This window comes from Adiantum capillus-veneris, chromosome 26 (assembly GCF_014529385.1).
Source record: "Adiantum capillus-veneris isolate H3 chromosome 26, ASM1452938v2, whole genome shotgun sequence".
Lineage (NCBI taxonomy): Eukaryota > Viridiplantae > Streptophyta > Polypodiopsida > Polypodiales > Pteridaceae > Adiantum > Adiantum capillus-veneris.
Genome location: NC_140956.1, coordinates 62614002 through 62758180, shown reverse-complemented (window position 1 = coordinate 62758180; position 144179 = coordinate 62614002). Strand labels below are relative to the sequence as shown.

The following is a 144179-nucleotide window of genomic DNA, read 5'->3' as shown; positions in this document are numbered from 1 at the left end:
ATTTTAATTAACATGGCTGACAATAACCAAGAGAGTAGCATGAACATTGATAACTTTAATTTTGCACATGAAGGTGCTAATGATGATGCCCCATGTTTGTTAATTATCTTGTTACTAGGTTGCAACAAGCTATGGGCAACCCCGTTTTGCAAGCCGAAGTTACTTAAAAACTTTGTGCTTATGGGATTTCCTTTCCTCTCCAAGAGGAGAGAGAGCTTAGGAGGCCTCTTCAGGAGACCCCCAAAAGAAGATTCTCTCCCATACAAGAGGAGGAATCCAAAGATCACGAAAGTAATGAATCCCTAAGTTCCTCCGAAGATGTGGCTCCACGAAGAAGGGGGACTAAACGATTGCCAACTCCTCCCAAGAGGAAACGGTTAACCCATAGTCCTTCTCCTCGTCACTCCAAAAGGGAAGAGAGGAAACAAAGGAAGAAAAGGGCAAGAAAGAGGTCACCCTCTTCTCCTTCTTCTTCACCTTCCTCCTCTACCGATGAAAGCTATGGCTATTCTCCTAGAGAATACAAGAGGAGAGGACATCACAAATCTTACCTACATGGCGAAGGTCACAAAAGCTAGAGAAGTTCAAAGAGGGAGGAAAGAGTATCTCTTGTCTCACCTATGATGGCACCTTTGGTGCTACCGACAAAACCTCTTGCTTTGCCTTAAGCATAGTTCCATTTATTGGGTCCAGTTGGTACACTTCCACTCAAACCTTTAAGAGAAGATCATAGTCAATTGATGGTGCACCCCCACGGGGGATCCCACCTATCAATTACTTGCATCACCATGGGTTTTCCACCCACCATCTCGTATACATATTAGACTTTTTGGTTTGTGTTTCAAGATAGGTCATATGGAAAGCACAGAGTGCTATCATCTCAAGCACAAAGGTGCATAAAACCCACCACATATGATGGGACAAAAAAAAAGAGAAATTAGCAAACATAGATGAGATTATCTTGGACACTTCTCTCATCTGTACTTTTCTCAAAGGGTTTTTGGACTCTTTTATACATTTTTTTTCTTCAAAAGAAAATCCCAATATGTGTAATATTGATGAGGACGTGTCTCTTCTCTTACAAGAAGAGCAATTTAGAGTGAATAGAAGTGGTCCAGTTGTGATGAAACTCAAGTATCTTCTATCTCATAGAGAGGTTAAAGCAAGTCTAGCCCAGCTTCGGGTTCACAAAACTAAATTCCCAAACTCTCTCTTCAATTGATTCCTCTAGTGACGGCGATACACAAAAGAAGAGGAGATGCAAGTATCGTCTAAAGTCGGGACATAATATTGAGGAATGTAGGGAATTGGCAACATGAAATGACAAGAAGAAGCATCAAGCATATCTATTACTAAGAGCACTAGTAATGTAATGGATGATGAAGCTAATATAGCTCAAAATGTTTGGGCTTGTCTAGCTACTTACACATATGATCCTTCATTGCATTCTAAGTGTATGATAGTATGTGAGGTTGATTGATACTTTGAAATGTGCTTCCAAGCATATAAGAAGTTCTCTTTGTCTTTGCAAGATGCAAAAAAAGGGGGAAAAGGGGGGGGGGGGGGGGGGGGGGGGAGCATGTTGTTGCAAATAATTCTTGAGCTTATGGTGAATGGAGGACTTTTGACTCTCAAGAATGCATTGTATTAAAAAACTTCATTTTCGTTCCTACCATTTTCACTTCTTGTCTTCATGTACATTTTGTCAACGAAAAATGTATGGTTAATGATTTTATCAATGTTGAGATAATTTTGATGTCTGCTACATTAATTGTGATGTCTACTATGTTAATTGTGATGTACGTTATGCAATGGCTTATATTGCATGGATATTTATGAAATACATGTGTCAAATGCCTTGCTTTTTTGTACTCCTTCTATGGCTAAAAAAAGTTATGGCATGTATGCTTTGGCCATTTGAACTTCTATAGCTTGCTTTATTTGCAAAATCATGTTATGGTGATAGGTTTATCCATAGTTGACTCTTTGGAGAAGCATGCTTGTGAGCATTAAATACTTCGCAAAATCCATTGTGGCTCTTTTTCAAAAGATGATTCGTGTTGGGGTATAAAGCCCAAAGTGGTCGCCCAGGTAAGTGGGCGGGCCGCCAGGTATGTACACATATTCTTTTGTAAAAACCTAATAAGAACTCACTATGTTCTACACATTACAGTAGAGCGAGTTCACCATATCGTCGTGCTCTTCTTCTCGCACTCTCTCTCGCGTTGCACTTCCGCTCGTACTCCTTTAAATGGTATCAGAGCTCAGATCGAGGCTCGGGGCAGCACTGCAGGAGGCTAGAGTCACCAACTCAGATTGGAGTGAAATTCGACAGGCAAAGACACGGCCCCAAATCTTGTGGGAGGGCCCATAGGGCTAGGTGTTCTCAGAATTTCATTCTGAGGTCATCTCGGCCACCGTTCGGCTTCGACAAAGGTCTGCGCAGGCCATTTTCGACTACGTGGTCTCGACGGGTGCAGATCCGACTCTGCAAATTTGGGGTTTTCGGCCTGCGACTGCAGGTGCTGAGGATATCGACACTCCCAGAGTGTTGATTTGTGGCTGTCTACACATCGAAGGACGGCTCACAGTTCTTGGAGGCGTGTCACATACGACACGGGCGCATCTACACACAGTCTGTAGGCGACATCCACTAGTTCATCAGGTAGCTTGTGTTTGCTGCTTGATATTCCAGATTTCATCCTGACATTGCAGGTACTTCCACATGGGATGTATTGTCAGAGATGATGTATGTCTGTTGAAGGTTTGCTGGCTGTGAGTCACGCAGCAAACAAACGCGGCAGCGGTTACAGCATACAATGGGAAATTTGTGGATGTATGACTTTGTGGGAAGTCTATGTATTGTCAGATTTACTGCAGCCTTTGTTGAGGGTCGAGTGAGGTTTTATTGAGCTGGGGGATTCTCGAATGTTGAGATCCTTTCGGTGATACAGGTCTTGGAGCGATCCCTCGAGCACCCTTAGATAGGCAGCTAGGATGTATTGACTGTGAGTTAGACAGTTGGGATTGTATCTTTGCTTTATTGCCGTTGAGGAATTGTCGCAGTCTATGCTTACAGGACAGTCAGAGACAATACAGGTGCAGGACAGGTTTACCCACAGCTTACAGTGTTAGAGAGACAGTGGTTTTTTGAGCTGTTTTTTGGTCTGTTTTTAGTACACCAAAGCCATTTTACAAAGGAGACTCTGCCAAAATTTCTGCAGAATCTGAAGCTTTCTTGGTTCATTTGACAGGTTGATATTGGTTCAGAGGTCAGTTTACAGGGGAAACTCTGCCGAATTTTTCCCAGGAAAGTAAACTACTGTGAAGCGTAGCTATGGCTGGATCACAAGACACTGCTCTTTACAATATCAAGAAGCTGGATGGAACCAATTTCCCATTGTGGAAGAAGCAGATTTGGCACGTGTTGGTACAAAAGAAGCAGATAAAACCTATAAAGCTCAAGGGGATAAAACCAGAAGATATGGACGAAGATGAATGGAGCGAAATGGATGAATTGGCACTTTCTACCATTATGCTGACTTTGGCAGAAAGTGTTTACTTCAATGTAGCAGACGAGATGTCGGCTTATCAAGCATGGTTAAAGCTGAGTGATCTTTATGAGAAGCAGAGTGCAGCTTCACAGGTATACTGGCTTAAGAAGCTTGTTGACTTGAAGATGAAAGAAGGGACACCTATGTCCAATCATCTGAATGAATTCAACACAATCTATAGTCAGTTGTCAGCTCAAGGTGTCAAGTTTGATGAACCTGTTAGAGCTATGTTCCTGTTGATCACATTGCCGGAAAGTTGGGACACTTTTCGCACAGCTTTGAGTAATTCTGCACCTCCAGATGGTTTGAACATAGTAGGTGTAGAAGGAAGTCTGCTTACTGAACAAACCAATAGAAAGACAATGGACAAAGGCAAAGGAACAGCCTTAGTTGTCAGGGGAAGGACCAAAGAAAAGTACAAAGGTGGAAAGAGGAATCAGTCTCGTAGCAAGTCCCGCAGTGCTAAAGGCAAGAGTGACATAGAATGCTACCATTGTGGCAAGAACGGTCACATGAAAAGAGACTGCAAAGAATGGAAAGCAGAAAAAGGCAAAGAGAAAGCTGAAGACCATGGTGAGAAGAACAAGTCCCCAGTGAAGATTCAAGAAATAAATGTGACAAACACTGTTGCAGAGGATGACAGTCTAGTGTCAGGAGACATCTACTTCTTGAAGAATACAATGGACTCAGCTCTTCTTACAGCATCTGATGGAAATGCACTGAGTGACTGGATTATAGACTCAGGGGCATCACTTCATGTGTCTCCAAACAAGGAGTGGTTTACCTCTTATGTGACCACTAAAGATCATGTTCGGCTAGGCAATGGGCAGACATGTGAGATCTTAGGTGTTGGAGATGTTCAATTGAAGTTTCAGAATGGCTCTTCTTTCACGCTGAAGAATGTGAGATATGTTCCCGCAATTACAAAGAGCTTGATCAGCACAGGTTTACTTGATGATGTTGGCTACGTCACCACTTTTGGACAGAACATGTGGAAGATATCCAAGGGTTCTATGACAGTAGCACATGGAGTAAAGTCTGGAGGAATTTACATGATTTATGTATCAAATGTCTCTAAAAATGTAATCAATGTAACCGAGCAGCCGAACGTTTCTTTGTGGCATAGCCGGTTAGGACATATGTCCAAGAAGGGAATGGAAATCTTGTCTCGTTCTGGTTATTTGCCTGGCTTTTCATTTAATGATTTTGAATTCTGTGAACATTGTCTGTATGGTAAGTAAACACAGCAGCCACATAAGCATAGAAGCAGTAGAAGAGATACACAGTTGGCACTTGTTCATAGTGATTTGTGTGGACCTATGCCTAACCTATCTCTAGGGGGAGCTTCTTACTTTATGACATTTATAGATGATTACTCGAGGAAAGTATGGGTTTACTTTCTCAAGCACAAGGATGAAGCGTTCAGTGTTTTCAAAACGTTTGTGATACTTGTGGAGAATCAGAGTGGCAAGAAGCTTAAATGCTTACGCACTGACAATGGTGGAGAGTATGTTTCAAAGGCCTTTCAGGACTTTTGTGAGTCAAAAGGTATAAAACGTGAACTTACTGCTCCTTACAATCCTCCTCAAAATGGTGTTGCTGAGAGGATGAATAGGACCATACAAGAGAAGGTCAGAAGTATGTTGTCTAATGCACAGCTGCCAAATGGGTTTTGGGCTGAAGCTGTATCAACAATTGTTCATCTTGTAAATAGATCTCCTAGCAAGGTTTTGCAGAAGGATTCAGTGCCAGAGATGGTATGGTCAGGCAAAATGCCCTCATACAAGCATCTCAGAGTCTTTGGCTATGAGGCATATACTCACGTTCCAAAGGAATTTAGGAACAAACTTGAGCCAAAGAGTAGAAAGTGCATCTTTTTAGGCTATGGTAATTCTGGTGAGATGGGGTACAGACTTTGGGATCCCGAATCCAGAAAGGTTGTCCGCGGCAATGATGTTCACTTTAATGAATCCAAATATCATTCTAAACCAGAGAGGGTTGAGGAGATTAGAAGAGTTGTCTTCCAAGAAGATGGACCTGCACGTGCAAGACAAAATGTCAGGGCTCAAGAGGAGCAAGGACAGGATAGAGTGGAACCACAGGTTGTGGCTAAGCCTGAGCCACCTATTGTGCGTAGATATGGACGTGTCACGCAACCTCCTGATAGGTTTGTTCCATCTATGAACTATGTCATGTTGACTGATTGCAATGAGCCTTCATGTTACAAGGAAGCAGTGCAAATGAAGGACTCCGGGAATTGGCAATTGGCCATGCACTCAGAGATGACAGCTCTACATAAAAACCAGACATGGAAGCTAGTTAAATTACCACGGGGCAAAAAGGCTCTACCTTGTTAATGGGTTTACAGGTATAAGATTACCGCTCATGATAGTCAGCCAAAGTACAAAGCAAGGCTTGTTGCCAAGGGCTTTAAGCAAGAACAAGGCATTGACTTTGATGAAGTCTTCTCTCCGGTGGTCAAGATGACTACATTGAGATGCTTTCTTGCATTGGTTGCCATATTAGATTTGGTGTTGCACCAAATGGATGTCAAGACAGCGTTCTTGCATGGTGATTTAGATGTGGAAATTTACATGCAGCAGCCAGAAGGGTTTGTTGAGAAAGGCAAGGAAGATTGGGTATGCCAGTTGTTAAAGAGTCTTTATGGCTTAAAACAATCACCGAGGGCATGGTACCATAAATTCCACAAGTTTATGCTTTCTCAAGGCTACAAATGTAGTGAGTTTGATCACTGTCTATATACAAAGAAGGCTAAGGATGGTAGTTGGCTGATCCTTATTTTGTATGTGGATGACATGTTGATTGCTAGCAAGCACTTGGAAGAAATTTCAGCTTTGAAGTCAAAGATGGCAAAATCGTTTGACATGAAAGACATGGGTGAGGCAAGTCATATACTTGGTATGCGCATTGAGAGAGACAGATCAAAGAAGTTGATTTGGTTATCTCAAACAGAGTATATTGACAAGGTTTTGCAACGTTTCAATATGGAGAAGGGAAAGGCACTGAGTGTTCCATTGCCACCATATGTGAAACTTAGCAAACAAGATTGTCCTGTGTCTGAGGAAGAACAGGCTGAAATGGATAAGATTCCATATGCGTCTGCAGTGGGTAGTTTGATGTATGCAATGATTGCTACTCGCACAGACATTGCATTTGCAGTGGGAGTAGTAAGTCGATACATGTCAAACCCAGGCAAGAAACATTGGGAGGCAGTGAAAGGAATATTGAGATACCTGAAAGCTACAAAGAGTATGCGTATATGCTATGGGAGTCTGGAGCTAAGTGTAAAGGGTTTTACAGACTCAGATTATGCAGGTGACTTAGACAACCGAAGGTCTACGTCAAGGTATGTCTTTACATTGGTTGGTGGAGCAGTATCATGGCGTTCTAGATTACAAGATTGTGTTACTCAGTCTACTACAGAGGCTGAATATGTTGCAGCATCAGAGGCATGCAAAGAATCAATTTGGCTTAATCGACTAGTAACAGATTTGGGAATCAAAGAAGAGATGCCTATGTTATATTGTGATAGTCAAAGTGCTATACAATTGGCTCGCAATCCAGTTTATCACTCAAAGACAAAGCATGTGGATGTGAAGTATCATTTCATCAGGGAAATGCTCGAGGATAAGCAACTTCAGCTTGTCAAAGTTCACACCACAGAAAATCCTGCTGATCTACTTACAAAAGGACTTCCCTCAGAGAGCTTTGCGCATTTTCGCAAGTAGTTAGGTGGTGTAGTACATCACTTCTCTACATCTCTTGTATATTAGCTTGTATAGTAGCTTCTCTCACACTTAAAGTACCACATTGGACTTTAAGTGGGAGGTTGTTGGGGTATAAAGCCCAATGTGGTCACCCACGTAAGTGGGCGGGCCGCCAGGTATGTACACATATTCTTTTGTAAAAACCTAATAAGAACTCACTATGCTCTACACATTACAGTAGAGCGAGTTCACCATATCGTCGTGCTCTTCTTCTCGCACTCTCTCTCGCGTCGCACTTCCGCTCGTACTCCTTCAATTCGGTACATACAACACAAAAATTAGATCTTGTACATAGCGATATAAGCAGCCCGTACATACTACACAAAAATAACCACTTTTATGTAGTGACATAAGCATTCCTATGAAGATTCCATCTTTTGGTAAGTATATATGCTTTGTTACCTTCATTGATGATACTACTAGCCATACTTGGTTGTATACATTAAGAGCCAAGAATAAAGTTTTTGCATGGTTTAAAAACATATGGCTAAAAAATTTAAAGGCAATAAACTTTTTCCTCTTTGCACAAATTGTGGTAGGGAATACATGTTGCACATGTTTGAGGCTTTTTCATCAATGTACTTTGCCATGTACACCTCAAAAAAATGGTGTTGCTAAGGAGCATAAGAATCACACTCGTTTGGAAGTGGCATGTTGTATGGTGAAGGGAAAGCATCTTCGTGAGAAGTTTGGGATGGAAGTTTTCATGTCTGCAAACTTTGTATTGAATAGATTCCCATTAAGGCTTTAATAGTTGTCACAATAGAGACTTCAAGGGATCAATGCTTTTATTGATGCGTGCTACAACATAATACCCAGCTTTTGACGCACCATATTTTGACGCACCGTACCTTTCCACGTGCTTTTCGACGGGGCATATTGCTCGTCGATATATGCGTCAATACAGACGTGGAAATACACGTGGAAATGCTTGTCGAAAGCTGGGTGTTTCCACGCGTATATCGACGGCAAAAATTTGGGGGGAAAAAACCAAAATCCACGCGCAAGCGATCATTTTCGTCTGCGACGAGCGCAAGCACAAATTTGCCCTTGGAAACTTGCAGCGTAGGTATTATTGATCTCCCCAAACCCCCCCCCCCCCCCCTCTCTCTCTCTCTCTCAAGCTACATCGTGTGTGTGTGTGTGTGTGTGTGTGTGTGTGTGTGTGTGTGTGTGTGTGTGTAGGAAAGAGAGAGAGAGAGAGAGAGAGAGAGAGAGAGAGAGAGAAATGTGTGTGTGTAGGAAATCAAAGAGAGAGAGAGAGAGAGAGAGAGAGAAATGTGAGTGTGTGTGTGTGTGTGTGTGTGTAGGAAAATAGAGAGAGAGAGAGAGAGAGAAATGTGTGTGTGTGTGTGTGTGTAAGAAATTAAAGAGAGAGAGAGAGAGAGAGAGAGAGAGAGAGAGAGAGAAAAGTATGTGTAGAAAATTAAAAAGAGAGAGAGAGAGAGAGAGAGATAAATATATATATATATATATAGAGAGAGAGAGAGAGAGAGAGAGAGAGAGAGAGAAAGAGATAGGGAAATAGAGAGAGAGAGATAGGGAAATAGAGAGAGAGAGAGAGAGAAAGAGAGAGAGGGAAATAGAGAAATAGATATATATATATATATATATAGAGAGAGAGAGAGAGAGAGAGAGAGAGAGAGAGAGAGAGAGAAATAGAGAGAGATAGGAAAATAGAGACAGAGCCAGAGATAGAGGTAGAGAAAGAGAGAGAATTAACTAGAGATAGCTACGGAGATGGATAGAGAGAGAGAGATAGTAGTAGATAGAGAAAGTCGGCGTGAAAGAGTTAGCTTGGCTGACCAATTGTGTGAAAAGGACAGAAACTCTCTCTATCTCTCTCTCTCCCTCTAGAAGAAACTATGGAACTAAAAGAGGCATAGGGGTTTTTCCCGCTACATGCATTGTCATGTACACCTGGGAGAGCACATATGTGTCTACCCATATAGGATTTGACCAATAAAGACGAGATTTTGACCCGGTGGTCTTGATCTCCGTACACCTCTGGACCGAGGTGTGCAGAGATCGGGCAAGGCTAGAGAATGCGAGGTAGTTTACATTGTGAGGAGTATATATATTAAAACAACATTCATAATCATTGTAGATGGCAACATCATGAACTAACATGGAGGAAAAGATCGCATGCTCGTGCACGCTCTACAAGTATCAAAACCTTCGCAAGCGTAGGATATGTAATGAGCATGTGCACAAGTACGGAGAGCTTGCTAGAGAAACCGTACAGAATCTACGATACGACTCCTATGGAACGGACATTGATTTTTGCGACATAACACCTACATCTGAGAGAGAGAGAGAGAGAGAGAGAGAGAGAGAGAGAGAGAGAGAGAGAGAGAGAGAGAGAGAGAGAGAAAGGATTATGCATGAAGGTCCAACCAATCTAGAGCCAAGGATGGAAGCAGAGGAGGGCTTACAGACAGAAGACGACGGCATGGAGGAGATGTTGGATGCCTTCTTCCAGACAAGCGAGGAGAACGCTAACAAAGCAGCACCAGAAGACGTGTGCCTATCTCCTGAAGACATGTTGAGAAAGTTGGCACGTCAACCAATCTATGAAGGCGCCAAAATATCTCTGCTTCGTACTTGTCTGTCGTTTTTGAATCTGCAATCAGTGTACGGGTGGTCAGATGCAAGCGTCGCTGCTTTGTTTAGGTACGTAACTTACAAAAGAGATTCTCCGATTACAATGGTGACGTGCTTGGGGAGCTTTTAATTTAATGTGGCTTAAACAGGTTGTTGCGGGAGCAACTTCTCCCGGCTGGCAATGAAATGTTCCCCTCCAGGCCAGACGCAAAGCGACTATTGACCTCAGTTGTTTGGACTACAACAAGATTCATGCATGTCCAAATGATTGCATTCTTTTTTGCAATGAATTCGCAGATTGTCTGTCGTGTCCTAAGTGCGGAGCAATGCGCTACAAACAAGATGCGATTGGCGAGTCAGTGACAGCTAAAGTGTTGCGGCATTTCCCTATTATTCCGAGGATAAAAAGCATGTTTCGTTGTGGTTCCATTGCAAAGTTGATGCGGTGGCATTCTACGAATAGATCCACTGACGCAACATTTAGGGTGCCCGCTGATTCAAAGACTTGGAGGCACATTGAAGATACCTGGCCACATTTTAAGAGTGAACCACGCAATTTGCGTTTGGGTATGGCAATGGATGGAGTCAATCCATTTGGCTTGAGAAGCTCGTCATGGATCACTTGGCTTGTGTGCCTTATCAATTACAACCTCCCGCCGTGGCTTGCCATCAAGAAGGGTCATTTGATATTAGGCTTGATTGTGCCTGGTAAGTTCAAGGCAAAAAACATGGATGTTTATCTAGCACCACTAGTTGACGAGCTCCAGGAGTTATGGCATGGGATCGACATAGTAGATGCGGTTGAACCAGCAGGACTACAGCATGCAAGGATCCATGGACTTCTTATGTGGACTATGCATGATTTTTGGCCAAGATACGGTGAAGCTTCTGGTAATGGTGGATGATTTACAAAATTCTCGCTATTCGCAAGCACTTTGTGTAGTACTGAATCATGCTTTAATATATGCAGGGCTTACAACTTCGAGATACAATGCATGTCCAATTTGCGGGCCGTCTTTGGATGTGCGCTATTCTGCCTTGCTTCGAAAGACAATTTATCAAGGCCACCATCGTTATCTTCCAGATGGCCATCACTTGCGCGAAGGTTAGCTTGGTCGCGTCGAATGTCATACTATGCATGTACAAGAGTGGCGTCACCGATGGGAGCAACATGAGGGGCATCCTGTTCCAGGAATGAAACGTTTGTCCATTCTCCATACGTTGTCGTACTGGGGTGATCTACTAATTAACCATTTGCTGGATCCAATGCATATATTCAAGAATGTGGGAGAGCTCCTCTGGAAGACAATCATGGGAATGAAAGACAATCGAGCTTCACAAAATGATTTGCAGTCAGTTGGAAAGATGCCAGAGTTGTGGCCTTTCACCAATGCAGCAGGCCAAACAAAGCTTCCAAGTGCGCCATGGGTATTGCTAAAAAGCGAGGAACGACAAGTCAAAAGGGTGATTTTAGAGTTCAGGACGCCAAAATGCATGCGATGTCTCAAGACAGCATTCGCCCGTGACGATCAACTTTCAGGACTGAAATCGCACGACTGGCATAAGTTCTTTCAATTTATTCTTCCAATTGAGATCAAGGGGTGTTTAACGGAGGAAGTGCGGTCCTGCATATACAAGATTTCAGAGCTAGTGCGGTGGATCTCTTCCAAGGAGATACGAGAGGAATCCATTGTAGTCACAAGGGCTAACTCCATTGAGGCAGTTTGTATGATTGAGAAGTATCTATCCACGAGCTGCCTAACTATTCAAATGCACTTGCTCGTCCATGTAGTAGATGAGGTTGCAATGGCAGGTACATCCACAGCCGTTGGATGTTCTTTCTAGAGCGGTTCATGAAAACACTTAAGGGTTTTGTTCGCCAAAAAGCGCGTCCACAGGGGAGCCTGGCAGAAGGATGGCTGGTGCAAGAGTCTCTTGTCTTGACAATCAAATTTCTATCCGTTTCTGACCCAAAAATTCCTCGACTATGGAGCGATGAGGAGGATGCAAGATTGGTGGGAGAGGAGCCACAGGGGCAAGGGGTGCCAAAGAAAATGGACGACGCCATGCGAGAAAAGATCATGAAGTTATGTATACTAAATTCAGAGCCGATGCAAAAATGGCTTGAAAGGTACGAAGAAGAGAAAGAGAGATGCAATAGGGAGCGACACGATTTCAGGCAAAGCCGAACGACTAGAGGCTTACCCTTGCCTGACTGTCTTGCTCCTCTACCTGGATTCCCTACAATGGCATGGTTGGACAAGACAGTGAGAGCAGCTCGACAGATCGGAGAACCCATATCTCCAGAAGAGGAAGAGCTGGCTATTGGATGTGACTGGAGGTATCATACATACATGGCACTGTGGTCGCATGGAAAGCATTTCAGAACACAACAAATTGATAGCAGAAGAAACACGTTGACAGTGGGGTAATTGTTAGTTTCATGCAAAAGAGTAGGGCCAATGCCAGAGAGACGAATGAGAGCACTAGAAACCTGGATTATTGTGGTCTGGTGTCAGATATCTTGAAAGTCAGCTTCAGACGGTTTGAGATGTTTTTGTTGGATGTGAAGTGTTTCAAGGTGATTACTTCTGGTCGCAATGCAATGGTACGCAGAGATGGAAACAAGCTTGTGCAAATAGATTTTACAAAGGTTTGGACAGATGCGAGCGACACGTTTGCTCTCTCCGAACATTGCGAGCAAGTGGTCTTTGAACCGGACCCTCGAGAGCGACAATGGTGGTTTGTGGTTCAGGTTGCTCCAAGAAATAAACAAGTAATTGAAGGGCAAGAGCTCCTGGAGGAAAGTCGGCCAGACGATGCAGATACTACTGTGACATTAAATGAGATGGACGAAGGTATGGCAGAGGAAGCTGATAGATATAAGAGGGATGACGCAGACAAGGCAGATATGACACTTGTAAATGAAGATGTTATGGATGAAGACAATCTGCCAGAACGAGTTGGGGCAGAGTTATGTCTGCAGTTAGAGATAGACGATGATACGGTGCAAGATCTTATCGATGATGCCTCACTAGTCAAGGCATGTAAGAGTTTGTGTGAAGATGTTGATTTAAAATTAAGCTCTTTCTTAATTTAAACAAAAGTGTTCTGACGCTTTCTTTTACTTTCTTTGTGCGGGACTTTAGTATGGGAGACCAGTATCCAGATCCCGCTTCTATGAGTGCGGATGCATCTATGGGCTTCATCATACGGATGACACCCAGTCAAATGGCAGATGTGTCTTAGTATTGGATAGCCAGAGGCACGGGTAGCATGCCTCCGGGCTTCACACCCAAGGGTCCGACGCCTATGGGGGGGACGCCTATGGGTACGATGCCTACGAGGTCTCCCATCACGGCCGCTTCAACACCTAGGGGTACGACAGAGGCGGGTTCATTATCATCTCCGCAGCACAAGCACACTCGCCGATCTCGACGATCGTCGTCAGGTGGAGGTGATGGTTGTTGTGGAGGAGGGTCCACAGATGCTTCGACCCTCCTCGCTCACGACCCCCATCCTACCCAGGCACACCTCTCGACACACCTCTTAGCACACCTCGAACGCCTTGGGGGGCACACGATCCTAGTGCCTCCAAGGTCTATATTGTATGGGCAAATGGACAGGTTGACATGGATAGAGTCGGGACTGAGATGAGAAAGCGGGTTCGCCAGCTCGCGGAGCTGCAGTTTTCGACCACCATTATGACACATTGGACTGATCAGGATCGCAGCAAAGTCAATTATATAGTGGAGACCATCATGAAAGAGTATCAGCCTGCTCCGAGTTCAGAGGAGCTCCTGAGGAGGTGGATCACGAGTGTTGCACGAGACACCGTGAAACATTGTCGAGATGCAGCTCGTCGTGCTTTCAAGACCGGCTCGCCGAAGCCTTCGGGCATCTCACACGAGACGTGGCAGCAGATCACGGAGGATGAGCAGAAAGTGGACACGCGGTTCAGATAGCAGCGTCAGGCCGCGGAGGTACGACGAATGACCAGGGGCACATCTCATCTTGGCAGCGGAGGTACGACGAATGACCAGGGGCACATCTCATCTTGGCAGCGGAGGCTTCGACACCTTTTGCTATGAGTTTGTGAGTTTTCAATCTAATCCTAGCTATGGCATTTTTTTAAAAACGCGATGAATCATGTATTCTTAATTACTTTGGTTTTTGTATAAACACAGAATCTTGCAATGCATCGAGCCCCGACATGCCAGGAGGAGACAGATGGATATTGGAGAGGCATTTATGAAGTATTGAATGATCTTGCTGCCAGGAGAGCGGCCTTAGAGTCTTGCTGATTGATTGAGGTGAGACGTTAATATGTATGAGTTGATTTAATTAATTAAATATATATGGAGTAATATCATACTAATTTTGTGATTTGTCTTTTTATGTGCAGGTTGTGACACGGAGTCATCAGTGGATTTCTATATATGTTTTGTGAGACACAGACACATCTCTGTGTTTCTTTCTTGTATAGACATGGTTATGGTATTGTTTATTGTTTATGGACGTTATGGTTATGGTTATGGTTATTGTTTTGTTTATGGTTATGGTTATTGTTTTGTTTATGGTTATGGTTTTGATCAATATGGTTATGGTTATGGTTTTAATTTGGTTATGGTTTTGCACAAAGTTTGTTATATATAAAGTTCGTTATGGTTATGGTCTTAAGTTGGTTATGGTTTTGCACAAAGTTCGTTTCATTTCTTCCATCAAGTTGTGCCTTAAATCTCACGTGAGATCCTACATGGATATCATGTAGGAGGCGTATACATATGGTTTTTTTTTTTAATTTTACATTAAAACGAAGGGAAATCTGCCAAACTTTCTGCGGGAGCACGGTTGATTTTGGTGCTGCTCGCTTTCTTGGGCAGAGGACAGGCAGTTTGGCTATGGCTGTGTCCATCTTTTCACTGGGCATAGGCGAGGCTGCTTGTCCTCTGCCCAAGAAATTTTTTTTTTGATATGATCGTCGAAATACGCGTCGATAGGGGCGTCGAAATACGCATCGAAAACAAAGCCTTTCGACACAGATATCGACGTGTATTTGGACGGTATCACAGGGACGAAGATTTCAATGCATTTTTCGACGTCTCGCATCGAAATCTACGTTGAAGGCACCTGTTTTTGTTGTAGTGATATGCTGCTTGTGGCATCGATACTAGCTTCGAGACCATCAAAATATGCATCGTTATTATAGTGGGTATATGTGTTGGTATCATAGCCACTATATAGCAATTGTGATGTATATATTGACCATGATAAACGACACATATATTGACTATGAGATACCATAAATACTAATGTTTAAACTAATTGTTGCTACAAAAAAAATATGGGGGGTAGAGCCTCATTGGCTGAGCCACCCAATCAACCATAATTTTCAAGAGGAATTTCCTAAACAAGTATGCATGAACACCAATTAAATTTCAAAATGCAAAGATGGCAAGTCAAGCCAAGAACAAGATTTCAACAATGCTTGTACTTGATTATTTTCAAATTGTACAATATAATGTGTTGACAATTGGCAAAGTGAAAAATCTTGTTGATTCATAAAATTAAATTTTTAACTACAAAATGGAATATGCATGATCCCCAATAAAAGTGTGTATATGGTTAAAGCTACAAAAGGCATATATTAGCACCAGAGTGTGTCACTCCAGTGATGAGTTCACTTAGGATTTTCGGGGCACTTTTTCCTTCACTAGGATGTCCCTCCCTCCTCGGTGCATTGCATATATGCCCATCACTCTAGGGCTAACTTATCCTTTTATTTGGGCACTAAAAAATAGAAACTTTCTTGTGTCCCCTTGATCTTGTGCATCTTCTCCAAGTTGTGTGTGCATCCTTGCAATCCTAATTCCAACAATTGGTATCAAATCAGGTCACATACTCCTAATGTTGTCGCCAACACCCCTTCCCTCAAGCTCTTAGATTTTGGCAACTTTTGGTGAGCATCACTAGGTTGACTAATACTTTAGGAGAGCTTGTAGAGCTTGGTCTGCTTAGTTATTCTCTGCAAGATTGGAATGCCCTGGCCATTTGTTTTCCATATCTTCCTAGTCTAAGCAATCTCATTCAAAAAAATATTGATGGCAGCACTGCAAGGTTGTGTTTTTTCATCAAATGGAAATGTGAATATGTGAGAAATAACTACAGCCATGATCTGAAGATTTCTTCCATTAACAACCATTGTACGAGTGTCAGAGTCAAATGTGTTAATGACCTGCTCTATTATATTAGCATCGATGGCCAGCTTGGTAGCTTCCAATAGCACCATCATACCCCAATTCTATAAGAGTTCTCTTTCTCTTTCCTTAAACATATATCTGTTGATGGGCTGATGGGGTATCGTGAGCTAAGGTTCTATAGGTACAACCCTTGCTACAATTTGGCTATGTCGTGATTTTGCTCATCAAGCATGGCTTGCATAGCTTGATCAAAGTTCACACCGTGCTTCACCATCTCTAAGTTGTTAGTGTGGAGAATGAGAACTCACTAGATAAAGATGGCAAAGGGAAACCACATACACCGGCATTTTGATGTGTGTCGTAGTTGGAGGTGAAGAAGGCATATGAGGAACATCTACAGTAGTGAGCTCTTTAAGCACAAGGTTGAAGGAATGCTTCTCGTGTCATGCACCCTCTTCATAGTTATTCTAGTTTGTGCCATGAATTATCCACTCTTTGTGCACCTCAAGAGCATAATAGTCATTTTTAACGTGGCCTTCACACATTGGTCTAACCTTGTAATCATTACCAATGGGATACCCAAAAAGATATGCTCTTTAATGCACCACCAATGACTCTTATGGACTTTAGATGCCTTTTGATTATTTGATATCTCAATTTGAATGTGGTAACCATGTGATCATTGTTTGAATTCCTTGCTTTGCTATTTTGATCCCTTCTAGTCTGATAAAGAATAGAGGATCTTCATAATGAGATACTTCCTTATCTTACCTATGTGGTGTTGGAGGTTCTACTAATCTAGAATAGTACAACTTAATCTTTGCCCCGTTGTAGACCCTTCATAGCATCAGTTTAGATAAATCCTTCAATCTAAATGTGCCACTAGAGAAAGCCTAGTCCACTTTGTATGGTTCTAACCATGCTATCTTCAAACTGGGTTTTCTTGGGCCTAATTTTGATTGATATAGCAATTCTAAGCCACCTTTTCTGAACTCCCTTACCTTCAACTTGCTATCATGCCAGTATTTCCTTCATTGGTGTACTACTTCCTATTCTAGCATTGCTCTTTGTCTGATCTCATCCAACTTCAGTAGCTCATCGAGTCTATTCTTGTAGTCCATATCATGTTGTATAGCCATTCTAAGACTAGGGACAACAAATTCCATGGATATCATTGCTTCAATGCCATACACCATTTTAAATTATGTCATATCGATTGTGATCTTGTGAGTTGTTCTATATGCCTAGAGTGTCATATGAAGCTTTGTCATCCCAAGTGTGAGGCTCCTTCTGAACTTATTCAGATTGTCTTGATAGTCTTGTTGCTACTTCCAGCATGTCCTTTGCATTTTGAATAATATGATGTAGATTGTTGATGCTTGATCGAGAATATTTTAGTTAGAATCTAAATAGTTTCATTGATGAAGTTGGTCCCTGGATTTGAAACTATCTCATTTGGAAAACCATATCAACATATGATGTGTTCATATAGAAACCAAGCTGTTGACTTGGCATTATTATTTGGTAATTGTGGTTAGAGATGTCATGGCTATTGTACTGGGGCTACCCATCTTCTGGCAATTATCACTTGTCTTGCAAAAAGCTCTAGGTTTTGAGATACTTGATGCACAACATTCATTGTATATGAAAAAAGAATGAAGCAGGAATTGTGGTGGTATGCATCTGTGTGGATGACTTGATTGCTGGAGGTGATAATGTGACTGAAGTAGAGGGTGTACAAGCTCTACTTATGTAGGAGTTTGAGATGAAAGACTCGAGAGACTTGCGGTATTTCTTGGGCATGAAATATGCCTTGGGCATGATAAAAAAGTCTCGTATGGCTAATTGTAAGCCAATTGCAATGCCTTAGATTGAGATTTGAAGTTGGGGAATGATGTAGGTCAAGTGCTTGACAATGCTATTGTGTACCAGACATAATCTGCTTGAGACTGAATCTCAAGTTCAGACTTGAGCTACACAGTTGGCTTGGTGAGTCAGTTTATGTAATTTCCTAGGAAGCCACACTTTGATGTAGTGAGGCTCACATTGTGTTATATGAGTGCTACTTTGGATTATGCACTCTTTTATAGGGCTTGTGTAAATCTATAGTTACACAGACATAGATTGAGTTGATACAACATATGATCGCATGTCTACCATGGGGTTCATTTTTTCACTTAGTAATGCTCATATGACATGGAGTAGCAAGAAGAAACCTAAAGTTTCTCTATCAAGTATAGAGGTAGAGTACAAGGGTGCTACAGTGGCGGAGAGGGAAGTAGCATGGCTGGGATTGCTACTTATGGACTTTGGAGTATAGGTACAGAGGTTGGTGGTCATCTATTATGATAATCTCACCAACATACAATTTGCTCAAAACCCAATGTTTTGTGCAAGGACGAAGCATATGACTACCTTGCCAAAGGGTGCTACAAGTGGCATTCAAGGTGGATGTGGCAGCAAATTAAAGCAACAATGACAAACTACCACTTGGTAGAGTGGGAGAGTGGCACGCAATGAAACAAGACATATAGGCAATTCCAAGTACTCAAGACATTGATGGCTTACGTTACAAGAAATGTGGATTGGTAGCAAGCAAGTCGATACAATAGGCTACATACCTTAGTTTGATATGCTAGCATAGAGCTCTCTCTCTCTCTCTCTCTCTCTCTCTCTCTCTCTCTCTCTCTCTCTCTCTCTCTCTCTCTCTCTCTCTCTCTCTCTCTCTCTCTCTCTCTCTCTCTCTCAACATGTTCTTTTTTGTTCAATTTAATGCTTTGCATCAATTAGCTATACAAGATTGCGCTCACACACTCACACTTGCATGTGGCAAGGTTTGAACCATAGCGGGCACACTTATACCCCCTTGCTTTACCGCTAGACCAACTCACCTTAACCGCTGCTGCAACATCTTTTCCATTTTTGTTTGCTTGCTAGTGATCATAAACCACATGTTTTCCTTGTGTGGGCATTACAAATGGGCTCTTCGTTAAAAAGTTATGATCATTTATATGTTTTTGATATAAAAGACTACCAATGTTCTTGGATTTTATTATCCAATGCATGTTGTACTTCTCTATCACTTTATTGACTAAAATTATTGGATTTAATTATCCAATGCATGTTCTACCTCTCTATCACTCTATTAACTAAAAGCAATGCCTCCTATGGGGAGAGTGTAAGGGCAAAGGTCCTAGGCTGTGGCTATGAGTAAAGGGGTCCTAAAGATTAAGGCAAGGGCCTAACTATAAAAGGGAAGGTTGGGTGGAGATTTAAACCACAGATTCCTCGGCCCTTTTAGTGGTATCAAAGCTCAGGGACTTTTCCATGGGACGAGGGAAGGGCCAATGGTGCTATATTTCGCATCGATACCTCGCTTGAAGGGGAAAAGGACTAGTGTGAGAGACCTCTTGCCTAAATCTGTGCTGGAAAACAAACTTCACTAAACATTGTGGGAGTAGAACCAAAATGGGTCACCTCAACGCAAAGGAAAATTTCACTTTTGTAGCTGCCTTATCCAAGGTCTAACCTCGCAACGAACACATCTTCATCCTCAGCACTATTGCTAGTTTGGAGCCGTTACCTTCTTTTCACACTCAAGAAGCCTTTTTTTAATGCTTGGCCATTACACTTAGGGCAAAGGCCTTTGGCAAGGTTTTTTCACACACAGTGTAAACTTAGCAAAGCCGGCAAAGGGCAACAAAATTGGAAAATGGCATATCAAAGCCGGCAAAGGGCATATCAAAGTTGGCAAAGGGCATATCACAATCGGTAGAGGTGAGTTAGATAAAACTCGTCAATTCAAAATTTATTTTTTGATTTGTCCTTAATTGTGTAGAAATTTTGTACAAGTTCAAGAAGATATTGTGTAGGGTTCATGATGGTATTTGTCAATTTTTATTTATACATGGCATACTCTATTACAAGCAAATTTATATACTATTTTTTTGCAAAAAAAAAATATTTGTAATTATGTTGGCAAACACTCCTCTTCGAACAAATCACCAATTTGAGTTCAAGAACCCTCCTCATTTGGGGGTGGTTTTGGCCATGGAGAACGTGCAAGTTAAAGAATACTGACAATCTCCAAAATGACACTAGCCATAAACGAGGAGTACATGTTGGGGTAAAGGTGGTGTGCCTTACTCCGGGCCGGACACAATGTCCGGTCACCCACTTACCCATAGCTTACAAGAATAAAGGGCTCCTCTGTCATTGTAACGCTCCACCCACACACCTCTCCTCTCTTTTCCCTGCTCAAACTACATGCATCTGCACACTCCAAACTAACAATTGGTATCAAAGCTTTGGCTTTTTTTTGGAGGGTGTAGTGTGATGGCCATGCCAACAACTTTGCAATGACATGCAAATTGGATCCAAAATCAAGTGATTTGGATTGGACTTCGAAGTGGATCAAAGAGAGCGGGGAACTCTTGGAGCTCGTAGAGAGAAACAGTCGCTCTCTCTTGCAGGTGCATTGGGCTTGGAGGAGCTTAAGGTTTTGGAGTAAGCAAGAAATTGGATATCCAAGGAGCATATTTGTAAAATCGAGCATCCCAAGCTTCTATAGTGCAATTTTAAAAGAAAAAGCCAGGCAATTTTTATTTGGAATTAGGGTTACAGGGAAACGCACACAGCTGGAGAAGACGACGGAAGCTCAAGGCACACAACAGAGAGTGTATTACTTAGTGTGCAATGGAAAGAAAAATAGCCCTAGAATGATGGGCGTATATGCAATGCACGAGGGAAAAAAACCTCCTAGTGAGGGAAAAAATGGCCCGGCGGTCCTAAGTGTGTTCACACACATCATTACCACATGTATATGGCAACAAATCCCCCCTTGGAGTGATGCGGTGAATGAGAGCTGGCACATGAGTAAAGGAAAGTGCCATTCCTGAGGACATGATCAGTCCACAAAGGGGAGTAATCCCAAAGCTTTGCGGAAAGCTTCGAACTTCTCATGAGACAATGCCTTTGTGAAAAGATCTGCAAGGTTGTCCTGTGTTGGCACATAAGCCAAGCTGATCTCTCCTGTTGAGAGCCTCTGAATGACATAGTGGTAATGCACCTCAATGTGCTTTGTGCGAGCTTGAAAAACTGGGCTCCTCGCAACTGCCAATGCGCTCTGACTGTCAGTGTAGATAGTGTTTGACAATGTCCTATCCAACACCCAAATCAGCCATTAGGCGTCTGAGCCATACACACTCAATCGTAGTTGTGAATACTACCATGTACTCAACCTCACAACTAGAAGTGGCCACAGTGGGTTGCTTCTTGCTCAACCATGATATACATGAATTGCTAAGCATGAAACAAAAACCACTTGTGGACACTCGTGTGTCAAAACAACCAGCTCAATTTGAGTCCAAAAAAGTATGTAAGTCTTGTGGCAATGATCCCCCCTTGGGATAAAACAAGCCAAGATGTAAAGTGTCACTCAAGTAGCAAAAAATCGTCTTGAAAGCCTACCAATGCTTAGACCCGGGGCTATGCATAAATCTGCTAACCTGTGAGAGTGCAAACTGAATATCTTGCCTCGTGTTGCATACATAAATGAGGCATCCAACAAGAGTGACAACTGCAAGATCACCAACATCATGACGACTCAATTTTAAACTTGTTTCCATGGGAGTGGCAATAGGTTTGCAATCCTGAAGTCCAAACTTACATAGCAATGTTTCTATGTAACTTTTTTGACACAAGGCAATACCACCATCACACTGCTTAAATTGTATACCCAAGTAATGGTGCAACAGCACCAAATCTTTCATCTTCAAAGTAGCATTCAAATCAGCCTTAAATTCAGCAATATGTCCCTCATTTGGTCCCAGCAATGATCAGCAAATATCTACATAAAGAACCACAATGAGAAGTACATCACCCTCACGCTTGACATACAATGTGCTTTTTGTTGGACTGTTACAATAGCCTCGTTTGACCAAATGAGTGTCAGCTTTCTCATACCAAGCACGAGGAGATTGCTTCAATCCATACAAAGCCTTCTTACATCTACACACTTTGTCCTCTTGCCCTTTTGACAAAACAGTGAGGCTGCACTATATAGACTTCCTCAAAAATGTCACCGTTCAAGAAAGCAGTAACAATATCTTATTGATGTACATCCCAACCAAGATGAGCTTCCAATGCACATAGAGAATCAATAGTAGTCATACGACAAGTGGGAGCAAAAGTTTCTTCATAATCTATGCCTTTCTGCTGCGCGTAGCCTTTTGCAACAAGTCGAGCCTTATGGCGATCAACCCCACCATCCAGCTTGCGTTTCAACTTGTAAACCCACTTTGTACCAATGGCCTTTTTGCCAGGAGGCAAATCACATAAAGTCCATGTCTCATTTTCTACAAGTGCATCATATTTTAACTGCATGGCAACCATCCAAGTTCTTGAATTCTGTGCTTTATCAAAAGATAGAGGTTCCTCTATATCACATAAGCTAGACACAGCCAAAGCATAACAATCTGATGCATAAGAGGCATGGCGAGAACCTAAACGAGTACGACTAGACAATGGTGCATCCAGTTTACTATCATGCAAAGTGTGCACCAGCCATTTTGGCATACCTCTAACCTGCTCATTTTTAGCCCTTTCCTCATCAAGTACATCATGAACATCTACATCAATAATAGGCTGATCTGTAACATTTTCAGAAACCCCCATGGGTTGTACATTTGCCTCATTTGAATTTACATTCAAACTTCCACCACTAAAAAGAGGCAATAAACTTTCATAAATGTCATGTGAGCTTACATTACTATCTCTAGTACATGACAGCAAAGGCTGAACAAATCTTCCACAAACACAACATCACGTGAGACCAAAATACGCTTTGTTTGCGGATGGTACAACCTGTAACCTTTGCTTTCAGCACTGTAACCAACAAAAATACATTTGACGGCCTTATCATCCAGTTTTTTGCATTGCGCTTGTGGCACTAAACCATAAGCCAAACAGCCAAAAACACGCATGTGCTCAATAGATGGCTTTCTATCATGCCATGCTTCATATGAAGTCATATACTGCAACATTTTTGTAGGACACCTGTTGAGTACATAAGTGGCACACATGACAGCCTCGAGCCAAAACAAATGTGGTAAAGCTTTACTCTTGACACATACATCGTGCCATTTTTGTAAGAGACCTGTTTTTCCTCTCAGCAACACCATTTTGCTAAGGCATATACGACACTGTACATTGGTGTTTTATCCCACGACTAGCCAGAAATGCATTAAATTCATGAGACACATACTCCGCCCCTCGATCGGAACGGAGGGTGCCCATAGTACATTTCAAGACATTTTCAGCCATAGCAAGAAATTGCTTGAAGCACATAAACACTTTGGACTCAGCTTTCAACGGATATATCCATGCATGCCTAGAGTAGTCATCAATGAAAGTCACGAAGTACAAGTAATTTCCCAAGGACGAAGTTTGCATAGGCCCACAAACATCACTATGCACAAGCTGCAATCTGCATGTAGCACGAACTGACCCATCCTTTGGAAACTTAGCACGGTGCATTTTACCCAAAATAGAGCCTTCACAAACATGTTTGATATGTGATTCAAGAGGCGACAAAGAATCAACCATATCAGATTACCACAAACGCATTAAACTGGCAAAATTTAGATGCCAAAAACGTGCATGCCACAGTTTTGCATCTGAAACAGCCCTTGAATCTGCAACTGCAGGTGCAAAATTTTGTCCAAACTTGTCATACAAAGTGAGATTATAGAGCCCACGACACAAAAGGCCATATGAAACAATTTCATCACCAAAACTAAGATCATGAACTGTACATCTGTCATCCACAAATTTGACTACAAGACTATGTCTAACAAGTGCAAATACAGACAAAAGGTTCTTTTTTATCCCAGTTACATACAATGCATCAACAAATGTGAAAGAACTGCCATTTGCAGCAGTAAGCAAAGTCTTTCCAACTCCTTGAACATGATAAGAGTCATTGTTGGCACAAGTCACCGTATTCCCATGAGGGAAAGACTCAATAGAGGTAAATAAATCACGATGTGAGGTAATGTGCTTTGTAGCACCACTGTCAAAATACCACACATGTGAATCTGCAGCAACTGACATACATGCATCATGGACAATAGGATCATAAGTGCACTTTACACTAAATGCCCATTTTGCATCAACATCAGCATCACAATCTCCTTTGACAGAAGACTCTACAATCGTTGCACTTGTATTGGACCCTGTAGTGGATCCAGCCTGTTTCTTCTTAGCCTCTTTTGCCTTCAATTTTGGATTGATCAAGTGATCATTAGCTTTACAATAATGGCAACGCGTCCTCTTTTTGCCCTTATCACTAGAATTGCTAGACGAAGTGCTACCAGCAGAAGCATTATGAACAGAAGTTTTGCCACTCGCAGCAGAACCATAAGAAGTGGTTACATTGTTGTTCCCACCTTTTCTTTGAGCTGCAATAAAAGCCTCTTCAATTGCACGCTGCCTAGCCTTGTTTTTTCTAGAAAGTGACTCTTGCAACAGCAATGTGCATAATGCATCAAACTTGACAACTTCAGGATTTCCTTGGGTCATAAGTCCCCAAGTACTAGCAAAAGTCTGGTAGGAATCTGGCAAAGCATCAAGAACAGTCTGCACAAGTGAACTGTCAAAAATGACTTCTCTAGCAGAAATTAGTTGCTCATTAACATCCTTGACACCAGCAAGGAAAGTGTCCATTTCATCTTCCTCATGCATAATCTTCGATTCCAGCTCTTTACGTAGCAAAGCAATTTTAGCCTCATTGCAGCTTGCATAAAGACCTGCTAGAATATCCCAAGCCTGTTTTTTTGATTTTATTGAACGGATGTGAGAAGTGATAGTGCGCTTCACAAAAAATGCAATCAATGCATGAGCCTGCGCATCTCTTACATCCCAATGAGCCTGCTCAGTCGTAGGCAAAACAACTCTGACAGCAGCAACCCTGGCAACAAAACCTTGAGCATCCTCAACATCGCCTGCATCCACAGTACCAGGACGTACATCAATGCCCTGCACAATGTTCCAAACTCCCTTTGATACAAGTACATGTTGCATCATGTAAGCCCACATAGGGTAATTGTCCCCATCCAATCTGTCCTCAACAACAAACATCTTGAACACATCTGTGTTGTTGTCAGCCATGGAAAATGTCTGCACCTGATGTGAAAACTACTTGAAATGAGGAGAAACTGAGTGAGACAAGCACGTGCTATGTAGCACAACCCGCAGTAGACTATATGGGACCTGTTATGCAGTAATTGGCACTAACAAAAAGTTTGCACAAAATGACAAAATTGCATGTGCAGACCTGGCTGTAGTGGAAACGGAGGTCAAAATTTTTGTCGACCTACAACACTCGCCAAAGCTCACTGATATCGAAGAAAGTGAGCAGGCGTGTGCTGGAGCTGCCTACTGACTAAGCCCGGGAGGATGTAACCTGCTTTGATACCAATTGTTGCAATTAGGGTTGCATGGAAATGCGCACAACTTGGAGAAGATGAAGGAAGCTCAAGGCACACAACAGAGAACGTATTGCTTAGTGTGCAATGGAAAGAAAAATAGCCCTAGAATGATGGGAGTATATACAATGCACGAGGGAAAAAAACCTCCTAGTGAGGGAAAAAATGCCCCAGCGGTCCTAAGTGTGTTCACACACATCACTACCACATGTATAGGGTAACAATTTTATGCATATTGAAGCTCCTACATGTAGCGCTAAAGAGCTAATAAGTCAATGCATTGGAGAAGCCTTGAGATAGTGCATAGAGATATTGCATATCTCTTAGGATACAAATTTTGACATCAACAACAACATCACTTAGCAAGCCTGACACATCTAAACATGTCTCGTGCAACGGTCTCATGAGAGATGCGATTCTCAGACACTGATAAGCTCAAAGGCATAGTTCTTGCTACGGCATTATAGGCGGTGAGGATTGGATCATCAATCGAGTATCAGTTTTTGACGGAGGCATAGATTTTGACATCAACCAGTCAAAATTCTAGCCTAGGGACTATTCCCACCATCTACATATCCTTCCTTCCGTTCTTTGAATTTTGGAATATTTTCAAAATTTCTAGTGGCTGATATTTGACAATCTGAAACAAGTTCAAAGGTTCTTCTTTAGAGTCTGTATTGATCTCTGAAACTAGTGTTGGTGGTGCTACATCTGACCTAGCGTAATGCAATTTGATCTTAGAGCCGTTGTAGACCCTAGGCAATAATAATCCTGATAAATCTCTTAATTGTATTGTGCAATTTGAGAAGACCCAATCAGCCTCATAAGGACCTGACCAAGAGATTTTCATATTCGGTTTCTTTGGGCCCAGCTTAGACTGGTACAAGAGCACCAAGTCTCCTTGTTTGAACTCTCTAACCTTGATCTTGTAGTCATGCCAGTGCATCCTGCATTGTTGAAACTACCTCTTGTTCTAGCATGGCGTTGTCGTGCTGTGACACGTACATAGTGGGAACGCATGCTACAAGAGTTATCTTGTAATTTTTTAGATACATAATTATCTTTCCTATAATGTACATATGCATATTTAAGTATAATAATAAGCCTTCTATCTCATCCTATTATTTTTCTCAAGGGTAACCTATCCTTACTTTACCATCAGAAAATACTATGGGAAAAGCTCAATAGCTCCTCCTCTTTAACTTGGGGCAAAAAGCATTGATTCTTTATTTCTACTATCTCATTATCATCTCACACCCTAGCTAGATCCTATATCTAGGGTAAACTCCAATATATATATATTCTATGTATTTTTTATACTTTTCTTATATTTCTTTTTAAATAGCTACTAGGAAGGAATCAAATCCTAGTGGGACACTAGGTGGCATGATTTCAAAGATACACTTATTTTAATGCATTATTGCAAGCATGATTACAAAACTTTGTCAAGAAGCAATTTCATGCTTTCATATGGCATGAGGTGTCCTTTGGAATTAAATGAAAGTCTAGGCTAAGGGGACCGCGGGAAGACTTTTGCTGCCAGAAATGGACCCTATTTTGATGAATTTTTTACACAAGGTTCCAATCCGAATTGGAAAATGATTTTAAAATGAAAATCGTAGCTAATGAGCTGAAGTTTCTGCCCATATTTTTACTTTTTTATTTGGAGCCACGGTTGAGGAGATATGATCAAAATACTGGACCCTAGTCTGCCCACATCATGCCGGGACAGCTCATTTCCAACTTTTCCAATTCTTATTCACATTGGCTCCTCTCTTCTTGTGTAAACCCTTGGGGGTTCCCTTCACCTATAAAAGGGGACCTCTTCTTCCTTGAAAAAAAAACTCAAGCATTCAAGATATTGATGAGAGGAATTCTTGAGGGAGTGAGTAGTAATGCCTAATTGTACTTAGCCATTAACATAAGCCCAAGCCTACACTTTCTCCTAGAGGAAGACTAGCCATTCTTGTACGCTATCCTTGGAAGATCAACTCTAATCAAAGAAGGTCTTGCACTTGGTGTATCAATCAAAGTGGAGTTCTCCCCTCTTCTTCTCTCTCCATCAATAATGGTGCCAAAGGGTTTGTCAAGTAAGATGTGTTCTACATTGATGTTTTCTTGATTTCTTGTTGCTTTCTTTTTCATCTCTAATCCAACATATATATATATATATATATATATATCTAATATTATCACCTTAACCAAATCTATCTCTCTCACTCTTAGTAATTCATCCTCTCTACAAATTTTAGGTTCTCTTTGCTACAAGTACATCTCTCCCCGCAGTATCCTTATTGCCTACGGGCAAGAATAGGGCTTGGGAGGGAAACTTCTTATCTCTTCACTTCTCTCATATCTACATTTCTCACATACTATCCTATATGAATAACCCACATGATGATCATTTCTATCGCTTTCACTCTGTACAATCTATTAGAATTAACGTATGGATTAGCCGTAAAATACACTTTCAACAACGTATAGTGTTTCTCTTTGGCCCAGAAAGGCTCAATGAAATACTTCTATCACCGAATCCCATCATACTACCTCTCATAGACTATAATTTTTCTTTTGATGTAAGCGTAGTTATCTTGCTATGAACCAAGAGGATTTGTACACACAATTAATCCCAATCACTAGACAAAATATATATACTACGGTAAGCACAAAGCTACAATTCCAAAGAACAATTCGTAGCCTATTTGGTCAGCCAAGATTGAATGCCATTAACTCATCTATTAACCCTTTCATACTACCCATGATACGATATGACCATAGCCTTGATGTTTTCATCTTTGTGTTGTTTTGACATTCTCTTTTGTGTTCTTTCTTTGTGTGTGTGAGTGCAAGAGAGAAAGAGTGCGTCTTCTTTGATTGCACTTCTTTCCAAACCCTAGTCTTCATGGCATCTATGGTTTAATTCCTTCATATAGTTTTTGTTGAGTTCTCTCACAAACTCTCACAGCCATAAGCCCGGTGCTTTCCCGGCAAGACCGTTAATTTCTCGTTAGCGTGCTGCTTAATCTCATGTAAATGCAATAATTCATCTGAGTGTTGCTTGAGATTTGTGTTAAAGTCCATACCATGCTCCACCGCTAGAACGCTAGTCTGAGACTTGGGATTGCAAACTCCATCGGGACTACTGCTTATGTCCCATAACCCATTCTGAAAAGTGTCATGCCAATGGTGGCTTTGTAGGAAGTTCTATAAGCCCATAATGCCATCTAAAGCTTTGAATCCCACTGATGTGGCTCCTTCGGGACTATCTTAGTCAAGATTGTTTTGATCATTTTATTGTTGCTCTCTGCTTGGACATTGCACGTGGGATAGTATGGCGTAGATTTTCGGTGCTTAACTAAAAACATCTTAGTCAGTATCTAAATCGTTTCATTCATGAAGTGTGTACCCTGATCTGAGACAATTTTGATGGGCCAAATATCCGAGCATTTTACAGGACATTACAAGGCATGGAGCTCTCTCTCTCTCTCTCTCTCTCTCTCTCTCTCTCTCTCTCTCTCTCTCTCTCTCAAGCGTGGATCTCTTTCTTTCTCCCTCTCTTTCAAAATCTCCCTCTCTCCGGAGTCATTTCTCTCTCCCTCGTTTTCCAGAGCAGGCCGTGCATGGTCTTGCAAGACCATGAAAGCCATGGGGTGCAAAGTCGGGGACGAGGCACACGGTGTGTGCATGAACCCCTGTCAAGCTAAGGAAATTATCTTGTTACTAGGTTGCAACAAGCTATGGGCAAACCTGCTTTGCAAGCCGAAGTTACTCAACAACTTCGTGCTTATGGGATTTCCCTTCCTCTCCAAGAGGAGAGAGATCTTAGATCCTCTATCCGCTAAGAAACATAACTAATGACTAAGGCTATATCTCCTCTACCTCATAGTCGAGGATGACTATGATTTCAAGAGAGAGGTAATGTCATAAAATCTAATATCTAACTATCCCAAATGATTTACTCATATTAAACTGATCATTTAATGTGGGAGAATAAACAAGAACAAGATTTAGAATATAGACATGTGCATATGGATCTATCTTTACACAGGGCCAAAGTCAATAGGTCCAAATGAGAGACGGTATGTCAAAGAGCAATGCTAGCTAATGGAGCTTGAAATACCTTAGGGTTAGCTTCATTAAAGACCTCTAAAGGATTAGCGTTAGAAGTCCTTAGACCTAGGACCTTAGGCAAGTTAGGGGTGTGCTTGAGGTGGGAACCCGGCCCAAGCTTGAGGTGCTTCTCGTGCTTGCTAACTAAGGTGCTTAATGACTAAGGTGCTCAAGGTGCTTCATGACTAAGGTGCTAGAGGGGATTAAGGTGTTCCAAAAAGTCAAGCATATGCCTACAAAGAAGGGGGCGAGCCCAAAGAGTAGGGGGTGTGTTAAAAGGCTCCTTCTTCACCCAAAGGACACCCCTTGCTCAAAGAGGCAAATGGGACGCATGTCAATCCCCTAGCTAGGTTGCCCTCATAGTGTGCCTAAAGCCTATTGGTTGATCCCTAGAGGGGTCCAATGATAATTTAGCTAATTAAATTAATTGTTTATGCATTTATCAAGTCCTCTCTCTCAAAGGGGAAAGGAGGAAACTTGTCCTAATGCTAGCATGGTTGCTTGATATGCACTATGCATGTAATTGGCTAGGCTTGTAGGGGTCGAATCAAATGCAAGCATGAGCTACAAGGAGGGGTCAAAGCAAGATGGGGGTGTGCTTGGGGGGTATACTCTCTCTCACACACACTCACATGCTCATTCTCACTTGGTGAAGGTGCAAGAAATCCGTCTCCTTCTCCAAGCTTGTTGAGAAGTTGAGAGCCTACAACAATACTCTTGGCTATGGAATGCAAATCCAACCAAGAGCCATGCTTCAATGCTTAAGCTTGTCATCTTCTCCATCTTCATTACTATGATATTATGCTAGGCTAACCAAGAAGAGTGATGATAAGTGAGGAACTATTTCTTTCTCATATGAATGTTTCTTCTTCCTCTTCCCTACCCTCATTCCCTGCTAGCTCTCTCCACCTTCGAAGGTGTTTGAGGTCTTGGGACTAAGGCCGGGGATAAGTTAATGCTTTCTTCTAGCTAAGTTACGGGCATAATTGTGGTGCATGAAGCTCTCTATCTTCATTGAACCATCAAGGTCTCAAGGAACACAAAGCTTGCATTGTATCAAGTCTCTCTTTATGGGAGAAATTATAATACAAAAGTTTTTGGAGGGGGGATTGGCTCCACGTAAATTTAGTCCTCAACTGTTGTCAAGTTCTCTAATTCTCTCTCTTGCAAAAAATATCATTCATGCCAAGTTAATTAAGTATTATATTCGTTATGTTGCTATCGCTAATTAAGTTCACCCTCTATGTTCTCAAAGTAGTCTCATAAAAATGCTCACTATAGTTCTCTTAATTCCGTTATTCTCAATGTTCATAGGCCATTTCCATTACATCCTGATTACATGTCTTTGAAAGGTGACACTTCTCCTTGTTGGTTGCTATAAATGAGGATGCAATTTTCCACATCACACCGCATCATGAGTGGTTTATCATCTTCTCTAGTGGTGGGAGCTTGGTTGTCTACACTTGGCCGATGGTTTGGTGTTTGACATTAGAGGTGCAAGAGATATTTTCTTGTCATTGCCCAGTGGTGCATCATATACCCTACGACGTGTGCACTATATTCCTCATTCGGGAAAAAGTTTTATCTCAGTGAGACAATAAGCAGATTGTGGGTGTTAGACATTGCTTAGAGAGCAAGCTCTCCAGATGCATTACGGATCATTAGCGATTTCCAGGGGAGCCCACAGTAGCTTGGTATATCCTATGCATGTATCTGAGGTACGAGACGACATGGTTTTGGTTTTGTTGCTGGCATGCATTGAGCGAGAGACGAGACGTATCTCCTTCACGGGTGATCTCCATTATGCTTAGGAGACAAAGCATTTAGCTGTGTAGGACATGGCAGTAAACTCTGTAGAGACAAAGATAGAGCGGCAGTGCTCTAGTGAGACAAAGTATATGTAGGCAGAGGTAGAGCATGTATGCTCCCTAGAGACATAGGCACAGATTACGGACATGGAGTTACTTGATATGCTCATGCTAGAGGTTGATGAGTTGATGCCAGAACACACAATTCCGCCTATGGGTGAGAAGGACGTAGCCATCCCAGTGTCGACGTTGACACATCCATACACGATGAGTAGTCTTGATATGTAGTGTGTGCAAATAGCACATGGGAGGCTAGGACAACCAAGTTTGCAAAGATTTCGTCAGCATTTGGGCGTCTCATGTTCGACTTATTAGTGTTGAGACTCGACTTCGCAGGTACAGCATCAGGGATTGCCAGTCGTACGATGACTAACACTAGCATGATGCTTCGTGGAGCTTTACAAACCATACACAATTGTCTACAGGATTTACATGCAGGCTCTAGCGTGGATACGCACGTTCGCCAATATGGCTGCTTGTATATCTACTTAGCGAGCGGCGTAAGTTGAGAGAGTCTCTCACCCGTTTTCTTGTACATATTGATAGTTTAGCTAGTAACACTCAATTATCGGTGCATCACCTTTAAGTGGGAGTTTGTTGGGGTAAAGGCATTGCACCTTTTTCTATGGCCGAATGTCTGGTGTCCGACCGCCCACTGTGTGTACATACACATTCCTTATTCTTTATGTGTATAAAGAATAAGGAGCTCCTCACCACTTCTTAGAGGCTTGCTCCACCCACACATTGTATCTTCTACTCTTCTCCTCCCTCACACTCCGCATGCACGCTTCCGCACCTAGCGCTCTCACACCCAATCTGTATAGAGCTCCTCCAATGATGGTGAACTTTAGACTCTTTATTATCAATGCCTTTTTTCTCACATGGGACCAATCCTTTGGAAAACTTCTAAACTCAAGAAATTCATACAAATTCTTCCATTCCGGATTTGGTCCTTTTATTGCTACATTTTGAAATAGCTTGGCATCTACTAGTTCATCTCTCAGTGATGTATCTGAGATGACTTTTGTGCTTTGTGATAGAAAATATGCACCACAATATGTCTTTCTCAGCTTATGGACGAGTTTAAACTCAAATTTCATCAGAAACATCATCCATCTGATCAGCTTTCCTTGAATGATCACTTTGTTGACAAGAAAAAGGAGTGCCTAATGATCAATGTAGAAGTGGAATAGGTTGCTCAACAAGTAATGTCTTATCTTTGTGGCACTAAAAACCATTCCTAGTGCTTCTCTCTCTCAGTAGTGGAGTATCCTTATTTAGCTGAACTAAATCGACGATTGGTGAAGTAGACTGGATAGTCTGTCTTCCCATCAGGTTGGGCAAATATAGCCCCCATCGCCATTCCAGATGCATCCACATGTACATGAAAAATTACATCCCAGTATTATTGGTGAAGGAATGACTTCCTATTGATCACTTCCTTTAAGCACTAGAAACTTTGTTCACATTCCTGGGTCCAAATGAACTCGTTCCCCTTCTTGGTTAACTCATATAAGGGAAGTGCCTTAGCTGCAAACATATGGATGAATCTTCAATAGAAATTCACGTACTCTAGAAAAGAACTCATTTCAAATACATATGTTGGAGCTCTGGCTTGTTGAACACACTTAATCTTATCATTGGCCATCTCAATGCCATTCCGAGAGACAGTATGGCCTTTCTATACCATGAATACTGATTTAAATGGGCTCAAGCAAATCCTTTCTCCTTCCATCTCTGAAAAATCATTTCCAAGAAGAGTAGATGCATTTCCTCACTGAAGAAGATAGTGAAATCATCCATAAAGATTGCCAAGAAATTGTGTAAAAATTCATTGAATATTTCCATCATACACCTCTAAAAATTGGTTGGAGCATTACAAAGTCCAAATGGCATGAGTAAGTACATGAATGCTCCCCATTTAGTGATAAATGTTGTTTTGGATCTATCTTTGGGTGTGATTTTCAGTTAATTATAGCCACTATAACCATCCATAAAGCTATACATCTCGTGGCCCGCAATCTCATCAAGTAGCATATCTGTAAATGGGAGTGGAAAGGGATCTTTGATAGTATGAGCATTGAGCTTTTTGTAATCCACACAGACCCTTAAGCTTCCCATTTTTCTTAGGAACCGCTACTATTGGGAATAGCCACTGGTACAACCTCAGTGTGATGAACCCTGCTTTCAGGAGATTATCAATCTCCTCTTTGACCTCTTAGCATAGTTAGGGTTCTTCCTATATCTCTACTATCTCACTGGTCTGGCATTGGTCTTTAGTGGTATTGTGTGCTGATATACTTAAGGATCAACGCCTTTCAAGTCAGTGCGTTCCCATGCAAATACATCCTTGTATTGTTCAAATAGAGCTCTGGCCTTTGCTTTAATCTCTAGCTTCAAATGCTTATTGATCTTGACTATCTTAGAATTCTCATCTCTGCCGAGATTCAATTCTTCCACCTCCTGGTCATCTGGGAGTAACCAGTTTGGAACTCCTCCTTTTTTGTTAGCCAGTGATTCTGCTTCCTTTTCAGTACCAATACCTACGGCATATTCATAAAATGGATCATCTAGCTCTGCTAATCCAAGCTCCATCTTTGTCCCTCACCAACTTAATGAAAACTTCCTACATTCATCTATGTGGGTTTTGCAGCTGGTCTGAAATCAAAGGTGTACGCCCATCCAACTGCACAGTTCTTTCCCTAGTGTTCGACTCAGTGAACTGGTCTCGGCACTACTTTCTCTGCTGATCAGCCCACTCTTTGTCCATCTGAACAACATTCACGTCTATTTCTATGAGTGGAAAGATATTCTTTGTGGCTAACATCCTCTCAAGTTTCTTTGTTCCATATTTCTTACACAACTCTTCTAGTTGGAGAGCCTTTTTCAAACTCCTTCTATTGTTTGTCTTGATCTAAATTCTCCTGCTGGACCCTTGGATTGTCAATGTTTGGTTAGCATAATAATGCACTCCACCAACAGTTCTGAGACATGGTTTGCCCAGAAGCATACCATATGCTCCCTATACATCCAGAACTAAGAAGCTGGTTTTAAATTTCTCTTTCCCCACTCCGATTTGCATATTCTCAACTAGATCTGTGGCTTGGGCTATTCTATGGTCAGTCATTCATACGCTGAATGGTGATGGCTTTAAATCTTGAATCCCCAGTTTTTGTCGTAGATGTTCCCCGAGTATATTAACTCCAGCTCCTCCATCCAGTATTACTCTAGGTAGAGGTTCCCACTTCTTCCTGAGCTTGTAATTGACTTGAATAATTGGGACCTCATCAACCCTTATGGCTATCAAGTCCACTACTCTTGCCTCAGCTTCCGCCTTCCTCTTTTGTCAAATGAAATTAGGGGCTTCTAGTAAATTTGATGTCATCCAGCTCTACTATCAACTTTTGGATTCTTTCACAAACCTTCACATATATCTCATCATGTTCACTACCAGAGCTACAATCTAAACTGGAAGATCCATCTTTTGTCTGGTTATCTTTGCACTTCCAATGAGTTGACTTCCTCCGTCTTGTAGCCACCTGTTCATGTGATGGTCTTTCCAATTGATTCTTCTCTAGATTAGTACCTCAAGCCTTAGTCAATCTGATCTGACTTGCCTTACTTCTTCAATCAGGCTCTAGACTATAGTAATCATCGATTCATTCAATTGAGTTGCTGCTTTTTCCTTATCTGACTTCATGAGTTACTTCTCTGATTGAGCCCCTAAAGGTTGAGGCTATAGCCTCTAAATTTTCATGACCTCTAAAGACTCTAGTTGTTCTGGCATCTTCCTGGCCGGATTTTTTGTGATCTTGGTCGCCAACTTTCATTGTTCTTGCCATTCATCCACTACTTTCTCCTCGCCTTTAGCCTTCCATGTGGCTCGCTCTGTTGCTCCCACTTCTTTGCCTCAGGAGCCTGCTTTTTCTTAGGTCCTTCTGGAATTTCCTCAATGACTATTCCCCTTCTTTTTCTCAGGTTCTTCTGGAATTTCCTCAATGACTACTCCCCTACTTCTGGTCATTGCCCTTACTGACACCAGTTCAGGTGTTCTGTTCAGACCCTTCTAATTTGGCAGCATCCGGGCATTGAGCTGCAAATGGCCATACTTTCCACAAGTATATTAATTTAGACTCCTTTTGCCAACGTCAACTCTTCCTCTACCCCGACCAATACCTCCTTGGTACCTAGGTGCCTCTGCCCCCTCTAGCACTCATGCTGGTCTCGTTCTCTTTGGAGCCACTTTCCCCTTCTGACTTTACTCATTCTAGATTCATCAATGCAATCATAGACAACTCCTTTCCTTTTTTGAAGTGATGAATCATTATCCCGTAGTTGTTCCACACATGCCCATATGCCTTACAATACGTGCATTGAGAACATTTATCTGACTGGTGATATCTAAATCTACAATGTGAACACCAGGTTCCTAGTTTATTCGTTGATCGCCATATCATCAATTTGCTTGGACATTTCTTCTAGCTTCTTCGTCCGGGATCCCTTCTTTTTACTCTTAGCTTTATCATCCGAGTCGTTGTTCAATGAACTGGAACTAGAGGTAGTCTCAGACTCTTCAGTGGTCGTCTCAGTGTCACTAGAATTCCTTTTACTCTTGTGTCCATTTTTCTTTTTTGCATGTTATTCCAATTTCAAAGCTCGTTGTACAAGATCATTGAATTTCTTTATTGGGGCCGGAGCCTCCTGTTCCCTTAGGTTTTTACTTCAGAACCAGCTAAGGAACCAAGCCCTCATTCACTTTTTGGATGGCGGTTCGTGTAGCTATCTGGTCAGCTCTTTAACCTTCTCTAGCTAGCTTCAAACAATCAATTATCCTTGTTTTATTTTGTCCAGTTCACACAAAACATCCTCATTTCCTTTGTTATCTAAATATACAAGCCTGAATGTTTTGATAAGCTTGTTGTATGTTCCGAGTTGGCAGGCTAGATAATGGTAGTACCATTTTCGAGCTACATCCTTCAATGTCTGAGGAAAATAGTTTCCCCATTCATCTTCATCAATGTTTTTAAGGTCCACATACTGCTCGAAAGCTTGAATGTGAAAATCTGGGTCGTCTTTATTACCTCCTTTGAATACTGGAAAGGCGATTTTCAAATCAATGGATCTGCCATGGTGTCTGGTCTTGTCTTTCAAATCTGAGTTGGACTTCCTGGACTTCTTCTTCCTATAGTGAATAGTATCTGCTTCTCACTGGTCAGTTTCATCCACTTCAGTTAATGTATCTAGGTTTGGTTTCCTCTTAGTCTTCCTATGTCGTGACCTATGACTACCTCTTCTGCCTTCACCCTCATCAAAGTGCTTTTTGGTTTTGTCCTTGCGCTTCTTCTGAGATTCAGCGGACCAAGAGCATCCTCTTTGCCCTCTTCGATCTCTGATGCCTTGACCCCGTCGAGTGCTAAAAGTCCTCCTACTTCCTAGCCTCCTGCTGATCCAAGTTCATATCAGTCTCATTACCAGCCTCTATGTGAGTGTCAAAGCCGCACTCTGACTCCTCCTGTATTGGGCACACGTTTTGCGTTCTCCATGAATCTGGGTGATGGCATTCTGCCATGAGCAACTCTTCTGGGTGGCATGGCTGCAAGCAACCAACCCCAACAAACTCAGAGAGTGATCCACTGTCAAGAGCAATTCAGCTCAAGCCACTGTGATTGCCAAAATGTAATGAGCTAGTCTCTTCAGACAGCTATTCAAGTGTTGGGTTAAGAGTTAGTCGTTAGTTCAGACATACAAACTTTAGACAACAGATCAAACAAAGACACTGGTACTGAAATGGAACTGGAAATGGTAAGTGAAATGGAAATGAGACATATACTGGAATTGGAACTGAAACTGGATTAGATTCGAATCAGATTGGTACAACTAGAACAAGTACAACGTGAGCCAAAAAGACTGTTGTAAGCTTATCGACAAGAGAATACAAAAGCACAATGAGCTTCTAGACACTAAACTTAGGAGTACAACATCATGTGCCTCCCAAATCATAGCCAAAATCATTCCCTCATAAAATGAAGTAATGGCCTCTATATGTAGGTGCCAAACTGGGTCTCTGACTAACTGTCCATTGTGCAGTTACTGTAGTAACTGGGTCTTTGACTGACTGTCCATTGTGCAATTACTACAGTAACTAGCTTGGTAGTTACCAGCTCGGTGTTCAATCAAAATTCTAGCCCAGGGACTGTTCCCATCGTCTACGGCATGTCTCACAAATTTCTATGCTCCTTTGGGTGCAGGTTATGTTTCTATATGTAGCTATGTTTTGTGTAGTCTAATTGAATAAATGTCTAGGGGAAAACCTCAAAGTGTCCTAGCCCAATGTAAACGAAGAGAGGGATTTTGACAACCTGTGAAAGATTAGCGCCTCAAATACAATAAGCAAATATCACCAACAAAAGAACCATAAGGGGCTTCGATGTCGGTGAAAGGGGGAATGGCTATGCAAACACACATAGCATGAAAGGAAAAAGTTAAAATGAGAAAATAAATAAACTTTGAAAACGTTGAGCTCAAACATTGTCCGGCAACATATGACAGAGCTACCTTCTCAATTTATACTTTTGGTGTCTATTAAGGTAGGGAAGTGATGCACAGAGAGAGAGAGAGAGAGAGAGAGAGAGAGAGAGAGAGAGAGAGAGAGAGAGAGAGAGAGAGAGAGAGAGAGAGAGAGAGAGAGAGAGAGAGAGAGAGAGAGAACATGTTGTGGTCAATTGCTTGCTCAAGGTTTCAAAGGGCATTAGCAATTAGAGGGTAATAATAAACTTGACTATAAAAGAAGGAGAAGAGAAGAGAGTAGGATGTTCATGATAGCTTGGGTATCTGTATCAAGATGTTTCATATGTGTTTGTGCATGTGTACTTATTTGCCCTTCCCTACCTCTCCTTATCTACCATATTGTTGTCGAAGGAGGCAACAAGGAGTATGCGGGTGGTCTACACCACCAGTCTACAAGGTGGTCTACACCACTAGTCTACACTTAACTCTTAAGGTTTTTAATCAGGAATTCAAAATTTGGAGGAGATATACTAGTGGTGTAGACCACTACACCACTAGTCTACACTTAACTCTTAAGGTTTTTAATCAGGAATTCGAAATTTGGAGGAGATATACATTTGGTGGAAAAAGATAGCATAAAGGTTTTCGAGTCTCGATCTACATTTGGTGGAAAAAGCTAGCATAAAGGTTTTCGAGTCTCGATCTAGGCCAAAGGGGGCTTGTTGAGACCATCACAAACGAAAGCAGAAGAATCCAGAGTTTGCTTACATTTTATACGACAAGGAATCAAAACATGTGTGTGATTGAGCATGAATGCTCAACTAGGGGGTGGGGAATGATGGTGCAACCAAAGTTGGTCCGTGTTGGGAAGTGTGCAATGTAGTGCGGAGTATGCTGAGAGGTGCATGGCAAAGTTTTGAGGTAGTTGTGAAGGCCCTGGACAAGAGAGTGTCAGCTGAAATATATGCTTAAAGCGGTTTTTTAGGCCAAGAAGGCCTCCATAGTGGGTTGATTGGGATGGTGGTCAAAGTGCCTAAGATGCCGAGTTGGTGCTCTAGAACGTGGTCTCCAAGATTCTCTAGGATCCCATCCAGACGGTTCATCAAACGCAGCCACGGTGTACGAGATACTAAAGTTCGAGGTGGGAAGGAATTGCACATCCCCGACGGACATGGAGGGGGTGGCCAGAATTGATGTCAGTAGACATGGTTGAAGGACTCAAAGTATGGTGCATGCCGGTGTTTTCGGATTGTCAATCGGAGTCTAAATAAGCAAGTTATGGCCTATGGAAGATTTTTCGGGGGTCGAGTGTGTGCCAACTTGGCCGCCTCAGTAGGTGCACTGGCAATGTTATTTTCTGAGCTCACTAAGGTTCTTGAAGATTTTGTGCGATGTGGGGAGCTAGCCGAAATTTGCGCCTTGCTGATCAAAGCTGAGGGTATCAAGGTTCACCTAGTTCAAGTCGACGGGTAATCACGGCAAAAAGGGATCAAGTGGTTTTTTCCTATTTTCCGAGCGTGTTGTTCGAGGGAACGTGATGGTCGGGATAACCGGAGTTCTTGGGGTTCGGTAATAGCAAGTGCAGCTCCAATGTGGTATCATTGGACAGGTGCCCAACAAGTCTGAGCACGTGCCAGCACCAATCACAAGCGAATTGGGGGTTAAAGGCCGTTAGTTGAGGATGAAAAAGAAAGTGGTGGTTGGGGGTTAATACTCAAAAGAATTTGTGAGGGCAAATACAGCCGGGTACAGGCCATCCAGTTTTTTTTTTAAAAAGGTGGAAACGAACCTTTCCTTTGGAGGATAAAAAAAAGGAAGTTAAAAGAACTCTTAAGCAAGGGTGCAACGACAGCGCCGTTGTTGCCCCTTTGAGATGGAATTAGAAAAGGAGTATAAGAGGGGAAGGAGAAGAAAGAAGGGAAAGGAGGAGGGTTTTCTTTGGCTTTGGAGGAAAAAGGGTTTTTCGGCTCATCGAGGAGAGGAAACTCTCGCCTGTGCATGGCAGCAAGGAAGCAAAGGAAGAATCTCCACCAACAGGACGCTGTCAACGAAGGCCGTCGAGGTCTGTTTTGTTTGGGTGTTCGTCGAGGTTGTGTCGACAGAGCCGGTTGTACTGGATCATCTTGAGTAAAGTGAAGGAACATTTCCTGCTTCTTGGTGTCTATTCCCCTTCCCTCTTGCTCTCATCTTATACACTTGTGCAATTCGTGGTGTCGCGTACGAGTGTGTGCGCGCTTCGAGCCATTGGTGTGTGAATTTGCACAGAGAGAGAGAGAGAGACGTCGTCTGTGCTGAAGGGCAAGGATTGAGCATTGTGGCATGGGTGTGTTCGATTGTGGTACTGCCAAGGGTAGGTGTTATTAGGTGATGTGCAGGTGGAGCTCTACTAGCAAATCGTGCATGTTTCGAAGGTGTGTTTGAGAGGGTAGGGGTGTTGTGAAAGCCCTGAGCTATAGGGAGGCCTTCATTTGTGTGCTGGGCGTGTTCCCCATCCCCCCTCTCCAACGTGACCAAGCCGTAAAAGCCAAGCATTCTAAGCATGCATCTTACTACATGGATTTCCCTAACACATGCTTCTCTATAGTCACATGCTATTTTGTATAGCTAAATGATGCTTGATCTTTTTCTTACATGTGATGCATATCACTTTCCAACATCTAATGCCACCTTCCTTATTTGAGTCTGCAAATGGCCACTATCAAAATCATGTAATCCTCCATCTCCATCTAGAAATCTAATACAATCATTATGTCAATTCAATACGAATGGTTCTTTTGTCTATCCACCATAAACTTTCAAAAGGCCCTTGCAGGCATTATGCAAAGCATGGGCATATTATATAAGAGAATTCACCAGGAGATCCCTACCCATGGCTGTTGGAGATCAAAGGTGTCATGCTCAATTGTGCTTTGGTTGATGTATGCCAAAAAAAAGGTTGGGTGTGTGTGTGGGGGGGGAGGGTTGGGGGGAGGGGGGTTGTTACTTAACAATGGAAGAAGAGGGGAGGAGAAGGACGAGGTGACATATGTACTTGAAAGATTCCTTTACATCTTTCAATTAATGGATTTTTATTTCAGAGAAGCATGTATGATGAGTATAATTTCTATATAACAAAATTATAAGATTAGGATTACTATACAACAAAAATGTAGGATTCTTATTAACTACTTAAAGGCTCAAGTTATCTAGCAAACAAAGTTCTTAGGTTGAGAAGCATAATTTAGCTATTGCTAACTAGGAAAATTGAACCTTTCTACTATCTTGCTCTAGTTTTCTTATATAGGAATCACATTAAAGCTCCTTGTGATCAATCAGTGTCAAAGAGAATGAAAGCTTGTTCGATCTTTTATCTCTACTCATTCGTTGGCTATAGCTAGTTTTGCTTGGGGGGGGGGGGGGGGTTTCACTATAAGTAGATTCTATATATCGAGTGCATTCAAGCTCACCAATAAAAGGGACCCTTTTTCTATAAAATATTAAATTCAAGATCCACTTTTCAACACCCTTTTCCCTATGAAAATGTGAGAAAATATAGAATAATAGAATCCCTAATGTTGAACCCACACGATCGTTTTTTTTGTTTTGTTGTAGTGACCCCACCCCCCTGTCCTCGAGTAGTCACTGCTAATCTGGCTCGATGCCACTCTCATTGACATGGCTCTATTGCTCTGTCTCTCTCTCTCTCACTCACTCTCATGTTGAGTCTAGCAAAATATGCATTGTTGTAGCCTCGAAATCTTTATCCACATGGCTCATCCTACATAAAAGGATTTTGCCTTCTTGTCGTATCCTGCAACAATAGTCCATCGCCTCTTTGTCATGGCCCTTTTTTTTTTTGGGCACCAACAACAACTTCATTTTCTCCTCCTACTTTAAGCAGTCACAACTTTACGTCTTGTATTGGGTTGCCCTAGGAGCTCGACTCTAGTTTCGTGGAAGTTGATGGACTGCATCTAATCAAGGAAGCACTTAGCCCAGTTCAAGCATGAAGGGTCCATCAAACTAGCCATTTTGAGAAATCCAGACTAAGAAAGGAGGGCACGATAGAGGACCACCAAATCAACCACCAAAGGTTCAACAACTATGGATGATGATCACGAGAAAGGAAAAAGGGAAAGTTGTACTCATATAGACAAATTTAGAGCATAGCTCGAGCTTTTCCAACGGCCAATGATTAAGTATCTACGCTGCTACTATGCTTCGTTGTCAACCCCAAACCCTTAGTTTAAGAATATGGTAGCGAGGACTTTAAGACCATCAGCTCGACTATCCAAGCAATACTAGCCAACTCTTAAGAAAGCTGCAGTTAAAGTTCTGCGGGATACTTGTTGTCTTCCAGTAGTAAAAGGGGGTCTAGGAGTAAAAAAATATTAAAAAAAGGACATATAAAATAGCAGTCAAAGTCCTCAGCCGTGCTCTTCAGGATACTAGCGAAGAATGGGCTCTCCTCCTATTCAAGAAAATAAATAGCCTCGCTCTGGCCAATTGGAAGCCTTGGCAAAAATTGAGTTGGATCACTATTTTTTTGGGCCATTCCCCATCAAGGCTAAAGGGTCAGACCTGCCTGCATCTCTATGGGGTGCGTGGAATATAGGGCAAGGGTTAACTTGTGAGTCTTCTGGTCTAACAACATGTTTAATGTTGTCCGGCCCTCTCTCCCCTCTAACCCCTATCGCCAATAATCAGAGAAGGACGGCACTTCGATGTCACAACAAAGGAATCACCACTTGGCGAGTTCTTTGGAATGGGCAACTACACAGGTGGAAATCAGCTGAGGAACTTCTTCTCCAGTTTTCTCTTCAACCATGGGAACTCATGCTCACTTTATCCAGACCTAAGGTTTTCCCTAGTTCAAAGCTATGGAAGCTCTCACTTAAATAATGTGTCCCACTGAGTGCCTTTGGATGGAAAGGTGGATTCAAACTCCAACATGGCCCGCAATTGGATCTTGGAGATATCACTCTCTCATTGCATAGCACATTGAACAGACGGTGGAACATCAGCCAGGACAGCAAGCAGTGGATGTTCAAATTTAAGAAGATGTGGGACATGTGAATTCAGCCTAAGAAATCGGTCCTCCTTTGGCTTATACTCCACAAAGCCCTGTGGACTGGGGAAAAAAGCCTCGATGCAGGGATATCCATGGGGATCTGTCTCATATGCAATGTAGAAGTGAAGTCTACATTTCATTTATTTTTAAGATGTCCGCAATCTGCTATTATTTTGTCTCCTATAAATTTTGTTCTCAAAAAAACAGTCTCTTGGAGGCAACTGCTACTACGAGGAGACTCTATAGGCATTCTGTCCTGCTGTTGGAACCGAACTAGGGCTGAATTTCTATGGATTATCTGGAAATTGAGAAATAGTCATGTGTTTAATGTGGCTTACTAGGCTCGAAGCCTGAAAGCGCTGTTTGTGGATTTCAATCTACAAGTGTTCAAAACAAAAATCAACGAAGCCAACCTCTACTATCTGAGGAACTTGATAATTAAAGACGCACAAAAAGCACACTAGACAATGGAGGCTGAAGATCTGGAACTCCCCATTAATAAGAGAAAGCTAGCAAAAATCAGGAACATGTTGGCTGCTAATCAGGATTCCTCCCGGGCGGCGTTCGAGGTCATTTCCAAAGCACGTAGCTTCATGGAAAAGATACAAGGAATGATAGATTCTCTGAAAGACTGAAGAATATTAGGAAAGGATATATATGGTCGGGTTGTATGATCGGCTATAGTTGTTTTGTAACTAGTCAGAGGATATCTACTGGAACGAGTCGGTTTTGTAAAGGGAGAGTCTCCCTCGAAGTGATATGGTGCCGGGGCATGGTCTGCAGGTATCCCATGGTTGTAATCTTGTCTCCTTTCTTCTGTTAACATAACCTTCACGCTTTGTTGTGGAAAAAAAAAGGAAACTTTGAAGGTCGTTTTGTTGAGGAAGTTCTCCGTTCTTTGTGAATGTAGCACGACACTGTCCACAAAGCAACAGAGGCTATCCTTGGTGGATTGTTCCCCCTACGCTCTTGCTCTTGACCGACTGCTTTGCTCAAGGCTTCTTCAACCAATCCCACTATTGTCTACTTTGTAATTCGCTATTTATTTCATGAGTGCTCTTAGTAGCACAACTATTTTTGAAGAAATTCTCTCTAAAAATTTCCTCGTGACATGGAATGATCTACTATTTTCAGCATTCAACATAAACATAGCCCTCCTCTTTCTTTCGACATAGCCTTTCAATGCGGAAATATTAGGGATTTGAGCTATATTTGTGCGATTGTCACTATTCTCCTTTGGTTTTAGGCAACATTTTTCCTTTTCCTGGGGCATTATTGAATTTTCAAGTGGCATGATTGTTATAAGCTAAGGCAAATGTGTAGCTCAAAGCGGTGGGGCAATGGGTTTAGATGAGTTGAATATTAAAGATCTTAATAAGCTTGCCTCGATACAACCGGCAAACTTGGACAGAATTCTAGCAAACATCGCCAAAAAAATTGCAAGAGATTTCTTTCTGTTGGTAATTCGTTGGAAGGTCCTCTTCATAGATCTTCTCACCAAGGATTGTTATAAGAGAACGAGAGAGTGAGAGAAAGACGAAGAAGAAGTAGAAGAGAATTTTGACAGCAGCATCATACAGCAGTAGATTTAGCGCAGCAGCAGCAGCTAGTCTTCAAGAAAAATCACAAAGATAGCTGCAGCGCCATTAAAATGGCGGCAATGAAGGCGCAACACCTCATTACTGTGCAGGCGGTAACGCTGATGACGGTGATACTACTGTGGGTGGGCGATCTTCAGTGGCAGGCGATGGCGGACATGACCTGCGATGGGGGCGACAGCCCGCTCTTGGAAGACTGCCAAAATCTGGTAAACAACCAATTCAGCGACAATAGCAGCGACGTCGTAGTTGTGCAGGCCCACACAGCCTTCGAGACTGACATGGCCACCTGCCGCGTACAGATCCGCAACGGCTACGACAGACCTATGTCGTACCAGGCCATCGCCGTTAGCTATTATCTCTACGACGTCATCTTCGCCTGCGTCGTCAACGGTTACCCCGGCACCAATCTCATAGACAGCTTTGTAGAATTCGCCCTCATGCACACCTGATGGGAATAGCGTCACAAATATAACTTGTCTAGGAGGTCAATCCCTATAATGTTGATTTTGAGGTGCCTTGCCATTAATAATTTACATATAATATTCTCGAATAGCTATGGTGCCTTGCGTGGAATAGGGCAAGGGTTAATCTGTGAGTCTTCTTGTCTAACAACAGGTCTAATGCTGTCAGGCAATTCGACTCCATTTGGTGGCCTCTCTCCCCTCTAACCCCTATCGCCAATAATCAGAGAAGGACGGCACTTCGATGTCAGGACAAAGAAATCACCACTTGGGGAGTTCTTTGGAATGGGAAACTACACAGGTGGAAATCAGTTGAGAAACTTCTTCTCCAGTTTTCCCTTCAACCATGGGAACTCATGCTCATTTTATACAGACTTGAGGTTTTACCTAGTTCAGAGCTATGGAAGCTCTCACTTAAAGAATGTGTCCCACTCAGTGCCTTTGGATGGAAAGGTGGCTTGAAACTCCAACACGGCCCGCAATTGAATCTCGGAGACATCACTCTCTCATTGCATAGCACATTGAACAGACGGTGGAACGTCAGCCTGGACAGGAAGCAGTTGATGTTCAAATTCAAGAAGCTGTGGGACACGTCAATACAACCCAAGAAATCGGTCCTCCTTTGGCTTATACTCCACAAAGCCCTGTGGATTGGGGAGAGAAGCCTTGATGCAGGGATATCCATGGGGATCTATCTCAGATGCAATGTAGAAGTGGAGTCTTTATTTCATTTATTTTTAAGTTGTCCGCAGTCTGCTATTATTTTGTCTCCTATAAATTTTGTTTTCAAAAAATCAGTCTGTTGGAGGCAACTGCTACTAGGAGACTCTATAGGCATTCTGTCCTGCTATTGGAACCGAACTAGGGCTGAATTTCTATGGATTATCTGGAAATTGAGAAACAGTCATGTGTTTAATGTGGCTTACCAAGCTACAAGCCTGAAAGCGCTATTTGTGAATTTCAATCTACAAGTGTTCAAAACAAAAATCAGCGAAGCCAACCTCTACTATCTGAGGAACTCGATAATTAAAGACATAGCTTTTCAATGCGGAAATATTAGGGATTTGAGCTATATTTGTGCGATTGTCACTATTCTCCTTTGGTTTTAGGCAACGTTTTTCCTTTTCCTGGGGTATTATTGAATTTTCAACTGGTAAATGTGTAGCTCAAAGCGGTGGGGCAATGGGTTTAGATGAGTTGAATATTAAAGATCTTGATAAGCTTGCCTCCATACAACCGGCAAACTTGGACAGAATTCTAGCAAACATCGCCAACTAGTTTGCCATGATTGCTTTACTGTGCACATGGTAAAAATTCAAAAAGTGATAATGATGTGGCTCTTACCTCATGGCATAGTTTGTGTTGATGGCTCGTTAGCATATCTCCTCTCTCGAAGCTGTCACCAGAAGCTCTACGACCTCGCATCGCAAATGAGATTTTGCATTAAAAGATGAATGGAGTTGAAAATTAACACATTATTATAAGAGATGGAGAGGTGAATTGCATGCATTGCAATGCTTGTGCCCATAAAAAAAAAGAAAAAGCCATACGTATGTATGGTGTGGAGTTGGCACCGTTCTCCACATTTAAAATAAAACCGTAGGGAACGTGCCCTTCCCCCGCCACTTTTATCCTCTCCAGTGTTGAAGGGGGACTTATGCTTCTCCTCTAGTGTTGGAGGGACTTTTTATTTATAAAAATACTCAATTTTACAAGAAAGAACTCGTTACCCATGTTGATGTGTGTAATTCCACCTTGCCATGTCGTGGTGTATTGTCCATGTATCCCTCTGTTGGCAAAACAAAATTCTTCAGGTCTTGTCATCGTCATGTACAAATGCAATCAACACATCCAAGTGCCAACATTTCAAAGAAGAAGCCCATAAAGAACTTCTTGTTCTTTCATGACGACACCACATTTTGCGTACATATCAACCAAAGAACTAGCAAGCACATCTTTCTCCAATAGCCTCTGGCGAACAATGCTATCAGTTCCGGCCCTGCCCTGTGGAAAAAATCCTGCAATCAGTTCATTCCAAGAGTCCACACTCAAGATAGGAAGCTTCTCTTGAAGTTTTGGGGAGAAGCCCTCGCTTTGCATCTGCTGAAACAGCCTAGATCACTTTCAAATGGTTTTTGCAACTCCTGAGGCTACCTCACGTGAGGTTTTGCAAGCCAAGCAATTATTGTTGTCGTATGTACATTCTATATTGACAATGGATGATTTAGCTACTCTTGAGGCCAGCTTTACTGAAGCCGAACGGCATACATCTTGGTCATTGGAAATCTCTTGAATGGGATGGTCTTACGATTGAATTTTTCCTTCGCTTTTGGGATACTCCACAATTTGTCGCCCTCATCACCCCACCCACCCGTAACAGTTGCAGAAAACCGACTGCCCCTCGACTATGGACCTACCAACCATATGCTACTTAAAAAACTAAGTGGGGCACCTCTCCCTCCTAACTGCTATGCATGCTTCGTTTTGCTATGCAAGCTCCAGCCCCTTCCCCCTCCTAGTTGTTGCGCAAGATTTGAATGTTGTCCTAGTTGCCACCAAGCTATTGTGAATGGTTCAAAGCTATAATTAGTTGTCAATGCACACTGCAATTCTAGGAGTTGTTGTCCAAGCGATGCTGAAGGGCATGCTATAGTCCGAGTTGTGGTGTGCTCCTCAACTTGCTCTCGACCACCACCCCAACCTTGAAGCATACCTAGCAGCTTCCACTTAATGATTGCCAAACGCCCAACTCTATCGCCTATTATGTTGGTGCTTTAGGGAGTGGTGGTTGCAGAACCAAGTTATCAAGCTACCATTACGCAAACATATTGTTATCATATTGTAGTCATTGTGAAATTACATCCAAAGATGAACCTCATCAACCAAATTTTGTGCTTTCTGCTGACCTACACCACATTTGCATACAAGTCGTCCATGGCATTGCACAACACTCTTCAATAGCCCCTAACTTAATATATCATCCTGCCCATATCAACATCTTGCCTAATGAAACATGCCGTCTCGATGCAAGCATAGGTGATTGCATTTGGAGAGACTCTCTCGCTTGTCACCTGCTGAAAACAACCCAAAGCTTTGTGGCGCATACCGAGCAATCAGTGCATTCCATGGGACCAACCTGCTCACGCACACCACATTTGGCATACATGTTGACCCAGGCAGTACCAAGCTTGTCACCTATTGAAAACAGCCCAGAGTTTCTTGGCGCATATCCGGAAATCAGTGCATCTTACGAGATGAACCTGCTCACCAGTTTCTTTGCATGTCGACCCAGGCTGCAAGAAATCAATAGTTCATGTCTCATGGACATGTTTGAGTCAATGTTCCAGTTTTGGGAAAGGGAGAGAGGTTGATAGCTAACTGTGGGTTTGCATGTAGAATAACTTGAGAAACATGCTAGCTAGGAATAATCCATTGATGCTGATTTTCTTACAATTTGGGCAAGCAAGCACAGAGTCGGGTGAGTAATCGAAGCAAGGAATATGGAGACACAATCGGTTTGCTGCTCCTCATGGAAAATTTGAAATCTTGGGAGGATAGTCAAAGGCGGTTTAATGTCAGCACGAGGATCAGTGTCACAAATCCTTAGGATTAAAAGACCATCAAATGGGTATTTAGTACTTTTCCATTGATCCAAAGGATCAGGCACATGAATATAGGCCACGATTGTTGTGGCTTGTTATTGCACATGATATTCACTATCACATAAGCAGGGCAAGAAGCTCACTACTTGCCTAAGTTGTTGCATCATTGCCAAAAAAAGTATTGCCAATCTTGGGCTGTTGCATCAGCAGAGATAGCTTAGCTTGGGAGCTCTATCTCATGAGACTATAGGAATGAAAGGAGCCACTTTAGAATGCAGAACAACTAGTACCTTGAAAACTCTTGAGTCTCAGTCGCCCTGACGAAGCTCTTGGAACCTGCTCACCCATTTCTTTGTTGCATGCTGATCTCGCGCATCTATTTGGGGAAAAACTAGTTTGCCCCAATCCAAGCTGTAGAAGGTGATGATGCAGCCCCCCAGGTTCTGCTGCTCCTTGGAGACAAATGAAATGCTTCCATATGTCGCCCGCTCATTCAAATACTTGCTGGCCTGAATACATGGTTTCCATTTAGGATTTTTGTTACTCATCTCATTTTGTCTTTGCAGCGTCCAAGCCTCGAGCTCATATGAACACACAGCGAGGCCACAATTGACAAGGTATGCGACTTGAGCACTTTTCAGAGAGGGAGAAAGCGCGTGCGAGCGTGCCTATGGGCCGTGGACCTGAGCGTGCACGCCACACACACACACACACACACACACACACACACACACACAAAGGAGGGGCTTTCTGGGCGATGGAGGAAGAGGACGGAGGGGCCAGCAGGAGCGGAAATGCGAATGGAGACGATGATAGGGTAAGTCAATGGGAAGATGGGCTGCCCTCTGTCAGAGACCTCACTCCTCTCTCTTAGTGCCTCATCTCGCCGCAGAATTCAGCATCACATCTGATATCCCCCCATGCCGCTCTGCTACGAATGTCAGCCGCCGACAGAGCTTCACATCCCATGTTCTCCATACTCAAGAACACCCCTTCCTTATCCTCAATCAACAGCCCTCACCCTTCCCCCAATGCCACGGACACCCAACTGCATCAACATCCGCACGTAAATACGCAGGCATATACACACACAACCCCTGAGCTCACTTCAACTCCCAGAAGCTTCCTCCCACACAGTGTTGGCCACGAGAATGCGGCTCACCCCCCTGTCCTTGATGATGAGATCATGTCCCTGCCGTGGGCTCTGACAGCAGTGAAGGTCCCAGTAGGCTTGATGTAGATGCAGATGTGGAGCCCGAAGAGGTTGAATCAGCCCCAGCCGCTCTTTAGAATTCCATTGATGATCCCTCTGCACACAAGTAGCGCAGTCGATTCTTGCTTCACGAGGCTATTTCAAGCCCCTACCTTTTTCAACTCCTTACCCACCCGATTTAGTTTCAAAAAATAGCTTCCATACCTTTTCGGAGTGTTTACCCAGGCCACCCGCTCTTCCTTACGTTTTCTCAATCTATTTCTGCCCCTCCCCTTTCCAAGTTGTCTCTCCAATGAAGATGAGCCAAGTGGAGTGCCTCTCCTTTCAAGGTTTCTAAAATTGCTCTTAGATAATCAAGGTAAAGATTCCAGCACAAGGAGACGCAGACGACAACCCATTATCCATCTTGACCTTGTAGCGGGGCTTTTCTGTGCAGACATAGTCACCGGGGTGATCTGGTGTGCAAAAGAGTAGACCGCTTCTTGATTTTACGCCCGTGTTACGTATCTGCGAACTCTTTCTCGTCATCGGCATTTAACTGTGGTTCCTAATACCCGATTCTTCGTATGTGATTCCTTCCTTCAAATTTGAGAGACGCAAGAAAGAACGGATCAGCCTCTGAATGAAAGCTCATTTTCTTGATGGTTGTCGCATAGTCGGGAAACCCTAGCAGGACAGAAATCATTTCAGAACCCGATCCTTTTCTCATCTTATAAAATCTGCATTGTTGAGGGAGTTCTTGTACTTGCCTGCTTAGACTTTGGGCACATTATGCAAACAAACCAAGCCTTTGTAGAGCAGGGTAACTTGAGATAAAGATGGCAACAGGATTCGGTAGTGCTGACAAGCAGGCAGAGCTTCTGAAAGACAAAGGCAACTTATATTTCAAGAAGGACAGATTGTTTGCGGCCATAGAGGCATACACTGAGGTACATCTTATTCGATAACATTTTGTACGTGTGGGTATGACTTGGGTAAGAGCTGGGCTTTGGCTCTTGTGGATCCAAGTCTTTACCTTGAGTACGTAGGCAGGATTGCTTCTTTAGCTGCATTGTGCAATCAATTGCTTCCTGGAATATGCTATGCCTTTGGATGCTTCACATTTTGCTGACAAGTTCCCAGTAGGAGTGCATTCGGGTAGGACATACTGTGTGTTCAAATAAGTTTGCATTAACAAATAAATTATTGCTGTGCGTTCAATTGCAATTGTGAAGGTCGAGATTGTCTTTTGATGTTCATGGTTCAACAGGTTGGTTTTGACTTCGAAGCCGTTGATCGGTTTGCAACTCTAGGTTTTGACGGTGGGATCTGAGCTAGAGCCAAAAAAGTTCCTTGTTTTGTTGGGCTAAGAAGTTCCCCCTTGGGACATTTAGATTTGCTGCTGCAGTACAGTCAATCTTTTTTTTATTGTTGGGTTTGAAGGGCCCCCCATAAAACCTTTCGATCCATTGTTTTAAGCTGGTCAATTCTTTATGCTGTGCATGTTCTTTCTCTGGGTAATTCTTCAGAGCAACAGTAGGTCTAATGTGCTTTGTGCTCACTTATCAATGTATTGATTTCCTTTGATGAAGGCAATTACGCTGTGTCCCAAGGTGGCTACCTACTGGACTAACAGGGCACTTTGCCATAAAAGGAGAAAGTACAAATTCCTTCCTTAGTTTTTCCCCTTTCACTCTCTTGACTAATATGGTAGTTTGTGTATTTAGCGACTGTTTTTCCATGCTAGTGATTGGGATCGTGTGGAAGCTGATTGCAGAAAAGCTTTGGAGATCGACAAGAGCTCTCTAAAGGTATTCTAATGCAATTGCTTAGAAAGTACTTTTTTTATGAACCAAATTAGCTTGGTAGATCAAAATTGCTGTGAATAGGTTAAGAAGTCAGTTGTTTGATGGGCAATGTTTATTCTTGTTAGGGATTGTTAGTTTGCGGAATTGCTTTGGAAACTTCTAACCAACTTCGCAATGAATCTTGAGATTCTTTTCTTCAAATTGAAAAGAGAAAAATGTTAAGAGAGGAAGGGAGACTTTAATGAATTGTCACTTTTAGCCTCCTCTTAGGTTTTGATGAATTTTGAGAAAGAGTGCACAAGGAAGGGAACATACGATCAAAGCTTAGAGAAGCTCCTTTGATGCATGCAGACACATTGATAAGGTGTATCATTGCTGAAAATGCATGGACTGAGCATTCAGAAACTCTTTTCTTGCATTGTTGATAATGTGTGCCTTGCTTCCTATCAAGAAAGTCATGGTATGTCGTATGATAAACGAGGTAGCTCCTTTTTAGCAATGTACCAATGCTCACAAAAGAATAGCCATATGGTATTTGTCAAGGAAACTCTAGGTTTTGACCCATAGAACTTTAGTCTTTACCCAATCTAACAATTATTGATCTGCCCTCATAAGCCTCATGTCTGTGGCTTTCCCCAGAAAATTCAAACTATCAGAACATCAAGAGAATCTAAACATGCAAGCTATACCAGCATGTTGTTTACATTCTCCTTGTATGTTCATCCTGTAGGACCCACGACTCATACAATACATCAACACGAAACCCAAAAGTTAGGACAATTAGGCAAAGCTTACCCAAACCACCTTCTTAGATGTTTATCCATTCCTATGACCATTCTTAGGAACCTACAATTGCTTGGCAAGACTTGAGAATCCACTATGAATAGCAACACAAACAAAAAAGTGCAAAATCATTAAACTTAAATAGGGAGAGAGGAGAGTCGATGTGGCATGGCCGAGTTTTGAGCCAAGACGCACCGGCCCCAAAGAGTGGCCCCCCTTATTGTATTTCTTTATCATTATACTCGCAAAGGACAACTCCCGAGGGTCCAACTCTCTCCGAGACTCTACGTCCAGATCCTCTTAGAGTGACTCTAGGGACACTTATAAATAGTATAAGGATGCCCAAAAGCAGAGCCCCAAATGCACTTAATCCAAAAGCACAAACCCCCAAAAGTATCTGCTGCAAAAAAGCTCACGTAAAACTGCCAAATTCCAATAGCGTAAAAAGCAAAGATCTGTGTAGCCTTGCACGTGGCGTTGCTAGTGCAAAAACCCAAATTTCTATACAATCTACCACATCAGCATTCGGTATAGCCCTGCCACGTCAACAGTCAGTGTGTTTTACGAAAATCTTACGAAAATCTCTCTCAGAGATAATCTTTTGACTTTTAAGGTTTTATGCCCCTCGATTGGTGCTCCATAAGTTCTTTATCTCTTGTCCATTCGGCCATTTCTTTTTGAGTTGGGCATGCCACGTCATCACTTTGTGACTGTCACGTGCGCACTGCACTTGGGCCAGGTGGACAAGCTTCTGCTACAGTCTAGCATCAGTCGTAGTCTAGCTTAGGATTTAACGGGGCACTTTGTGAGCCTCTAGCAAGACGTGCATGCCCAAGCGGGTTACAGTTGCATATCCTCATTTGCACGGTTGAGTCACTTAAGCATATAGGCATATGAACATTCACTTAAGTCATTCATTAATAATTGACTTTGACATGACATTTATTAAAAGTAGGTAGGGCAAATGGCTAAAAGACCTATAAAAGAAGCCCTTTGGGCTAGAGACGGGTAGAGGAAGCAGAGGGGGGACTAGTTCCTGCAGTACCCCGCAACACAAGCAGCAATTCCAGCGTTTCCTCTCAGCAGCACCAGTAGCGTCTTTAGAATCCAGCAGCACCAGCGTTTTCAGATTCAAGCACCAATAGCGTTTTGAGAATTCAGCATCAGCAGCGTTTTCAAAATTCAGCATTAGTAGCGTTTTTTAGATTTCAGCGTTTAGCCTCGCAGTCGCCGCCGTTCCCGGCGATAGCCCATAGCCTCCTTGCATTCGCAGATTTCAGCAAGCATCCCTAGCATTTTCAGCTTTCAGCCATAGCCTCGCCGTACAAGCATCTCTACCAAGTATCGTCGTCTAAGTACCCCTCGTCGTCGTCGTCGCCGTCATCGCAGTACCCCAACATCTAGCACCTCTTGCGTTTTGGCATGGCTCTTGCCTAGCTCATCGTAGGGATCATCAAGACCTCCGTATTATTAGCACCAAGTACCTTCAGTACCCAAAGTACCCGTAGTACCAAGCACCAAAGTACCCCGCAATATTAAGTACCAAGTACCAAGTACCAAGTACCCACAGTACCCAACACTTTGCCTCTCAAGTACCAAGCATCCACCGCAATATCCAGTCCTTAGCCTCAACAATACCCAACATTAGTAACATCAAGTACCCGTTAGCATCTCAGATTCTCAGTTCTCAGCATTCTAGCCTTGGGACCCGACATCCCGTGTCGTCTCTCTTTTCTCTCCATATCTCAGTCTCTCATTCATTCGGCGATAGCAAATCATCCCACAGCCTCCTCCTCCTCCTCGTCGTCGCTGTACCTCAGCATCTGACACCCCTTGCGTTTTGGCTTGGCTCCTCCCTAGCTCAACGTAGGGATCATCAGGATCTCCGTGTCCTTAGCATCCAAGCACCAACAACACCAAATGTCACTTGCGTACTTCACTTGCTCCACGTGGACATACTTCTGCCATAGTCTAGCGTCAGTCTTAGCGTAGGATCTAGCTTGGCACCTTGTGAGCCTCTAGCAGGACGTGCATGTCTAGGCCGGTCATAGTTGCATACCCTCTCTTGCACAGTACAATCATTTCAGCATGAGCATCTTCCAAAGCATAGAACCTTTTTAATTTTTCACTTATTTATTAATAAGTGACTTTTGCTAGAAAAGTAGGTAGGGAAAATTGCTAAAAGAACCATAAAAGAAACCCATTGGGTACTCAGTACAAGCAGAAGAGGTAGTAGGAGTTCCAAAACTCGCAAGGCCTCGACTCAGCAGTACCGGCGGAGAAGCACATCAACGTTTTTCAGCCACCAGCTCAGCGTTTGCAAGTTGCAGATCAGCCCCAACGTTTTTCAGATTCCAGGTCAGCGTTTCAGATCAGATCATATCTGCGTTTCCATATCAGATCAGATCAGTTCCCGTTTTCAGATTTCAGTTCAAATCATATCAGATCAGTTCAGCGTTTCCAAATTCAGATCAGATCAGCATTTCTGATTCAGATCAGATCAGCATTTTCAGATTTCAGCCCTAGCCTGGGGTCGTCGTCGTCACGGTGACATCGTCGGCAAGTCCATTGTACTAGATTTGTGCAATCTAAAGCATTGACCTCTCTCGCCATAAAGAGGGGGGCCCTTGGAGGGGGGTTTGAGAACCATCTGGTGTCGTCTCTCTCTCTCTCTCTCTCTCTCTCTCTCTCTCTCTCTCTCTCTCTCTCATTCTCATTCTCAGCACTCTCATTCACATTAGCATTCACTTTGTTTGTTGTCATTGCACTTGCACTCTCTCTCTAAGAAGAACGGAAGGCTCTCCCTTCCATAAGTAAAAGGAACCCTTGAGCAAAGTTCGGAGCACTCATCCTGAGCACTATCAACATTCACTTCTGTTGCATCTTACACTAGAGTACCCTGCAATACCAAGCACTACCCAACACTTAGCCTCTCAAGTACCAAGTATTCTTAGTCGTATCTCTCAGCATCTATTGTAGTATCCTTCAGTTTCTCAATAGTACCAAGCATCTACATCAAGCATCGATCAACACCTCAACATTAGCATCTTAGCATCATTGTATCAGCATTGTGCAAGTAGTAAAGCAAGTATACTTGCCTTGGCAACAGAGCAAGGGGAAGGGGTCCCTTGGGGGTGGTTGGGACCCGACATGCCGTGTCGTCTCTCTCTCTCTCTCTCTCTTCCATTGTGTTTAATTCAGTTTCTCTTTTCAAGTGAAGTAAAGTAACCTTGTGTTTGTGCAGAATACTTCAAGCTAAATCCTTAAACACTTCCGCTGCACCTGACATTGGTATCAGAGCTCTATGCATGCTTCGACTTCACGAACAGAAGGGAAGACCACAAAGAACCCAAGCAGGACCAAGAACCCAAAGAACCTCTCCCAGTTTTTTTTTCCCTCAAAGAATCTTCGCGCCTCGACCCCGGACTTTAGTTCATCGCGGATCGGGCGTGCTCCGGTCGTCATCGCTATGTCTTTGAATGAAGATCAACATCGGATACACGAAAATCTAGACCACGAGTACCAAGATATACTTGCCTCCTATGCAGATAAGGAAGGAGCTGGTGTAAGGTGCAGCGGATGTGAATGTTGAACTTTGCTCAAGATAAGTGCTCCAAACTGTGCTCAAGGTTCCTTTTACTTACGAAAGGGAGAGCCTTCGGTTCCTTTAGTGAGAGAGTGCAAATGATCACAAACAAAGTGGTAAACATTGAAGGTGCTGAGACTGAGAGATAGAGAGAGAAGAATACGACACTAGAATGTTGTCAAACCCTCCTCCAAGGGCCCCTCTCTCGATGGCGAGAGAAGTCTATACTATTGATTGCACAATCTGATACAAGATGTTGATGCAAGTTCTTGACGCTACGATGCAATGAGGTTCTAAGTCGGAGACGACGGCGACAACGAGGACGACGGTTGGCTAAAAACACTGGTTTCAGGGGTTGAAAACACTGGTACACTGAGGCTGAAAATGCAATTTCAGTAGGCTGAAAAACGCAATCTCAGTGGGCTGAAAATCGCAATTCATCGACTGCTGGTTTCTTTGGTCTGTTGGCTGAAAACGCTGGGAGTTCCGCCCGGGGGGGGAAGGGGGTCTTGCTGAGAAGGTGCTCTGTTGGACACTTGGTCCCTGTTGCCTCTTCTGCCAGAAAGTGCTTGGGTAAATTGCCCTACCCAGTTTCCCAACAAAAGTCACTTAAAAATATTAAGTGAAAAATGGCTAAAATAGGGAAAATAGGTTTTCTGCACAGTAAAATACTCCTGATGGAATCTGATTGTAATCTGATGATCATGCCGTGTGCAACCAAAGGATATGCATCTACTCTAAGTGTCTGGACATGCACGGTCTGCGAATAGACTCACAATGGTGCCAGAACACTTCCTAGGCTAGACTGACTGAACTGGACTGAACCCTTGTCATGAAGTAGCTTGTCCACGTACACATAGGGTTAGATGTGCACGTGACATCCACTGATCTGCATGGCTTCCTTGTAGGCTGCCAACAATTCGGGATAATCTTTGAAAAACTCTTCATCAACCCACACTGCTTCGTGGGTTCCTCAATCCATGAACTTACTGTCTCACTTGCTTCTTTGAACCATGGCGAAACCGATGCAGCAACACTTGCTCCGGCTCCATGACTTTAGCTTCATCGATGATCTCCTGTTCTTCTTCTTCCGAAATGTCCTTTGGAGGTGTTCCCTGAAACACTTTCAACCAAGAAACATGGAAAGCGTTGTGCATTAACCATGAGTTACGCAATTGCAATTTCATTGGAACGTCATTTATCTTTTTGATGACAGGAAATGGACCATACATTCAAAAAGACAACTTTGGACACTGCTTTCCAACTTGCTTTAGACTTTGCTTCGTGATTCTTAAATACACCCAATCCCCTTCCTTGATCGAAACATCCTGACGATGCTTATCAGCCTGCTGTGAGCAAGATTCCTCAGCCTTGGTTAGCCGAAGCTTCAGACTCTCAAAATCTCATCCAACGACTGACTTTCAGCATTGGCATCAGACATTTGACTGACCGAGTGAGTCAAAAGTGACTGGAACGGATCGCCAAAAGCTGCCTCATACGGAGTTCGACCAATGGCATAGGAAAAAGAGTCATTCAAAATAGCCTGAACCAATGGGATATAGAGCTCCCAATGAGACTGCTGATCATGCACATATGACTTTAAAACATCAAAAGCCAATCGATTGTAAGTCTCAATCTGACCATATGACTAGGAATAAAAAGCCGATGAAAAATTCAACTTAGTGCCAAAATTTTCAAAGAGTGCGTGACAAAAATTGGACTTGAACTTAACATCCCTATCTGAAACAATCGATTTTGGCAAACACAGAGGGGATACCAATGCTTGATGAACAACCGTGCTACATCTTGTGCTGTGACTGTGGCCTTACAAGGAATTAACATGCAAAACTTTCTGAAACGATCAACAATTGTCAAACATTGAGTGTTCCTTGAATGCAAACTAGGTGGAAGGTTAGTCACAAAATCCATGGAAATATCTTGAAAAGGTATATGGAGAATAGGTAGCGGAAGCAAGAGGCCTTGCTGCTTACCCAAAGGAGCTTTTACCTTTTGACATATAGTGCACTGTGTGACATAACAAAACTCATCTTTTTCGCATTTTAGGCTAATAAAAGAATCTTTCTATTTTTTCCAAAGTGGTGTTCATTCCCTTGTGCCCACTCGTGAGAGTCATGTGCATCATGCAATATGGTTGGCCTGAGAGAGGGCAACACACATAGACGTTGACGAAAATATAACAACCCATCACGAATGAGATAGTTGCTTGGCCCTTGGGAAGCAAGAGCCTGCAACCATTGCTTACCAAAGTCGGAATCTGCATACTGGTTCTTCATGCTGTCGAAAGACACACCCTGAAGAGAAACTGTGGATCGTGACTCAAGAGCCAAAATCTGTCCTTTGCGACTTAACGCATTTACAACAGGGTTAGCTTTTCCAGGCACATACTCAATCAAACCTCCAAATTGCTCAAAAAATTGTGACCACCGTGCTTGGCAATCACTTTAATGTGCACTAGGCATAGACTGGAGCCACTTGAGGGCTTGGTGATCTGTGCGAACTGTATACTCTCTACCATAAAGAAAATGCTTCCAATGCTTAAGAGAGTGAATGACAGACAAAAGTTCTTTATCATAAACTGAATAGTTCTTTTCTGCACTATTGAGCTTCCGACTAAGGAAAGCTACTAGACGACCATGTTGTTGAAGCATAGCGCTTATGGCGACATTGCTCGCATCTGTCCATACCTCAATGGGGTCATCCCAAGAGGCAAGGATAAGACACGACGCTTCTGTCACCGCAACCTTGAGAGCTGCGAAAGCCTCAATGGTTGCCTTAGGTAAATTCACACGTTGACGGCGAGTCTTTACCCCTTTCAAAACATGAGTCATAGTTGCGGCAATGTGTGCAAAATTATCAGTGCGAACTATATGCTTGACATAAACCAAGAAAAGAACGCACATCATAAGCAGTCTTGGGCAAATCCCAATTACGTACCTTTTCCACCTTCGCGGGGTCTAGCTTGACCGCCTTCTGTGGAAATGATATAACCCAGATAAGTAACTTCAGTGAGAAAAAACTCAGATTTCTTAGTTGCAATGTACATCTGACAATCATCCAAACGGGTCAATACCCTTTCTACATCCTTTTCATGTTGTTCCCACGATGCAGAAAAAATGAGAATATCATCGAGAAAGATGAACACACATACACCAACTATATCGCCAAAACGGCCTACCAGGAGACGGTTAAATGTACCCACGGCACCTGTCAATTCAAAAGGCATAACCACATACTCCCATTGCCCTCGCTCTGTGCGAAAAGCGGTCTTGAAGATGTCGCCTTTGGATACCCTTACCTGATGGTATCCACTTTTGAGATCGACCTTGATCATTTTGTTCAATGCCCTATAATCAACACACAAACGAGACAAACCATCCTTCTTGCGGACAAACAAAATAGGAGCAGCAAAAGGACTTACACTAGGACGTATGAATCCTCTAGTCACCAACTATGTCTTGTTCAAACGGTAGGGAGCCTCACTGACCGGCTGTGCCCCCTCCGTAAGCTCGATGCGATGGTCCTCCGGCCGCTCGGGTGGGAGACGGGGTGGAAGATCATCCTGTAAAAAGAGATGCTTAAAGTTGGTAAACAAAGCTGAATACTTGTCTGGAGCCTGAATGCTCTGGGTAACTGGAGCGGCATAGATGAATGCCGCTTGTGCTCCTCGTCGTAATTCACGCTTTACCTGCACATGAGAAATGAGAGGCAAAGAATGCAGACCCTCCTCAGCACGAATGATCATGGGAGAGTCACTCTTGGCATTTAATGTGAGAGTGTTGTCCTCCCAATCAATGAGAGGGTTATTGCTCACGAAACCATCTAATGCCCAAAAGCATATCACATCCTGAGAGAGGAGACATGAAAAATTTTCTACGGAAAGCAACTTGGTAAACTGAAAACAACACATCAAGGCACTCTTGCGTGATGAGAGTCCATACCGGGAGCGAAGTCTGACACCTCAAGAGGAGATGTCGGACTAACCTCTAGGCGGGCTCTCTCTACAAGAGGCACTAATCACATCATGCATACTGCCTGTATCAAACAATATGACAAAACGCTGAGCCTTTACATGACCATAACACTTCATGAGAGACTCATCAATGTGTGTTAAAGACATGAGAAGATTCAGCTTGGTTCATTAAAGTGCTTGTGGTTGCTATGGGTGCCTTAGATTCTTTAGGTGGCACTGTCTTAGGACAAGCCGCTTTAATGTGACACTTGATGTGACATTGATAACAACGACCTTCCTTAGCATAAATGACTTGTTCTTCTGCCGTTATGTATCCTCCTACAATTCTTTTTGCAGCTTTTCATCAGGGGTGAGCTTAGGTTTTGAAGGTGCTTTAGCTTTACCCTTAGATTCATTGTTAGAGTTCTTTTTCGAAGAATTAGAGGAAGATTGGCTAGAAGAGTTACCCTTCTTACCTTTCTTATCGTTCTTACCATTCTGAGGGTTCTGAGAAGTGTGGGAGGTACTTTGAGACGACTTGTTCTCCTTTGGCTTGCCCTTGTTGTGCTTCATCTCTTGGGAGAGAGCAATTGCTACCGCCTTGTTGAGATCCGCGGGGTCGAAGACTTCTACATCAAACTTGATATATTCGTCCAACCCAAAAAGGAAAGCCTCTTTGCGCTCATCATCCGATTTGCGTAATTGGGTGCCGAGCTGTAAAACACGGTTAGAAAAAGACATGACTGGCATACCATTCTGCTTGAGGTTGCGCCAATCTTCTTTCAACCGCGCTAGGTACTGTGGAGGCATAAACCGCGCCTTGAGCTTGTCTTGGAAGTCTGCCCAATTGAAAGAAAGGGGCGCGCCTTCCTCGGCTTTCTCTAGGTGCACGGTCAACTGTGCCTCTTGCCATGCATGGTACCAATTAATGGCATCACCGGCAAGGTACATAGCTGCCGTCAAAACCTTGCTATTGCCTGTTTTCTTAGTTGTCGCAAAATAAGCATTTAATTGATGCAACCAAGAATGAATAACACTAGCATCCATCTTACCGTCATACTTACTAAAAGTCAACTTCTCGGTGACGGGGTTGTTGGAGTTCGAATCTCCGCTTGCGCCACTTGATGAACCACCAACATCTTTGGCCGGCTCGGGTTTCGAGGTGAGAACCTGTCGGACCAACTCTTGCATGTGTAGGTCTCTCTGTACCTCACGCTCTGACTCTAAGGTTTCTTGTCTTTCTTCGGCCGCCTCCTTTCTTTCTTTGGCCGCCAAGCGCGCTTGTTCACGCTCAATAGCTGCCTTTCTTTCTGCTTTTCTTTCTTTTCGTTCCTCGGCCGCCAAGCGCGCTTCGTGATCCAAGGATGCCTGTCTGTCTTGGTGCTCACGCTCCAAGGTAACGCGTTGCGCTTCTTGGTGTAACATCATGTCCATCATCGACTTGGACCAAAGCCTCCATAGGATTTGGTGCAATCCTTGGCGTAGATGGGGAAGCGGGAGGGTCAGAAAAACCTCCTGGTGGGGAAAATTCTTCTTCACCACTGCCATGCTCATCACCTCCATGCGAAGTATCCATTCCACTTCGGGTAATGACCATACGGTCTGCTCTTAATGAGTGAAAAGAGGCTCAAGGGGAGGCTGGACAAGCCCTTGTTTCTTGTCAATCTTCAAAAACACGATTAGGAATCGACACGCCCAAGAGGACTTGGGTTACGTGCGACCGCAACAAGCAAAAAAAATTATTGTGGTTCTTTCCTTGAGTGATACAGAACACTACCAAAGCTTTGATACGAATGTAGGGTGTAGCGGATGTGAATGTTGAACTTTGCTCAAGATGAGTGCTCCGAACTGTGCTCAAGGTTCCTTTTACTTACGGAAGGGAGCGCCTTCCATTCCTTTAGTAAGAGAGTGCAAATGTCACAAACAAAGTGGTAAACACTGTGAATGAAGGTACTGAGACTGAGAGATAGAGAGAGAAGAACACGACACCAGAATGTTGTCAAACCCTCCTCCAAGGGCCCCTCTCTCGATGGCGAGAGAAGTCTATGCTATTGATTGCACAATCTGATACAAGATGTTGATGCAAGTTCTTAACGCTACGATGCACTGAGGTTCTAAGTCGGAGACGACGGCGACGACGGCCGGCTGAAAATGCTGGTTTTAGGGGCTGAAAACACTGGTATACTGAGGCTGAAAACGCAATTTCATTAGGCTGAAAATCACAAATTCAGCAGGCTGAAAAACGCAATTATAGTAGGCTGAAAATCGCAATTTCAGCGACTGCAAAAACGCTGGTTTCTTTGGTCTGTTGGCTCCTCTCTCGATGGCGAGAGAAGTCTATGCTATTGATTGCACAATCTGATACAAGATGCTGATGCAAGTTCTTAACGCTACGATGCACTGAGGTTTTAAGTCGGAGACGACGGCGACGACGGCCGGCTGAAAATGCTGGTTTCAGGGGCTGAAAACACTGGTATACTGAGGCTGAAAACGCAATTTCAGTAGGCTGAAAATCACAAATTCAGCAGGCTGAAAAACGCAATTATAGTAGGCTGAAAATCGCAATTTCAGCGACTGCAAAAACGCTGGCTTCTTTGGTCTGTTGGCTGAAAACGCTAGGAGTTCCGCCGAGGGGGGGTCTTGTTGAGAGGGTGCTCTGTTGGACACTAGGTCCCTGCTGCTTCTTCTGCAAGAAAGTGCTAGCGTTAGTTTGCTTATATAGTGGCTTGGGTAAATTGCCCTACCCAATTTCCCAACAAAAGTCACTTAAAAATATTAAGTGAAAAATGACTAAAATAGGGAAAATAGGTTTTTTGCACTGTAAAATGCTCTTGATGGAATCTGACTGTAATCTGATGATCATGCTGTGTTCAACCAGAGGATATGCATCTACTCTAAGTGTCTGGACATGCACGGTCTCTGAACAGACTCACAATGGTGCCAGAACACTTCCTAGGCTAGACTTACTGAACTGGACTGAACCCTTGTCATGAAGTAGCTTGTCCACGTACATAGGGTTAATTGTGTACGTGACATCTGGTGCAAGGATCCTGAACCCTCTTCTGCATTCGCATTTGCATGTAGCGTGTATCCACTTCCGTCAACAAGCAACCCTTCGAGCACCCTTACCTTTCAGCTTCACACGCAATGTTTTCATGACAGGACTATTTGAGTGGTAGTACTTACATCTCAACAATACCTAGATCCCAGTATCCACAAGTTTTGAGGAGTTTTCATCGGTTTATGCATCCACAAGCATCAGAATCATTCAACATCTGAAGTACATAAATAATCCCAAGGTAGAAGTGCGGCAGTTTTGCCTCACGTTTAACAAGGGGATGTCACGTGCGCATTGCACTTGCGCCACGTGGACAAGCTTCTGCTACAGTCTAGTGTCAGTCGTAGAATAGTTTAGGATCTAACCTGACACTTTGTGAGCCTCTAGCAGGACGTGCATGCCGAGGCCGATCATAGTTGCATACCCTCACTTGCATAGTTAAGTCACTTCAGCATATAGGCATATGAACAATCACTTAAGTGATTTATTAGTAAGTGACTTTGACATCATTGATTAAAAGTAGGTAGGGCAAATGGCTAAACGGTTTATAAAAGAAGCCCTGTGGGTGCTAGAGAAGGCAAAAAAGGCAGAAGAAGTAATATCTATTGCACCTCTTCTCAGCAATACCCAACAGCCATCTGCTGACGTTTTCAGCCCAGCATCGTGAGCATTTCAGATCATTCCAGCATTTTCTGATTCAACATTTCAGATCAGACCAGCGTTTTTTGATTCAACCTTAGATCAGTTCAGCGTTTTCAGATTCAGATTAAATCAGCGCTTTCAGATTCAAATCAGATCAGTGTTTTCAGTTTTCATCCAGCGCCATCATCGGCGATAGCAGATCAGCCGTCGTCGTCGTCGTCGTCATCGCAATACCAAGCATCTGTAGCAATTGTAACAAACTTGGACTCTCTCCAAGTCAAGATTCTACCGCGACACAGCACAAATTCACTTCAAAACAGTTCACAATTGATTCGACACGGCCCGACGGAGTTCCGTGCCAAGAGGTATTGGCCCCAAAGACTGGCAGCCCTTTCGGTATTTCTTTTTATATTAATCTTCGAGAAAAGTACAACTCCCGCGTCCAGATGCTCTGTAGAGGGAGCCCCCTTGGGTTCTTAATAAAGGTTACAAGGGTTGCTAAAAGCAGAGCCCCAAAAGCTGTCAGCTTTTAAAACAAAGGCTTAAAAATAAAGCTAAGCCCAAAAGCTTGTAATTTTCAGCTTGTGTAGGATTTTTTCCAGCGCAAAAGCGAACTGCCGTATTGTCTGCAGCGTGAAAAGTAGGATTCGTACAGCCAGCCATGTCAGCCCTGTCAACGGATTGTCTGCCGCAAATCACGGAGGACCGTACACTGTCGCCACGTCAGCATTTGTTACGCATTTTTCCCGGCCTGCTCTTCTGGGCATACCCCCCTCTTGAAAGCATTGTGATCGCCCTCGATTACGCCTGCAAAACAGACAGAGGCCTTAAACTGTCTTAGCAGACACTGACTGTTAGTACCGACGCACTAGGAACACACATCTAGCATATGTACCAATCGACAGTCACACCACAAGACATCACATGACAAATCACATTCAAAATTCATTCAGATCTCAGACCATTATTAATCGGCAATGTATTTAGCAATCGCACTAGATCCAGTCGGGACCTCACAGATGCCCGATTGACTAATCCGTATTGCAATCACGTCTATCGAGATCTTTCAGACCGAAATGTTGCAGTCATTTCGTCTATCAGTTCCTACACTTAAACAAGTCAAGAACAAGTCAGTATCATGTTCGACAATTCGAGTTCATAAAGTCATATGGCAAAATACTATCAGCTCATAGTATCCCTAAAATTCAAAGAGACATCAGTGACTTTAGTATCAAAATCAAGGCAATCTATTAACAGAGCGGAGCGACTCCCCTCTTGTGCATACCCGCTACACCAGATTCCGCCCAAGCTGAGTTCGGGGTTCCATGTAGAATAGACTATGCTAATCCAAATGCTTCGAGGTAAAGATAGGAGTATTTGCCAGGTCCTCCTCCTCCATTCACTTCGCATCCAATGCGGAGTAGGTCTTGAATTTAACCAAGAACCGTCTTATCGCTTTACCTTTTATCTTTCTATCTTTATGTGTCAATATATGTTCTGGAATGAGTATCTACTCGTTTTCCTCCAATTTGGATTGCTCATCTGGCTCCCTATCATCAGGCACATCGCCTTTAAAAGGCTTCGAGAGACTCACATGAAAACATTGTGAAGTCTCCAAGTGTCGCGTAGCTTCAGTCTAAAGGAGACATCATTTATCTTTTCAGAAATCTGAAAAGGTCCATAGTATCTCATGCTAAGCTTTCGAGAAAGCCGTTCCTTTCCCTTTTTTCTTTCTCAGGCGTGCCTTCTCAAGATGTAAGAGCACCCAATCGTTCTCCTTCAATTTCAAATTGCGACGATGTCAATGTGCTGCCTTTTTTTGAGATTTCTGCAAAGCTTTCCGGACCAAGTCCAAGTCCCTCATGAACTGGTCGGCTTCAAAGAAAAATCTTATCTTTCGTGCTAAGAAAGGGTGAAACCTTCGTAGCAAATACAATAATCTCCAATGGCACCTTCCCCATCAAAGAGTTAATCGTGTTTCTGTAGGCATATTCCACCAAAGGTAAAAACCCTTTTCCCATGAAGTCTTCAGATTTAAATAAGAAGACTTCAACAAATCCAGTAGCACTGAATTAGCAATCTTTGATTGCCCGCTAGTTTGCGGGTGGAACGATGACGAGAACTGTAACCGGGTGCTAATGTTCTCCCACATAGCCTTCCAGAACAAACTAGTGAATCTGGGGTCTCTGCCGGAGACAATCGTCTTAGGCATGCCATGTAAGCTGAAGATCTTGGCCATAAATAATCATGCCCACGCTGTGTTTTCGGAAGATCAAAAATGAAATCCATTGCAATACTTTTCCAGGGGTGGGTGGGCATGGGTAAATGCTGTAACAATCCCTGTGCTTTATGCCTGTCAAAAAATCGACCTTCTAGCATACCAAGCAACTATGTACAAAATCGTCCACGTCCTTCTTGAGTCTCGGCCAAACCAAAGTATCTCTCTATACCTTTCAAGGTGGAAACAATGCCGCGGTGACCCGTAAAAGGTGGACAGTGGCATTCGGTTAGAACCTTTTCTTTCAACGGCTGTGTAATGCACAACATCGTTTTCTTCATCAAGTAGCCATCCTGAAAGGAATATCCCGCCACTACCTCCCCATTCTGTGTTCAATTGAATACATATGCAAAATCTGTATTTGTGGCGTACTGACTGACCTTATCCTCGAAGCTTCCATGATGTAGCGTAGAAATAGCCAGAACCAACGGCTTCCGGGACGAAGTATTTGTTATCAATTTCTTATGTCCCTGCACGTGGACAATCCGGAAGTAAAAGTGTGACCAGATGTTTACCCACCGCATCTGCTTTTCCGATAGTTGCTTCTATGACAAGAAGTAGCGTAAACTCCAGCCATTTGTGAAAACCGTAAAATCGGCTCCGAGTAGGTATGTCGCCTCTGAGTAAGAGCATGGATAACCGCCAAAAGCTCTTTCTCATAAATGTGTGCTGTCAATTATGGCCTTGAAAACAATCGGCTCTCATAGGCAATGACATGGCCTTCTTGCATTAAGACGGCACCCAGACTACGACCACAACATCACAATATACTTCGAATGACTTCTGCAAATCCGGCAAAGTCAAAACTGGTCCTGTAGTCAATTTCTCTTTCAATGTCTGAAAGGCAGTCACCTTTGTGGGTCCCTACGAGAAAGGGACTCCTTTCCGTGTCAAGATATGCAAAGAGGAAGCAACCTCTGCAAACTTTCTAATGAACCGCTTGAAGTACGAACACAAGCCCAAGAAGCTTCCAACTTCATGGACATTGTTCAAATCGGGTCAATCACGGATAGTCTCTATCTTGGCCGGGTCTATCTTCACTCCTGCTTTGCTGAGATAGTGTCCCAAAAAGTGTATCTCGGGCAGGAATTTTTTTTTTCACCTTTCTTCGCATTAATCACCAACATGTGATCTCGTAATGCTTGAAAGACCTATAGCAGATGTTCTCTATGTTCTGTCTCATCCTTGGAGAAAACAATGATGTCGTCAACGAAAGTGTCAACAAATAGTCTTTACTCTCGAAAAATCCTGTCCATCATCCGGCTAAATGTCGCTGGAGCATTGGTTAGGCCAAAAAGGTATCACCAAAAACTCAAATAACCCGAAAGTCGTCCTAAAAGCTGTCTTGTAGACATCTCCCGGCGCGATTCGTATCTGATGATATCCGCTGTTCAAGTCGATCCTGCTAAAACACGAGGATCCCTGTAGTTGGTCAAGAATATCATCGATCCTAGATCTGTTTTTTATGGTGATTTTGTTGAGAGCTCTATAATCGATGCACATTCTCCAAGATCTGTCTTTCTTCAAAATCAACAACACTGAAGAGCAGTACGGTGAAGTACTAGGTTGGACAAGACCCTTTTCCAAGAGGTCTTTCACTTGGTTCATAATTTCTTCGTTCTGGGCTCAGCTACACGATAAGGTGGCCGGTTCGGTAGTGTGCTTCCAGGTATCAGATCAATGGTATGATCCTCGGGACAAGCGGGTGGTAACTCGCCTGGCAGGCCCTCAGAAAAGCAAGCGGCATGAGTGTGGAGAAAATTGTGGCATTCTTTTTCTAGGTCAAAACATATTCGACCTTCAATCATCATTCAGTCTCTCCAGAAAATCGAGGAAAGAAGCTGAATTTTATCAAGTACAATCTCTGTGCCCTTCATTTGTCAAAGTCGCTTTCTCAGCTCGAGAGTCAACAACGGGATTGTTCGTATGGTACCAGGGATTTCGAGGAGGACGTCACAAACTCCCAAGGGCATTACGTAGAAGTCCTTGTGCCCTAAACACCCCTGAAATTGCAAACGAAGTTTGCCAATGATCGGTGTAATGGCATCATCCCGTCCGGGTGCCGCTAGAACTATTTCCGCCTATGGCCTCGGCGTGTCAGGCGTAATCCCAAATCGAGCCGCCAATTTAAGTGAAAAGAAGTTTGCCTTGACTCCTCCATCAAAGAAAATGAGGGCTTCCTGTGCTTTCACTTTGCCCTAGGTGCGGCAAAGTTTGTACTTTCTTTCATCTGATTCGGTTCGGGGCCCACACAATGTGGTACAAGTTTTGTTTTTATCTGCCTTTTTTGCCACATTCCTCTGTTACTCTAGAACTCTCTAGCCTGTCTGCAATCTGTTCTTGCTGTGCCTTTTTGGGGCACTTTGCGGAGATGTGCCCATGTTCCCCGCATCCAAAACGCTTCCCCTCTTTGAGATAGATAAACCTTTCTCTAAGAGTCTGTCACAAACGGGAGCGCATAACAATATAAAATATACTCAGATAAATAGAATTTATCACTTAATACTGAAGCCAAAGGATATAGAGAGAAATAAAGAGAGAGAGAGAGAGAGAGAGTGAGAAGATCGACACAGTACTGGGGACCAGAAGATGGGCTGGTCCCCCCCCCCTTTAAAGAGAATCCTTTATTAGGGAGAGTCTTTTTACAAGCACAAGAACCGGAGGAAACCCCTCCGTTCTAATTCTCTGACTCGATGGTCGTTCTTTTCCGTAAGGGAAATCCGAGAGACGAGCTCTCAATCCTTTTTCCGTTTGTATTCGGAGTTGAGACTCCGCAAACAATTTACGAATTCCGTTCCCGGAATTCCCAAGCGTAGGCCGAAGCCTTCTTGCTTCTCCTTCGCGATGAAGTACCTGCAAACACACACGCAAACACGCAACAACAATTCGTATAGCGAATCCATAATAGATACCTATCGCTCTTGCGCGGGAAAAGCGACTTTCGTGCTTCGTAGTCTCGCGATCTCTCGCATCTTCTGGCGGCAGAGTCTTCTCTTGCTGGCGCTGGCAACTCCTTTTCAGTGAGGGCATGTGGTGCTTTTATAGCTCCTTGACCACGGCACGAATAGCTGCTCCCGTAGAGATCGCAGACGTTTTTTTTTTTCCTGTTCTATCCGAAATAGGGAGAGAATTCGCTGGCTGGTTTTGTTGCTTTATTTTCTAAGTGGCTGCCCACTTATTAAGTGGACGGCCGGCATATTTTAAAGTTGGTGTGAACCTGCCCAAAAACTCAATAAAACCTTATAAGTTTAAAACAATGCTTTTCACAACACTTCCCAGGCGTCCCTGGATGTAACCACATGCACAAATGCAATGCAGACATAGATTCCTCGCGGGAAAGCGTTTGCTCTTCCCGGAAAACTCGTTAAAATTTTCCGCTTTTTAAGAAAAGCTTCTCAGAACCCATCTTTATTCTTGTGCTTGCGTCTTTAAGCGTATTCCTCTTTTCCAGTTCGGATTTCCTCTCGACTATGGATATCCTCTTTCCGATGCACCCGTCACCCACCTTGTGACGCATCAGGAATACCCATCACCTAGTCCTTTCCTACCGAACTTACGGTACAATCTCCTTCACGATGTTCTATGTCACCCATCCTATGACGCATCAGAGATGTCCGTTCCTGGATGGTCGGATACTTCTTCCCGATGCTCCCTGTCACCCATCTGATGTGACGCATCAGAAGTACCCGTTCCTGGTGGCCTTACAGATATTCCCGTTCACAGTGCTCCTGTCATTACTTTGAATGACGCACTAGGAATAAATACTCTGTACTCGGATGTCTCCAGTGAGAAAAACCCTCTCACTTAAAATTCCAATAACTCATTTAGAATTATTTTTCTTGGTGTTCCAAGTGAGAAAACCCTCTCACTTATAAATCCAATAATTCATTTAGAATTATTTTTATGTCAGATAAAGCCAATTTAGCAACATCCCTCTCACTTATAAACAGTTGTCCTCAACTGTAGAGGTCCAACTGAACTGTCGGGGAGAAACTGGAAAGATTGCTCAATGGTGAGTTGAGCTAGTCCTTTCTCAAAAGAGAACTTAAAAATTAAATTAAACAAAAATTCAAAAATTCAATAATTCAATACTTACCTTACTGGTTCATGTCTTTCCTCTAGTACCTCGAGGATATCCTTCACCTTTCATTAAAGTTACGAGCCATGTAAGAACTCGTCATTCGCGTCTTTCCAACAGATTGGAAGTTTCCTCATCCGAGAATCTGTTAACTCAATTCCACCTTCTCGAATCCGAGAAGAATAATCCTCCTAGAAATCAATCTAGGTCTATGTCCTTGCGCATAATCCTGCGCTGTAAGTCCAGAGGGTATTAAACCTCTTGTGTCCTCCCACATAGGGAATGCCCAAGTCATAGAGCATTAAGCTCGATGTCTTTCTTTCACAATTTGCGATCACCTCAAAGAAGGTTCTTGTTCGGGGCTATCGCTCAACATAGGCGAACGGTTCCAATCCGAAGATTCCTTGTGCACGGCGGCACTTCCTTCCAATCTTTTCCTCGTGCAAGTTATTACCACCAGTAATGTTTTCCCGACGCCCATTAGAGTCTCTTTCTTACAGAATCATAAAAAATCATTCACCTTGCGAGCATCACTGACGCCTTGTAAAATCTCAGGCAGATAGGAATCTAGCCATAGCATTTTCTGAACGTACATTCAAACCCGGTTCACAATAGAGCGAACCCTCTTTGATTCTTAGGGATGTTCTCCCATATGTAATTCTTACCATTTTGAAACGGTTGGCGAATTATATTCTTATCAACAAAATAGTTCGAATTTATTCCAGCAGCGTGTAAATGCTACTTGACCTGCTCATGGAGAAACATATACCGCAACCAAAAGTTGCTACTGTAATGGTAAAAGCACATAGCGTACTCAATGATCAACGACCATCAGAAAACCTCTTCTCCGTAGAGAAACTCAAATTCCTTCTACCGAACACACCTCGAATAGAGATTCTCGTGTCGGAATATCCTTGGCGCAAAAAGGCGCTCAAGAGAGTATAACAAACTCCTGTCCAGTTCCTTAGCATAGGTCTGCATCTTCGTGTGTTATCCATGTACTCAAAAGTGTACATAATTCTTAAGCTGTGTTAAAGTTTCGGTGAACCTGGGAAATTACCTTCCCTTTCGTAAGATCCTTAGAGCGAAGACGCTCAACTTGATGATCACTTGGCTCGATCTTAGAGCGAAACCCGCTCATCAAATAATCTAGGATTTCAATCCTTGGATTCCTCGAGCACAGGCCGTAGTCGTCGCTTGTTCCTTCCCTCATAAAGAGAGTGTTCATTCACTTGTGCGAAAAGCACTACCATATCTTCCCTTACCGGGTAGGGGGTGTGGGCTTAAAGAGTATTCAAGCTTAATGAAAGCTTTTCTTTGCTTGAAAACTGAGAATGGTTCCTTCATAATTTCCTACCCGCAATAGCAGGTAATTTGTTGGAGAAGTACCGGATACCATATCAATCATGGACCTTCCGGATGGTTAAGCAAAGCAGTTCATTGTATAAACAATGTTCTGACTCAACCTTACTCTCATAAACACTCGAGAGTGATTGTCCTCGTTAGACACAACCATACCTCGTGCAAAAGAGCAAACAAGCATAATGCACTTTATGATTTCCTCAAAGATGTAACTTTGATTAAAAACCTGCCCTCTCACTTAAAAGTTCAAGGGTCTTCCATTCAAGAACTCAGGAGTTAGATTTAATTCCCTTACTCCAAACTTTCTGTGTTCAATGTTTCCCGTCCCACCACGGGGATTGGATTCTATGTACACTAAGGTGTACACTTTCAGCTTTGTATTGCTGACTCCACCATCTGCTGCAAAGTATCTTGCAGATGCATTTACAAAATTCGGGCAAAAGTCCTTTGTTAAATTTGTTCATCTTTCCTTCCTCAGAGAGGATCAAGAATTGAGCTACCTTGGCAAGAGTGAACCACTACTTGCTTTGACTCGCTTGTGTTCCTATTGGGCAAACCAATCCCAATCTTCTTGAATGCCTTCCTCAAAGCGTAGAGGAAAAAAATTTGTCCGAAAATTCAGCGTTGAATTGAATCCAAGACTTGTTGTAAGTTCCTTGCAAAGCTTTGGTATACCACCAAGTACTTGCAATCCCCCTTGAGGTGTTTGGTCACATGCCTCACCTTCGACGCTTTTCAGAAATCGCCGCTTGCAAAGGCAACTTCAAACTGTCGAATGAAAGCGTTAGCTTTTGGGACATCTTCCCATCCGTCAAAAGTACCAAACTTGACCGGAGTGTTCTGAGGTCTAAAGACCTTCTTCATATCCTTCCCGGAATGATGGGATTTCTTGGCTATGGTTATTGAAACCGGCCCCTAGGGCGGTAGGCGTTGGCTTTCACCCGAATCTTTACTTTAAACACACACACAGAGCACTTTGCAAAGGAGACCTGTAACGGGAATTAACACTTAATCACACACGGCTCGGAAGCTAGAATGCTCCGAGCAGATGCCGACAACCTGTAGGCCCCAAAATTGGCGCCCCTTTCGGTATTTCTTTATTCTTTAGGAGGGTAAATTACAAGGTAAGGTCCTGGGAATCCTTCACGTGTATCCACCTAGATACCATTTGATTTGGCCAAATTTCGGCAGCATGACAGCCCCAAAACTTGCATGAAACCAATTCTCCTGCTAGAACTCCCTTGCACTGGCGCATACCCTCTGATTCCTTCCCAAAAACAGTAAATTCAGCACGCTGTATTTACTGGTTTTTGCCTTGTTTTCAGCCCCAAACAGTCCCCTAACTGTCCTCTGCCAGTGGGGCACGATTCCAAAGTGTCCTGGCGTCCGTATGGCTGAAAAACAGTCAAATTACAGCGCATACACAGCGCTGATTTTGCACCTGTATGGTGAGGTTATGACCCTCACCAGTGCCTGTTTTGGAGTAGCAGTTAGCTACCCCTGTTCCTGCTGAAAGAGGCTCTTGCCTCAGCACGAAAGCATGAACCCACACAGCTGTACATCAGTCAAATGAGGAGCCCTCTTGTGGGGCATCACATAACTGCACGTAGGGGAGAGAGAGAGCAGTGTGTAGTGTGCAGGGCATCACTCCTAGCACCACACTGTACATGAGAGGGAAAGGAAGCACTCCATAGCTCTTAACGTGTGACAGATTGCATAATGAGGCCTTCCCAGCTTAAAAATTCAGCGCCCATTTTTCTGGAAGAGGCAAGTTCACAAAAATGTGACACTTGGCGCATTTACAAGCATTTTCCCGTTTCAGGTTCGCCGCTTAAAAATATCCCAACCGACGCGTCAGTTGACTTCGCGGCAGAGTTATAAAGTGTTCCCCTAGTCATACTGGAGGTAATGACGCGAACACATTTCACGGCCCAAAATAGCAGTTCCCTAAATTTTAGGAGATGCTTCCGTTGGGCTCCCACTGGTCTTCTGACCATCTATCCTCATTGGGACCGCATCCAAAAGTGCAATGTGGCCCAACTGTCGGATACTTTTTGTTGGTAGTCCCACCTTGACTTTACGCCTTAATTGAGTTCACTTCCTAGTATCCACCAACTTGCTAAGTGCGACGGGGGGACCTATATGATCTTGCTCTGAGCCTAGACATCCTCTTACCATACGAATTCCAGTGCCAACCACTCCCCGTCTGCGGGTGAATCTACTGTTCACATTGGCCATACAATATCCGACCATTTGCTACTTCAAAAAGAGGGTCTCAAAACAAGTAAAATAAACCCCATTGGAAAGAAACCAACAACCAAGGTTAGCAGTAGCCACATCCTTGTGACATGGTTAATAACTGCCACGTCCTCGTGACATACCCCCTTCTTGAAATCGCAAACGTCCTCGATTGCATACCATAAATACACGCCAGTGAGGATCTTGTGCTATTAACACTCTTTTATCATCGCATGTATCTGCAAGAAAGGTCCTAACATACATAGATACAAATGACTTAATGAGGCCTTCGTACTTTTGCCATTTCCATCTATGGCACTGAACTCATATGTACATTTGATGTACTAGCTCTATCATTACCCCTCCTTTGCACACGTTGGGTTGGGGCATAAGTAGGCTGTAACTCAAAGGCTTCAAGGTAAAGCTGCAATACATTTGGTGACTGACAGCGCATGCTCTTCCATCCACTTTGCATCCATAGGCGGATAGTTCTTGAACTTCACCAAATAGCGTCTTGCAACTTGTCCTTTAACTTTGTGCCAAAACTTGCTCAGGTACCAGGATCTCATCAAGTTCAACTTCTGGCTAATCCTCAACTGGCATATCTTCTGGCACATCACCCACGAAGGGTCTTAGAAGACTCACTTGAAACGCATTATGAATCTTCCATGCATCAGGCAATTTCAGCCTGTAAGCCACATCGTTGATCTTGTCAAGCACTTGAAAAGGCCCATAGTAACGCATGCTGAGCTTAGGAAACAGCCGTTCCTTGCCCTTCATCTTCTTTAACCTTGCCTTTTCGAACCTTAACAGAACCCAGTCACCAGGTGATAGAAGCAATTCACGACGGTGACGATCAGCAGCCTTTTTCTGCTTTGCCTAAGTCTTCTCCAAGGCAACTTTAATCTTCTTATACATCTCATCCATGTTCTCAACATATCGATCTGCTTCAAAGATCTTGTCCTTTGTATGCAAAATGGGAGGAACCTTTTTCCCGCCTTCAACAATCTCAAAAGGTGCTTTGCCAGTAGACGAATGCACCGTATTATTGTACGCATACTCAAGCATAGGCAAATACTGTTCCCACTTGCCCTTATTATCTGACACATAGCATTTCAGCAGATCTAAGACAGTAGAATTAGCCTCTTCTGACTGTCCAGTTTGTGGATGAAACGAAGACGAAAACTTGAGCGTAGTGCCCATGTTCTCAAACAATCCTCTCTAGAACAAACTGGTCATGCGAGGATCATGATCACTGATAATCGATTGTGGCATACCATGGTACTTCAACACATTGTACATGAACAAGCGTGCCATCTGATCAGATTTTATCTTCTTCCTGACAGGGATAAAATGGGCCTGCTTGCTGAACTTGCAGATAATGGTCCATATACCATCATTCCTTGTTGGCGTCCTTGGAAGATCAAAGATAAAGTCCATAGCAATGCTTTCCCATGGCTTATCCGGAATCGGCAGTGGTTGTAACAAACCTGGTGCCTTTTGCCTTGCATCAATGCCACGATGCCCTGCATACGGTGGGACATGACTCTCTTCCATGACCTTATGTCGCAGTGGCCTAGTGACACAAAGTCTGCCATGCATCATCATAAAACCATATCTGAGGAGGTAGTGCTCGTGATGTTGCCCCTCTTGTAACTGTTCAAAGATCCTTGCAAAATCTTCATCAACAGTATATTGTTCCTTCATGTCATCTAACTCATGATGATAAGGAATTGACACAGCTAAAATTTGTGGCTTTCTTGATAACGCATCAGCCACAACATTCTTCTTGCCTTCCACATGCATAATCTGGAAGTGGAACATGGAAAGAATGTTTGCCCATCGCATATGCTTTTCGGATAACTTTGACTGTGTCAAGAAGTATCGCAAGGTCTGATGATCCGTTTGGACAACAAAATCTGCACCTAAGAGGTGGTGCTTCCAGCTAGAAAGCTCATGAATCACGGCCAAGAGCTCTTTCTCATAGACTTGCATAGTCCTCTCTGGCCCTTGTAAAATTCGGCTTTCATAAGCTACTACCCGTCCATCTTGCATTAGCACTGCTCCGATGCTACTGCCACACGCGTCACACTGGACCACAAATGACTTCCTGAGATCTGGCAAAACAATAATTGGATCTGAAGTCAACTTTTCCTTTAAGAGACTAAAAGCTGAAATCTCTTTTTGGGTCCATCTGAAAGTGACCTCTTTCTTTTGCAATGCGTGAAGAGGCGATGCTATCTCTGCAAAATTTCTGATAAACCTTCTATAGTAGGAACACAATCCCAAGAAGCTTCTGACATCGTGCATAGTCTTCAAGTCTGGCCATGTCTTGATAGCTTCGACCTTTGCGGGATCCATTCTAACACCATCCTTTGAGACTATGTGGCCCAGAAAGTGGATCTCTTCGAGGAAGAATTCACTTTTCTTAGGATTGACAAGTAACGTGTGACTGCGCAGCTCTTCAAACACAATGGTCAAGTGACGCCTATGCTCCTCTTCATTCTTCGAATACACTATCATGTCATCGAAGAACGTTCCAACAAACTGTTGATGCGAGCGGAAAATCCGGTCCATCATTCTGTTGAACGTGGCAGGAGCATTTGTTAGCCCAAACGGCATCACTAGAAACTCATAAAGACCAAATGTCGTTCTAAACGCAGTCTTGTGTACATCCTCTGGCCTTATACGAATCTAATGGTACCCACTCTTAAGGTCTATCCTGTTGAAAATTGCAGCACCCTCTAAACGATCGAGAATATCATCAATGCGAGGAATAGGAAACCTATTCTTGATGGTATTCTTATTCAACGCACGGTAATCAATACACATGCGCCATGAGCCATCCTTCTTCTGCACTAGGAGCACTGGGGAGCAAAAGGGTGAAGAACTAGGCTGAATCAGCCCCTTCTCTAATAACTCCTCAACCTGGCCCATAATCTCTTTCTGTTGTGCCGCACTAACCCTGTAGGGAGGTCTATTTGGTGGGCTACACCCTAGCACCAAATCTATCCGATGGTCCTCAGGTCTCTCTGGCGGCAATTGCGACGGTAATGAATCAGAAAAACAGTCACTAAACTTTTGCAAAAATGCTGACCTTTCTTTATCTAACACAGATACATTTGACTGATCACTATCTGAGACATCACGTGCAAAAATCAAGTACACAGAAAGATGATTCTTTATTACAGAAGTGATAGCAGAAGCAGATACAATAGGGACTGACTCTCCTTTAAGCTTTACATCCAAGATGTGAGTTTTGCCCCTATGCTGTACAGTGATCTTTATAACCTTACGTGTGCAATGCTAACTTAAAAATGAACTTTAAAAGATTTTAGTGAACAAAATAGAAATCCACCTACGATTGCTCGTCCATGTGCTGTGGGGCGGGTGCCCGTAGACTCTCCTCTGTTGGCCTATGGCTAGGCCCAACCTCATGGTCATTTGTGGTTTTGTTTCGCTTGTTGCTAACATCTTCTTCCTCAGTAAGAGGATTTCCCCTGGTTCTCTTGGGAGCCATGTCGGCAGCCTTTTAAAAAGACTTAATCCATTAGAAGCTTAATTGAATAATCTTCTTTTTCCTTGTTTACCCAAAAATAAGGATTTTTGGAGTAAGTACGTATCTTTAATAGTCAATTTGATGAGATATTCCTTCTATAACTTATTTATGCTATAAGTAATTTTTCCCACTCTTCAATAATGATTTTGGACCTCGGGTATTTATTCGGCAATTAGATAAATTCATTTACTAATTTCGCTTGTCCATTTTATACAAAAATCGGTTATTTTTATTTTGTTGTAGGCATCGAAGACTCCATGCACTCGGAACATCCACGGGATCCCCAACAAGGCGTCACAACCTTCCAGCGGCATGATGTAAAACTCTTTAGTGTCCACATACGACTGAATATGCAGACGCAGTTTTCCAATGATGGGAGTAACACACTCTGAGTGGCTAGGACATACCAACCCTGCCTCTGCTGTGTACCCCATCTCTTCAGCTCTGATGCCCAGCTTCATAGCTAACTCTGGTGAGATAAAGTTGGCTTTGGCACCTGGATCAAAAAAGATGAGTGCCGTCTTGTCCCTAACTTTACCCCATGCCCTGCATAACTCATTGGCATCTGTGCTGGGCCTGTCACCCACCATGTCTGGCACTAAACCTGCTGTGGGTTTTGGCTTCTTGCCTTTCTGGTCTTCTTTATCTTCTGAGTCAGCTGGCCTTTTCCTTTGTGGACAATTGATAGAAAAGTGACCAGGCTGCTCGCATATAAAGCATTTGTTCTCAGCCATTAGGACCTTCTTTTCCTCGAGCGACTTGCGCACAAAAGGCTTCCTTTTCTGTTTCTTTGCCTGCGCTCCAGAAGTGCCGGCTGAATCCTTGTCTTTGGTGGCCTTTTCTGACCCCTGTAACGCATCAGGAGTCGTTTTCACAAAGGGCTTCTTCGCTGAATTTTTCTTTTGCTGCCCTCCTTTGTCACTGCTCGGAAATCCACTGTCCTCTCCTTTCAACAAGGCAAGACCAGTGTTCGCAACTTCCATAAGCTGAGTAAGAGTAGCCACTCTGTTCTTTGTACAGTAATCGCGAAGCCCTCTAGGCAGGCCACAAGAGTACTTCTCTATCCGCTCTGTCAATGGCACAAATCTGTAGGAGGTCACTGAGAGTAATGCTTTACAAAACCTCCTATTGTACTCCAGCAAGCTCTTGCACGAAGTTGCAGTAAGCTGGTGCCAATCTGTCAGGACGTCGGCTTCAAATTTATTTGACAGCCAAGCAGATGCAAACATTTGCTTGAAGTAAACCCAAGTGGCGGGTGCCTGTCCTTGCATTAACAATGTCGTCCACCATGTAAGCGCATTGTCCTTTAAGAAAGTGGCAGCTTTCTTGACCTTCGAGGCCTCTGTAAAATTCCCTCCCCCATAAGCTGTATCAAACTGCTGGAGGAAAGTGAGTGCCTTTGTCTTATCCTCGAAACCACTGAAGGTACTGAACTTTACCGCTGCACCACCTTCTTTGTAAGCCTTCGGCTTCTCTAGTGCCCCCAAATTGTCATATGGAATGGTCTGCAACATGGGCACTGTAGTAGGCATGATCGGCACGCCTTGGCCATTCACATTTTGCGTCAGAGGTGCGATATCTGGCTGCTGTCCAGAAAAACCAGCCATGCCAAAATGACCCTGTGGCACCCCAAACTGGCCGTGGTTGCTCTGAAAACCCTGCTGCATGCCGATACTACCATACATGGGGTTTGGCATGATGCCTTGCATACCCCCGAACACTGTTCCTGGCTTGTACGGCTGACTTCCAGGCGCATAACCAGCCATACTTTGGAACACTGATCCACCCCCGAAATACCCAGGATGTACCGTGGGTGGTGGAAAAACTAAGTGCATAGCCTGGTATCCAGCTCCCTGTCCATTCAAGACAGCATGCTGGCTCTAAAAGGTGGCGGACTGAACTGGCATAACCTGTGGAATAGGCGTTCTAGCCACCTGTTCAAGCACGGGAGGAACCTGCTTTGGAGCCCCCAACTCCGCAACATGCGAGTGTTCCCTTTCCTCCTGCGCCACATGAAGTACCTGGGCTTGAGCATCAACAAGCTCCGTACGCGGCGTAGATTGCCTATTTTGCTGTTGCACTGGTGGCGCTTGCAAGAATTCCATAAACCTCGGATTCTGCACCAGCTGCGAAAAGACATTCACCTCGGCAACTAACTGAGTTTTGAACGCATTATCCTCAAGTTGCCCTGTCATAAAGCCCTGTACTACTGGAGGGACATTCACGTTGACAGGAGGTACATACTGACGTGGCCGTGAGCTCTCGCCAATCTCAAAAACCATAGGAATCTCCCGCCTGTCCTCTGAAGAGGAACCCTCTTCCATAATTCCCTTCCCCTTGTCGGCCATAGTGTAATCCCCGCGTTCCTGCACTCTGTGTCTTTACCCTAAACAATCCAGGCTCACTCTTTAAAGAAAAAGTGATTGATGTCCCGACAACGGAACCATGAAACCGGCCCGTAGGGCGGTAGGCGTTGGCTTTCACCCGAAATTCTTTACTTTAAACACACACACAGAGCACTTTGCAAAGGAGACTTGTAACGGGAATTAACACTTAATCACACACACGGCTCGGAAGCTAGAATGCTCCGAGCAGACGCCGACAACCTGTAGGCCCCAAAATTGGCGCCCCTTTCGGTATTTCTTTATTCTTTAGGAGGGTAAATTACAAGGTAAGGTCCTGGGAATCCTTCACGTGTATCCACCTAGATACCATTTGATTTGGCCAAATTTCGGCAGCATGACACTCCCAAAACTTGCGCGAAACCAATTCTCCTGCTAGAACTCCCTTGCACTGGCGTATACCCTCCGATTCCTGCCCAAAAACAGTAAATTCAGCACGCTGTATTTACTGGTTTTTGCCCTGTTTTCAGCCCCAAACAGTCCCCTAACTGTCCTCTGCCAGTGGGGCACGATTCCAAAGTGTCCTGGCGTCCGTATGGCTGAAAAACAATCAAATTACAGCGCATACACAGCGCTGATTTTGCACCTGTATGGTGAGGTTATGACCCTCACCAGTGCCTGCTTTGGAGTAGCAGTTAGCTACCCCTGTTCCTGCTCAAGGAGGCTCTTGCCTCAGCACGAAAGCGTGAACCCACACAGCTGTACATCAGTCAAATGAGGAGCCCTCTTGTGGGGCATCACATAACTGCACGTAGGGGAGAGAGAGAGCAGTGTCTAGTGTGCAGGGCATCACTCCTAGCACCACACTGTACATGAGAGGGAAAGGAAGCACTCCATAGCTCTTAACGTGTGACAGATTGCATAATGAGGCCTTCCCAGCTTAAAAATTCAGCGCCCATTTTTCTGGAAGAGGCAAGTTCACAAAAATGTGACACTCGGCGCATTTACAAGCATTTTCCCGTTTCGGGTTCGCCGCTTAAAAATATCCCAACCGACGCGTCAGTTGACTTCGCGGCAGAGTTATAAAGTGTTCCCCTAGTCATACTGGAGGTAATGACGCGAACACATTTCACGGCCCAAAATAGCAGTTCCCTAAATTTTAGGAGATGCTTCCGTTGGGCTCCCACTGGTCTTCTGACCATCTATCCTCATTGGGACCGCATCCAAAAGTGCAATGTGGCCCAACTGTCGGATACTTTTTGTTGGTAGTCCCACCTTGACTTTACGCCTTGATTGAGTTCACTTCCTAGTATCCATCAACTTGCTAAGTGCGACGGGGGGACCTATATGATCTTGCTCTGAGCCTAGACATCCTCTTACCATACGAATTCCAGTGCTGACCACTTCCCGTCTGCGGGTGAATCTACCGTTCACATTGGCCATACAATGTCTGACCGTTTGCTACTTCAAACAGAGGGTCTCAAAACAAATAAAATAAACCCCATTGGAAAGAAACCAACAACCAAGGTTAGCAGTAGCCACATCCTTGTGACATGGTTAATAACTGCCACGTCCTCGTGACAGTTATGGATTGATGTTCATGGATATTTTCTGGATTTTGAAGGATCTCGAGCATTCCGCTCCTTGGATTCTCTAGGTTCTTGAGCATCATGCTCTTGTTGCCTTCTCAGAGAATCCCTAGTCTTGTGTCGACTTCTTGCAGAGAGAAAAAAATTCCAACTCTGCGAGCTTTTTCTTGCAGGGCTTAGGTTTCCGCCTGCTTACTTCTCTCTTGGCTTGTCATGGCTTCTTCCTGTATCTTCCCAGAGTCGTCCTCCTTTACAGAGAAAGAGAGGAGACCATGCTCTGATACCACTGTCACAAACGGGAGCGCATAACAATATAAAATATACTCAGATAAATAGACTTTATCACTTAATACTGAAGCCAAAGGATATAGAGAGAAATAAATAGAGAGAGAGAGAGAGAGAGAGAGAGAGAGAGAGAGAGAGAGAGAGAGAGAGTGAGAAGATCGACACAGTAATGGGGACCAGAAGATGGGCTGGTCCCGCCCCATAAAGAGAATCCTTTTTTAGGGAGAATCTTTTTATAAGCACAAGAACCGGAGAAAACCCCTCCGTTCTAATTCTTTGACTCGATGGTCGTTCCTTTCCGTAAGGGAAATCCGAGAGATGAGCTCTCAATTCTTTTTCCGTCTGTACTCGGAGTTGAGACTCCGCAGATAATTTCCGAATTCTGTTCCCGGAATTTCCAAGCGTAGGCCGAAGCCTTCTCGCTTCTCCTTCGCGATGAAGTACCTGCAAACACACACGCAAACACGCGACAACAATTCGTATGGCGAATCCATAATAGATACCTGTCGCTCTTGCTTGGGAAAAGCGACTTCCGTGCTTCGTAGTCTCGCGATCTCTCGTGTCTTTTGGTGGCAGAGTCTTCTCTTGCTGGCGCTGGCAACTCCTTTTCAGTGAGGGCATGTGGTGCTTTTATAGCTCCTTGACCACGGCACGAATAGCTGCTCGCGTAGAGATCGCGGTCGTTTTTTTTTTTTTTTTGCATTTTTTTTTTCGTTTTTTTTTTCTGTTCTATCCGAAATATGGAGAGAGAATTCGCTGGCTGGTTTTGTTGCTTCATTTGCTAAGTGGCTGTCCACTTATTAAGTGGACGGCCGGTATATTTTAAAATTGGTTTGAACCTGCCCAAAAACTCATTAAAACCTTATAAGTTTAAAACAATGCTATTCACAACACTTCCCAGGCGTCCCTGGATGCAACCACATGCACAAATGCAATGCAGACATAGATTCCTCGCGGGAAAGCGTTTGCTCTTCTCAGAAAACTCGTTAAAATTTTCCGCTTTTTAAGAAAAGCTTCTCAGAACCCATCTTTATTCTTGTGCTTGCATCTTTACGCGTATTCCTCTTTTCCAGTTCGGATTTTCTCTCGACTATGGATATCCCCTTTCCGATGCACCCGTCACCCACCTTGTGACGCATCAGGAATACCCATCACCTAGTCCTTTCCTACCGAACTTACGGTACAATCTCCTTCACGATGCTCTATGACGCATCAGAGATGTCCGTCACTCATTCTATGACGCATCAGAGATGTCCGTTCCTGGATGGTCGGATACTTCTTCCCGATGCTCCTTGTCACCCATCCGATGTGACGCATCAGAAGTACCCGTTCCTGGTGGCCTTACAAATATTCCCGTTCACAGTGCTCCCGTCATTACTTTGAATGACACACTAGGAATAAATACTCTGTACTCGGATGTCTCCTGTGAGAAAAACCCTCTCACTTAAAATTCCAATAATTCATTTAGAATTATTTTTCTTGGTGTTCCAAGCGAGAAAACCCTCTCACTTATAAATCCAATAATTCATTTAGAATTATTTTTATGTCAGATAAAGCCAATTTAGCAACAGAGTCTGTCGGGGACGTGTATCATTTTTTTCGTTGTCGTGGGAACTCTCTCTTTCTACTTTCATTGTGAGAGGTCTGTTGGGTTCTCTGAGTCAAGATCTCATCAGTGGGGTAAGTCAAATTTCCCGAATGTATCGCAAAACCCCATTTCACTTGACCCGTCAATTCTTCAAAAGAATTTCAACTTTTGTTCCAAGCAGTAGTCTTGGATCTCTGTAGGAAGTCCGCAGCAAAACTGCTCAATCTGTTCCTTAAACAAGATCTTCATAAATGAAGAGGCTGGTAGGAAAGAGTTCCAAAATCTCTTGCAATAAGCGTCCAAAGAATCTCCCTTGGTCATTCGTGATGAGCGCGCAACAGTGGGTGCAAGTGATAGAGCACGAGGAGAAGTGCAGGGCTTGAGGCGTGGAGAGGAGGTACACGTCTGTAGAGGAGCGCTAGAAATCGAAGAAGAAGAGGGAGAGAAACACTCCTTGATAGGAGTCACAGTGCATTTGATGCGAAAACTTGTTGGCATGCAGCTAGATGAGTCCAAGAGCGCTACAGAGCACTTGTCGTTGTTTACAGGTACTTTGTCGCAGTTACAAGATTCAAGTTTGTCTCCTTTTGATGATAAGCTGAAAGCTATCTTCTTGCTTATGACCTTACCTGATTCAAGGGAAACATTGGTGGTTTCATTGTCGAATAACCCCAATTTGACCTTTGATGGTGTTAGGGGTTCTATCTTGAATGAGGAAATTAGGAGAAAAGCAGGTGGAGAGGGAGGCAGCTATGCCAACATGGTTAGAGGCAGGACAAAGAAGAAGTATGTCTATGCACAAAGGAGTAAGAGTAAGAGTAAGGAAAGGGGAAATGCCAGCAAAAGCAAGGGTGACGTGACTTGCTATCAGTGTGGCAGGAAAGGTCACAAGAAACCCGATTGCAGGTACTACAAAGCCGAGTTAGAACGGAAAAGAAAGAGACAGATGCACATGACAGCTCAAAGGACAAAGAGAAGGCCAATGTGGCTTCTAGTGTTGTGATTGAGGAGCTGTCAGACGTAGAGGACATCTTGTGTGCCACTTTGTCAGATGATGATGCTTATGACCTTGACGTCTCTCTTAATGTTCATTCACAGGACATGCAGATCACCAAGAGTGATCTTATTGATGCTTTGTTGATTGTCAATGATGCATTATCCCAGACTTGGATAGTTGATTCCAGTGCTTCATTTCATGTGACTCCTATCAAGGAGTGTTTCTCTCCCTCTTTTTCTTCGATTTCTAGCGCTCCTCCTCTGCAGACCTGTGCCTCCTCTCCAAGCCTCAAGCCCTGCACTTCTCCTCGTGCTCTATCACTTGCACCCACTGCTGCGCGCTCATAAATCCGAAGATGAGTCCAGCAGCTCATACTCCCGAGTCAGCCAATAAGAAATAAAAAGCCTTTTAACCATTTAACCGGAACTTCCTTTCTCAATAGAAGAGTGAACCGCCATGTTCGAGCATCACGAAACCCAGAAAAGGATTCAAATTGACTGTCCACCTGCTTTAAATTCTTTGACCTTCTTGCTTTTATCTTTGAGGAAGTCATATTGGTTCGCTTCAAAAAAATGTTTCTTCTTTGCATAAAACATGTGATCATCGGAGTCCGAAGTATCTGAGGATGAGTCCTCGGTAGAACTTGTCAGAAATTGGGAGAAATCTAGGCTTCTTTGCCTTTTTCTTGCTGAAACGAACGCGGAGAAAGGATCTCCCGGCTACCTAGACCGCCTACAGACATGCGTCGGATGAACCACCTGACCATAGCCACCATCCGGAAGCTCCCCCGTGCTGGGGCCAGCATCCGAGGACATAGGCGTGCACCTGTAAGACCTGGCGTCCCATACCACCCAGCCTCACCTCCTCGAGGTGACCTCGCGTACTCCTAGCCTCACGGGCTAACCACTGGCACTCTGCCAGTGGGGGTCGATAATTGCAAATGAGGCCTTGGCCTCCCTTTTATAATAATGGCCAGCCACACTGGTCGAGTTCACACTACGTCCGCTCGGACACTGGACGCCCATCCCGACGGCATCTGGGCTCGATCCCCTCTCTTGTGAGCGGGACATAACGTACTTCCCCCCTTAAGAACCATTGATGTCCTCATCAATGAAGTGGGGATACTAAGCCTTCAAAGCTCTAACAGGTTCCCAAGTAGCAAACCTTTCAGATTGACCCTTCCATTTAATTAAGTACTCGTCATAAGCCTTTTGGCGAGAATGACGGGTACGATGATCCAAAACTGCTTCTGGTTCTCGAGGAATATACTCAGTTTGCATATCTTGCCATACATTTTCCTCGATAGGCACGACAACATCAGCTTAGCCCAGTTTCACTTTAAGGCGGCTGACATGAAACATTGGATGTACACTAACATCGGAAGGAAGAGCCAGTTTGTAGGCAACTTGGCCAATTTTCTTTGTGATCAGGAACGGACCACAATATCTAGCTAAAAGCTTATAATGCTTTACTGTTCACATAGTCTTGGAATCCTTGGGTATCTTCAGATAGACCCATTGTCCCACATCTAGAGTCCTTAGAGATCTCTTTTGATTAGCGTAAGTAGTAACTCGGTCACGAGCCGTTGTCAGGAGTTTTTTGGAGCAAAGAATTGCGCATATGTACATATCCATGCATGTTGCATCGAATAAAGGATTGCCCATTTTCCAGAGCCAGGTGGTTACGTGGGGCCCACATGTGTACAGGTAGGATAAGGTGTACATAGTGCATCGATTTTCATCGTTACTAGTACCAGTGTGTTTTTTCTACAATAATGAGGAGTTGGTAGCGCGTAAAACTTCTCGAGGAAGCTATCCGCGGGCCGATGACATGAGGTAAGCAGGTGCGTCAGATGGCATCTAGTGGCGTTAGGAGGCCGAACGGGGTCAATATTTGCACGTGGATGAATACGGACACAACGTGGGTGTTTTCTTGCGAGAGTTATGCAGAAAGGTCATCATGAGGACCACTTTTTACGGTTACTTCACGTGGTTGCGGGATGCATTATTGGGAAAAGCTGAGTGCCAGGTGTGCGGATGATGCAAAAAGGTGACAACTATGCACTGCGAGGTCAGTTTTTGGCCTGTTCGTGGTCCGTTTGAGGTCATCTAAAAGGCCAAGGGTGCCCAACTAATAAAGCTAAGTGTGGGAACTGAAAAAATAGAGAGAAGACCAGAAAAAACGTGGAGAAGAGAGGAGGAACAGCTGCAGGTGTGTTTTTGGGGTTTTTGGAGCCTGTTTTGGCCGTAAACTGCTCGTCCGAGGTCGGATTTGAGCACTTTGACATTGTAGACTGGGGTTTTGGGCCGTTCCGGACGCGATGGCGCTGTCCATTTTTCCAAATTCCTCACTCTTTTTCTGTTGTTTTTCTGTGTAAGTTTCTCTTATGAGCGAAGTTTCTGCTCCAGTTTGTGATTGTATCTGGCTTATTTTATCCATTTTGTGTGAGCTATTTGCCCCTTGGTGTTGGCCCAAGCTCATTTGTATCTAATTATCAGAAGTTCCCCTCTTTTGAGCTGAGTTTTTTGGGTGTGTGTGTGTGTGTGTGTGTGTGTGTGTGTGTGTGGAGTGGGCAAGCGGATAGTCTCTCTCCTCTCACTCCAGAGGTGTGTTCCCTGTCTCGGCCAGGTGTGTTGTGTAAGCCGAGTGGTGCCCCATAGTGTGTGTGTGTGTATCTTCCCAAGAGTGTGTGTCGGGTCGTTATAGAGGCGCTGTGTGTGCTTTCATCCCGCTCACACCGTTCTTATACTATCCTTAGCCAATTCGAGCATTTCCTGCATGTCATACAGGAAATCACGACCTTGGCGTTCCTTGACTTTCTCTAAGCCAATAGCAATTGGGGATTTAGGCTCAAATCCATACATCAGCATGAACGGGCTAAATCCAGTAGCAGAATGCTTGGTACTATTATAGGCAAACTCTAACTGTGGAAGATACCTTTCCCAATCAGATTGCCTGTGAGAGACATAGGCTCTCAACATGTCCTCTAACGTCTGATTCATCCTCTCAGTTTGTCCGTCGGACTCAGGATGGTCATAAGACGACATACTCAACGTCGTCTGAAGATGAGCGAACACATCTCGGCAAAAACGGCCAGTGAACTTAGTATCTCGATCACTGACAATATCCTCTGGAAGACCATACAGTTTATAAAGCTGATCGACAAATAAAACCGTCAACTCATGGCTTTTTACTGTCGACTTTGTTGGTATAAACTTCACCATTTTTGTGAGTCTATCGACCACAACCCAAATAGCGTCATTGCCCCGACTAGTATTTGGCAAACCAATGATGAATTCCATGGAAATACTTTGCGACTTCGCATCTGGAATTTCCAATGGGTGTAGCAGGCGAGCTTTCCTAAGGCGCTCTGCCTTATTGACCTAACACTGAGCGCATCTCTTTACATAGCTCTCTATGTAAGAGCGTATTCTTGGCCAATAGAAATATCGCTTGACCAAAGCCAAAGTTCTCTGGATGCCTGGATACTCAGCGCTAGGAACATTGTGGCATTCGCACAAAATCTTTTGTCGAATCTCATCGATTTCCGGCACGCAGACTTTACCAGTTCTAAACAATAGTCCACCTCTAATGGAATATTGTCGTTGTCTCGTCTCTCCAGCACGACTCACTTGGGTCTTCGGACCACCCAAGCCTGTATGCGAGTCATGCCCCGCTTCGACCTTGTTCCATATCTTGCCAAAATGGCCATCAAAACGACATAGCCCTGGGAGAGAGATAGAAATCCGTTGAGATTTCAGCCATAGACAAGGCATTGACCTCAGGAATCCTGCTGAGCGCATCGGCAACTTGATTGCTGGCTCCTTTTCTATAACGGATCTCAAAGTCAAACTCTTGCATAAGCTCAACCCATCTAGCCTTCCGGCCTCTGAGATCACCCTAATCACAGATATAGCGCAAGGAGTGATGATATGTCCATGCAACAAACGTAGAGCCATACAAGTAGTGCCGTCATTTCCTCAGGGCGTGGACTATGGCGTAAAGCTCCTTCTCGTACGTTGGATAACGCATCTCAGCGTCAGAAAGCTCTTACTTTCAAACGCAACAGGGCGTCCATCCTGGTATAATGCCGCACCAATAGCATAATCGCTAGCATCCGTTTCAACCACAAACGGTTTGCTAGGATCCACAATGTGCAATATTGGCGCAGTAGTCACCAAGTGCTTTAGTGTCCGAAAGCTCTCGTCGAGACGCTCATTCTAGACAACAGGGGGATTACCTTTACGATGAGGACTCAAATTCTTCGGCCCTTTCACCCCTCCTTTTAACAGTTGCGTAAGCGGAGCAACAACTTTAGAGTAATCCTTGATAAATTTGCGAAAGAATCCAGTAAAGCCTAAAAAGGACTTTACTTGGCGTACATTCTTCAGAATGGGCCAATTTCGCACTTTATCTAACTTTTCAGGTTCGACGCGAATTCCATCGCGAGTAATGATATGACCCAAGTACAAAAGCTCTTTTTTAAAGAATTCACACTTCGAAGCCTTAGCGTAAAGCTTCTCAATTCTCAGTACTTTGAGAACAATGCGTATATGCACTAGGTGCTCAGACAAACTTCGGCTGTAGATCAAGATATCATCGAGAAATACAACAACGAAGTTGCCTAAAAATGGTCTCAGCAGATCATTCATCATCTGCTGGAACGTAGCTGGAGCATTGGTCAAACCAAAAGGCAAGACCAAAAACTTGTAGTGACCATAACGCGTATGGAAGCCTGTCTTAGGAATATCTTCCAGTTTGATCCGTACCTGATGATAGCCTGATCGCGGGTCTATCTTCGTAAAATACAACGCTCCATGGAGCAGATCTATCAGATCGTTTATGCACGAGAGCGGATACTTGTTCTTGACAATGAGTTTATTCAACCCCTTGTAATCCACGCAAAAGCGCATAGTGTTATCCTTCTTTCGAGAAAGTAGCATTGGCGCTTTCCACGGGGATTTGCTAAGCCGAACAAAACCCCTGTCGAGATAATCCTTCAGCTGTCGCTGAATCTCGTCCTCCTCGGTTTTACTAAACCGATAAGGTTGCTTTGAGAAGGGCTGACTACCAGCCACCAGCTCAATGCCATGATCGACTCCTCTTGAAGGCGACAAGCCAGGAGGTAGATCATCAGGAAAAACATCCTTGAAATCAGTCATGATTTCTCGGATAAGATTGGATTCATCGGAATCCCCAAGTTCAACAGAAGAACATGAAACATTTTTGCGAAATTCAGTGACAGAAGTACCAAGCACTAATGAATCAAACCAAGCAGATGGTACACATTGATAAAAGTCAACATCAGAAGACTTTATTTCCTTATACATTTCCAAAGCAGTAACAACTGGTATTGCAAAACCATTTTTTACAGACTTCTGATTACAAAGCGACACAGATACATGAGGCATGTTCTGCTTAACAAAAACAAGAGAGTGATGTACATAGTCTATATACAATGAGTCTTGTTTATCATAAAACCATGGAATTCCTAAAATAATATATGCTCTGTCCAGGCGCATGATGTGGAAGTCCAGGTTCTCTTTGTAATCAGCCAGCTCGAGCGACAAGTCTGGAACCATCCGATTCCATACATCCATATCCACGCCACGAGCCATCTTCACGTGATACTCATGGTCACTGTCCTGCGTCCGCAGGTTCAGTTTCTGCACCAATTTTGCATCCACAAAATTGTGGAAGCTTCCATTATCAAGGAGTACGGTCACGTCGTGACCATTGATCTTCCCGGGGAAACGGAGAAGATCGTGCTTACCAAACACTTTGGTGCTAAAAGTACAATTAGTGCATGAACTGTGCACTAAATGATGGATTTCAACTTGAACAACATCAGAGTTACCTGAGATCTCGTGAATCTGAACCGAAGGACGGCCTTGCGGTTTCTGCGTCTTTTTCTTTTTAGGGCAATCCTTGATTTGGTGACCCATTTGACCACATCCGAAGCAAACCCCCTTCTTCACTGCATCAGCAACTGAAGCATTTCTGGCTTTCTTCTTTTCCTGAGAAGATCTCGGCGGTGATTTGGACTTACGTTGGAATCGGGGTCGCTTCCTCGAAGCATCCTCACCGGATTGATGGTTTGCAGTTCTTTTCTTCTCATAATTCGCTCCATTTATCAAATGGAACGTCTTGGCCTTGGCCATTGCATCCTCGACATCAGTCAGGGCTTTGTCCTTGATTAAGGCCCAACGGTAATCTTCATGTAACCCCAGCAAGTACATGTGCACGGCGTGTGTGGAATTCAACCTTGCAGAAGGTGAGCGCGTCTTTGAAACCTGTCGTATACTAATCAAAAGACAGAGTTTTCATCGAAAGACTCTGCAGTTTGGCGTAAGCTTTCAAAGGATCCATTTTGGCGAAATCCCTCTTGCATTTCACGCAAAAGTCAGCCCACGTCGTAGGCTTCTCTGTCATGTCACGCCACCAGGTAAGCGCCTTGCTGCGCCATATAGAGAGGAATCGTCTAAATCCTCCGTTCATCATGCTCTCCATGGAGATCAAAGTATGTGGTCCACTGGTGCAACCAGTTATTTACGGCCAATTCCGTACACTCCTTCTCTTCATCTGAGAAATTTGTAGTTTTGTACGGAATTGTAGCAGTCGGACCACCCTGCGAACGTCCAATAGCAACAATTTGCGTCTGCAAATGCTGGAGATGGGGTTTCGCCCTCGGAAATACGCGCAGTCATCAACTAAGCCATATTTTCGAGAGTAGAAAGTCGGGAACTGAGCCCCTGTACGACCCCTTCGAGAGAGGCCAAGCGAAGGTTCATATGAACATTCGCGTTTTCCAGAGCGGTAACACGCCGGTCGAAACTCTGGAAAGTAGTTGTAATCCATATATAGAGAGCATGCGTGAATGGAATTTGGATGTTACTTGGTGCGTTGTCACGTTGCACATCAGAGCTGGAGGAATCCATGGCGAAGTGCGTGAAAAACTGGAAAATTAACGCAAAACCGAGCCTTTTCTACACTTTTCGGTCGCGAAAAGTCGAAGTTTGAAGAGCTCTACGCGTCGGCGTGAGCGTCGGAACGCGAGCAGGTGAGAGAGAGTAGGCTTTGGAGAGGAGCAGGAGAAGCAAATGGGAGGTTTCTGTAAACTTTGCAACTCTGTAAGTGAGTTTTTTAATGAATGTGCAGGTTTCACATTCATCTTTTAAGAAATTAAAGTGTCCTGCCTATACTATAAAAAAACTCAAATGTCCTTGGCCACATTACCTAATGGGCACTCCCTCTCTTAAAAAAAAATCGACGCAAACTCCAGCGTTAAAAAAAAGCCTACGCATTGCCAGTGCCGCGTGGAGATTGTGAAGGAAAGAGAGGCGTGTGGTTGCCCGTGGCGAGCACGCACAAGGCCTCCAACAACATGCGAAGAAGCCTCCAGCTAGGAGCTAGCGCTGAAAGAAAGAAGTCCACGCTGGAGAAAAAAAACTACGCAGCCTCTCTGCAGACTCAAGGCCCGCACAGAGAGAGGTAATTCTCTCTCTCTCTCTCTCTCTCTCTCTCTCTCTCTCTCTCTCTCTATGCTTCACACAGAGAGACTTACAGAGAGAGGTAGTTCAAAAGGATACAGTATGCTGATTTTTAATCCAAAACCAGCGATTTAATAAGTAATCCTTCAATTTCTGTCAAAAATCAATAGAATTCATTGAAAAATTCCATTTTTAAGCATTCTCGCCTGCCGAATTGCTGAATTTTATCAAAAATCATCAAAAAGCACATCAAATTTCACTTGCACACATGCTCATGAGAAGAAAACAATCGAGTAAACGGTTAATTCATTAAAAATTTCATGAAATGGTAATTATCCGACTTAAATCAGTCTGTAGGTGTGCACACAGTCCTTCGTGCAGCCAAGCCGGCTCTGATACCATGAAACAAACGCGGAGAAAGGATCTCCTGGCTACACAGACTGCCTACAGACACGTGTCCGACGAACCAGCCGACCATAGCCACCATCCGGCAGCTCCCCTGTGCTGGGGCCAGCGTCCGAGGACATAGGCGTGCACCTGTAAGACCAGGCGTCCCATACCACCCGGCCTCACCTCCTCGAGGTGACCTCACGCACTCCTAGCCTCGTGGGCTAACCACTGGCACTTTGCCAGTGGGGGTCGATAACTGCAAATGAGGCCTTGGCCTCCCTTTTGTAATAATGGCCGGCCACACTGGCCGAGTTCACACTACGTCTGCTCGGATAGTGGACGCCCATCCCGACGGCATTTGGGCTAGATCCCCTCTCCTGTGATGAGCGGGACATAACACTTGCCCTTTCCGAAGCTTTGCTTTGTGCTTCGCTTGTCCATGTCTTTCGGCGAGTACAAGTTCTTGCTTTCTGCGCTCGTCTGTCTTTTCGGCTTTACTCCCTTCTTGAGAGTAAGAGCAATGGCCACACGCAATCTTGAGTAAATCGTATTAATCGGGTAGCCCTTTAGGTGTATTACCAATCTCGGGTTCTGGAGTACTTAATCAATCTGTTCACACATATGGTAATCTACAATTGACGTTTGTACTCCTTTTCTGGCAAACTTGTCTGAAAAAAAAAAGTCCCAAATCTTCATTCTTTTCTTCAGTTCCCGCACCGGATCTTCAACTTTCTTTGCCTTCCCAGTAAGAGGTGTCATCTCTGTCAGATTCTTAACCAGAATCCATGTGTAATCTGGGATTTTTAATGGCTTTATGTCCTGTAAGCAGAGCGATGAAGACGGGAGCGCGCGCGATGCGCGATGTATGAAGGGTGGGAGTGGCTAATAAGTCCGGTGTTGGGGCATAAAGATTCTTGCCCAAAAGTTGTGCGCGCTGTAAAAGGATCGGATCCTCCGTAGAAGAAGAATCTTTCTGCGCTCTGGTACCACTGTAACAAACTTGGACTCTCTCCAAGTCAAGATTCTACCGCGACACAGCACAAATTCACTTCAAAACAGTTCACAATTGATTCGACACAGCCTGTCGGAGTTCCGTGCCAAGAGGTATTGGCCCCAAAGACTGGCGCTCCTTTTGGTATTTCTTTCAATATTAATCTTCGAGAAAAGTAAAACTCTCGCGGGTGCTCTCTCTCAGACCCTGCGTCCAGATGCTCTGCAGAGGGAGCCCCCTTGGATTCTTAATAAAGGTTACAAGGGTTGCTAAAAGCAAAGCCCCAAAAGCTGTCAGCTTTTAAAACAAAGGCTGAAAAATAAAGCTAAGCCCAAAAGCTTGTAAATTTCAGCTTGCGTAGGATTTTTCCCAGCGCAAAAGCAAAATGCCGTACTGTCTGCAGCGTGAAAAGCAGGATCCGTACAGCCAACCACGTCAGCCCTGTCAGCGGATTTTCCGCCGCAAATCACGGAGGACCGTACATTGCCGTGTCGTCAGCATTTGTTGCTCGTTTTTCCCGGCCTGCCGCTCTGGGAGTGTGTTGCCACGTCACTAGTTTGTGACAACAATACCCATTAGCACCTCAACAACACCGCAGCACAAGTACCCCTGTCGTCGTCATCGTCCCCCATCATCTAGCACCCCTTGCGTTTTGGCTTGGCTCCTGCCTAGCTCAGGGTAGGGATCATCAGGACCTCTGTGTCCTTAGCGCCCAAGCACCAACATCACCAAAAACCCCGCAGTACCAAGCACCAAGTACTCGTAGTACCCAGCATTTAGCCTCTCAAGTACCAAGTATCCTTAGCCATACCCCTCAGCATCTACCGCAGTACCCTTCAATTTCTCTGCAGTTTTGCAAGTATTTGATTTAGCAAGAGAGCAAGGGGGGCCTTGAGGGTGGTTGAGACCCAACATGCGTGTCATCTCTCTCTCTCTCTCTCTCTCTCTCTCTCTCTCTCGTCCATTGTGTTCAGTTCAGTTTCTCTTTTCAAGTGAAGTAAAGTAACCTTGTGTTTGTGTGGAGTACCAGATGCGTTGCACCTGACAGTGACATTCCCCCCTCTTGAAAGAATTGTAAACGCCCTCAATTACGCTTGCAAAAACAGATAGAGGACACAAACTTTCTTTAGTAAACATTGACTCTATGTACTCATGCACCAGACTCCACAAATCTAGCAGTTCTACAAAAACATTAGTCACACTGATCAATCACATTTCTGTTGAGGGTCTCAAATACAAATCATGATCATTGTAACCTATTTAGCAATCAAATTTAGACCAGGCCGATCTTTCCACGGATGAGATTCATATTCACATTTCAATCAAGCAAACCATGCCCATGACCCATCCCCAGAGGACAGTACATCCACATAGCATGAGAGTGCACGACACACGAGACAGGGAGTCCACCCCAAGAGAGCACTCGTCCCAAACGTTGGCGCCCTTTCGGTATTTCTTTATATTGCTTCAACTCAATACAACTCCCATGGCTCTGCTCTGCATCTCTTGCGGGTAGATTGTCAGAGTGAGAGCCCATGGTCATATTTAAAGGCACTTGGCCTCTAACAACAGTTTACATGAAAAGCACCAAGTTCTAAGAAAATTTGGTCCAAAAGCTATCGGCCAGAGTCTTTAGTGTGAATTGCAAAAATTTGTATAGCTGCCACGCCACCAGTTAGTGCAAAAAGCGGGGCGTTTGTACAGCTTCCATGTGATCAGTTACTACGCAAGAAAACTTTTGTGCGTGTTTGTCTTCCTTTATTTTTTATCTTTGTGTCACTAGGGCACCATTGGACGGGGTCCCATAAGTTGGTAGGAACCTCTGCTTCTCGTCCGCGATTACAACATATTTGCAAAACAACTCAAGTTAGCTAGCTCTTAATATTTTGGCGTAGCAAAATTTGCCATCACACCCAGACCGCGCTAACCTTGGAAAGGTGTCTCGATGCACTAAAATTACATACCGAGGCAATCTCATCCAATTAGGATTATTCAGCGGTTGGTACATCACAATGCAACACAAATGCTCACATATGCATGTTACAAAACACAACAAACAACGCCACTAAGTACTCCCACAAGACGGACAATCTGCGGTATGAAGCTACTCAACGACTACCTCGTTACTCCCCTCGCAAAAAACCTAAAAAGATCATGGCCATGAGCTCAGAGAACTGATACAGCCAAACGCCCCAGACCGCAGAGTGCGTCGCTTGGGGGTTTCAAGCATACAACCAAACACTCCCTAGACATCCCGTCTACGTCGTTCCGAGGTTTAGACAATACCAAAACAGCTACCTCCAATGCTTTCATTTAGTTTTGTGCGGGCGATGGCATCAAGCGAGAGCTTGCAAATGCCGGATCACCTTCAGGGAATGGTGTCATGGAGTGGAAGAATAGGATAGTGGTAGAAATGGCACGGAAACATGCTTGAGCATCGAGACTTGCCAAAGTCTGTATGGGTAGAGGTAGTTGCGATGGCAGTTCATGCCATAAACCGATCTCCAACCTCTTCAGTTCCTAAGAAGACCCCATTTGAGGTTTATTTTGGTAAGAAGCCCGATGTCTCCCACTTTCGGATTTTTGGGAGCAATGCTTATGTCCATGTACTGAAGGAGCAAAGGGAAAAGTTTGACCACAAGTCTCAGAGAATGATTTTTGTTGGCTACAACTCTTGTTCTTAGGGATATCGACTTTATGATCCAGATAAGATTGATGTTGTACTCAGCCGTGATGATGTCTTCGACAAGATTTTACCTTCAGCAGGAAATTCCACTTCCAAGTCTTCCACGACGACCCCTAATTTGCCAATACTTAGAGACGCAGATTTTGATTTACCTCTTGATGAACCTTTGTCTCCTACTGCTATCCCTCAGGCTTCAGAGGAGAATGCACCCATTTTCGATGATGCAAATGACAGTGGTTCTCATCATAGTGCAAAGTTAGAGCAAGATATACCGGTAGCTCCTCCTCCGGGGGCCAAGATAGACTAGTTACCGAAGTTTCTATTGGAGACTTTGCGAGATTCAACAACCTCAGATTTTTCACCGGATTGGACTGAAGCCAGTAGTACATGACGATCTCAGCGACTTTGTGTTGCTGAGGTGGATGGGACTTTATTACAGGTGACTATGCTTTGATGTCTACAAAGATCAAGGACAGAGATCCTCTTACAGTCGAGGAGGCACTTTCACAACCTATTACGGCATGTTTTTTGGGACTTCGTAGATCATGCCACATCATCAGTGTTGTTAAAACCGGCCCGTAGGGCGGTAGACTTTGGTTTTCACCCGAAATTCTTTACTTTAGACTTTAGGACACAAAGGAACTTCACGAATAAGCCTGTGATTGGAATTCAAACACTTCAAGACAAACCACGGCATGGCAACGAGCGCTACCAAGCAGACAACGACACCTTGCTAGCCCCAAAGACTGGCGCCCGTGTCGGTATTTCTTTATTCTTAATAAACTTGAGAAAAACTTGTAAACTTCTACAAGCTGTCCCACTTTTATCGGGTTGAAATTCCTCTACTCTGACTTGATTTCGGCAACATAACCATAGTAGAAGTCTCCACGGACAAAATCCCAAGTAAACATTGAATTTCCACTCACTTTGCAAAACCTGGCGAGAAAGTGCAGCTCGCTGAATTCTTTGTTTTTTCAGATCCGTGTGCCGATCACTTCTTTGGATAGCCCTCGAGCTCTCCCACCTGTAGGGTCACTTGCCCCTTGAATTAGACGAGATTCCTCGCGAGATCTCTCTCTAAATCGTCTTGTACAAGCACCCAATGCTTTCCCGGGAAAATAAACAATCCGAACGCTTGCACCTAACCCTCACCAAGCTGTCCAAACCTGTCCATGGCTCTAATCGCAGGTTTTTGACCCAATTTTGCAGCATAACGGCGCAAAAATCCCAGTAGGTCAAAAGTACACGTCAAGGACACTTTCCCTTGCGGTATGGAAGCTTTCCAATGAGCTACAGGTCAATTTCAGCATGCTGTATTTTCTGTTTTGCCACTATTAGGCTTTCAAATCGGACGAGTTTTCACACGAGCAAACTCTCTGTTTTTGCATTCCTTTGCGATGGAACTGCACGTACCTGAAGGGGATTAGCAATTAGCTAATCCGGTTCCTGTACATAAGGCTCTTGCCTTGGCAAACCCGCATAAAACCCCCATAATTGTACATGGTCATCTAAGAAGCCCGACTAGAGGGGCATTACCATATGTGCAAAGGGGAGAGAGACATCCGCAAGAGCAAATCGTCGTGCTACATAGAGCAAGGGAGAAGGCAAGCTTTCCATTAAAGCTGTGAGCACCTGCACCCACTACTCACACACAATGTAGCTCTCAACTATGGGCTGAAATCAGCCCCCTCTCTTGAAATGGGCGCCCCCTCTTCATGCAGACTAGGAAAGCTACTCAGGAGCTGCCATGTCCCTTATGCCTCTTTTGAGTTAATTTCCTAGTACCCACCAACTTATAAATGTCGCGAGGGGCCTAAATGACTTTGAACTGAGCCTAGACACCCTTTTACTGGTCGGATTCCAGTGCCGATTGGCCCGACCAACTCGTGGTGACCTGCACTTCCCGACTGCGGGTGAAACTCTTGCCCGTCGGCCGTTTCACATTGGCCATACAATGTCCGACCATTTGCAACTTCAAAAAAAGGGTCCCAAAAATTAAATAAAAATCATCGGAAAGAAACCAACAACTCAAGTTAGCAATTGCCACGTCCTCGTGACATACCGCCCTCTTAAAATCGCGAACGTCCTCGATTGCGTGCCATATGTACATGCCATAGATGATTTAGTGTGGTAAGCACCCTTTTATCATCACATGTATCCGCAAGAAAGGTTGTCAAAACATGTGTACAAATGACTTATTGTCAAACAATGTACACTACTATTGCACTGAATCTATGAGTACATTCGATGTGCTAGTTTTATCATTACCCCTCCTTTGCAAACGTTGGGTTGGGACATACGTAGGACGTAACCCAAAGGCCTCAAGGTAAAGGTGCAATACATTTGGTGACTGTGACAGTACATGCTTCCATCCAATTTGCATCCATAGGTGGATAGTTCTTGAACTTCACTACATAGCATCTTGCAACCCGTCCCTTAACTTTTACGTGCTCAAATGGCTCTTGCCTTTGCAAACGAGTGTTGTGGCACAACAATGTAGCGTACTACTCACGACCAAGTAAGCTCAAATTTCAAGATTATTTACCAATGCTTCAGAGAATCCAAGCAATCGTCTCAGAGAATCGGCGAGCAGTGTGCCACCTGGCAGACCCACATCACTCCTGCAGGAGATCTAGTGGCCAATCTACTGCCGTGAGACCTCTCCCTATCTCATCTTGGTTCATACTTGCAAACCCTAAAAATGCAATCGAAAATCAGTCCTAATTTGACCACAATTTGGCAGGGCGAACATGCGGAATTTCCTATCTGTCCTATAAAGAGGAACCCTCTTCCCTGGTATCATCCGTCCTGTCAGCCATAGTGTAATTCCAAGTTCCTATACTATGTGTCTTCAGCAAACCAACCGAGGGTTACTTCTTGAGGAAAAAGTGATTATGTCCGGGCAACGGAACCATGAAACCGGCTCGTAGGGCGGTAGACTTTGGCTTTCATCCGATACTCTTTACTTTAGACTTTGGGACACAAAGAAACTTCACGAATAAGCCTGTGACTGGAATTCAACACTTCAAGACAAACCACGGCCTGGCAACTAGAGTGCTACCAAGGAGACAACGACACCCTGTTGGCCCCAAAGATTGGTGCCCCTTTCGGTATTTCTTTATTCTTAATAAACTTGAGAAAAACTTGTAAACTTCTACAAGCTGTCCCACTTTTATCGGGCTGAAATTCCTCTACTCAACCCGATTTTGGCAACATAACCACAATAGAAGTCTCCACAGACAAAATCCCAAGTAAACATTCGACTTTCCACGTACTTTAGAGCACTTTGCAAAACCTGGCGAGAAATTGCAACTCGTTGAATTCTCTGTTTTGTGCTTCGATCCGCATGCCGATCACTTCTTTGGATAGCCCTCGAGCTCTCGCACTTGTAGGGTCACTTGCCCCTTGAATTAGACCAGATTCCTCGCGGGATCTCTCTCTAAGTTGTCCTGTACAAGCACCCAATGCTTTCCCGAGGCTCCCCTGGCAAATAAACAATCTGAACGCTTGCACCTAACCCTCACCAAGCTGTCCAAACTCGTCCATGGCTGTAAATGCAGGTTTTTAACCCAATTTTGCCAGCATAACGACGCAAAAATCCCTGTAGGTCAAAAGTACACGTCAAGGACACTTTCCCTTGCGGTATGGAAGCTTTCCAGTGAGCGCAGGTCAATTTCAGCATGCTGTAATTTTCTGTTTTGCCACTGTTAGGTGGCTACTGCCCTGTACACGCATCCGAAGGCCTTTCCGAGGCTCCCCTGGCAATTCCGTGCAGTTTAGGTGTGAAACCTCAAACCTGCAGAAAAACACAGCAGGCTGTAATTCACTGTTTTGGACTGTTTCGAGCAGAGCGAGCATGCCTACGTGTGTCTCAGGTGCTCCCGCACGCAATGGGACAATTCCCTTTCAAATCGGACGAGTTTTCACGCGAGCAAACTCTCTGTTTTTGCATTCCTTTGCGATGGAACTGCACGTACCTGAAGGGGATTAGCAATTAGCTTATCCGGTTCCTGTACAGAAGGCTCTTGCCTTGGCAAACCCGCATAAAACCCCCATAACTGTACATGGTCATCTAAGAAGCCCAACTAGAGGGGCATTACCATATGTGCAAAGGGGAGAGAGACATCCGCAAGAGCAAATCGTCGTGCTACATAGAGCAAGGGAGAAGGCAAGCTTTCCATTAAAGCTGTGAGCACCTGCACCCACTACTCACACACAATGTAGCTCTCAACTATGGGCTGAAATCAGCCCCCTCTCTTGAAATGGGCACCCCCTCTTCATGCAGACTGGGAAAGCTACTTAGGAGCCACCATGTCCCTTATGCCTCTTTTGAGTTAATTTCCTAGTATCCACCAACTTATAAATGTCGCGAGGGACCTAAATGACTTTTAACTGAGCCTAGACACCCTTTTACTGGTCGGATTCCAGTGCGGATTGGCCCGACCAACTCGTGGTGACCTGCACTTCCCGACTGCGGGTGAAACTCTTGCCCGTCGGCCGTTTCACATTGGCCATACAATGTCCGACCATTTGCAACTTCAAAAAAAGGGTCCCAAAAATCAAATAAAAATCATCGGAAAGAAACCAACAACTCAAGTTAGCAATTGCCACGTCCTCGTGACATACCGCCCTCTTAAAATCGCGAACGTCATCGATTGCGTGCCATATGTACATGCCATAGATGATTTAGTGTGGTAAGCACCCTTTTATCATCGCATGTATCCGCAAGAAAGGTTGTCAAAACATGTGTACAAATGACTTAATGAGACCTTCATACTTTTGTCAAACAATGTACACTACTATTGCACTGAATCCATGAGTACATTCGATGTGCTAGTTTTATCATTACCCCTCCTTTGCAAACGTTGGGTTGGGACATACGTAGGACGTAACCCAAAGGCCTCAAGGTAAAGGTGCAATACATTTGGTGACTGTGACAATTCATGCTCTTCCATCCACTTTGCATCCATAGGTGGATAGTTCTTGAACTTCACTACATAGCATCTTGCAACCCGTCCCTTAACTTTTACGTGTTCAAATGGCTCTTGCCTTTGCAAACGAGTGTTGTGGCACAACACTGTAGCGTACTACTCACGACCAAGTAAGCTCAAATTTCAAGATTATTTACCAATGCTTCAGAGAATCCAAGCAATCGCCTCAGAGAATCGGCGAGCAATGTGCCACCTGGCAAACCCACATCACTCCTGCAGGAGATCTAGTGGCCAATCTACCGTCGTGAGACCTCTCCCTATCTCATCTTGGTTCATACTTGCAAACCCTAAAAATGCAACCGAAAATCAGTCCTAATTTGACCACAATTTGGCAGGGCGAACATGTGGAATTTCCTATCTGTCCTATGAAGAGGAACCCTCTTCCCTGGTATCATCCGTCCTGTCAACCATAGTGTAATTCCAAGTTCCTATACTTTGTGTCTTCAGCAAACCAACCGAGGGTCACTTCTTGAGGAAAAAGTGATTCTGTCCCGGCAACGGAATCATGAAACCGGCTCGTAGGGCGGTAGACTTTGGCTTTCATCCGATACTCTTTACTTTAGACTTTGGGACACAAAGAAACTTCACGAATAAGCCTGTGACTGGAATTCAACACTTCAAGACAAACCACGGCCTGCGAGGGTGTGCTCCCCAAGCTCAGGTAGAGAAAGTTTGACTCACTTGCGAGTGTGTGCTCCCCAAGCTCATGTAGAGAAAGTTTGACTACACCAACTTGCGAGGATGTGCTCCCCAAGCTCATGGAGAGTGGGAGCTACTATGTACTTCGTGCTGAGAGCACTGTTTGTGCAAACAATAACTTGGTTGAACACTGCATCTAAGGGCCAGCGGGAAGCAGGCTAGGGTGTCGTTGAAGAAGGGAAATCAACAATGAGGGCATTGTGCTCAATTAGTGCAAAGAACACAAGAAGGTTGACTTTTAGAAAGGAAGACGAAAGAGGAAAGAGGAGAAGGCTTGTAGAGCAAGTTTGACTCACTGTTTCCGTTACACCAACTTGTGAGGATGTGCTCCCGAAGCTTATGCAGAGTGAGAGCTACTATGAACTTCGTGCTGAGGGCACTGTTTGTGCAAACGATGACTTGGTTCAACGCTGCATCTAAGGGCTAGCATGAAGCAGTCTAGGGAGCCTTCAAAGAAGAGAAAGCAACAATGAGGACATTGTGCTCGATCATTCCAAAGAACACAAGAAGGTTGACTTTTAGCAAGGCAGAACAAGAGGAAAGATAAGAACGCTACACAGAACATGGCCTGCACAACAGTCTTGATGAAGACTAGCAATAGCATTTTCCTCATTACACGTTGTTAGAGATGGCCTTGCCTACAGGTGCTTCGATATTGGACAATGGTGCAACCATGCACAATCCTTTAGGCACTGTACTCATGAGCAATCAATTACAGTTCCGAAGCGGCAGCTTGACTTTTATGTCGTTTGGTGGCTTTATTTAGCCAATTACTACTTTGATTATTGTAATGTGGCCGTGGGGGTCTGTTAATAGTTCTGTAAGGAATTTTGCAGCTTGCTGGTTAATTCTTAGCATCTTGAGGTGAGCTTGTTCTACGAATGCTTTGTTAAGTTTCAAGGCAAAATTATACTTACATTTTTCTGAGTTTTTTACGAGAGGTTGGTTTGCTAAGACATTGCAATGATGGAGGAATTTCATGCAACATATGTTTCGACTATACTGTAATTCCACCGTACGGCATCTGATGACAGCTGTGATCTTTTCTTTTCCAGGCTCGCTACTTGTTAGGGCTTGCATTGTCTCAAAGGAATGATTCAAGTGAAGCTGTCAAACAACTGGAAAAGGTATGGTGGTGTGTGTGGAAGGTATTTGAGGATCTGAGCTTTACTGTCCCTTTGTTGGAACTTGTGTGAGGGCCCTTTGCAGAAGTTAACAATAAAAAGTGAATTGCTATAATAGTGCTTTAGATGGCTGTTTAAGAAGGGCAGGGGGTTGGAGTGGCTGACAACTTTCTTACTATAAATCAAAAGAATAGAGGAAAAAAAAGGTGCAAAAAAGCCTTTTTCTTGGGCAATGTCGAATGCTTTTCCCTGACTAGATTTCGATGGTGGGCCTTTTGAATGGGTTATCCCATAGTTGATCAATAACTTTTTTCTCCAGTCCCCCGTCACCTCCAGTGAAGGGTAGAAAAAACTGCACATCTCTATCTCTCAGCTTGCTTTTTGTAAAGCCCATCAGGTCATGGGCCCAGCAACAAACCCAACGCCACAAAGACCAAGTGGCAAGGATGTGAGATTTAAGGACTCGTTGAATATTCTTCATGTAGACAATTTGAAGGCAGATTCTTTTCCATGCTCGACTGTGATAATCGATTTACTGCCAGGCTCTGGAGTTGAGCAGAGGTGAAGCAAGTGACATGGTGGAGGTGATATGGTTGGAAGTTGCAAAAGCAAAGTATGCAGAATGGGAAAAGGCTGCTCTACCACGTCAGCAGAAACAAAAGGTTTTGAGGTGATTTTTTACAAAAGCCTTATTGAAGTTGTCGGTTTTTCCTGCTAATGCACCATTGATGAATCGCTCAATGTATCTTGCTTATGCAGGGAGTTCTGCGAGAATGCTCTGAAGGATGAGTATGAAAAAGCTATGGATCAGTTGGAGGGCACTGAGAACAGTGAAGGTGATGCAATGAAAGAGAGTTCTTCAGAGTTTGTCGAAATTGACAAGACCACTTTTGAGATAGCAAAGTTAAGGAGTTCACATGTGGAGCAAAAGCAGACCTTAGCTGAGGTTTTTGATAAGGCAGCTGAGTGTGACAAGCCATCTGAGGTATGCATCAATCTTTTAGGACTGTGAGACTGAATTTGCTGAACGTCAGCTCTAAATTCTGTGTGTGAGTGGCATAGGTACCTGAGTATTTGTGCTGCAAGATAACCATGGACCTCTACCGTGATCCTGTAATTACCCCAAGCGGGGTCACTTATGAGAGGGCGGTGTTACTGGATCATTTGGAGAAGGTTTCCTTTCTTGATGACAATGTTAATTGTTTATACCATTTCCTGTATAGATTCAAACTTACATTGTACTTATGATTGTTGAATGAGCAGGTGGGTAAGTTCGATCCTCTTACACGGCAACCTCTCCAACCTAACCAGTTGATCTCTAATCTTGCAGTAAAAGAGGCTGTAAGAGCGTATCTTGCTGCACACAGTTGGGCTTACAACATGAACTGAAGCTGATGAGCTAGCATGGGCAACCTTTTTTGGCTGCTTTTCACAAGGAGAAGCAAGTCGAGCTTCAAGACCATGGAAAGGAACAAAACTGCCAAGTCTTTGAACACATGAAGGCCATGAAAAAGCAACATGGCAGCATCACTTAGCCCTCTTTCAATGTGGCTTAGCAGTTAGTCTTGCTTTTGTCCCCTTGTTCTTCCTCTCTTTTTGTACAATATCATCCAACACGAGTTTTTGGTCATTTGTACAAGCAAAGCTTGGTCCCATTGTTTTTGGGACCCTCTGTAATTCCTTTCTAAGGTGTAATGCAAGGTGCGTCGTATATTTGCGTACATACTTATCAAAATTTCTTGGTCGAAACCATTTTTGACAATGCTATGTATATTTTTGAGACTTTGGTTAATTTACAAGAAGATGAACACTAGCTGAGTGATAGTTATATGCTGTAATTTAGATGGGGTGCCTCAGAGCAGGTTTATAACTCTTGAACGGATTCAAATTATCTCATGAGATAAGGAGTTTACAAAGCGCTAATGAAACAAGGTGATAGCTGAAAGCATGTAGGTATCCGATTATGTTTGTGGGTATGAGGCATTTGTTACAATGCACAATGGGGCTGATGCTTGTCTTATGCATATCGAGCCATTCCCCGAAGCACTGTTGAGAAATCTGGGAGGCACATAGAAGCTCCACCCAACAAACCAACTTTTGTAGGCTAGCCTTGCTCCTATTAATAAGACCTCTTGCCATGGCCGTCTCTTGGTCCATGTGTACCCATAGGCTCCTAGCCGTAGGAGTAGTGACCTGACATTACTTCCCCCATGAAGATGAGTTTTCATCCTCCAAAACAAAACATCTCTACTTCAGAACACTAATGTTTTCATTGCTCGTCTCACACTTAAAAAAACTGCTTTGCCAGGAACATCATCTCTAGTAGACAACCTGAACAAGTGGCAAATAGGTTCGTACCTTGAATGCGTTTGGATTGTAAGAATTTAATCACCTTGTACAATGGTGATTACAAGCTAGTCCTACCCTAAATCTTAGCCTTATCGTGTAACAACTAACCTTGTAGATTGTGAAAAACTTAATTGACTAAGCCTTCTAGTCCCTTTTAATGAATCAATCGCTGAGAGTGCTCGAGTTTCGTATGCGTTTGTGAAACGTCACTTATGTGAGCATCTGTCACAAGCTATTATGCTTGAGACGTTTACTCTAGAGCATTGCTCCACAAGAAATAATCACCAACTTAGGATTGTGATCAAGACAAGTAGCCATGTCTTGTTAGGATTAAACAACTTGCACTATAGTGTGATACCGTATCATTTGGGGGCACTAGCTCTAGACCATGTGTTCATTCTATAATGGGCAGAAGAATCTCTCCCTTGAGGTGTTGTACACGTCATGATGAAACCCATCATATTTGTGCCACTAAACGTAAGTTGAAGCTTATCATCATCTCATAGCAAATAACTCCCTTTGCCAAAAGGGATCTCTAAATGGACAAGGAATCAAAATTCTAGTGATGTCCACCCTTTTTCCCACAAAATTTTACAAGAGGGACTTGCATAACACCATCATCCACTGTTGCTTTTCAAAGGCAACTAAACAAACTATAGAAGGTTCAAAGAACAGCAATTGTCCTACATCCATAGTATATCTTATGGTAGTAAATTGCAAAATTGGTCCTTTGGTCACACTTACGCTGGAAAAGAAGTATTTGGTGGCTAATAAGTAAGAGAGTTACAAAAAAAATGTATACAACAGAAGCATATCATCAAATAGATAAAAACAAGGGAAAATTACCCAAATACCCCTCAAATTTCAAAAATTCCCAAAATACCCTTAATCTATTTTGGTTGGATTGTTCAAGATTTTCTAATCTTTATTTCTTTTTTATAAATGAGGTCCATTTTTGAGTGCTTAGCATGTAATTTGTTAGAAATTATTTTGCAAAAAGAAAGAAATTAGGTCTAAACATAATGAAGCAATTCATCTTCAAAGCCTACATAATCAACTCAATTTCTAGTTTTAGCATCTTGTATTCAAAGACAATCACTCTTCTTATGAAAAGCTACAAAAAAAATTATCTTTGGAGAAATTTAATCTCACAACAGGGGTATTTTGGGAATTTTGGAAAATGTGAAGGGAATTTTGGGAATTTATGACAAAATTTTGGGGGCATTTTGGAACTTTTTGAAATTTTGAGGGGTATTTTGGGAATCTCCACAAATTAGACAGCTATTTTGGTAATTTTTGCTAAAAACAAACATCCTAGTCATGCATGCATCACATATCAATACATATGCACAAATAAGCAAATAGATGTTTGTGAATAAAAAAAACAACCCAAAAACTTAGCAACAAATGTGGTCATACAAGGTTTTTGTATGACCATCTCTAGTCATAAATCTAGAGATGGTTATCTAAACCCACACTACAAGCTTATGACAGTTGCATCATGCTTAAGCCTCCCAAGTTCACTTGATATAAGGCCTCCTACTCATCACCAACAAGAATCTGCTTAGTCTTTTATACAAATGCAATCGTGATAGGGAAATGGGAAATCATTTGTCCAAAACATTCAAACAAAACTAAGACTCTACAACCATTTTCTAATGTAGATGTGCAAAAGAAAAAATGGTTCATCCAATTCCTTGGATAAAAAGGAGAAAAACATATTGATGTTTTACAAGCAAATCCCATGTGAACAACAACCTTGTATCGAACACTGTTGAGGTTTGCATGAGACACTATTAGAACATGAGCACGGCCACTTTCTGAACAGCTTTAATATTCGCTTGCATGTCTTAAACGCACGTGTCCGAAGGCCAAAGGCAACAAAATAGTCAGGTTTTAACAGATGTTGGCTCGAATAGCATGCCTTGGATGCATGAGCAAAAATGACTTTTTAGCTTTCATCTTGAGAGAAAAGTTTACATAGCCTTGATTTGAAAACTATCAACACGCTTGAGCACTTGGAACCTACTCTTGAATAATTGATTGCTTATCTTAAGACAAAACACATTAATAGTCCTTTTGTCACATCACAAATCCAAAATTGATTTGTTTATACGTATAGCCTTGCCAATTAGATCGATTTGTGTATGGGTACACCTTTGCCAATTTGGACCTTCTATCTCCCAATTTTGGTCAAGAAAGGAAAACTTCAAAGGGGTTTGGGTGTGTGGTGCAAACAAAGCAAAACTTTGTAGCAAATCCTAGCACAAAGGCATGACACATGCTTCATGAAAGAAGTTTTCATCTGTAGCAGAGGTGAGGAAAAGATAGTGTGTGAATCCAAAGGCCTTTGCAAAGTACCTTAAATCTAGTAGGCGACAAAATTGAGATTCATCATAGATGTTTTAGAGCCTCATATTGGAAATCTTAACTTGAATCCATATACATTCATTATTGATAGAAAGTTAGGCACCTTAAATGAGCATGATTTAGTCACCTTAAATGTGGCTAAATCCATATGTTCGTTGTTAATAAAGAGTCAAACACCTTAAATGAGCCTCATGGATAGAGAAGGCTCAAACTTAAGTTTGAGGCTCTTAGATCAACGAGATTTAAAGGGGATTGATTTCATTGTATAGTCTTGCTACTTGAAAGACTACACAAGAAGTTAAGCAACTAGCAATGCAGAGAGAGAGAGAGAGAGAGAGAGAGAGAGAGAGAGAGAGAGAGAGAGTCATTCTAAGACTTTTTTGGTGCTCAAACAATTTTCTCACGTTTAGAAGCCATGATGTTAACATTCGAATAGACCACTTGGTTAATGAAACCTTTGAAAAAAGAATGGAGATCGGATGAGATGTACTTACAAAATAAGTGTATGTAAAAAATGCATAGTACTTTCCAAAAAACATCTCTCTTTCTTTGTAGTTTTATTCTCTTTGCTACAAGCATAGGTGATTTTTGCCCAAAAGCTTCCTTGCCATAGCCATGTTCGGCATACTTGCAATTAATGCAGACTAACATGTTTCTCAAACAACACGTGACATCACATTTGGGTGGTAGGCTTTCCCTTCACCTCTAGTGAAAACAGCTCGAAGTTTTTTTGACACAAAAATGTTGGGACATATCTGCAACCAATGGATTCCAACTGACATCTCAAAGAGAGAGTTTATCAAGAACTTTTTGTGATTTTGGAAGGGGCATACATATCAATCAAAGCACCACAAGTGCAACCTATTTCTCCAACATCCCCAAGTAGCAATCTCATTGTGAATTCTTCCATAGTAGCAATCTCACAGTAGCAATATCCCGTGTGAATGCCTTGCGTGAGACCATATGCCTTGAAAGGACAAGTATAGGTCATTGCATCTAGAGAAAGTCCTTTGCCCTTTACATCTTGTGAAAACACCCTAAATCTTCCTTGCCACAACCATGTTGGGCATATCCTACAATCAATGTACTTCAAGAGACAAAGCTTCCTTGCCACATCCATGATGGGCACATTTGCAAGGCATGTGCTCCAAGAGACTACATCTTGGAGCACATCCTCTCTAAGACTGACATCTCAAAGAGAGAGTTCATCAAGAACTTTTTGTGATTTTGGAAGGGGCATGCATATCATTCAAAGCATCACAAGCGAAAACCTATTTCTCCAATAGCCCTCAAGTAGCAATCTCATTGTGAATTCTTCCATAATAGCAATCTCTCGTGTGAATGCCTTGCGTGAGACCATATGCCTTGAAAGCGCAAGTATAAGTCATTGCATCTAGAGAAAGGCCTTTTCCCTTTACATCTTCTTAAAACAACCTAAATCTTCCTTGCCACAACCATGTTGGGCGTATCCTACAATCAATGTGCTCCGAGAGACAAAGCTTCCTTGCCACATCCATGATGGGCACATTTGCAAGGCATGTGCTCCAAAAGACTACATCTTGGAGCACATCTTGGACTACATCCTCTCCAAGACTACATCTTGGAGAGGATTCCTATCAACGTGCTCCAAGAGACAACACCCTAGAGAGGCTTATGCTACTTTAATTGATGCTACTACTGGCAATGTTTAGAAGCCACTTTTGGGAAGTTGAGCATTGGTGAGGTTTGACAAGCATGCCTTAGTAAAACAAGTGTGAATCTTTAATATTCTACAATCAACATACATCAAGAGACGACATCTTAGAGAGGATGCCCATCAAAAACTCTTTGTGCTTTCATGAGGGAACCACATTTGTCATATGTATCAATGAAATCACCACCAAGAGCAAAACCTTTCTCCAACAGCCCTTGACTATCCATGTCAACATCTTGCATGAGACCACAAGACCTAGAGAGAGGCCTTCCTTTTACATCCGGTGAAAATAGCATGGAGCTTTCTTGCCACAACCATTTTGGGCATATCCTACAATCAATGCGTTCCTAGAGATAAAGTTTGAGACAAGAAGCTCGTCAAGCACAAAGGCACTATATTTGGCATACATGTGAACCAACGCATTGCCAAGCATGACATGTTTTTTTAGCAACCACTCACTAGCAATTACATCTTGGATTCTCTCTCCCATGTCAATGACTTGCATCTTGTGTAGGGCCACAAGACTTGAAGGTGAAAGCATAGGTGTTGCATCTGGAGACATATCAACCAACACATTGCCAAGCATAACATAGTTCTCCAACAACGCCTGACTAGCAAAATCACATCGTGAATTCTCACTCTTATCGAAGTCTTGCGTCTTGCACAAGGCCACATGCCTTCAAGGTGCAAGTATACATGATTGCATTAATACTTCCTCGCCACAACCATGTTGAGCATATCTTAAAATCAATGCACTCCAAGAGACAAAGCCTCCTTGACCTCATACAAGCAGCCCATGGACAACAACAGGGGCTGACAAGGGGAAGAGAGAGAGAGAGAGAGAGAGAGAGAGAGAGAGAGAGAGAGAGAGAGATACTACATGATTCCCAATGTGCTCCAAGCAGCTTTGTCTTCGATGCGCTCCAAGAGATGCCCATACTTCCCATGCGTACAAAAGCTAAAATTCCTTCTGATAAAATCAATTCTTCCACGACCTCTACCCAAAAAAAATTTGTATTTGCCTCTCCTAGCCATATCACATATGTTGGCTTCATTCTTCACATTCTCAGTGAATTTTGCTTGCTTAACTGGCTCTAGGTTGGTCAATCCAATGAGAGACACATCTTTCCCTTCCTTAAAGTGGTGTATCCTAATCTTGCAATTATTCCATAAATGACCAAAAGCCTTGCAGTATGTGCACTAGACACATTCATTAGATTTGCTCCTTATGGACCACCTTTTTACTTTCCCAATTGAAGGTCTAGTTCCTAAGATCTCAAATTTATGTCTCCTTGCCTTGCATACGAGCAGCCCATGAACGACAACGAGAGAGAGAGAGAGAGAGAGAGAGAGAGAGAGAGAGAGAGAGAGAGAGTCTACTTGATTCCTCTGGGTCCTCCTGCTCTTGGCAATCCATACAAGCTTAGCAATCTATGTAGGTTTTGCCTATATTGTTTTTGTTGAGTGTTTTCTTGTTTGCTCAGGAGCATGCAGGAGGTTTGCCAAGCTTTTTAACCTTCCATCTCTAAGTTTCTTAATCTTCAAGTTTTAAGTTTTACAACAAAAAATATGTCCCAGCGAGAACGCTCATGGAAAAAACCAGTGTAGGTAGTGCTTCCCATGTATAAATAATTTTTGTTGGTTTAATTTAACTTTTATTCTAAAACAAGGCGGATTAAATGAGCATGATTTAAGCTCTTGGACATAAAATTTTGAGCTTCGTAAGCTCCCGAGGCTCAAAAGGATTTCAATCGCACTAGGTGAAACCTTGCAAATTTACAAAGACACAAAAGCTAAGAAGTCATTTGTTAAATTAATGTAATTTCTTGGATTGAAACATTTGGGCTCATGAGACAACCTAAAAGAGGCCTAAACATTTGGGCTCATGAGACAACCTAAAAGAGGCCTTGGATAGGCAAGGCTCAAACTTAGTTTGAGCTACTTGGCTCAGGAGGTTCAAGGAGTCTCTTGGTTGACTAAGGCCAGAAAAGATCTTATTGTATGTTAAAAGAAGCCAATTGTAATAGCGTGAATAACCTCATGGACATACAAAGGCTCAAACTTAACTTTAAGCCTCCTAAGCTCGTGATACAACTTAAATGAGCATGATTAGCCTCCTTAGCTCACTAATCAACGAACTTTTTTATTAAAAAAAAAGGAGCTTGTCTACATGGTGAAACCTTGTAGTTTAAAAGAAGACCTTGAATGTTACTATCCATTGCAAAGGCTCACGCTTACGTTGAACCTCCTACACTCTTGAGGGAACAAAAATAAGCACGATTTGACTTTGTGGACTCCCAAGGATCAAGATGAAGTTTGAGCCTCATGAGCTCACGAATCAATGAGGTCAAAAGGATATTGATTGCATGGTACAACTTTGCAGCTTAAAAGAAGCTTAAAAGTATTCTTAAACCATAAATATCTATTGCAAAGGCTCGATCTTAAGTTTGAGCCTCCTTACCCACTTGGGGGTTAGCTTAGTTGGAAGAGGGTTGGACTTGCATCAACCCCCACTAAGGACCCTTGATGATATCTCAAGGCAAAGGATGGTCCTAGGTGCCTGGCTTGATGCAGGATGTTGGTGGAAATAAAAAAGCTGACTTGTCAGTACATTTTAAGAAAGTTTGAGCCTCTTAGGTTGATGAGGCAACTTAAATGAGAATAATTTCACCCCGTGGATTATGAAGGATCAACCTTAATTCTAAGCCTCATGAGCTCATAGATCGATGAGTCAATACAGATTGTGCAACCTTGTAGCTTAAAAGCCATTGCAAAGGCTCGAGCTTAAGTTTGAACCTCCTAAGATCATGAAGCAACTTAAATGAGCACGATTTGAGCTCGCAGACTTGAAAGAATCAAATAAAGTTTGAGATTCATGAGCTCATAGATCAATAAACTCAAAAGGAGCATGATCGCATGGTGCAATCTTGTAACTCAAAATAAAACCTTAAACGGCATTATCGATGGCAAAGGCTCAAAGTAGTGTATGCTAGTCTTTGTGATGGAAGATCGCTGCTCATAGAGATGTATTTACCAAAGAAGGGAAGTGCAGCACAAGTACACGTACATGTGACCTCTACTCGATTAGGGCATGACTATCCTAAGGTGCAAGAGGTAGATGCCCAAGAAAGGTACTTGCTCAACCTATTGTGTGAACAAGTGTGCTACAAAAGAAGCATTAAAGGGGTCGTAAGTGAGTTTAGTTTGCAGAGCAAAAGCGGGTTTACTATCATCATTGTTGCACAAAGACTCTCTTGGTGGACAAGGGTGTTGAGACATGTAAAACTTGCTACACATTGTTGCCACTTACTCCACAATCAATTGTACAAGATACACTAGACGCATTGAAGGCCGGCAAGCCACCATATTTGATTGATCCAATTTTTATCAATGCATCGTTGAATTTGTGGTATGTGTCCCAAATGATGATGATGAATGTTCTCTTGTCTCGAAATTCACTTGAGGCAATGCATGTTTAGTGTCTTGGCATTAGTCCATTGGATTGCACTCTTGTAAATTTAACCATCACCTCCTTCTCCTTGCTGGTTTGCTCCTTTACCTGAGTTTTTCTTGCCATGCATATGTGTGTAATTTTTATGCACCTCTTCTCAATGTCCACACAAGTTTGGATTTTTTGCTCAACACTTGGCATGTTATGTGACATAGCTCTCGTTTTTGCTCGATTGTTGTTTAATCAAGTAGTCTCAATGGGATCGTAATAGTTGTTTATAATAAAAAAATTATTATGTGTAACGACATCATTTGACAATATGGGTTTAGAGATGTGATTGGGTTATATCATGGCATTAAACACATGGCCCAATTAAACACAAAAAAAACAATAAACCTGGACATAATCTGGAAGTTCAAGCAAGTTAAGTACTTTAAGTGGGCTTCATGGAACCAGTTTTGTAGAATTTGTCATGTAACTAGGCCGATACATGGCATAAAACTAGACAAGTATAAGCTAGATACTTTGAATGGGCTATTGGTAACATATCATGGGTAAGTAGCTCTCTTACCTAGTCACATATGTAAACATGGACATAAATGGGCTAGTAGTGCTTATGAACCAATGGCATATTATTATAATTCAATCACAAAGTTGGATCAATGTAGAGGAAAAAGGACACTTGATATTAAAGCAAAGTACATGGTGGAACGTGCCAAATTGAGTTTACATCATAACCATAGTGATGAGAAAACCGTCGATGGAAAAAGTTACCATAAAATCCCATCACCAAAATAGTCTCACCCCTTCAACCAAAAAATTATCAACATACATCTCTTGTGTCTGTTGAAATATATAGCAAAGCTTGCATCCAATCATCCAAATCTATTTGCAACCTCAAGACTACGAGGTGCGAGAACATGACTGAGGAAAAATAAAAGCAAAAAAACATTGAAATCGGTGACTTGCAATGAAGGAATGTATGAAACTAAAGACACAATTAATGCATACACTTTAAGTCGTCATACCCAATCCTTGGAAATACTATCAACAAAAGCTCTCTCTCTGTTGCTGATTGGGCAGAAACTGGCATATACTGCTCAAAGAAACTTTTGAAAGACAGCCAACTTGGCATCAAATCATGTATACCTGTCTATATGTGTCCTATGGAGAGGCCATGAATGGGCATCTCCAGCAAACTAATCCACCTCAAATTGGGTAACTCGGCCCATTGCATTGCAATTCACTTTGCACAGGCAGCCCCCTGTCCCCTCCTTCCTGCACACCCACCATTTTGTGGCAAAGGGTACCCACGTCCTCCTTGTCACTGAAGGCGCATTGGTGCCTCGTCTCCCCTATTGGTCGGGCCTTGCAACAAGCTTTCCTTTCGGTGGAGGCATAGAGAAAGGCCCCCCTTATTTGCCTCTTCTTGCAACCGCCTGTCATCCTCGCTCCGCACTTGTCCACCTCCGCATTTTCACATATGCCGAAAGAATACCTTGCCCCCTGCTTTCTTTCAAATGCCATACTCCTCTCTCCACTTTGCTTAACATGAAAAAAGTGTCTGAATTCCCTCCTTTGCCTTGCCTGCTATGTTGCCCTACTATGCTACCCAATTCCCACCCCCCTTAGGGCCGCACATGCAAGCTTACCAAGGTCTTACTCGACTTTGACCCACAACCCACCCAAATTGAGGCCCCTTTCCAATCATCACTACCCAACATCATGCCTCTTTTGACACCACCCTCTCCATGTGGCCGGTCAAAACCTTGCCACATTGACACCCCTTGGCTAGCGCCAAAATAGCCACGTCAGAGCCCCTCGATTCCACAATTTTTTACCCAAGGTTATGTTTGGTGTAAACCCTAGCCCCGGGCCCCTCACACCACGTTGACGCTTGCAATGTCCTCTCAATTCGCTCCTCACTTCCCTACCATAGATTCCATCAAATGGCTTTTTAAATGACATAGGTCAAATAGCACTGAGGGTCACATAGGCAGTGTCCTCCTCTATATATGACACGCCACCAATACTCAGTGGATCAAGGGTGGGGGTGCATGTGAAATTGGGGTCGTGGATTTGGAGACCTAAATTTACAAATGCCGCATGAGCACCCAAATATACCAAATCTCCCAAATTTACGTTTTGCTTGTATTTACAAAACCATGCAAATTTCCATTGTTTTCCATAGGTGTAGCAAGGAAAAGGCGTCATGCTCTCTAGAGTGAGTGCAGTATGCATGAAACCTCACTCCAACAGAAGAAACATCACACAAGAACATGAATCAAACACAGAAGTGGAATATGACTCAAGACACAACATGACCCAAAACACAACTACAGACTCAACTGAGTGGAACTCGACAAGCTCAAAGAACCATACAACTCTAGCTAGTAGCACACACAGCTCCAAGCTCAGGACTCAAGGTACAATGGGGATGTCGAGGCTCCAATGTGCAGGGAGAGTGACAGTGGCGTGCATAACTCTAGACTTCATACTCGAGACTATACGCTAAACCATACAAAGTGGATCCTGATAGTCTCCAATCTCGAACCAACCACTCATATCTAAGGAACCCCCAACGGCTAGCAAATATCCCAATCTGGCTAAGCCTATCTCCAAACTGAGGTGGTGGTGATCTGGCCATGGTGTCCATTGGACCACCATCCGTATCACTTGCCATGTGTCACTGCCCAGGCGAGAGTCCATTCAATGTGAACTCTAGCCCAACTACAACTAACTGCTTATCATGTGCCAATGACACTGCAGCCATGCTACATGTTACCCACTACAAAACCACTCACCGTCTCCATGAGACAAACACTCAAAAAACTGCAGAGAATACTGAAACTAGAGAGGCCACTAAAATTGGTAGAGGAAAACTGAGAACCAACCAAACTAGTTGCGTGTAGAGAAGATAGTTAGTTCTGAGGGAAAGGAATGTAGGCAATTGTAGGAGACAATGAAGAAGTACAGACACCCTGCCACGAGAGGTAATCTACTAGAAGCAAAAACTGAAGAATGCCCTAGCCTGAACAAAAGCCTGAAAGTCACGAGGCGACCGATGAAGAAGTATAGACACCCTGCCATGAGAGGTAATCTGCTAGAAGCAAAACTGAAGAATGCCCTAGCCTGAACAAAAGCCTGAAAGTCACGAGGCGAGTGTAAATGAGCCAAAAGGCGAAGAGTTGGCTACCAGAATACTCCGAGGTTTAGATTAGGATCTGAATTTGCGAGAATTTTTCTTTATTCTACAAGGCAAGCTCAAAACCTGACTGGAATTTTGCCGATGAATTTTCCAACGTCTTGTATCTTGTTAACCCTGGAGAGTGGAGGGGAGGGTAGGGGATAAGTTGGTGAGTTCTAGGAAGGAGGGGAGGGGGTGGATAGGGGCCAGGGAATGGGTAGTGGCGAGGAGAGACAAAGGGGGTGTGTAGGGGCGAGAGGGTTGGGTAGGGTCTGGGGGGTGGGTAAGGGCGAGTGAGGGTGTGAGGGGTGGGTAGGAGGGAGGGCAAGGGAGAGGTGGAGAGGGGCGAGGGGTTGTGGAGCGAGACAAGAGGGAGGGGTTGGGCCGAGGTGAGAGGGAGGGGGTTAGATAGGGGCGAGAGGGGTGGGTAGGGGCGAGTGAGGGTGAGAGGGGGTGGGTAGGAAACAACAGCCAAGAGCAAGAGACACAGTGAGAACATAGAAGATACCATGACCTGAGTTGTCATAATGGCAGCACCGACAGTGATAATCTTACCAAGTTTAAAGGTTTTTACTAAAGGACCAACTGAGCAATCAATCTCTGTGACTCCCACACTAGGTGTTGGCTTAGGTGGCTCATTGGGCTCAGTTACGTTAGGAACATAGGAAAAGGGTGTGACCTCAAAGGTTGAATAGAAAATCCATAAAAGGCATAGACTTGGTAGCTTCCAACCACTCTAACAAATCTGCATCCGAGGATTCAGGTGGAGTAGGATGTTCAATTCAAGGTTGGATTCCATTGACAAAGAATTATGTTGTACTACTGGATCCATTTCTCCTTCAAGTCAATGGGTTTCATTAGGGAGACAGCAGTATGTATCCACATGGCATCGTTTCCCCAATCATGCAGTGCTTTGGTGTGTCATAGCCATGGTCTACCGATGAGCAAGGGAAATCCTCCATGAACCTGCAGAAGACGAACCACAACAAAATCCAAGCTCAAGGTGAAGTCTTGTACCTGCAGAGGCACCTTGTCCACTATACCCATTGGGTAGACTGTCCTTTGGTCAGCCAACGTAACTGTGAAGGGAGCAGGTCATGTAGGCTGAAGACCTAAAGCTAACATAGTGAACTCAGGCATCAAGTTGATGCCAGATCGACCATCCACTATCACTCTTGAGAATTGTCTCCCAAGACGGACACGATGAGACGAGGGCTTCTATAATCCATGAGGGAGCGATGGGGTGTGATATCATATAGGACTCTGATGGTTGCACTGGGAGGTTCTCGCCACTAGGACATGCTCCTGGGTAAAGTGACTGAATAACTGCAAGGGTGTCGCTTTGAAAACTCGCATCTAGCCGCAATTTCATAGAGCAACACTTGTTGGAAAGTGTTCTTCAATATTGTCTCTGCTGTAAGCTTTTCTTTTTCTAGTGGTTTCTTTGGTACCTTGATCTGTTGTAGATCAGCAATTGCTTCCAAGAAAGGTTCATCAATATCAGAGAGCAAAGATGAGGATCCGTGCTTGGCACTAGGTGATGGCTTGCTAAAAGCTGGAAGCGGGGTAACCATTGGGGGGATCGTGGGCAGAAGAGGGGAGCTGGATGGAAGGCAGAGACTCAAGGATGCCCTCTAGGCTTGAGTAAGAACACCAATGGGCTCCTGTATATGCTTGAACTTGTCATTTGCAGCCACCACATGAGTAGAAGGTGATGGTTGAGGGACGATGCTAATTGCTATCAAATTGATCTTGGAAAATGTAAACTCACTTTGGCTATGACTTGGGCTTGAAGCCGTGGATGCACGAAGTTTGGGACAATCCTTACTGTCGTGATCCTTTGCTTCAAGGCAATGACGGCAGGGAGGGCACCCTTCTGACAGGGGGCATTTGCTTTGGTAATGACCATATTCTTGCATCTGTAGCACAAAATGGGCCGATTCAATGGGCGAGTCGAAGGGCGAGGTGGTCCTTACTCCTGGTGCATGGAGTTAGAGGTGGTCGGGGTAGAAGATTTGAGGTGATGAAGGATCATGGGCATGATAAAAGCTTTGAGAGGGAAACGTACTTTGCGTACCTTGCATGGGAGGGGCTGTCAACAAAGGTGGCATGTGGTTTGGATGTCCATAGGGGGAAACCATGTTGGATGCAGGTGCTGGCCCTTGCTGAAGAGTAGGACCAATACTTTGCTATATTTGTCGCAATCCTTTGAGGTAGTAGCAATCCTTGTCCTCATGTCCAGACTTTTCACAAAAGTGGCAATAAGAACGAAGGGGGCAGTCCTGTGGAGGGTATTCGGGAGAGCGGCATGAGCTACACCATACCATGGCCTTTGCTGAGACCTAAGATCTTCTAGCTCTCTCTTTATCTATTCCAAAGCCTCGTGATGTGGAGGCTTCTCCTATCTAAGAGAGAAGGACCTCTCCTCTTGAAGAGCTGGCTATAACTTTAGGGCTTCTAGTTCCCTGCATAAAGAAGTCAAAGAATCAGAAGTACTTTCCAAAAAGACTGAGGTGGTCTCTACCTGAGGGGGGTCGGTGGACAGATTCCTAGCCCCTTTTATTCGAGTAGCAGCCGTGACAAACTCCTCCAGGTGGCGTCAATTCAGAGACTCTCTCGGAGTTTTTTCTGAGAGGTTTTGGGAAGAGCCCTCTCCACCCACTTCTTAAACATAAATTCACCTGGTTGCTGAGGAAGCTTAGCAACCAGAGACTTGGTTCTAGTCACGAGTTTTGCAAAAGTCTCATTTTTGGCTGGAGCATTAGGTTGGCCAGTTCATCTAGATCCTTCTCTTGGAAGTCCTCTGGCCTAAAAGCTTCATAGAACTGTCGTCGTAATCTGGCCCAAGTTGTAAAGTGGTTCTTTGCAAACTAACTATACCATTTGTCGACTAAGCCATCCAAGGTAGAGGGGAAGAGTACTAAGTAGGAATCTTCTCGGTTGAGGCCACGACCTCTGCAGAGAGAAACAAACCTCCGGGCATGGTCGTCGGCATCCTCTGTGGAGAGACCCTTGAAAGTCGAAAACTTAATATTCACCTTAGCTAGAACACTTGTGAGCTCCTCCATGGATGTCTATGCAGGAGCTTGCACTGGAGCTTGTTGTAACACAGCGGATGAGAAGTTTATTGATGGGGGTGACTGGGGAGGTGTAGAACTGGTTGAGGGGGAAGGTAGGGGTAATGGGGCTGGTGGACTTCTGTTTGGCACGAAGAGTTGACGCTTCCTGTGGTAGTACTTCATAGGACTTATTAGTGGGCTTTGTCGCTCTTTTGACTGCCTTGTAAGTGTCATGCAGTAACCAAAAGCCCACCCAAGCTTTGGGCACGAAGACCTTTAACTTACTGCACACTAGTGCAGACTCCATTAGACCAGGGCGAATGACTAGACCTCCTGGCTAGACCTAGACGAGAGAGGACTAGACCCAACCAAGAGACTACTAGCGAGAGAGGGCTAGACCCAGCTGAGAGACTACTAGACCAGGACGAGAGACTACACAAGCAGGCCTATACGAGTAGGTTGAAAACTAAGTAGGTCGAGGGAAAACTAGACGGAACCAAGTTGAGGTAGACCCAGACTTGTGCAAACAAACCGAGTGATACATGGAGCTGAAACGAGGTAACTCTTTGACTCGAGTTTTGACGGAGTGAGAATTCAGTTGAGGTCCCACCGGGCGTGCCAAAAATGAGAGCACCTATAGCAAGGAAAAGGGGTCGTGCTCTCTAGAGTGGATGCTCCTCAATTCAGTATGCATGAAACCTCCCTCCAACAGAAGAAACATCACACAGGAATATGACTCAAACACAAAAGTTGTATATGACTCAAGACACGATATGACTCAAAACACAACTGTAGACTCAACTCAATGGAACTGACAAGCTCAAAGAACCATACAACTATGGCTAGTAGCACACACAGCTCCAAGCTCGGGACTCAGGTAGAATGGGGGTGTCGAGGCTCCAATGTACAGGGATGCCAGTGGTGTGTAGAACTCTAGACTCCAAACTCCATACTAGATGCTAAACCATACAAAGTGGATCTCGATAGTCTCCGACCTGGAACCAATCACTCGTATCTAAGGAGCCACAAATGGCTGAGGTGGTGGTGATATAGCCACGGTGTCCACTTGACCACCATCCGTATCACTTGCCATGTGTCAGTGCCCAGGTGAGAGTCTATCCAGTGTGAACTCTAGCCAACTGCAATTAACTGCTTGTCCTGTGCCAGTGTCATTGTCACCCTGCTACAATGGGTGAGGGGTTAGGGCATCAACTTCCAAGTGAGGTGTCACGGGTTCAAGTCTTGGGGGGGAGGGGGGCTCTGGCCTGAATTTTCATTTTACCTCCTCTAAGTTTACCAAATTTACTACACATGCATCCGAGAGTTCGATTTTGCTTGTGGTCGCTAGATGCACCCCACCCTTGATCCCTTCAATATTGGGGCATGTCAAATAGAGAGGAGGGGTGCGTGTGGTCACTCAAAAGTCTGAATAGCTTCACCACTAGCACTCTCTATGATTGATCAGGTTCTCCACAAGTGTGAATAGAGTAGCTAGTCTAATCCCAACTCCCCCCCCCCCCCCAAACCACCACACTCTTTTTTCTAGTAATGTCAAATTGAATTACTAATGGGAAACCTCAAAACGAGGAAAACCCATAGAAAATATTACAATCGAAAAAAATAGTAATCAAAATAGCGCTTGTAATGACTAAAAGGGAGCTCATCCAAGTCATACGCAACTTGAAGAGACTATTGAAGAGGTGTTTTGAAGAAGGAAACATACTCCACTTAAATCTGCTGAAACATGAGAAGATTACGTGCTCTCCACATTGTCCACAGCACCCAGAATCTAACCTAGCCAAAAAAGTATGCATACGACCAAAGTAATGGCAGAAGCACTCCAAAACTCCAGAAAAATCGACCAAAATGTATTCTAGGGAAACGCATGCAAAGAGCTGTAGAGATGCAATCCACAAGTTGTTGCGTATGCGAACAAGACCACAATAATCGTGGAATATTCTCAATGCCTGCACCACAACAAACACATCGCAAGGAGGCCAATCTTCTAGAGTGCAAAAATTTGCCAATTGGGAGAACCCCAATGATGCATCTCCACATAAATAATCATTCCTTTAGAGGTAGCTTAGCATGCCACACTTTCATAGCTTTAGTATGCCACCATGTAGCACCCTTATTCATATTCCATACCTTATTACAATGTTCTTGTATCCAAGAAGATGATTGCAAATGACAATACACCTTCTTTGCAAATAGGGTGCAAATTTGATCCTTCGCAACTAGTGGTGGAATGGGAGATATGGAATCAACCATATCCTTAATGTGTTTATTATCCATAAATTGTCAGCAAGGAATGAATCCATACTGAGCCGGATGTATGCCAGAGAACAAATAATCTTGAATGTGTGTAGCTATCATTTTGACAACAATTTGTAAATGAAAGACATAAGCGTGATAGGACACCAATGTAAGAAGGATTCACATAGTGCTTGCTTGGGCAACAATTTCACCAGTCCTTTCCACAATCGTGACAAAGATTGTGTAGTCCATGCATGATTTATAATGAAAAGTAGAGGCTGCTTAAGGGACTCCCAAAAGTGGAGGAAAAGTTCAACTGTAAGACCGTCCCATCCAAGTGATTCCCAATAACCAATATGTAACAAACTATTGTGCAATTTGGCTTTAGTAAAACTAGCCTCAAGAGTAACTACATCATCCATTGTCAATATAGGATGTACGTATGACATCATTAATTGTTTGGCTTGCAAAACCTCACTCGAGGAAGCCTCCGGAGTGGCAAAAACCCATTGAAAATGATCCACCATGGAATTTGCTAATTGAATTTTATTGACCATCCATTGCCCATTATCGTCCTTAACCCTTTTAATAGCCACAAATTGCTGTTGCGAATGTGTAAATGCTTAAAAAATTGTTTTGACGAACAACCTTTATCCATGAAAACATATTGTCTCAATCTAACCTTCCATTTTTTAAGTTTCCTCCTATTATTATGCATCAAAGAGGCTTTAGCTGCACATAATTTCTCTTGTTTCGAATTAGTAAGTGTTCTACTATCTGCAAGACGTTTTAAGTCTTGACAAGTTGCCTTATCTTCGTGCACTTTATTTTTTAGCTGATACATGTACCAGTAACCATAATCCTTTATGATTGCCTGGATCCGTATGACAAAACGATACCAAGCCACATCCACATTGATAAACATATGAGAGACAAGTGGAGGAATCACCGCTTCAATCAAGCTCTGGAAAGCTTTGTGTGAAAGATATGCATTATTAATATGCAACAACCGCTTGCAGGAAAGCTCGGTATCTGTAGCCAATGCCTCAAAATGGACCAAGAGCCAACGAGAAAAATGATATAATAGAGTAAAGGACATTCAAACATATCATACTACGGAGAGCCTAATATATCCAGAGCGAGCATCATGAGTAAAAGTATAGCCCTTCTCTAAAGAGTGAGTAATGGCCCACAAATCCAAAGCGTCTATATTACCGACCATAGTATCCCAAGAAGAACACTCAGAGCTCAACATATGCAAATGACTAGATGTATTGTCCATGTTTGCATATGTTGAGCTCTGAGCGTTCTTCTTGGGATACTATGGTCAGTAATATACTACGGAGTGCCTAATATATCCAGAGCGAGCATCATGAGTAAAAGTATAGCCCTGCTCTGAAGAGTGAGTAATGGCCCACAAATCCAAAGTGTCTATATTACTGACCACAGTATCCCAAGAAGAACGCTCAGAGCTCAACATATGCAAATGACTAGATGTATTGTCCATGTTTGCAGGTGCATTATTAAAATCCCCACACCAAAAGGCATGCGAACGCCAGGGGTATTTGGCTAAATCTTGCCAAAGGTGACTTCTTTGTGCCGAGACAATATAAGCATAAACACCATCACATTCCAGAACATTTCCTTGTACCAGACATTGAACAACCATCGAATGCCCCTCTCGATCATTATGGGCTAAGACTGATTGCAATTCATGTCGCATCATCATCAAAACACCCGAAAAAAGAAATAGTACTAGCCTAAGCAATGTACGTAAAGCAGATTAGCTTTCACTTGTAGTGGTTGCACAATCCACGCACATTATACGTAAAACATCTAAGAGGAGACTGCATCTGTATAATATTTACAAGAGAGCCACGAGGAACAATCATCAAGAAGAGTTGCCTATAGGCACGTCTGCCTCCATATTAAGAGTCAATAAAGCAAACTTTACATGCATTCCTTGTGGGGGATTTTGATGCATAGGCAACGACACAGATGTGGAACCAAGCATAGCATCTTTATATGAGTGAACCACTCTATCTTATGCTTCAACTAGCGACTTATGATCATGAGATGCAGTTACAGAAGTCCCACCACTTCGCCCATTCGAAGCAGGTACATAATCTCTTGAAATAGGTGAAACACGAGGCTTAGCCGTCTTCTTTGAAGTTTGCCAACCATTAGTGGAATCTCCCATTTTGGCTTTACCTTTGGTATCAACCTTTGCACTAGGATGTTCATTAGCCAGATTCTAAATCTTGTCTTTATCTTGTTGGACCTGCATGTTTCCATTAGAATCCCCCAACTTTGTCTTCATAGACGAAGAGGAGGGTGAGGCAACATGAGTTCTAGATGTAGGAATAGCAGAAGGGGCAATTTCAACAAAGGTTCTTGGCATTCAGACTTTACCACAGCTAAAACATGCACCTGCAAACTTCCTCCATTTAAGTTTAAGTGGCCTTTTTCCTACTACTGGATCTGTTACCATATACATTTGGTAGTGATGTGTGTGAACACACTAGGACCGCTGAGGAATTTTTTCCCTCTTTAGGAGGTTTTTTCCCCCGAGCATTGTATATACGCCCATCACTCTAGGGCTATCTATCTTTCCATTGCACACTAAGTAACACACTCTCTATTGTGTGTCTTGAGCTTCCTTCGTCTTCTCCAAGCTGTGTGCGTTTCTCTGCAACCCTAATTCCAACAATTGGTATCAAGGCAAGTTGTGTCCTCCCAGGCTTAGTCGCCAGCTGCTCCAGCACCACACGCCTACTCACTTTCTCCAATTACAGTGAGGTTTGGCAAGCGTTCGAAGGTCAACAAATATTTCGAGATAGCTCGTAGAGCTAAGTCTGCTCAGATTTTTGATTCGGGCTCATTTCGGCCTCCGTTTCCACTACAGGCAGGTCTGCACAGGCTATTTCGTCATTTTGTGTAGAATTTTTGTCGGTGCCACTTCCTGCATAAAAGGTGCCTTACAGTCTTCTACGGTTTGTGCTATATAGCACGTGTTGTTCCCACTTTGTTTATCCTCTTTTCGGGCAGTTTTCACATCAGGTGCAACATTTACCATGGCTGACAACAACACAAATGTGTTCAATATGTTTGTTGCTGAGGACAGGCTGGATGGGGACAATTACCCTATGTGGGCTTACATGATGCAACATGTTCTTGTGTCAAAAGGCGTCTGGAATATTGTGCAGGGCATTGATGTACGTCCTGGTTCTGAGGATGCAGGTGATGTTGAGGATGTTGCAAGTCTTGTTGCAAGGATTGCTGCTATTAGAGTTGTTTTGCCTACGATAGAACAATCTCGTTGGGATGTAAAGGATGCGCAGGCTCATGCATTTATCGCATTATCTGTGAAGCACACCATTTTTCCTTACGTTCGTTCAACAAAATATGAAAAACAGGCTTGGGATATATTGGATGGTCTTTATGCAAGTCGCAATGAGGCTAAAATTGCTTTGCTGCGTAAAGAGTTGGAGTCGAAGATTATGCATGAGGAAGATGATATGGACACTTTCCTTGCTGGTGTCAAGGACATCAATGAGCAACTTATTTTTGCAGGTGAAGTCATTTCAGACTGTGTTGTTGATGTTGATGCAGAATGGGCTTTTAGCGCAGAGTGCACTTACAATCCTATTGTCCATGATGCATGCTTGTCAGTTGCTGCAGATTCACATGTGTGGTATTTCGATAGTGGTGCTACAAAGCACATTACCTCACATTGTGAGTTGTTCACCTCTCTCGAGTCTGTCCCTCATGGGAATTCAGTCACTTGTGCCAACAATGCCTCTTATCCGGTTCAGGGAGTTGGAAAGATTGTGCTTACTGCTACAAATGGCATTTCCTTCACACTTGTTGATGCAATTTATGTACCTGGGATCAAGAAAAATCTCTTGTCTGTATCCGCACTTGCTAAACTTGGACTTGTAGTCAAATTTGTGGATGATAGATGTATAGTTTACGATCCCAATTTTGGTAATGAAATCGCTGCATCTGGGCTTTTGTGTCGTGGTCTGTATAAGCTCACTTTGTATGACAAGTGTGGACAAAATTTTGCAAATGCAGTTGCAAATTCAAGGGCTATTTCAGATGCAAAACTTTGGCATGCACGTTTTGGTCATCTGAATTTTGCCAGTTTGCTACGTTTACAGAAATCAGATATGGTTGCTTCTTTGCCGCCTCTTGAAGCACCTGTCAAACATGTTTGTGAAGGGTGTATTCTGGGTAAAATGCAGTGTTCTAAGTTTCCAAAGGATGGTTCAGTTAGGGCCACATGCAGGTTGCAACTTGTGCATAGCGATGTTTGTGGGCTAATGCAAACTCCGTCCTTGGGCAATTACCTTTACTTCATGACTTTAATTGTTGATTACTCCAGGAATGCATGGGTATTTCCGCTTAAAGCAAAGTCTGAAGTTTTTATGTACTTCGAACAATTTCTAGCTATGGTTGAAAATGTCTCGAAATGTACTATGGGCACCCTCCATTCCGATCGAGGGGGGGAGTATATGTCTCATGAATTCAATGCGTTTCTGGCTAGTCATGGGATAAAACACCAATGTACAGTGCCTTATACACCTGAGCAAAATGGTGTTGCTGACAGGAAAAACAGGTCACCTATGGAAATGGTACAATGTATGGTCAAAAGCAAGCTTTGCCGCATTCTTTTTGGCTTGAGGCCATCATGTGTGCCACTTATGTACTAAACAGGTGTCCTACAAAAGCTTTGCAGTCTATTACTCCATATGAAGCATGGCATGATAGAAAGACTTCTATTGAGCACATGCGTGTTTTTGTTTGTTTGGCATATGCTTTGGTGCCACAAACACATCGCAGAAAATTGGATGATACGGCTGTCAAATGTATTTTTGTTGGTTATAGTGCTGAAAGCAAAGGTTACAGGTTGTATTATCCGCAAACAAAACGTATTCTGGTTTCACGGGATGTAATGTTTGTGGAAGATTCTGTTCAGCCCTTGCTGTCATGTACTAGAGACAGTAATGTAAGCTCACAGGACATTTATGACACTTTGTTGCCTCGTTTTAGTGGTGGAAACACGAATGTAAGCTCCAATGAGGCAAATGTATAGCCTAAGGGGGTTTCTAAAAATGTTACAGATCAACCTATTACTGATGCAGATGTACATGATGTACTTGATGAGGAAAGGGCTGAAAATGAGTAGGCTAGAGGTATGCCAAAATGGTTGGTGCACACTTTGCGTGACAGTAAATTGGATGCACCTTTGTCTAATCGAACTCGTTCGGGCTCTCGCCATGCATCTTATGCATCTAATTGTTATGCTTTGGCTGTGTCTAGCTTACATGATGTTGAGGAGCCTCTGTCTTATGATGAAGCACATAATTCAGAAAATTGGATGGCTGCCATGCAATCAAAATATGATGCACTTATAGAAAATGACACATGGACTTTATGTGATTTGCCTCCTGGCAAAAAGGCCATTGGTACGAAGTGGGTTTACAAGTTGAAACGCAAGCCGGATGGTGAGATCGATCGCCATAAGGCTCGCCTTGTTGCAAAGGGTTATGCACAACAAAAAGGCATAGATTATGAAGAAAATTTTGCTCCCACTTGTCATATGACTACTGTGCGTTTTCTATGTGCATTGGCAGCTCATTTTGGTTGGGATGTACATCAATCAGACATTGTTACTGCTTTCTTGAATGGTGACATATTTGAGGAGTTTATGTAATGCAGCCTAGCGGTTTTTTCATAAAAGGACAAGAGGACAAAGTGTGCAGATGTAAGAAGGCTTTGTATGGGTTGAAGCAATCTCCTTGTGCTTGGTATGAGAAAGCTGACACTCATTTGGTCAAACGAGGCTTTTGTAACAGTCCAACAGAAAGCACATTGTATGTAAAGCGTGAGGGTGATGTACTTCTCATTGTGGTTCTTTATGTCGATGATTTGCTGATCACAGGACCAAATGAGAGAAATATTGCCGAACTTAAGGCTGATTTGAATGCTACTTTCAAGATGAAAGATTTGGGGCTATTGCATCATTACTTTGGTATACAGTTTGCTATGTCAGTTTGGACTTGAGGATTGCAAACCTATTGCCATTCCCATGGAAACAGGTTTGAAGTTGAGTTTACATGATGCTGGCGATCCTGCTAATGTCACTCTTTACCAAACTGCTGTTGGCTGCCTCATTTATGTATACAACACGAGGCTAGATATTCAGTTTGCAGTCTCACAGGTCAGCAAATATATGCATAGCCCAAGGTCTAAGCATTGGCAGGCTGTCAAGAGGATTTTTTGCTACCTTAGTGGTACTTTACATCTTGGCTTGTTTTATCCCAAGGGGGATCATTGCCGCCAAATTTACATGCTTTTTCGGACTCAGATTGGGTTGGTTGTTTTGACACGCTAGTGTCCACAAGTGGTTTTTGTTTCATGCTTGGCAGTTCATGTATATCATGGTTAAGCAAGAAGCAACACTGTGGCCACTTCGAGTTGTGAGGCTGAGTACATGGCAGTCTTCACAGCTACGGTTAAGTGTGTATGGCTCAGACGCCTTATGGTTGATTTGGGTGTTGGACAGGACACTGCCAACACTATCTACACTGACAGTCAGAGCGCATTGGCAGTTGCAAGGAACCCAGTTTTTCATGCTCGCACAAAGCACATTGAGGTGCATTACCACTATGTCAGGGAGAGGCTCTCAGCAGGAGAGATCAGCTTGGCTTATGTGCCAACACAGGATAACCTTGCAGATCTTTTCACAAAGACATTGTCTCGAGAGAAGCTTGAAGCTTTCCCCAAAGCTTTGGGCTTACTCCCCTTTGTGGACTGACCATGTCCTCAAGGCATGGCACTTCCCTTTACTCATGTGCCAGCTCTCATTCACCGCATCACTCCAGGGGGGATTTGTTACCATATACATTTGGTAGTGATGCGTGTGAACACACTAGGACCGCCGGGGCATTTTTTCCCACTTTAGGAGGTTTTTTTCCCCGAGCATTATATGTACGCCCATCACTCTAGGGCTATCTATCTTTCCATTGCACACTAAGTAACACACTCTCTATTGTGTGTCTTGAGCTTCCTTCATCTTCTCCAAGCCGTGTGCATTTCTCTGCAACCCTAATTCCAACAGGATCACCAGAGTCCAATCGTGATTCCTGAAGGCGTCGATTTATCCATATCCCACAACACGTAAAATCTATTGGAATCAATATCCAAGTTTGGGGGACATATCCCTTTGCCCAACTGAGCAGCCAAAAGAGGCAAGTCCGTGGAAATCCTACTATTTCCACCCAAGCTGGACACCTATGTTGTAAACTTTGATTGTCTTTAGTAAGTGCCCATGGCAATACATGTGTCATTTGCATGTTGAAAAACAAAGGCGACATTTCCAACAATTGTGAACGAGTGTCGATGTCTGCCAGTAACACCTCATCAAAACCACGGGCACCAAAATATACCCCTCGGACTTCTGGTCTTTTCAACAAAAAATCAAGCCACTAACTTGCGTGTTGTGCCGAGGGCTTCTTGCCAGGGAAAAACAAGATAATCGCATTCAACGTATATTGTGCAATCGGATCCATAACCAACACAACACCTTCTACAAATGAAGCTATACTTCAGTTAAAGTCTACTGCTTCAAGGACACACTAGTCGAGCACTCACTTTTTGTTTTTTATTATCAAACTTTATCTCTATACAAAACCCACATAAAACTGTACATAAATCCTATCAAAGTATGTACAAAAGCATACACTGCGTATGCTAGTAGAGCACCTTCTAATAAACACAAGTCGTTGTAAAAGAGCTGTCAAATACTTAATAAGCCATTGCCAGAATGAAGATTGTCAAAGGAAAAACCCGGTGATGACAATAGGGTGAACCTTCTATAGGTGGGTTGGCCTGGGACGGGAGTTGCACAGAGCGCCAATGGTTGACGGGTCAATTGGTGGACTACTGCAAAGAAGGCCACTATTGCAGTGGACTACTGCGCAGAGGACCACTATTGCAGAGACACCCACATAGGTGTAGACACACCTAAGTGCTGGGCTGGTAGAAGCTGCTGCGCACTGTCAAAATTCAATTGCAACGGGTACACACACACACACACATTTGTACTTATCTCTCTGTTTATGTTTAAAAAGAAAAAAACTATACTAGCCCCTACTGCAGTCATCCTGGCTATGTATTTCCACTTAAAATATGGCCTTATATCTTTCCTAGCTATGTTAAGTCGGTATCCACCGTGGGAAGGAACCCCTATAGGGTTATGATGGTTGGAAGTCTTTTAGCTGGCAGCTATTAATGAGGTTAAAAATCCTTTACTCTATAATTGGGCCTCACCTACCCTGCCATGCTAAAGGTGCCATGGCTGCTTTGCTCTATTATGTCGTACTGCATCAAAGGTGGCTACGTTTTTTGGTTTCCCAAGGAGAAACAACACTTGGCTTACTCAGTGCTTGGGGTGATAAGGATTCTGCAGGCTACACACCATGAGTGATCGTGATCTACCTTCTTCTATTTAAAGAGGTGAGGGTGCATTCTGCCTCTCACTTAGCCTTGTGTGTGTTCTACTTGCATAAAAAGTTTGAACTGTGTGTGTGCGTGTGTGTTCACTTTCTGCTGCACTAATCATGGAGCTTGCAACACAACCGACACATGTTGGCTACTGTTTACTGAGCTTGGTATTTCTCTTCTTGTTTACATATTTAGCTTATGGGTTGGTGTACCCTGTCGCTTAGCCTGGTAAGGCTCACTGTGTGGGTTGGCTTTGCTTGACTGTACGTGGCATTACTAGTTGTATGGTATAATACTTATATGATGTTTGGATTTCGCTACTCGGTTTTGAGTAACTCTGCGAAAACAGTTTATTGGTTTTTTAATAAAAAGTTAAACCTTAGAAATTGAGGTATGTTATATTTGTTGATTGACTGGCATAATAAAACACTACTCTGTTGATGTATTAGACGATGGGATGATCTGCTGCGTATGCATACTGTTCATTAAATTTTTTTATAGATGGGGGGCATGCCCCGATTGCTTACTGTCGCTGAACTGTTACTAGCTGTTGCCTCTAAACATGATACAGGTCGTGCAGCATTTAACTGGCTCTCCTAGAAGGGTGTACCATTTCTGGATGGTTTGGTAGCAACTCTGGTGCTTAATGTTGCTTGTTAGAAAATCTATACGCTGTTTTGATGGGTTGTTACATTACACTTTTTTGGCATTACTAGTTCGGATACTATTGAAAAAGAAAAAAAAGCCCCACAGGGCAACTGTTTTTTTTTGCTTCAAAGGTTTAAACCTTCGTTCTGGCTAAATACCACGTTTATATTAGGAGTTTGGCCACTTGGTGGGATAAACAACAAGGCACAAGATTTTGTTTTGAAACTAAAAGGAAATGTAGTTAGTGTATTCTTTCCATTTGGCATACAAAAGTAGGGTGGTTGGATTTCTTGAACCCTAATGAACATATAATATTCAAAGTCTGTCCTAATAAACAAAAACAAGTTTGATATTCTTAAAAATATTAATGGAATTTTATGTTACTTTATGGCTTCATATAGCAAATGGAAGTGGAGCTTGACTAATCTGGCAAAGAAAAAAACTCAAAAGACTAATAAGCTTTTAATAAGGATGAGACACTTGGATCAGAAGGGGTAGTGGCCTTCTAATCAGAATAATATGTATGCTATTATGATAAAAAATTGAGAAATATAAACTTTGGGTTAAATAAAACATAAAATCTAGAACATATGAGTACTTTGGAATGTGCTTCTAATTAAAAAAGTTGTAAGATGGACATGGATAACAATTGGTATAATCCAGTGATACTTATAAAACACATCCAAAGCTAACGTATCTGTTGTTTTGTTGGACGGATGCAAATAAGGACTCTATCTTATCTTGAAAATTTCCTTGGCTGAGAACGAAAAATGTTAAGTACAAAACAACTCACTCTTAAAATTATCTTTGTACAATGCTTTTAAAAATGAAATCTCATTATGTAAAAACAGCTACACACACATGTTTAAAAAATAATATCGTGGTGTGTGACCGGACGGCTTTGGTGTGAACCTATGTCATGTGTGGTGTGTGACCGAGTCAGCCTTAATGTGAACCTAGATTCACACCAAGGCTGGATCAGTGCACACCACAATAGTGATGTGTGACCAGGTCGGCCGTAGTGTGAATCTAGGTTCACACCAAGGTTGGATCGGCCGCACACCACAATATCAGATTGAATTACTGATACCACATGCGGTGGAGCGGGAACAGTCAAATTAGGAAACCCCCCCCCCTCCCCCCCGAAAACCCAAATTTTCGCGGTCATTTTTGAGTTCTCTCTCAAAGCTGTGCGCGGGAGAAAGCGTAAGCTGGCGATGGCCTCCGCTACTGCTGCGCCCTCGGCATCTCTCAAGCGAATTAGGCAGGAGCTGAAGGAGTGGGAGCACACCTTCCGTCGACTGCATGGCCGATCCCCTTCCAAAGACGACATCAAGGCCTCGCCTTCCATTCGTTAGTCTCTCTCTCTCTCTCTCTCTCTCTCTCTCTCTCTCTCAGCACATCATACGCGCGCGCGCACACGCACTCGAGTTTCCATGCTTGTGCCTTTCAGTTGTTTGCAACTCCGTTCTTGCGTGTGTGCAATGTGATTTTGGTTCTTGCGTCATTTCATGTCGTTGACACTTAACTCGACCAATTCATTGTACTGCACATCCAAATACTGTGCTCTGCTTCTTCTGGGTTTTTCGTCAGGTGCTCTTTATAGACAATATGCTCTTCTCAAAGTCAAGGTTGAAGGGTTTCCTTCAATATCAGTGAAGAATGTAAGCCTCATATAGTGCCTAATTTAAGTAGCCATGCAGCATGTAATTTCAAGATTTGACATGGATTTTTTTGGCAATGGTGTGGCCAGAGCTTGGATGTAAACAACAAGCATTTTCTCAATGGTCAAAACAATTTGGTTTCGGTCCGCCCCACAAGTCCTGCCACAGAGTCCTCAGATGGTTCTCATGTATCTGCCACTCCTCCAAGGAAGAAATCCTTCACCAATATAAAGGTTGAAATCTTATCTATGAAAACAGAGACAACTCCTTACAATATCCGACAATCGACCTCAGATGCATGCAGGCCCATCCTAGGTGACATTAGAAATAAATTAACAGCACCAAAAATCTGCTATGCAGATGCAGCCTTGTCAGATGCTCGTAAGCAGTCCACAGACAACTCTTCAGCTTTCAACAGACCAAACAGGGCTGATGAGAAAAGTAAACCAAATGAGAAGCCTTTAGTGGAAACATCAGCGCTTGGTTTTACTATCAGAATGCAGCGATATGGAGAGCCAGACAAAGAGAATCTTAAGGTCGAGTACCTACCTGCTGGGTTTTGTCTCAATCGTGTTAATCCATTCCATGCAACAAAATCTCTTTCATTCAGGGCTTCTGCAAGAACATCAAGTCTTTTTCATGCAGATACAACTGATGCTATCAACATGACAATCAGTGCTGGGGCCAAGCCATTGGACAACGGCCTGGAAAACAAGACATGTTCTCCTTTGGATTCGGAGGGTAACAACCGTACATCAAGCAAGGAACATGATAATGATGTGTACACAGTTAAGTCAGAGACGGAAAGAGATGCTACACTAATGAATCTTCAAAATTGTACCACTCCCCAATCAAAGAGATCGATCGCAGGTAGAAATCTACATTCAAATGGTGGCAAGTGTGAGCAAGTTTTTTCTTTGAATGAAGCAAGTTCAGAGGCTTTTGATTGTGTCGACAAAGCAGAGGGAAAGAGTGATGTGTCTGAAAATCTATTGCTAGGGGGTGCCATCTCTCAAGCATATCTTGCAAGTATGACTGTAACAGCTCTAAGAGGTTTTCTTTCTCTGAATGGACTGCCAGTTGGTGGCAAAAAAGCTACTTTGATTGCCCGTGTGCTCCACGAGGCTAAAAAATCTGCTGACATGAAACTACCCTCTAGCTTTGCACACAAAATCATGGAGGGACAGAAACGAAAGAAAGGTGAAGAGGCAGGCACTGCTTATGACTTTCATTCTGGCTCATGCACTGCTGTGCCTGGTATGGATACATTGCAGACCCAGCAAAGTAAGAAGTCTAGAAAGTCAGTAATGTCCAAAGGTGTTAGTTCAAAGATTACAGGATGTAAATTTAGCAAAAGTACAGTTGGTTTCATCAATTGGCATTCAGTTCCCAAAACTCTAAAGAGAATAGGTGCAAGAGAGAATTTTGTTAAACTCAACTTGGGAAGGAATGGGGGCCGGTCTAACAGGTTCATAAATGCAGTTCCAAGGAGGAAACTTGGTGCTGGAAAGTATAGGTTCAAAAGATATGGTAAGAGGAAGGCCAAGAAGTCTCCTGGTTCATATGAAGAGGATGCAGCTGATTGTGCTGAAGACAATTTCGATTTTGAAATCAATAAGGAGCTTTTGGGGCAAGAATCTGAGGTGCTGTTGCACGATCGTGAAAGTAATAAAGAAGCTATTCACTTTTGTGAGAATGCCAACTCTTTGACTTTGGCAGCTGCAGAAGCACTTCAGACTCCAACTGTACAAAATCTTCAGTCTGTTCTTCAATTGCTGGTTGGTTATAAATCTTTTAGACCAGGTCAGCTAGAAACCATACAGAGTATCATGGCTGGAAAGTCCACAATGCTGGTTCTCCCAACAGGTGCTGGGAAGTCCTTGACTTATCAGGTTTTATTCTACTATAGTCACCAATAACAAGCTTGCAGGGCCAACTACTCTAGTTTCTAATAGTTTGTTGATGTTTGCCTGCAGCTCCCATCGTTTCTTCTTCCCGGTGTCACATTGGTTGTAAGCCCCTTGGTATCTGTAATGGTAGATCAAGCTCAGCACCTTCCCCCTTCTCTCCCTGGAGCCGTGTTGAGCTCTATGCAGGTACCTTACATGGTTTTAGTGCTTATAAACTTTAATTGGTCCACATTATTTGGGACTTTGAGATTTATGCTTGTAAGTTTGGTATCTTTAGTTTTTTTTTGATTGTTTGTATAGTCTCTTGAATGAACTGTGTCTCAAAGATGTACCAATGGGATAAGCGGGTTTTTTAGCAAATTCTCTGCGTGTGGAACTCTCATGATTGTAAAAGATTTTTTTTTTTTTTTTGTATTTCAAAAATTAGTATTCTGCATCCAATGCTGAGAAATTTGTTACATGGGCATAAGAGGTTTTATCACTGATTCACGCCTTACATGAGATCTGGGGTGGTGGTAAAAACACCTTGCTCACATATGCAACTTCAAATAGGTACCTGAAAATTCCCTTGTTTGTTTGATTAACTTTTCAATTAAATTCTCGTTAATTTTTTTGGATTGCATTTTAGTTAGATACAAATAATTTCATCAAGTAGCTAATCTTACTGTTTGGAAAAGACTGAATTAACTAGATGCTTGAAGGTGCAAACATATAGACTACTAGAACAAAGCGGAACCACACACTTTTGGTTAACAATTTGCTGTTTTAGTTGAAGTGTATTTTGGCTTTCCAACAACCACAAGCCTTTTGACCTTCCACTCAAAGAGTTTAGGGTTTGCACCCTTCAATAGCAATATCCAATATCACTTCCTCAGCTTTTGAAGGTTTTTCATGTTCCGCAAATTGTGAGCACCTACTTCTGAATATTTTTGATCTTTTGTCATCAGGATATTTGGAAAGGACATTTAATTGTTTATATGCACCAATTACAAGCTGATTTCTCTATTTGTTTGATAGACTCCAAAGGAGTACTGCTCTATTCTGGACAGGCTGCAGTCGGGTAGATTGAAGGTTTGCATCATAAAGTCCATTGGTCTTTTCTCAACTATGGATCCTTGCTGTTAAAGGACTTTTTGACTAGCTGTAACCTATAAGGTATCTTGGAGAATAACTCTTTAATACTTTTATCCAGGTTCTCTTCATTTCACCAGAGCGATTGCTATGCGAAAAATTTGTTTGTGGATTGCAAGACCTTCCGTGTATTTCTCTGGCAGTGGTGGATGAAGCACATTGCCTTTCAGAGTGGTACTCATCGTCCATTATAACCTGAATTTTAGTCGCAACTTCAAGGCTTGGCCTTTGCTCAATTGTATATTTGTGGATTGTTTGTGTCAGGTCACACAATTTCAGACCAGCGTATCATAGACTTGGTGTTATACTGAGACAAAGGCTGAATATAAAGTGTGTGCTTGCATTGACTGCCACTGCAACAAGGAGAACATTGGACTCCATATTGCAGACATTGTCCATTGCTCCTGCTAACTTGATGCAACTTTCTATTTTAAGAAACAATCTTATCTATATGGCATCGTCGAGCAATAACAGGTATTTTTTGAATCTAGGTTTTCAATGCCAGTTTCTTGTAAATCCTTATCAACACATAGATTCACAGATGCAAGGATCTGATCTCCTTATTGTTGTCATCCCCTTACAAGGACGCCAACAGCATTATTATTTACTGCAACTTTCAGGTGCTCTCAGCAGACTTTGAACTAAGTGAAATATGCACTCCTTTTACATGATTCTGCTATGTGTGTCATTTACGTCTTTTTGATTCTTATACGAATTTTGGAGTGTAAAGTCTTGTCTTGCCCAAAGAGACCAATATGGCCTCTGAGACTAAGTTATTACATACAAGGAAAATGTATCTTACTTAAGGGCAATAAAAAAACTAGCCTAAAGCTAAAAGGCCAAGAAAAATTTATATCCAAAACTACATCCGTAGTCCAAAATAAACATGATGTCATTGAAAATCTCTCTCTCAGGTTATCTCTCTCGTGGAAAGATGTATCTCTTGCATCTGCATGATCAAGATGCCTTGGTGTATTCCCCCTGTGGCACTCAATAATAGCTCTGGTCTTTTTATGATGCGAGTGTCTAGGCCTCTTGCTGAGTGGGCGTCAACATCTCACTTGGCTGAGTGTCACTGCTTTATCAAAGTATGACACCTCTAGATGATGAACCCTCTTGATGTTGTGTCCCCGTTGACACTGAGGAAGCTCGTGTGATGTCTACAGCCATATTCATGCTCAGAAGCGTGGTGATGATAACGTCAATAATAAGCTATGCTTGGATGGGCTTGGCATGTGAGGTCCCCTCTTCTTTAGAACGGCCGTCCAAAGTCTCTAGAGTTCCAAGTGAAAGGACCCTAAACATCTTTGGTCCTCAAACTGCATGATGGGCTGCAGTGGCCACATCTTCAAATGTAATACTCCTCCATCTCTGGCTCTCTCACAGAGCTTACATATCTGATCCTCTGCCTCTACACCCTCCCTACCTACCTATCTCTACCGTAAGTTGTTGGGATGAGCTACGGATATTGCAAAGAGTTGTGTGTAATCCATGTGATAGCTTGGTATTCATGTAAAAGGGTCAAATGATGAAGCCATTTGTGCCGAGCTGAATATTCAAGAAAGTGACTTTGGCAATGGGTCATCCTTGTGCCATGAGGGAAAGGGGGTTTAGGTCATCTCTATATCCCATCCTAACATGTCTGCACTAATTAGTGTAGTCAGCCCTGACCGGAGAGCTTGATTTCAAGGAATTAAAAGGTAGTAAGCCCGCCATGACAATAGGTGCGGGAGCAAATTGTGCTCTAATGGTGTCATGTGGTATTGAAGGTTTGTTGCGTGCCATCTATGCTATCACATGTCACAAGCTAGTGACGCAACATGCCCAGTTGGAAAGCCTAGAGGACAAGAAGAATTGAGCCCAAAAAGTGCAGCCAAGGGGCCTAAATAGAAGGGTTTAGGGTTTTTAATATAAACCTAACCCTACCCAACTTGAAGAGCACAGGTCGAGGGGCCTAAACCTTAAAACTCAAAATTGTAAAGGTTGGGGGATTGATTTCCAGATTTTGTGTTGACATGCTGACGTGGCAAGTTGTATGGATTTTCGCGTTTTACGGTTGTTGACTTTTGGCAGTTTTGCGCGAGGCTTTCGAGAGAAAAAATGCCAAGGCTTGTTGAGAACGCTCGGTTGAACTGCTTGAGAAAACGTTGGGAGGGCATGTGCACCTGATTGCCTGTGCTCTCCTTCTGTCTTTTGTCTGTCTCTAGCGCCAAGGCCTTCCTTATATACTTGCCAATTCCTGGGTCGAGCAGGCATAATGATGGCTCCACAATTTGCTTAAAATGCATAAAGTCACTTATTAATCAAATAAGTGTCAATAAGAGGTGATTCCCATGCACGGTTATAAATTGGATCCATGCGGTGGAACATGCTCATGCTTGGTATTGGATCATGATGCTAATGCTATGGGGGTTGTACACTCAGAGGGTATGTAGCTATAAGTGCCTGGACATGCACGGCTTGCTACAGGCTCACAAGGGTGCCAAAACACTTCCTAGGCTACCTAAACCTAGAAGTAGGAACAACTTGTCCACATGCACATAGGGTTAGATGTGCACGTGACATCCCCCCCTTTTCAAGGTGAGGTACTGGTACCGAGTTGTATGGCGTCCGTAGAGTCTGCCAACAACTCTTGGGATCCTTCAAAGTGCTCCTCGTCGGCCACTCTGCTACGTGGGTCAAGCGATACTTGGAACTTCATGAAAGTCTACAATGCTTGCTTCTTTGGGCCCCGTCGATAGCGACACAGAATGATCCGTTGCAGCTCCAATGCTCCAACTTCGTCTATGGTCGTGGGTCCACCTTCGTCAAGAATCTCTGATGAAGAAAATTCCTGAAACCACTTCATACACAAAACCATAAACATATCTATTCCATGTAGAGTGATCGAAAAAATAATATTCTCCCTGAATGATTGTGCATGCAATGCAGATGAACAAAGTGAGTCAAACCGTTCACCAAACACACACAAAAAGTGAGATCAAAACTTGACTATCAACTGTGTCAAATCACAACGGAAATGCCAATGCTTGATGGACAATCGTGCTCATGCTCTTTCTATGGCTTTATCATGTCAAGGAATGAACATGCAAAAGCGATCGACAAAACCAACAATCGTGAGACATTGTGAATTTCTTGAATGCAAAATCTATATCTTTTCTAGAGTGATCTGCATTTATCAGTGCTCATCCGCAAGTGAATCATGTGCATCGTGCAATACGGCATGCTTGTGAAAAGAATACACATAAACCGTCACGAACGAGAAACTCAAACAATGCGTACTGACTAATGATGCGAAGACAAAATACTTCTTGAATGGGTTCTTTGGACCTTGACTCGAGAGTCAAGATCGGTCGTGCGTGATTGATCGTATCATGCAAAAAATGGGTGTCGTGCTTCGGAGAAGATACGACAACAAGATAATTTTTTTCATGCAATGACTCGTGCCTTTCTAGGCCATGGGACTTGTATTGAGAGAAACAATCATATTACGTGTCTTAACCTCTTTCGAATCATGAGAGTGAGACTAATGGCAAAGATGGAATGTTCGTGTCACAGCGAAGGACCACGGGAGGTGCTCCTTCAATTGTGAGAGAGAGAGAGAGTGTTTTCTTTCCAATCTATGCGTGGATTATAGCCTTTAAACCACTTGATGTCAAAACCTACGACGAAAACCGACATTTTGAACTAACTTGTAACATCAAGACATTCACGTGTGACAGAAGAATGCATGCCAGGAGCAAAACCAGAGATCACAATGGGATCTATGGGAAGAGCTTCTAAACGTGCGCTCTTTACGAGAGAGTCACTAATCACATCATGCATACTACCCGAATCAAACAAGATCACAATGCGTGTAGTAGATAGTTACCCGGAACGAGAACGGGAGGGCGCGAACGGGACGGAGGAGGGGGGCCGAAACGGTAGACCAAAGATACTATATATTATATGTATTATGGGCTCATATTCTAGTGAAAAACTATAAGCTAAGCTTTTGAATTCGACCATCCTAATTAGAGCCATATCTAGACATGTTCTATGATGACGTAGCTTGAGACAAGGATGGAGTTTGACTCTCTCTCTCTCTCTCTCTGTGTGTGAAATGAAATGAAATGTTATATTAACGTCTTCAAAAGGCCAAAGTGACCTATGAGACCAGAAAGTTACGATGTGGTGGATCTGATACAAAGTCAGAGTAACAAAATAAATAAACTAAGTAACAACATAGCAAACAAAAATACTATGGAATCCTAAGCTACTCGATGTGAACTAAGCAAAGTACGTAGCTGGTTGGAATAGCTAAATAGCTAAATCTAGGAGATCCAACATCGGTCGTTGGTGGATTTGAGAGAGAGAGAGAGAGAGAGAGAGAGAGAGAGAGAAGAAGAAGAAGAAGAAGAAGAAGAAGAAGAATAGAGTTTTAACGTCGTAGGAAACTATCCCAAGAGACTTAAAGATCTAGCCGACGAGGAGTTGAACTCAAGACCTGTTATTCAAGAGGGAAATTGAGCTTGAGACACGAGAGGGAGGGATAGGGCTTGAGATAGAGAGGTAGAAGCCACATTTGTTCTTTGAGGGTGTTGTGCTTTCCGCCAAAAAAGAACAGGTAGAAGCTAGAGCTTCATGTCCAAGCTTAAAGCTTTAGCAAGGAGAGTAGCTTAGTAGAGATGTTGAGAGCTTGAGGAGGAGGTGAGACGAGTCTACAAACAGCCCCAAATCAGCCCTCCCAATAGACCTAAACTTGTCTCCAAATAGCCCCAAATCTGTCCCCAAATAGCCCTAAACATGTCCCCAAATGGCTAGTTAAAAAAACGTTGACTTTTTTGGTTGACCGTTTCGGGTGCTGTTCTGCCCCGTTTCCCCTCCGTTCCGGTTCACCATTCCAATTATAGTTTGTTTCGGAACGGCATTTCGTTCCCGACTCTGTTTTTGGAGCCAAATCCGTTCGGAATTTCGTTTCAGAACGTTTAGGGTCTGTTTCGGCCGCTCCTTGCTACTATGGTGTACTATTCACATGACCATAACACCGCATGAGAGACTCATCTACATGATAATGAGAAACTTCAAACACATTAGTGTTCTCATTGAGTGCATTCACAGATGATGTGGATTTTGTGGGTTCTTTAGGGTCCTCCTTAGGACAATCTCGTTTCATGTGACCTTCAGTGTGACTTAAAACATCTTTTGTCTCGTGCATATTTGGCTCGTTCTTCTAGAGTTGATCAACCTCCTATGATTCCTTGAGCAAATTTTTCATCACGCGTCAACTTAGGGGTGTTTTGAGTTTTAGTCAATCCTTTATCATCAATGATCATTGTGAGACTTCTGTGCTCTAGGTGTAGAAGAAGATTGAGAAGAGGAATTGCAGTCATGCTCACCAATCATCTTATCGTGCTTACCATTCGCTTGGTCTTGCAAAGTGCTCGACTTGTTCTCCTTCGGCTTGCCTTTGTTGTGCTTCATTTCTTATGCTAAGGCGATGCTGACGGTGTCATTATAGTCCTTAGGGTTGAAAACTTGCACATCGAACTTGATGTACTCGTCTAACCCAAAGAGGAAAACCTCCTTTCGCAGAGAAGGTTTTCTTCTTCGGGTTGGAAAGTTGCACATCGAACTTGATGTACTCGTGTAACCCAAAGAGGAAAGCCTCCTTTCCTCATCGGATTGATGCAATCGAACACAAGATAGAAGGGGTTAGGTTATTTAATAAAAGCTAGGTTAGGTTAAATAACCTAACCCCTAACCCCTAGCCGATGAAGAACATATTTAATAAAAGAGGCCGAAATAGAAGGGGTAAGGTAATAAAAGCCTAACCCTACCCAACGTGAAGAGCATCGACTGAGGGCCTGTGAGGATTCTAGATGCTAATCCTTAATTAAGTACTTAAACTCATGATTAAGACTTAAGAAACTGAACTGAACTTAGAAACAAGACTTAGAAGACTCTGTGTTTGATTGATTGAAATGTGTGATACAAGGGCTCCTTCTATAGGAGACGTAGAGACATAAATGAAAAGACACGTCTCTTGGTGAAGAGACATGACTTTAGACGTTAAGACACATCCTTTCGGCGAAGAGCTACAGCCATTGGACGAAGAGTCGCACCTATAGAGCGAAGGGGTGTGACCAATCGTCGAAGGAGTGTGGTTTTTGGAGAAGAGGTACGTCTCTTATGCTAAGCGGTGTGACCATCCAAGCGCAGGGGTCCTCCTTGGCATGGCACTTCTCGTATCTGCAACTAGGAGTAGATGTATTGCTGTTAACATAGTCACAATCGTGACAGGGCCTAAACCCTACAATTGAAAAGCGTAAAGGCTGGGGGTTGGTTTCCAAATTTTGTGTTGACATGTTGATATGGTAGGTTGTACGGATTTCCGTTTTTTACAATCGTTGACTTTTGGTAGTTTTGCGCATGGTTTTTGAGAGTAGATGCTTTTGGGATCAGAAGCTTTTAGAAATGATGCTTTTAGGGCTTTGCTTTTTAGCATCTCTTGTATGTTTATAAGTGCCTAGAGAGTCTTTCGGACCAGTGCATCTTGGCTTGGAACTCCGTTGTGCTGTGTGTGTGTGTGTGTGTGTGTGTGCTGGTATGCACAGATGACATCATGGTTTCAGACACATGGCTTCACCATGGACAGACTGCCTCCTTTTTAGTACTCTCTACAGGCACCCTTGATGTCTCTGACACGGGTGGAGATTACTAGACTCATTTGTCAGGATCTGATCCAGCTGGACACAAGGAGGACATGGATAGAGTCGGTACAAAAGTTGGGCACGAAGATGGCTTTCTATAGAGAGCATCTTCTCCACCTCACAGGTGATGGGTTTGTGATTCGACCTAGCTATATGGACACACATCTTTCTCATGGTTTGCGTTGTGCCATTGGCAAGATACGCACATCCTCACATCAGCTCGAGATTGAGACTGGTAGATTCAGACGGATACCAGCAGATAGCAGGATATGCCGCTTATGTCATCTAGAGCTAGAGAGTTACATTACATGTCATTGCACAGTGTACTATGAGATACGAGGCCGTTTTCATTGTGTATTGAGAGAGGGTTTTGGGCTTCTATCTAGGGTCATGAGTTATGAGGATCAAAGATGTCTTGGACTGTATCTACTTGAGTTACACAGGCATAGAGACACTTTACTGAGGAGAGCTAAAGAGAGACAGTCTCATAGATAGATTACAGATTTCTTTACACTAGATGTTGGACTCCCAGAGGAGCAGCCGCCATTGCAGAGCTTTGCCCGCTCTCATACTACCACTACTTGCATTCTCATAGGCCGAGCATTGGAGCTAGGGAGATCTAGACGACCGTGATTGAGGAGAGGAGCTACACAGTATCGACGGAGACTACAGCAGAGGATTCGAGCATCAGATTCACTATGTTGTAACAACTTGATCTCATAGGTCATTTTGGCCTTTTGAAGACATTAATATATCATTTCATTTCTCTCTCTCTCTCTCTCGTGAAGTTCTGTTATTTGCAATTTTGTTCGTGTGTTGCTATTGATTTTTGGGAGTGTCCAAGCTTGTAACAACACGATGACCTATGGCTGCTTTATTTGAGTCTACAATGAGCAGCTAAACGTGGTGCTTATACCGGTGTTGCATACATTGATGCAAATGTGACGAAGGTGTTGATAGCCGCCTTTTTGTTCAGGACTCCTGAATATGTGCTTGATGGCACGGCCTCATGGCTAGAATTTATGGCATATACGCGTGTCAATCTAGCTCAGTCATTGATCTCATAGTGAAGTGTGTGGAGGCTGCAGAGAAAGTGATCCTCTCTACCTGGCCTCATGCTAGTGTGAATGTAGCATGGCTATGCCATGCCTCGATGCATGAAAAATTGACCTTTGCTTTTCCCAAAGTTCACTGTGAGATCTCTCTGTGTGTAAAATTTATCTAGGGCATACGACATAATATAAATCGATGTACTCGATATAATTTGACCTCCTCTACCTGACCTTTTGCTAGTGTGAATGTAGCATGGCTCCTGTCTTGCCTCAAGTTATGAATTCTCATGACCTTGGTTTTCCCAAGGTTTATTGTGAGGCCTCAATGTGTGCAGAAAAACATCAAGGAAATGCAGGTTTGCTTTGATGCTCTTAGAAATTTAGGAACCAGTATGATGTCATCAACATATAGAATAATATGAATAGAGCACGTGCCTCCATCTCCGCTATAAACTTAGCCAACTCGTTGATGTGTAGCTCAAACAATTCGGAAGAGGTTTGGGCATCCTTGCTTCACACCAATTGTGCTATCAATGGTCTCGGACATACCTCTTGGGCATTTGACTCTCCCAAATACTTGCTCATACAAAGCATATATGCCCCATGTCATGTGTGATGGAATACCGAGTGATTGTAGGTGTTGGAATACTCTCTCTCATTGCATTGTGACAAAGGATTTGCCAAAATCACTAACCAAAAATTAGGCTCTCTTTCTTACCCTTGCGTGCTCAATCAAACATCTTAGAGTGAAGACATGATCCATGATAGAGAAAGCTCTCCTGAAGCCTGCCTATCTTGGGGCTCATAATCCCTCTTGCTGTGCATAAGAACTCAGCTTTGCCTCACATACTGCTCCATAAAGCTTGGCCAAAACATAATAGTCCGTTTGTTGCTCAGGTCTAGCAATTCCTTTGCTTTGTGTGTTGGCGCAATGGGGTGTCATTGTCCACTTAGCTCGTAGACTTGCTAATGCCTTGTTAAACAGATGTACAAGGAAAGAAGCTGATGAGTCAATACCATATATGAGGAGCTCACATGGTAGACTTGTGATCAGATGTTCGTCCATGCTGGAGGCTGCAGATAGCTCCTTTTACCATGGATGAGGGAAAGAAGCTAGTAGTGCAGTGTCGGAGGTCTTATGACTGTGGTATAGGTGGCTTTTGTGGAGGTTAAGTTCTTTGCATTGGTGTGCCAAATCTGTGGGTCCTCACTAGGTGTGAGTTTTCAAGGCTCTCTAAAGCTCCTTCATGAAATAGGGCTATCCCCAAGAAGAAACAAAATAGCTTTTTCTCTGTGCATTTACATATGCCTGCTTTTACGGCGGATGGGCTTCCTCATCTCTCTCCATGACTCTTGCATTGCAATAATTGTCGGGCTGCCTGCATGTGGAGGAGGTGTATAGTGCTCTACTGGGTATCATACCATCCGTTCTAGAGCGTGGTTGCGAATCTACTGGGTATCACACCATCGGTTCAAGGCCATACCAGCCCAGATTCACCCTGGAAGGAAAGTGCAAGGTATAGACTCATGGTAGTCACCCACAAGACTAAAACCATCGATGATCAGGTCCATAGCAAAAGGCCATCATGTACTCTATTATCATGGATGTCGCTAGACTAGGCGTAGATGGTGATATAGGGTATTTGTGTG

At 43.3% G+C, this 144179-nt stretch overlaps 2 protein-coding genes and 1 pseudogene across 5 annotated transcripts in view; all 3 read left to right on the top strand.

Moving 5' to 3' along the window:
• The first annotated feature begins 43258 nt into the window (after positions 1 to 43258).
• On the top strand, positions 43259 to 43801 carry LOC147423563 (uncharacterized; annotated as a pseudogene).
• Positions 43802 to 50376: 6575 nt separating this feature from the next.
• On the top strand, positions 50377 to 104277 carry CHIP (carboxyl terminus of HSC70-interacting protein). Of its 2 annotated transcripts, none has more exons than XM_086501816.1 (8): positions 50377 to 50972; positions 51615 to 51682; positions 51770 to 51833; positions 102488 to 102559; positions 103099 to 103226; positions 103316 to 103541; positions 103619 to 103729; positions 103820 to 104277. In XM_086501816.1, the coding sequence occupies exons 1-8, from the start codon at positions 50862 to 50864 to the stop codon at positions 103943 to 103945; spliced, it is 906 nt and encodes a 301-aa protein (XP_086357942.1). In that variant the 5' UTR covers positions 50377 to 50861; the 3' UTR covers positions 103946 to 104277. The 2 variants fall into 2 exon arrangements, with proteins under 2 accessions (XP_086357942.1, XP_086357943.1); XM_086501817.1 differs by lacking the exon at positions 50377 to 50972 and adding an exon at positions 51336 to 51539.
• A 26942-nt stretch (positions 104278 to 131219) lies between these two features.
• LOC147423561 (DEAD/DEAH box RNA helicase family protein) overlaps positions 131220 to 144179 on the top strand; it is a 61538-nt gene continuing 48578 nt past the window's right edge. For all 3 annotated transcript variants that reach the window (XR_015186577.1, XM_086501394.1, XM_086501393.1), the window contains exons 1-8: positions 131220 to 131433; positions 131674 to 131744; positions 131834 to 133636; positions 133721 to 133840; positions 134672 to 134725; positions 134847 to 134959; positions 135050 to 135259; positions 135327 to 135405. Coding sequence is in view for 2 of the 3 variants with exons in the window: in XM_086501394.1 (XP_086357520.1) it covers positions 131298 to 131433; positions 131674 to 131744; positions 131834 to 133636; positions 133721 to 133840; positions 134672 to 134725; positions 134847 to 134959; positions 135050 to 135259; positions 135327 to 135405 (2586 nt within the window). In the remaining variant the exon portion in view is untranslated. The remainder of the gene's footprint in view (positions 131434 to 131673; positions 131745 to 131833; positions 133637 to 133720; positions 133841 to 134671; positions 134726 to 134846; positions 134960 to 135049; positions 135260 to 135326; positions 135406 to 144179) is intronic.

Bases quoted from the DNA above. Each gene is read 5' to 3' on its own strand.
- CHIP (XM_086501816.1), top strand. From the start codon at position 50,862: ATGGCAACAGGATTCGGTAGTGCTGACAAGCAGGCAGAGCTTCTGAAA. The intron at 50,973-51,614 runs GTACATCTTATT...CCTTTGATGAAG, and splicing joins CCATAGAGGCATACACTGAG to GCAATTACGCTGTGTCCCAA. The intron at 103,730-103,819 runs GTTTCCTTTCTT...TTGAATGAGCAG, and splicing joins TACTGGATCATTTGGAGAAG to GTGGGTAAGTTCGATCCTCT.